The sequence below is a fragment of the Ranitomeya variabilis genome, chromosome 3 (genome assembly GCF_051348905.1).
Source record: "Ranitomeya variabilis isolate aRanVar5 chromosome 3, aRanVar5.hap1, whole genome shotgun sequence".
In the NCBI taxonomy this organism is placed as follows: Eukaryota; Metazoa; Chordata; class Amphibia; order Anura; family Dendrobatidae; genus Ranitomeya; species Ranitomeya variabilis.
In genome coordinates, this window is record NC_135234.1 from 167,782,823 (window position 1) to 167,927,001 (window position 144,179).

At 44.7% G+C, this 144,179-nt stretch overlaps 2 protein-coding genes across 8 annotated transcripts; one reads left to right on the plus strand and one right to left on the minus strand.

The window, feature by feature from the left end:
* Positions 1 to 250: 250 nt before the first annotated feature.
* On the minus strand, positions 251 to 62,143 carry SLC35A5 (solute carrier family 35 member A5). 7 transcript variants are annotated; one of them, XM_077294835.1, is made up of 10 exons: positions 61,708 to 61,821; positions 59,714 to 59,914; positions 59,385 to 59,487; positions 57,758 to 57,913; positions 37,249 to 37,477; positions 33,732 to 33,830; positions 17,185 to 17,318; positions 14,907 to 14,974; positions 13,665 to 14,412; positions 7,974 to 11,555 (listed from the first exon to the last, which is right to left on the minus strand). In XM_077294835.1, exons 6-10 carry the CDS (start codon positions 33,754 to 33,756, stop codon positions 11,487 to 11,489), a joined length of 1,044 nt encoding a protein of 347 aa, XP_077150950.1. In that variant the 5' UTR covers positions 33,757 to 33,830; positions 37,249 to 37,477; positions 57,758 to 57,913; positions 59,385 to 59,487; positions 59,714 to 59,914; positions 61,708 to 61,821; the 3' UTR covers positions 7,974 to 11,486. The 7 variants fall into 7 exon arrangements, with proteins under 7 accessions (XP_077150948.1, XP_077150951.1, XP_077150952.1 ...); XM_077294833.1 differs by lacking the exons at positions 37,249 to 37,477; positions 61,708 to 61,821 and adding an exon at positions 62,058 to 62,143 and having other exon boundaries at positions 251 to 11,555; XM_077294834.1 differs by lacking the exon at positions 59,714 to 59,914 and having other exon boundaries at positions 61,708 to 61,841.
* On the plus strand, positions 61,906 to 118,296 carry ATG3 (autophagy related 3). Its single transcript, XM_077294838.1, has 13 exons — positions 61,906 to 62,141; positions 62,222 to 62,319; positions 77,133 to 77,174; positions 78,446 to 78,495; positions 80,505 to 80,575; positions 89,122 to 89,229; positions 98,206 to 98,255; positions 100,907 to 100,982; positions 102,536 to 102,570; positions 112,289 to 112,441; positions 116,754 to 116,881; positions 117,429 to 117,497; positions 118,057 to 118,296. Exons 2-13 carry the CDS (start codon positions 62,248 to 62,250, stop codon positions 118,136 to 118,138), a joined length of 936 nt encoding a protein of 311 aa, XP_077150953.1. The 5' UTR covers positions 61,906 to 62,141; positions 62,222 to 62,247; the 3' UTR covers positions 118,139 to 118,296.
* The last annotated feature ends 25,883 nt before the right edge of the window (positions 118,297 to 144,179 follow it).

Here is a 144,179-nt window from a genome sequence, read left to right on the forward strand (position 1 = left end):
TGCTTTCTGGCTGATGTATTGGTCACTTTTGAATGTTGGTTGTGCTTTCAGACTTGTGGTAGCATGAGACGGACTCTACAACCCACACAAATGGCTCAGGTAGTGCAGCTCATCCAGGATGGCATATCAATGCGAGCTCTGGCAAGAGGGTTTGCGGTGTCTGTCAGCGTACTGTCCAGAGGCTGGAGGCACTACCAGGAGACAGGTCGGTACACCAGATGACGAGGAGGGGGCCGTAGGAGGGCAGCAGCAGGACCGCTACCTCAGCCTTTGTGCAAGGAGGAACAGGAGTACTGCCAGAGCCCTGCAAAATGACCTCCAGAAAGCTGCAAATGTGCAATGTCTGCAAAACGGTTAGAAACCGACTCCATGAGGATGGTCTCAGTGCCTGACATCCACATATGGGGGTTGTGCTCACAACCCAACACCGTGCCGGACGCTTGGCATTTCCACAGAACACAAGGAGTGGCAAATTTGCCACTGGCGCCCTGCGCTCTTCACAGATGAAAGCAGGTTCACGCTGAGCACGTGTGACAGACGTGACAGAGTCTGTAGATGCCGTGGAGAGCGATCTGCTGCCTGCAACATCCTTCAGCATGACCGGTTTGGCAGTGGGTCAGTAATGGTGTGGGGTGGCGTTTCTTTGGAGGGCCACACAGCCCTCCATGTGCTCGCCAGAGGTAGCCGGACTGCATTAGGTACCGAGATGAGATCCTCTGACTCCTTGTGAGACATATGCTGGTGCGGTTGGCCCCGGGTTCCTCCTAATGCAGGACAATGCCAGACCTCATGTGGCTGGAGTGTGTCAGCAGTTCCTACAAGATGTAGGCATTGAAGCTATGGACTGGCCCGCCCATTCCCCAGACCTGAATCCGACTTGAACACATCTGGGACATCATGTCTCGCACCATCCACCAATGTTACAGTGCGCCCCAGACTGTCCAGGAGTTGGCGGATGCTTTAGTCCAGGTCTGGGAGGAGATCCCTCAGGAGACCATCCGCCGCCTCATCAGAAGGCCCAGGCGTTGTAGGGAGACCATACAGGCACATGGAGGCCACACACACTACTGAGCATCATTTCCTTGTCTTGAGGCATTTCCATTGAAGTTGGATCAGCCTGTAACTTCATTTCTTTCTCGTTTCATTGTGGGACACAGGTAACCATGGGTGTATGCTGCTGTCGCTAGGAGGCTGACACTATGCAAATAAAGAAGAAATATCTCCTCCCCGGCAGTATACACCCTCCGACAGGCACCAGGCAACTCAGTTTTTGCTTAGTGTCTGTAGGAGGCAGACCTGGATCTAACACCAGATCCGCATTTGTTTTTTCTTTCAGGGATTGTGTGTTTATTAATCTTTTTCCCTTTTGTTTCAGATGCTTCTTTTGGGGTTACAGGGTGCAGTTTTTCTCACCGATTCCCCACAGTAAGCGACCGAGAGAGCAGTGAGGTATCACCCACATCGCACCCTCTCAGATCCGCTGGGCAGGACTTCGACTCATGTCACCTGGGGTGTTCATGTTCGCTATCGGTGGCCAGTCCTTGCCCTTTTCCCCCCATCCCTCTCCTCGGAGTGGGCTGAGAGTAAGACTGTGGTCACCTCCAGTGACCTCCTCCCCCTCTTCTGCGCCGGCTGGAATAGCGCAGGAAGGAGGACTTCATTTCCAGGACCCTTTCCACGGTACAAGGGCTCCTGACGCGTTCCTCGTCTTCAGGTAGGGGGGTCTTCAATCAACCGACGCCCCCTCCCCCCAAACCTATCACCTCGGGACTCTCACATGGAACTTTTCACCTCACCTCTGCAGTGGTGGTGTCACTTAGCGGGGAGCACAGGACGGCGGCACCTGGTTACCTGCGCCGCACCAGTCAGCGCCGCTCTTCTCTTTTCGGCCGCTAGCACGGCATGCAACTTTCATTATCCCCTAGCTCCTTCTCCTCTTCAAAATTCACACCCGTTTTTCAGGCGCGCGCCATTCTTTTTTTCTTTGGCGTTTTTTTTTTCCGCCCGGCTTGCCACGCCCCAGGCGTCTTTGCCCTGCTCTGCGTCTCCGCGGGCACGCCTTCCCCGGGATCCAGCGCCGATGGGGGGCGTTTCTCTTGGGAGGTTCTCTCCCTTCTGCGCCTGGCCATGCCCACTTCCAGCGCGTTCTTCCTGCGATTCTCTGAGAGAAGCAGACTTCCTCCTCCTGTCTGGCCTCCATCGCGTCGCGTGGTGCACGAGGATCCCTGGGGGACACAGACTCCCGCTGTCAATGGGTTTCAGTAGGCTTGCGCTGATTCTTCCCCTGGCCTGTACTCCTCCCAGCAGTATAGTCTCTGCACCTGCTGCAAGTGGTTCTATCCTCCACCTATGTCCAACCCCGCAGGGGCCCCCGGCTATACCACTACAGTCATTCACTACGCCTGCGCCCGCTGTAAGAAAAAGTGGGCTTCAGGTCAGCCATCTCCTTTCTTCCCGTCCTGCGTTCCTCCCATCATGTCTGTCCCTCAGGAAGCTCCTATGTCTCGGGATGAGTGCACCCCCCCTCCCCTGGAGTGGGCTGTTACAATGTCTCAGTCAGTGTCTGACTTGACTAAAGTGTCTCAGTCCCTGTTCCAGGCACTTGAACGTATCCCGCTTCTATCTAATGCCATCAGTGCCATGAACGCCTCACACGGCGATTCGCTCGCACCTGTCCAAGACCTTCACAGAGGCAGACTTGAGAAAAGATACAGAAAGAGGACACTGTCTAGATCCTCTTCCAGTTCACCGGATCACACCGGTATACCCCTATCTGCCCGTTCCCTCTCCTCACAGGCGGACATCGGGTCTGACGTAACCGCTCAGTCGGAATCTGACTCGGATGCAGATCAGACTTCCAGAACACAGGATATGGATGATAGCCTTATTTCGGCTATTATTCAGACGATTGAGCTTAAGGAGGAAGAGAACCTCTCAGGACGTCTGTTTCATTTAAATGGATTAAACGTCCCTCTAGAGTTTTTCCCAATCACAAGGAGTTTGACAACACTACGTCTAGACACTGGGTAAACTCTGGTAAATGTTTCCCTGGAAGGAAACGGCTGGACGTTTTATACCCTTTTCACTCAGACCTTGTTAGCAAATGGTCCGAGTCTCCTAATGTAGACCCGCCTGTGTCTAGATTATCCTCACAGACAGTTTTGTCTATTCCAGACATGGCATCTCTTAAGGATCCTATGGACAGAAAAATCGAGGCATTATCCAAATCAGCGTTTGAGGCTTCTGGAGCCTCCCTGTCCTAGTTTTGCCTCTTCATGGGTAGCGAAAGTTGTGTCAGCCTGGGCCAAGACCCTGCACAGAGGCATTTTAGCCTCAGCTCCTGCTGAGGAACTGTCTGATTTGGCGGATCAGATTTCTCTTGCGGGCAAATACCTCATGAATGCCTCCCTGGATGCGGCGGCTTGCTCGGCAAGGGCTAACAGTAACATTGTGGCCATTCGCCGAGTTCTTTGACTTAAAGCGTGGAACGCAGATCCCGCTTCTAAAAAATCCCTCACTGGCCAGCCCTTCCAGGGCTCCAGACTCTTTGGCACACAGCTGGATTAAATGATCTCGAACGCTACTGGTGGTAAGAGTACCTCCTTACTTCAGTCTAAGCCAAGGCGTCCCTTCAACAAGAAGGGCCCCAGTCCTTTCGGTCCTTTACCTCCTCAGGAAACCCCGCTCATCAGGACTGGTCTTGCTCCCAAGGAGAACAGAGGAAACCTTCCTTCAGGCCTCCCCAGCACTGGAGAGCCAAGAGCCGCTCCTCAAAACCTTCTGGACCTCGAGGCCACAGATTTTCTAATAAATGACGGGTCGCCCCACCTAGAAATCTTTCCAGGGTGGGAGGCCGGCTTCTTCTGTTCTCAGAGGTTTGGCTATCGGTAGTCGACGACGCCTGGGTCAGGGAGATCGTCACGTCAGGCTACAAGATAGAATTTTCTTCACCCCCAGGAAGACGTTTCTTTATCGTCCTCCCAAACAGTCCTCGCATCTCCCAGGGCTTCTCCAGGCCGTCGATTCCCTCCTCGCCTCAGGAGTTATAGTTTCGGTCCCTTATCGCGAGCGGTTTTCCGGTTTTTACTCAAACCTGTTCGTAGTTCCAAAGAAGGACGGTTCTCTCCGTCCATTTCCGATTTCGGCACTTCAAAATGGAATCACTGCGCTCGGTGATCGCGTCCATGGAACCGAAATAATTTCTGTGTTCCGTGGACATTCGAGATGCGTACCTACACATCCCGATTTGTGTACAGCATCAAAGGTTCCTCCGTTTCGCGATCCAAGAACATCATTACCAGTTCACGGCTCTCCCTTTCGGTCTGGCGTCTGCTCCCAGGGTTTTTAGGAAGGTCATGGCAGTGGTCATGGCCATTCTGCGTTCAAAGGGGATTCTCGTGATCCCCTACCTCGACGACCTCCTGATCAAGGGTTCGTCTCGTCAGGATTGCTGTCAGAGCCTCCAGTTTACTCTGGACACGCTTATTCGCCTCGGCTGGATAATCAACTATCAGAAGTCCTCCTTGGTTCCAACCCAACGTCTGGAGTTCCTGGGCATGGAATTCGACACCTTTCGGGCTCAGGTCTTCCTCCCCAAGGAGAAGTTCCATTCTCTTCATCGGGGTATCAGAGCACTAAAGGGCCTGAACCCTCTGCCTCTCCATGAGGGTTCTGGGGAAAATAGTCGCTTCCATGGATCTATGATTCTATGCTCAGTTCCACTCTTGCCCTCTTCAGCTGGCCCTTCTGGCTGCCCGGGACAGGAACCCACTATCCCTGGACTGCCCGTTTCGCCTCTCTCCCAAGGTGAAGCAGTCTCTCACTTGGTGGACCCTATCCACCTCCATTCTGTGCGGGAGGTCATTTCTTCCCCTCCGCTGGCAGGTCATCACCAGCGACACCAGCCTCCAGGGGTGGGGAGGGGTCTTTCTCCACCTCACGGCCCCAGGCCGCTGGACTGTTCAAGAGGCACGTCTTCCTATCAACCTCTTGGAAATCAGAGCCATCTTCCTAGCCCTCATCCACTGGCAGTCCCTCCTCTCGGGAAAGCCGGTCCGCATTCAGTCGGACAACGCCACAGCCATGGCTTACATAAACCATCAGAAAGGGACTCGCAGCAGACAGGTCATGACGAGAGACGATGAGAGCCATGTTCCCTCTATATCAGCTGTCCACATCCCAATGGTGGACAATTGGGAAGCTGACTTCCTCTGTCACCAAGGGCTCATGGCGGGAGAGTAGTCTCTCCTCCCCTCAATCTTCAGTCAGATTTGTCAGAGGTGGGGCGTTCCAGAGTCGACTTAATGGCCTCCTGGGCAAACCACAAGGTTCCCCAGTACGTTTCCAGGTCTCGGGACCCGATGGCCGTCGGATGTGACGCTCTTGTGATCTCGTGGGCCCAGTTCCAGATGCCTTATCTGTTTCCACCCCTCCCCTTAATCTTAAGGATCGTAAAAAAGATCAAGACAGAAGGGGTCCCTGTCCTCTTGGTAGCTCCAGATTGGCCTCGCAGGGCCTGGTATGCGGAACTAGTGAACATGCTCTCGGACGTTCCATGGAGACTACCGGATCGTCCGCATCTTCTTTCGCAGGGGCCCCTCTTCCACCCGAGTTCTCGGTCTCTGAATGTAATGGTACGGCCGTTGAGGCCGTGGGTTTTTCTCACAGCGTCATCCAGACTATGATAAAAGCGAGAAAACCGGCTTCCTCGCGTATCTACCATAGATGTTGGAAGGCCTTTTTCCGATGGTGTGAGGACAACAGCCTGTTTCCTATGATCTTTTCCCTTCCATCACTTCTCGGTTTCCTTCAAGCGGGTCTTGATTCGGGACTTTCTTGAAGGGTCAGATTTCCACTCTGTCCATCCTTTTTCAAAGAGACCTGGCCTCTCTTGCACAGGTGAGGATCTTTATCCAAGGGGTCATTCATATAGTTCCCCCTTATCATCCTCCTATCGAGCCTTGGGACCTCAACCTCGTGTTAGACGCTCTCCAGGGTGCGCCTTTTGAACCAATTCAGGACATCTCTTTCTCGCTTCTATCATGGAAGGTGGCGTTCTTGGTCGCTATCACCTCGATTAGGAGAGTCTCTGAGATGGCAGCATTGTCCTGTCGTTCTCCCTTTCTAATCCTGCACCAGAACAAGGTGGTTCTTCGACCGGTTCCTTCCTTTCTACCAAAGGTAGTTTCGGCATTTCACATCAATGAGGACATCGTCCTCCCTTCCTTGTGCCCTTCCCCAGTTCATCCCTTGGAGAAATCTCTTCACAAGCTGGATGTGGTCAGGGCTATCCGGATTTATCTTTCCAGAACTGCTTCTTTTTGTCGGGCCGATCTTCTGTTTGTCGTCTCGGAAGGGCGTCGAAAGTGGCTCCCCGCCTCCAAGTCCACAATTGCTCGTTGGATCCGTTCGGCGGTTCTGGAGGCATACCGTGTTCAAAACAAACAGCCTCCTTAGGGGGTGAAGGCTCACTCTATCCGGGCTGTGGGAGCTTCCTGGGCAGTTCATCATCCTGGGCAGGTTTTCAAGGCCGCAACGTGGTCATCCATTCACACCTTTGTAAAATTCTACAAGGTGCATACTCAGGCTTCTGCGGACGCGAGCCTGGGTAGGAAGATACTGCAGGCGGCGGTTTCTCACCGGCCGACCTAACTTATCTTTTTCTGCAGAACATCCTGCCCCTAGGGACTGCTTTTGGACGTCCCATGGTTACCTGTGTCCCCCAATGAAGCGAGAAAGAAAGAGGGATTTTTGGTTCTTACCGTAAAATCTTTCTTGGAGCCTTCATTGGGGGACACAGCAACCTCCCTTTAGGTTGTACCGTGTTGGCCAACGTGCCTTTGTTGTGGGTTGGTACATAGGTTGAGTTTAATTTTTACTTGTTCCTATTACTGCTTTTACACCAACTGAGTTGCCTGGTGCCTGTCGGAGGGTGTATACTGCCTTTGCATAGTGTCACATTCCTCTATGTAATGAATAAAGATTTACAACTGGAGTATTTCATTCACTGATATTTAGGATGTGGGATTTTAGTGTCCCCTTTATTTTTTTGGAGCAATATCATAAGATCATAAAACATCTTTGGGAACATTTTTTTTATTTAATTTTCCCACAGTAACTGACATCCATGAGAGTCAGAGTTAGGCTGCCGTCACACTAGCAGTATTTGGTTAATATTTTACATCGGTATTTGTAAGCCAAAACCAGGAGTGGAACAATTAGAGGAAAAGTATAATAGAAACATATGCACCACTTCTGGATTTATCACCCACTCCTGGTTTTGGCTTACAAATACTGATGTAAAATACTGACCAAATACTGCTAGTGTGACGGCAGCCTCACAGAGGAAAACAGCACACCACTGTGCCCCATGCCATGGATGGAGTTGATCTGGGTCTGCTAGGGCAATTAGGAAACCCCTGGATAGGAAGCCACAAGCATATATAGAGGCTTTGCCTTTTTAATCTGTACGTTTCCCGTTGTTGTGGGGTGGATCCTCTCCCTTACTGGTGCTATTGTGGGAATGGGAAAATTACATTTTCTCTTGCAATGAGTCTGCTACATCTGCATTCCTGAATCCCTGGCAGATACTGTACTGCATCACCTAACAGCTATTCTACTACAATCAAACAATGGCAAATTGTATTACGGCCCCGGCAGCATGCCAACTAAGCACCCTTTCTAGAGCAATAGGAGTGCCACTTTTAATTCCATGCAAACTATATTTCTTATAGAGAGCTATCTAACCTCCGAAATAGAAAAAAAAAGTGGTAATAAACAGCTTCTGTCTATTACCCAGGGTCTCCAGGTGTGACTGGAGCAGGTACAGCCAGGAACCGAACCCGCATCTGCTAGAATACAGGAACTTTAACCCTGCGCTGTAAATTTACCGTGAATAGTTCATTATCAGGTTATTATCAAGATATTCATTCTTTGGTTTCATCACAAGTAGGACAAATATTATTCAAAGGGTCTTGACAATTTGCTTTATTAGAATGAAATTCAGAGACAATCGATCAGAGATAGTTTCGGTGTCTGTGCATAATTTATAACACAATAAAGCCTTTTAGAGTTAAAGAGGAGCCATCACCTCTCCTGGCATCTAAGCAAATTGTTATTCGCCATGAATCAATAAATCTGGAGCATATTTTCTTACAAGTCTAAATTGTACCGTTCCTCTGTAATTCCTCCTAAAAATGAAAGACCAATTTGAAAACTACTAAGAGTTTAAGAGTTGTTATGAGTTTAAGAGTGTTAAGAGTTGGGGGAGTGTCCCTAAGCACTGACACTAACCAATCACTGCTGGCCATGTCAGTACACTTTTACACAAACCCCTATTTTCTTTGTTCAAGGGGCAACACCCAGTTGTCAACGTTTTGGATTTACAGAGGAGTGGCAAAGAGTAACAGAAAGTTGCTCAAGAATTGTTATTTCATGGTGAAAATAAGTAATTGCTGAATCAAGAAAGACATGGAAGGTCATCTATAACTAGTGAGTGCTGTATAGTACCAAGAGCTGTCATATGCCATTATATTCTGACCAACTGTGAGCAGCACCAACAAAACTGCAAAACGGGAGGACATACAGTATGGAACTACCAAGCCCGATGTCCTCAGCATCAACTATCCATGCAGTTCAGGCTCCATCAACCTCCTGGCATAACACAAAACCCAAAAGCAGAGCGCACCTTCAGGTTGAAGTTGTATAAAACATCCTACCCTGCCTGTGTTCTTGGATCCCAGGCAGCTGATGCAATACTGTATATAAAAGCCATTTACACCAGAAACCATGGCAAATTGTCGCATTTCACCGGCAGCATTGGAAGTAGGCTGGAGCAATGCTGGTGCCACTATCCATTCCACATAAACTTTGTTCCTCTTGCCTATACATACATTTCTTGTCATCTAAACAGAAAAACATAAACCCAACATTTTAGAGACAACCAATTGCCATTTGCAATCAATGCCTTGGAATTTGACATTACGACCTCGATTCATCATTTGAGGGGTTTTTAAGTCATTTTCCTTGTTTTGTGGTATTAGTTGCCATATTTCGGGAAAAATTCTTCTAAATATTGCACACAATTCATGAATTAGCCGCAAAGTTAAAAGTGTTTTTTTTTCTGTCTTGAACTGTCTGAAATGTCACACCTTTCGTAAAATGGAACAAAAATTGCACCAAAATCCTGGCGTACTCAAAAATACATTAGAGGGTAACAAAAGTGGAGCTGTGCTAAATTTTATGACATTAAAAAAGTTGCCATTAATGAATCAGTCAATAAACCGAAAGGTGCAAATAGAATAATGAATCAGGTGCAAACAAGAAAAGGCACAAAACACAAAAGTAGACAAAAAACTAGACAATGGCAATGATCAATCAGGACCTACGTGCGTAGGATATTGGGGAATGAGACCCGTACTGTGCAGTCATATGAAGAGGCATTATGGCGTGGGTAGGACAGAACTATACCACCTTTAGTAAACCACTACAATGGAGCAATCAAGGATGGAGAACCAGAAAGCAAGAAGGAGAAAATGAACGCATGCATACAAAGTGCACAGAGACGCACTCACAGAGCGCACATTACATTGACACATGTAGTAATCTAAATTATATTTGTGAAAACGTTTCTTTTTTTTTTCTCTTTTTAAATTGTGCGCCAACTTTATTATTCTAATTGTATGCTTCCATCTAGTGAGATGTAACTTCAGGAACAATTTCAAAAATTTCCTGCAAGGTAGATATGCTGCACCTGTGTTTTTTTCATCTTGACCACATGGGTCCACTGCATCCTGATAGTGCATTTGTTTGGAGGCCTAGGCAGGTAAGCATCTCTGCCATGTTTTGCTGTTTTTCTCATTTTTGGAGGATCTCTGAATCCTCTTTTTGTGCTTTTAGCTAAGGTAGATAGGCTACTCAGAAAACACTAAGGCACTCATGTAAAAATATCTTTTGGAACCATGTTTGATGAGCAGTATTATTCTAGTCAATAAGTACAACCTTTAATAGGCATCCAAAGGATAAGAACTACCTGATGGGCAAGAGTCCCAAAGGAGGCACCCACATCTATGAGGGGAATACCAGCCTGCGAACCGCTCTCTATTTTTATAGGAGTTAAAGGGGTTGTCCACTTTATTTTTATAGGTGTTTTCGGGAGAAGATTTTGTGGCACTTTTTAATAAAGATGTATTACGGATTCTTTTCCTACTTTTGGTAATACAGCCTTCCCCAAAGACTGCACCACGCTCCTGTTTCCTAAGGGAAACATGACCAGATCTTCCATCAGCCTCCTCCAAGCAGAAAAAAAGCTTTCTTATGCAATGGGTTGCTTCTAATAGGATGGCTGATGGACAGGTCTGGTCAAATGCTTCCCCATCAGAAGCCATTTTGAAAAGAGGAGAGTTGTTAAAGAGAACCTGCCATGTAAAATAAAATAAATACACTATTAACCTGCAGCTTTGGGGCTAATCTACAGGTTAATACAGTTCAAAGTGGCCAGGCCGCACTGAGAGCCCCGCTGCCGGGAGGAAATTAATTTTATTCCTCCCAGCAGGCTCAGGCTTTCAGCCATACAGGTGCATCTAGAGCGGTTTCAGGTGTTCAGCATTAGAGCCGTCTGTCAGGATCTCCTGACTATATACAGAGCGGTGACTTAAGCCGCGCTGGCCGCACACTTCTGACTCAAAGCCCAAGACTGTAGGGAGGAATAAAGTTAATTTCCTCCTGGCAGCAGGGCTCTCAGTGCAGGCGCCTGGCATCTTCAAAACGCTATTAAACCTCCAGATTAACCCCATATCTGCAGGTTAATAGCATTTTTTTTCTCCTTTCAGAAGGAGAACCCATAATACTCATTAGTAAATAGCAGAAAATTGTATTCACAACATTTGTTAAAATAAAGATAACACTAACCCCCTTCAATGAAGGAGCCAAAATTTGCTCGGTCTCTTGACTTACGTTTCCCCAAAAGGGGAAGGATCAAGAGATGGGACTCGAAGAAATGTAAGCCCCTTTAAGGCCACGTTCACACACATTGCACTGCAACCACACACTCAGGCTCAAGATTACACCTCCCAAAGCATGTTCAGCCCGATACAGTAACACTCAGCAGCGCTAAACAGTTGCAGTGACTGGATCAAAAGAAGACCCCTGATAACTAAGAATCGGGGAAGTAAAGATCGACAAGGAGGTAAAGATCTCTTTAGGAGACTTCAGGGTCAAGAAACGTCAATACACCAAAGAAAGATACCGTACTTAAAATATTTTAACATTATTTTTCACATTTTGCTTCCCAATTCCACTCTTAATAGAATACCCGTCCCAAATAAATATTGCTCATCTTGTGCAAACCCCTGTATTTTCTTCATGAAAATAGTTATGTTGGGGGAAAAAAAAAAGTCCATTTTTTAAACCAGTTTCCAAAATACAGTACAGTACATCAGTAATTTTGGCCCCCAATTTTTCTTTTGACGTCTGTGCTATCAAATAGGTTAAAAAATGTCTTCATCAGTCTCTGAGTCGTCACTTGTTCTGGTTAACTTTTCAAGCTCTTCCCCATCCTACAGGTAAAGAAAAAAATAAAAAAACACATTACAACACCAAATATGGAACTTCAGTGGGTAGATCCAGCCAAAAATTGTTTATATAGCTGGCAATGAACATATTTATTTGCAGACCACACAATATTTTAAAATGTCGAGCTAGTCCTCATAGGACTCCACAAGGACAATTTAAAACATTGTTACAGAGACAGCTGCAGGAAGCCAACCATCAGAGACCTTCAGGGTCCCAATAGAGAAGGCAGAGATGGTCCATTTAAATTTCTGCCTTCCATCTTGATCCCTATACCCAGCGCTTCCTCCTTCCATCCTAGTGATCATGCGATAGCTGGGTATCGGGAGGGAGCAGTAGCTTTGCAGGGTAGTAAGGTGGTTTAATTTGTCCTGTAAACCAAGTCTAATAAGCCAACCCAAATTACAGTGAAAATCAGCAATAATTAAAAATTATTTTGTAATTACTGATATACCATCCAAAAGATCTGTTATGTGCTTGTGTGGGGTCACAGTGTGCAAAGTAAATCCTTAAAATAAATTAATGAAGAAAAAGTTAGGAAAAATAAATAAAATACATCAAAAGGAGAAAGCAGCCTCCAGTCCAATCTGATGTTTCTAGCCAAGCCCTTAATGAAAAACCCCCCCAAAAAAACTAAGTGCGATGTATACAAATAGTGGTTGAAGAAAGGGAAACACCATTTCAAATATATTTTAGTGGCATTTATTGTGGACTCAATTTCCACAGATATCTACAAAACTAATAAAAACTCCAAAAATAAAAATTTCCATATATACTCATGCATAAGCAGAGTTTCTCAGCACATTGTTTTGTGCTGAAAGTGCTCCCCCTCGGCTTATACATGAGTCATTGTCCCAGAAGACGGCGGGGAGGGGGAGCGGCGGAGCAGCGGGTCACAGGAGGCAGGAGCCGCGGCTGTAACTGTGCCCGCTGCTAGAGAAATGAATGGTCACTGCACTAGCAATGAATTTTCATTTCTCCTATAGTGTGCAGAGTTACAACCGCAGCCATCGGCTTCCAGCAGCTGCTGGGCTATCACAGGTGCCAGCTCATTAAGGTAATGAATGTTCACCTCTCTCCACTCCCATAGGCGTGGAGAGGTGAATATTCATTCCTTTAATGAGCTGGGACACAAGATCGCCTGGCCACAGTAGCTTCTGGCACCAGAATAAGATGCTGCGAGAGAGTGCAGGGAAGGTAAGTAGGATGTTTTGTTTTTTGTTTTAATGCTTTTCTCATGGGGGCCCACACATACAAGGATAGGGATGAGGAGCCATACATACAAGGATAGGGATGAGGAGCCATGCATGCAAGGATAGGGATAAGGAGCCATGCAGACAAGGATGGGGAATAAGGAGCCATGAAGACAAGGATGGGGAATAAGGAGCCATGCAGACAAGGATGGGGATGAGGGGACAATGCATAGCTAGCTTATACTCGAGTCAATAAGTTTTTCGTGGCAAAATTAGGTGCCTCGGCTTATACACGAGTATATATGGTACATGGAAATTATTTGAACACACAGACAAGAAAATTAAAAAAAAAAAAATCCCAATCTTTAAACTGATTAAATTAGCTTTTGAGAGCCATCATAGATGTGATAAGGACTAAAACACAACCAGACTGCTCTAGTATAAAGAGGTCTTAACTATACAGCCAGTCTGCCGCTATAGGTGGCGATCCAGACTGCTGTTATAGGGAGTGATCCAGACTACACAGAAAAACTGCTGTTATAGGGGGCAATCCAGACATCCAGACTACACAGCCAGACTACTAGTGTGGGAAAGTTTCAGACTCTACAGCCAGACAGACTCCCGTGGATCAATAAACCAACAGGGTAAATGTGCTCAGCTCATGAATGTACAGACCCACAGACTGTGTTGCACCATTTGTTTGCCCACTTTTAGCCCTATAGTTTCTGTGACCAGTGGGGATCTTCGTGTATAAGAGGGGCTACTTCACACAGAAAAATATCCTAACAGTTAAGTAACATGTTACCTGGCATAAGTATTTCACTGCAATATTGTATGAATATTTATAATTTTGTTATGTTAAAAAGTTGCATAAACAAAAAAGTGAAAAAAAAAAATACTTACACCACAAGATTGTTCCCAAACATCTCCATCTACTATTTTTAACTTTTCCCGCTGTGGAGGCCCTTTGGATTCTATTATTCGGCTTGCATTGTAAATATATATGGAGAGAAGAACAACAGGAGCATGGAGAAAGAATTCAAGAGAGGGCTTAAAATTGAATACAAAAAATGACACAATTGTAATTATAACAGCTGTCACTTGTGCTGTGAGGACGTGAAACATATTGTCTCTGAATTTTAGTATAAAAGCCACTGACAACCCAACAAATGCAGTTGCAAAAATGAGAGCAATTGAAAATCCATTATGGCCATAAAAAAATCCACAGGACTTTATTTTGTCGAAGTGCTCACTGTGAAGAGACAACGTGAGTCCATTGAACAAAACGCCAAACACGTAAAGCTTGCTGTTTTGAATAAAAATGCTCTCAGAAATCTGGTCCCCTTCTTTCAGGATTTTCTCATTGTAGATGTTTGCCAGAGCCGATATAAAACATTGCAGTAAAATCAGAAAGTGTCCAAATCCAAGAGGGATAAATTTCAATGTCTTCTGTATTGCTGGATTGCTGCTTTCATGACTCTCGGCATCAGACTGTGCCACAAAAAAGCAACTGTTGGATGGTTTGGAATGGAAAATGTGGTGAACTTCATGGACTGAGACTTCTTTGTGAGTCCCATTCTGGGATGTGAGACCCATTATGGATAGGAATAGTATTAGGAGAGATGCCCACTGAATATAAGAAAGGTGTCGCCTGGAGGAGGGAAAAAAAGGCCAAAAATATCAGGTTTTCAAAAAAAAAAAAAAAAAAAAAAAACTTTTTTAAAGGAAGAGAACATGCTTAAAAAAAGAACCTTTATTTTCATTTTAGAGGTCATCAAAGACAAATACAATAACGTTTTAGGGTCTGATTCATTAAGACTGGAGTTATGCAGGCCAGTCTTAATGAGGGACTCAATTAGAGACTGGAGTAGCACTTCAGGCATTAACACGGCGCATTTGCTGAATTTGATGGATGGATCTATCCTTGCCCTGTCCAACCCAAGCTCGTCTACAGCTACACCCATTATGGCAGCTGCTTCAACCTGGTGCAAATGAAAAGTGAAGCAAAAACATTGCGACTTTTCAAAATGTTTTATGCTAGTTTTCTGGGGTAAAAGCTTTTAGGTTTTAAATTTGTGTAGGTCATCCAGTAAATAAGAGAAATATAAAATGGCCAGAGTAATATATACATTGAAGGCTACATACTTTAATACGATCCTGAAGAAGAACGCAGTTGTAATGATAACAAAATTGGACAACAAGACCGCCATAGCCTAAAAGGAGAAGGCAAAAAGAAAAGAAACATTTAGGGAAAAAAAAGAATGAAAATCAAGTATTGCAAAACATTTTCACTCAATTTTCAGGTAAGCCAAAAAAGAAAAGAAAAAAAAAAAAAGCATGAAAGGTAGTTTGTATAAAAAAGTCTGACAATGTAAAGTACAATTTAAGATGTTGTCCACTACTTGGACAGCCCCCTCTCATACCCCACTCTTGGTCCCGATAAAAAAGCTTATACTCCCCTCCCGCACTGGCGCCATTCCAGTGGTGTCAGGACTTACGTTCCGGGGCTCTCGTACTGTTGGTATGACACGTGAGCCTGGCGTCAATGTCCCCGCCTTTGGACAACTAAATATCTAAGAAAAAGTCAGGGCTGCAGTCATCTATCACTTCCTCTTGATGTTCAGTTCGTTAAAAAGGTGGGTGACAGTGACGCAAGCGCTGATTGTACCAGGCTCGCGCGTCATAACCACACGAAAACCCAGGGACCGCGAGTGATGACACCGATGGACTGGCACCGCCATGGGAGGAGAGTATAAGCTCTTTTATTTTATTGGCGCCAATCATTTAGATCAAGAAGGGGTTGTCCTAGTAGTGGACAACCTTTTTAATATCATACCCATTAGAACTTCATTTATTTACACATATGCACCACCCTACTGCCGTTTTTAGGGCAAGTTCAGGACTTGCAATGGTTAAGTGAATGTCTTTTTTAGAACTTGTGTTTCTTTCTGCAACAAATTCAATTCCCTGTGGATTGCGGTGTTACTTCCCGACTAACTTTAATGAAGAAGACACAAAGAACTGAAAATGACACATACAAAAACAGCTTTCCATTAGCAGGTTTAGAAACATTTTAGTACATTACAATCCAGTTCTGAACTTTATACAGGATATATTTTTAGGACATAAGATAATATCCATTTGCAAATAAAGGGGGAAGGCAAAAGGAAAGTTGGTTTATTATGTTCACATGCAGCTCAAAATTCCACTACAGAAATTGCCTTTAGGCGTCGCTCACACAAGTGTATAACACGGCTGAGTGCTATCTGACATTTTATCGGATAGCACTGGGACCGGTGTTATACTATGGGGCAGTGCAGATCAGCGATTAATTTTTCAAGCCATTCGGCATCAGAGTGCAGTCACAGCATGCTGCAATTGAGCACTTGCCGTGTTCCGATCCTCTTGCGTGAGAGATTCGCAGCACAGGTCCAGAGGAGACAGGAAATAATTTCTCCCATCTCCTCCATTGCCTATCTTGGTGTATATTAGACTGCACTCACTTTATTAGACTGCTCACTTGCACCCATACCAGTCTCGGATGTCACCCCAGTGCAGTCTAATATACACCAAGATAGGCAATGGAGGAGATGGGAGAAATTATTTCCTGTCTCCTCTGGACCTGTGCTGTGAATCTCTCATGCAAGAGGATCGGAGCACAGTAAGCCGACAGTTGGCTCACGCTCGCAGCAGAGCTGGAGCCAAGTGCCATTAGCATCTCATGTTATACGTTCATGCGATTCCAGCCTTAGGAAGTATTCCCATCGTGTCAAAAGAGGACTTATCACTAGTCTGTGCCATTACTTTAGGATTGATGTGGGCCTGACCTCTGGGACTCACGCTAATCCCAAGAATTAAGGGGCCATAGCCATGTGTTCGCATCACAGTCTCTGCCCATTGGTGCACCAGTCAGCCGGCTGTGCAGGGTATTGCATTCAACACTACTCATTCGGGATCCCTTCTCTGTACAGTGGGCGGCAGTTAATCGGGATGTGGTAAATATCCATGATTTTGCCGTTGATTTAGATACCGTATTTGCATTTCAAAAGAAGAAAAATACTCTAGTCTCAGTGTCGTAGAACATGACCGATGTTAGTATAAAACTTCCAGGCAAACCAGAAGGGCGCGCTCCTGGCACAGCCCAACCTTAGACAAACCTGGGGTCAACAGTCAGAGGCTACCAAAGAAAGCTACTGCACTCCAAGATCAATTCACAGGGTGCTGATAGCCACAAGTGGTTTCACAAGTGGAACCAGGCTGTTTTTCTATGTTTTGTTTTTTTTTTTAAGTTCCAAAACCTCTACGATAACCTCTCAAAAAGATTCATGAAAAAAAATTTGAAGTAGAATATATATATATATTAATAAAGAAGTTCATATAAATACAGCAACACATCACCAGAAAAAATATACTCATCCCTTACTGGCGGTAGATAGGACAGGACGTAGAAAATTATAAGATTGTCTAAAAAGTAGAGAAATGCCGGCACAGCCCATTTCATGTAGCGGAAGAATTCCTTCACTGTAAAGTACGAGGAGCATCGCAATGATCGCTTTTCTGAAAAATACATAAACATACATAAAAAACTAGAACGTGAAGCAAAAAAATGGCAAAATGGAAAACAAAGTCATAATACATTGCCATACAGTTGAGTAGTCCAGCTTCCGGACAGGTGACGATTATTTATTTTGAGCAACACCCTATGTTTCGTTACCCATTAACCCCTTACCAACTGTATGATTTTCCTTTTATTTTTGTGCTTTACTTTTTTCCCTACCCTTCTTTCAACAGACGTAACCTTTTATGTATTTATTTTTGTCGACATAATTGTATTAGGAATTATTTTTTGCAAAAAGCATTGTAGATTTGAATGACGGAAAATAGAAAAAAATCCAGCTCAACGAGGTGGTGAAAAAGCAAAGTCTTGGTACTTTATTCACTTCATATCAAAAAATAGAGGATAAAACAACAGCACAATATAATTAAAAACACTATCTACGCGTTTCTGGTGACATAGCACCCTTAGTCATGAAGATTTGAATGACACAATTCAACTTACAATATATTGTAAAGGAAGATGGGGAAAATAATTCCAAGTGTGGTGAACTAGCAAAAATAATGCAATTCCACCATTTCATAGGTTCACAAACATACTATGTTGTGATGACTCTTACCCCCCAACCCATATGCTTTAAATGCAGCCTGGCTTTAGTGGTCAATAATAGGTCTAGAAGTGCCCCACTTGTTGGGTCCTGAAGCAGTTGTCAAAGGTAATTGTCTTTCATTGTTTCCTTTGCTGGACCTTCTGGGTTCTGCTCCTCAATGTCCTGGTGGTTGAATCCCCCTATGATAACGAGTTTTCCTTCATTAGTTGCCACATCTATTTGCTCCATGGGGATATTTTCGGATACTTCCACTTGGAGACAAACATTTTCCTTGGCCTCACATATCAGCATGTACTATAGGTTTTAGAAACGATTTTAAATATAAACAAACCCCCTTGCTTATTTGTACTGTCATTCCTGGACAGACTATAGCCCTGTAAATTAACAGCCCAATCATAGCTCTCATCCAGCTATGTACCCGTTATTTCCCACCATATCATAATTTTATTTCAACAGTATTAATTCTAATTCTTCCATCTGGTTGGTCAGGCTTCTTGCATCAGCGTACATGCACTTTATGCATTTCTATTCAGGGGTACCCCTGACGAAGCCACCGGCTGGTGGCGATACGCGTTGGGCATCCGCGTTGCCCGCCACAGACTCTGCTCAGCTGCACATAATGCTTTGACATCATTTGGTTATTATACCTATGGTAGACCCATGCTGCTATGTCCATTTACGGCCAGGTTATTTGATTGCACGGTGTTCATATGTGTATGGGGCACTGTGGTTTGTGTATTGTACATGGGTCTTTTGCTTATTTGTCAAGCTTCCATATTATCTATTAGCTATGCTTTCATAAGGTTTCATTTATCACATAGGGGATAGGGCATACCGGGCCATTTGTTATTGAGACACTTATAGGGTCTTACTAACTCATTATGGTCCTGGAATTTCTCTATGTCCAAAAACTACCAATCTATTAAGGTTGTATTGACTGTGTGGCTATGCTGTTTATGTAGATACGGTGGTATTATACACTTATTCTACTACTTGTGGGAGTTCTGTGCGGGCTACTAGCCCTATTTTGGGCTTTTGTATATGGCATAAAAATTGCCTTTTTAAATGTTTTTAACGGTTTGTGTTTTGCTACTTATTTGGTTGTTCTTTAAATAAAGCTGTGTCTGAACTTGCGTTCTTATCTCATGTGTGGTGATCCCTGTTTCAAAAGACCTGGTCTGTTTTCCTTGTTACTGTTATTGCTTGTTTCAGGCCTTAGTGTGATCCCACGTTCCGTGGTGCCCCCTCAAATTTATCTTTGTTATGATGGGAACTTACAGCGCAGGCGCCGGGGACGTTATCGTTAATGAAGGAAGCGGAGGCGGCGCCCGGCGCGTTGGAAGGGACCCAAACTAAAAGAGCCACCTTGACAGAATGCAGCATTAGTGCTGCACAAGTTGGCTCTTTTAGTTAAAAATGCCTGGGGGGTGACAGGTTCCCTTTAAACTTGTTTGGGTGGGCCAGATCAGGACTAGCCTCCCTGGCACTCTTCCCTCTACCCAGTCTTCTGTCACCCAGCTAGCTGCCTCACTGTCCTGAAGCTCAATAATATGATCCTCCCCACACATCTATCCTAACCTTAGCGAGCACTTGCTCAGTGAGCAGCTAAACGCATTTCCATATTGTCAATGGATATCAGTATAGCCAGCTGTCCACTTAGATCCAGTACCTGGGTTTCCAAATGTACAACGTGCTCACACATCTCACAGAGCAGTATGCCCCCTCAATCGGCTGGTCAAGGATTGCATACATGTGACAAGATGCACACTGCATGCCATTGTTAATCATGGAGCACATATTACTAATGGGGAATTCACAAGTCAGAAAGAAATAGGCAAGTAAATACAAACCATGAATGAATACAAGTTACTTCCGTCTAAAATCCCTGAAACCAAAGTCACTGACTCAAAAGGGGTTGTCCACTACTAGGACATTCTCTTTTCATACTCCACGCTTGGCCCCCTTTATATAAAAAAAAAAAAAGAAGCTTATACTCCCCTCCTGTGCTGGCACCGCTCTCACGGTGTTGGCACTCACTCTCCTCAGAGCCCTCGTGCAGTTGTTGTGACACGTGACCCCGACGCCCAATCAGCACTGGCATCATTGTCCCCGCTTTTGTACAAATTGAAAATGAAAAGGAAGTCCGGGCTGTGGCTGATGTCTGGCTTCCTTTTCAGTGACCTTCCTGATTGGGCGATGTGGTCACATGTCACAACAACTGCTGTCACAACAACTGCACAGTAGCCCCGGGGAGAGCGAGTGCCGACACAGCAGGAACAGCACCAGCACGGAAGGGGAGTATAGGCTTTATTATTTTATCGGGCCAAGCGTGGGGTATGACAAGGCGTTGTCCAAGTAGTGGACAACTTGTTTAAGCCAAATCACACTTAAAAACAAAATCACACTCGCTAGCTCTCACGTGCACTAGAACAGATTATTTAAATACAGTTACCTTATATACTTGAGTATAAGCAGAGTTTTTCAGCACTTTTCTTGTGTGGAAAACGCCCCTTCGGCTTATACTCGATTGAGGGTCCCAGAAGATGAAGGGGGAGCGGCAGCGACGGAGCAATGGATTACAGAAGGCAGGAGCCGGCTGCTACGGGTAAAGCCTGTTACCGCTGCTAAAGAGAAATTAATATTCACTGTGCTGTGATACCAGGCATAGTAGTCGCAGCCGCGGCTTCCTGCAGCGGCTGGGAGGTCACAAGTGCCCGCTACTTAAGAGAAATGAGTACTCACTTCTCTCCACTCCCTTTGGAGCAGAGAGAAGTGAATATTCATTAATCTTAAGTAGCATGCACAAGTAACGGGCCTGCTGCTACAGGAAGCCGGCGGCTGACACTGTGCGCGCTACTAAACTACAATACTCATTGCCCTCCATACACATATTGCTGGCTTGGAGAGCAGTGAGTATTCCGGCTGCTGTCCTCTGCTTGTAAGCAGCGCATGATGTCACTGCCATGTGGAGTTTACAAGAATAAAACTGCTTGCACCGGAACAAGAAACTGCGAGGGAGCACAGGGAAGGTAAGTAGTACACTTTTTTTTAATGTTTTTTGATGGGGCCATGCAGACCAGGGTAGGGATGAGGAGGCAATGCAGAACAGGCTAGGGATGAGGAGGCCATGCAGACCAGGCTAGGGATGAGGAGGCCATGCAGACCAGGCTAGGGATGAGGAGGCCATGCAGACCAGGATGGGGATGAGGGGACAATGCATAATCGGCTTATACTCAAGTCAATAAGTTTTCCCAGTTTTTTGTGGTAAAATTAGGTGCCTCGGCTTATACTCGAGTATATACGGTACCTTTTCCTTTAGCTGCAATACAACCTGCAACTTGTTGCAGTTTTTTAGATTTTGTTTCTATGGCGTTCACTGAACAGTATTTTTTTTTTTTTCAAAGGAGCAGCAGACCTTGGCAATATTCTGCAGGTCACTATGATTACGATTATGTCACACGTAAAGTTTTGAAAAATATATTGGTTTGCATCCCCAAACCAAGAACATTTAACATTTTCAATTTATGTCAATGGAGCGGGATGATTATTTGCTTTTTGTGTGGCGAGCTGACATTTATATCGATACCATTTTGTGATAGATATCACATTTTGAGTTCATCTTAAGGTGTGCCCATCAAGGACAGGAAACCTGCTGAATAAAAGGGTGGTACCGCTCCTCTGCATCAGTTGGGTTTCAGAGGCAGTGAGGACCTCCAGACAGTTATTAACAAAACAATCATCAATCAATATTTCTACTCAACACCCCTATGTAGCGCACACCAACTAGGTGATAAAAAGGGAGGGAAAATAAGGATGCTGTCATGGGCTCTGTAAAATACAGTTACTGGTATAGATTTTTCCCCTTCTCCCATGACAGCACCACATGAGAGATTTATATAGTTCAAGGCGCCTTAGGGAGGGATCACAGCTTGCAACCCGTCTCCCAAGTGACAGGTCATCAGAGGAAGACAGATTATGTAGATAATGCTTATAGAAGGTAGAAGGGGAACACCATTTCGCTGCCTTACATATCCTGCCTTCTCAACCCAGCAAGTTGCCATGGCCCTGGTGGAATGAGCCTTCAAGTTCTCTGGAACTGGTATATCACTAGAGGAGTATGCTAAGACAATGGCATCCCTAATCCATTTATCTATGTTGCTACTTTGATTTCCTAATCCCTTGGAATGACACGAATAAGGACTCACTCTTTCTCCATTGTTTTGAGATGGCTCAATATTATACCAGGACCAGTTTAACATCTAGCATGTGAAGTCACTGTTCCTCTGCATTTTTAGGATTGCTAAAAAAAAAAAGAGGGGAGAACAATTTCTTGGCTCCCATGAAATTTAGAAGCTACTTTAGGTATGCTGGGTCTGGTCTCTGTATAACTACCATGATCTGTGTAGACGGGTGCTTGACTGATAGAGCCTGTAAAGGCCCCGTCTCACATAGCGAGATCGCTAGCGAGATCGCTGCTGAGTCACAAGTTTTGTGACGCAACAGCGACCTCAGTAGCGATCTCGCTATGTGTGACACGTACCAGCGATCAGGCCCCTGTTGCGAGATCGCTGGTCGTGTCAGAATGGCCTGGACCTTTTTTTGGTCGTTGAGGTCCCGCTGACATCGCTGAATCGGTGTGTGTGACACCGATCCAGCGATGTCTTCACTGGTAACCAGGGTAAACATCGGGTTACTAAGCGCAGGGCCGCGCTTAGTAACCCGATGTTTACCCTAGTTACCAGCGTAAATGTAAAAAAAAACAAACAGTACATACTCACCATCTGTTGCCCGTCAGGTCCCTTGCCGTTTGCTTCCTGCTCTGACTGAGCCGCCGTAAAGTGAGAGCACAGCAGTGACGTCACCGCTGCGCTCTGCTCTCACTGTACGGCGGCTCAGTCAGAGCAGGAAGCAGACGCCAGGGGACCTGACGGGCAACAGATGGTGAGTATGTAGTGTTTGGTTTTTTTTACATTTACGCTGGTAACCAGGGTAAACATCGGGTTACTAAGCGCGGCCCTGCGCTTAGTAACCCGATGTTTACCCTGGTTACCCGGTTGCTGCAGGGGGACTTCGGCATCGTTGAAGACAGTTTCAACGATGCCGAAGTCGTTCCCCTGATCGTTGGTCGCTGGAGAGAGCTGTCTGTGTGACAGCTCCCCAGCGACCACACAGCGACCACACAGCGACGCTGCAGCGATCAGCATCGTTGTCTGTATCGCTGCAGCGTCGCTGTGTGAGACGGGGCCTTTAGGCTACTTTCACACTAGCGTTAACTGCTTTCCGTCACAATGTGTCGTTTTGCCGAAAAAACGCATCCTGCAAAAGTGTTTGCAGGATGCGTTTTTTCACCATTGATTAACAGGAAGCGACGCATTGTGACGGATTGCCACACGTCGCACCCGTCGTGCGACGGATGCGTCGTGCAGTGGCGGATCGTCGGGAGCAAAAAACGCTACATGTAACGTTTTTTGCTCACGACGGTCCGCTTTTTCCGACCGACGCCTTAATAAAACTAAATCATCCACCTATCTGACTCTAGGTTATAATTATATAGGCAAAAAGAGAAATGATCCAGCTGGAGGTGGAGGCAGTTCAGACTTTGTGAGACTTTATTAGACAACTAAAGCGATAAATAGTTCTTCAAAATGAAAAATCTTTACATAGCAAACACCTGGCACACCAGTGAGGAGGATCAACGCGTTTCAACTAATAAAGTCTCACAAAGTCTGAACTGCCTCCACCTCCAGCTGGATCATTTCTCTTTTTGTCATTTGCTGTGGGCGCTCACCCCGAACCGTGCTGGGCGTTGGCAGGTCTGGGGATTTCGTCTAAGACCGGTAAGCTGACTATATTTCTTTTTTCTTTTGTTAATAATTATATAGGGCCCGTAAAGCAGATACCTGCACCTTAAGGATGCTAGTGGTCAGGTCCACCTCCATATCCTTTTGAAAAAAAAAACAAAAAACTAATGTGGCCTTTATCAGAATTCTTCCACCCAAGAATTGTCCAGAACTAGACAAAAATGTTGCCGATGTCCTACCATATATCCTAGTTGTTACTGGCTTCCTGCTCTGCAGTAGGGTAAAGACTAAGGTTGAGGAAAAGCCCTTTTGGATCAATAGGGGCCTCTCAAACTCCAGGCCTGTAATCAGGGTATAACAAACTGGGCACTGCCAGATTATATTGGAGAATCCAGGGATCAGACAAGGACATCAACCTCATCTATGAGAACCATGGCGTCTTGGGCCAAAACAGAGCAATTAGAATGATGTCTGCTCTTTATTCCCAAATCTTCCTTAGTACTGACGGAATCAACGAACGGGGGGGAAGGCATAGGCTAGTTCGTAGTCCCAGGGAATATGCAGTGGATACACTACACATGTTCTTTCTATCGGATTTAGGGAGCAGAAGTTTTTTGCTTTTTTGTTTCGCTTGTTTGCGATCAGGTCCATTTCTGGCTGTCCCTATCGTTCCACAATTTGTTGGAATATTACTGGATTCAGCTCCTATTCCCCTTGTGTTAGCATATTCCGACTGATGAAGTCTGCTCCCTCTTTTTCCTTTTTCCCCTGCTTCATTAGATGTTTAATGAGTCCTTACTTTCTGATTTAATTATAGACTTTAGGTCCATAGCAAAACCAAGGGTTTTGTTTTCTCGTGACATATTGTACTTCACGTTAATGGTAAAATTTCTTTGATATGACTTGCGTTTATTTGTGGAAAAAAAAAAGGAAATTTGGCGAAAATTTTGAAAATGTATAAATTTTCCAACTTTGAATTTTCATGCCTTTAACCCCTTTACCCCCAGGGGTGGTTTGCACGTTAATGACTGGGCCAATTTTTAAAATTCTGACCACTGTCCCTTTATGAGGTTATAACTCTGGAACGCTTCAACGGATCCCGGTGATTCTGATATTGCTTTCTAGTGACATTGTACTTCATGATAGTGGTAAAATTTATTTGATATTTCCTGCGTTTGTGAAAAAAACGGAAATTTGGCGAAAATTTAGAAAATTTTGCAATTTTCCAACTTTGAATTTTTATGCAATTAAATCACAGAGATATGTCACACAAAATACTTAATAAGCAACATTTCTCACATGTCTACTCTACATCAGCACAATTTTGGAACCAAAAAATGTGCTCAAAACCACATTCAAGAAGTTTATTAACCCTTCAGGTGTTTCACAGGAATTTTTGGAATGTTTAAATAAAAATTAACATTTAACTTTTTTCACAAAAAATTTACTTCAGCTCCAGTTTCTTTTATTTTACCAAGGGTAAGAGGAGAAAATGGACCCCAAAAGTTGTTGAACAATTTGTCCTGAGTATGCCGATACCCCATATGTGGGGGTAAACAACTGTTTGGGCGCATGGCAGAGCTCGGAAGGAAAGGAGCGCCATTTTACTTTTCAATGCAAAATTGACTGGAATTGAGATGGGACGCCATGTTGCGTTTGGAGCCCCTGATGTGCTTAAACATTGAAATCCCCCACAAGTGACACCATTTTGGAAAGTAGACCCCCTAAAGAACTTATCTAGATGTGTTGTGAGCACTTTGACCCACCAAGTGCTTCACAGAAGTTTATAATGCAGAGCCGTTGTGATAGAAATATATATATCATGTAGATCTCACTTGCATGTATACTCCACTATAATCATATATACTCATATATCCACAGCTAATATATACTCAGCTAGTTTATAATCAATTGCTCGACTTGACCACATGAGCTAGGCCAGATGGTTCCTCGATACTTTCCAGACACCCAAAAAGCGGAACAGTACCAGATGTATTAAGTGATGATCAGATGTCTCAACTTTGTCCTAGATGCAGAGAGCTACACTTTAGTTGCTTAATCAGCATTCATATGTGCATTTATTACAATATTCTATATATATTTAGATAACCAATAACAGAGGAGCTAGACAATATGGTAATTAACTAACCACCCCTTTCTATATGCAATTATAAATCCATGTATGTACAATAAATCATCAGTATTGATGGAATGTTTTTCTGTCACAATGGTGTACAGTCCATTCTTGATGAGCGCTCAAAATACTCAGTCTTATTGGGAACGGCCGCAGCACACACAGGGACAGATTTATCCAAACCAAATTTCCATAACACCGTAAAAATAAAAAAAATATTTTTTCACAAAAATTATCTTTTTGCCCCCAATTTTTTATTTTCCCAAGGGTAAGAGAAGAAATTGGACCGCTAACGTTGTTGTACAATTTGTCCTGAGTACGCTGATACCCCATATGTCGGGGTAAACCACTGTTTGGGAGCAAGGGAGAGCTCGGAAGGGAAGGAGAGCCGTTTGACTTTTCAATGCGGACAGGAATTGAGATGGGATGCCATGTTGCGTTTGGAGAGGCACTGATGTGCCTAAAAATTGAAACCCCCCACAAGTGACACGATTTTGGAAAGTAGACCCCCTAAGGAACTCATCTAGATGTGTTCGTGAGAGCTTTGAACCCCCAAGTGTTTCACTACAGTTTATAACACAGAGCCGTGAAAATAAAAATTCTTTTTTTTCCCACAAAAATTATTATTTAGCTCCCAGTTTTGTATTTTCCCAAGGGTAACAGGAGAAAATGGACCCCAAAAGTTGTCGCCAATTTTTCCTGAGTACGCCGATACCCCATATGTGTGGGGGGACCACCGTTTGGGCGCATGGGAGAGCTCAGAAGGGAAGGAGCGCCATTTGGAATGCAGACTTAGATGGATTGGTCTGCAGGCATCACGTTGCGTTTGCAGAGCCCCTAATGTACCTAAACAGTAGAAACCCCCCACAAGTGACCCCATTTTGGAAACTAAACCCCTCAAGGAACTCATCTAGATGTGTGGTGAGAGCTTTGAACCCCCAAGTGTTTCACTACAGTTTATAACGCAGAGCCGTGAAAATAAATCTTTTTTTTTTTTTCCACAAAAATTATTTTTTAGCCCCCAGTTTTGTATTTTCTTAAGGGTAACAGGAGAAATTGGACCCCAAAAGTTGTTGTCCAATGTGTCCTGAGTACACTGATACCCCATATGTTGGGGTAAACCCCTGTTTGGGCGCACGGGAGAGCTCGGAAGGGAAGGAGCACTGTTTTACTTTCAAAGCAGAATTGGCTGGAATTGAGATCGGGCGCCATGTCGCATTTGGAGAGCCCCTGATGTGCCTAAACAGTGGAAACCCCCCAATTATAACTGAAACCCTAATCCAAACACACCCCTAACCCTAATCTCAACGGTAACCCTAGCCACACCCCTAACCCTAATCCCAACCGTAAATGTAATCCAAACCCTAACCCTAACTTTAGCCCCAACCCTAAGCCTAACTTTAGCCCCAACCCTAAGCCTAATTTTAGCCCCAACCCTAACTGTAGCCCTAACCCTAGCCCCATCTCTAGCCCCAGCCCTAACCCTAATGGGAAAAATGGAAATACATTTTTAATTTTTTAATTTTTCCCTAACTAAGGGGGTGATTAAGGGGGTTTGATTTACTATTTATAGCGGGTTTTCTAGCGGATTTTTATGATTGGCAGCCGTCACACACTGAAAGACGCTTTTTATTGCAAAAAATATTTTTGCGTTACCACATTTTGAGAGCTATAACACTGGTCAACAGCATTTTTGGTGCCAAAGATATTTCATCGAATTTAGGGTATTTTTGGGGTGCTGATTCTGAATATGTCATCAGTTTTGCCAGATTGGCTCAAGTTTTTGAGATTTTTGGTATCTTATTTATAGCACTTGTTGGTAAATGCGACGCATCATCTCATTAATTTCTTTGGATTAGTACTTGAACTGAGCAGTTCTCAATATAGTTTTGTGTTAGTGTTCTAAAAGTTTGTTCATAGCTTGATTTTTGCACTAACTTTATGTTGTTGTCTGTTTTCCAGTGAAAAGCATGAACTCATCAAGAAGAAGTTGTCTTAACGATCCAGACTCATTCTGTTACATTTGTGGTGAATACACACTGCCAAAACATAGAAGAAACATAACAGACTTCGTAAAAAAAGTGTATTTTGCCTATTTTGGGGTTATGCTTGGGGACCAAGACAAGTTTTGGGCACCACACATAGTGTGCAAAGCATGTATCGAATTATTACGAAAATGGAGCAAAGGACAAAGAAAAAGCTTCAAATTTGGTGTTCCAATGGTGTGGAGAGAGCCAAAAAATCATCATGATGACTGTTATTTATGGTAAACACAGGTACAGGCACATCTTCACAATGAGGGACAGGCCTTCTTGCAGATTCCATGTTACTCCCATTTTCGTTTCTTATGCTTATTGAATCCTTGCACTTGCACTGCACAGAAATAACAGTCATCATGATGATTTTTTGGCTCTCTCCACACCATTGGAACACCAAATTTGAAGCTTTTTCTTTGTCCTTTGCTCCATTTTCGTAATAATTCGATACATGCTTTGCACACTATGTGTGGTGCCCAAAACTTGTCTTGGTCCCCAAGCATAACCCCAAAATAGGCAAAATACACTTTTTTTTACGAAGTCTGTTATGTTTCTTCTATGTTTTGGCAGTGTGTATTCACCACAAATGTAACAGAATGAGTCTGGATCGTTAAGACAACTTCTTGATGAGTTCATGCTTTTCACTGGAAAACAGACAACAACATAAAGTTAGTGCAAAAATCAAGCTATGAACAAACTTTTAGAACACTAATTAACACAAAACTATATTGAGAACTGCTCAGTTCAAGTACTAATCCAAAGAAATTAATGAGATGATGCGTCGCATTTACCAACAAGTGCTATAAATAAGATACCAAAAATCTCAAAAACTTGAGCCAATCTGGCAAAACTGATAGCATATTCAGAATCAGCACCCCAAAAATACCCCAAATTCATTAAAATATTTTGGACACCAGAAAAAAAAATTTTTTTTGTTGACCTGTGTAATTTTTCCATATTTTGGTCCACAGAGTCATGTGAGGTTTTATTTTTTGCGGGACGAGTTGACGTTTTTATTGGTAACATTTTCGGGCACGTGACATTTTTTGATCGCTATTTATTCCGATTTTTGTGAGGCAGAATGACCAAAGACCAGCTATTCATGAATTTCTTTTTTTTTTTTTTTTGGGGGGGGGGGGGGGGCGTTTATACTGTTCCGCGTTCGGTAAAATGGATAAAGCAGTTTTATTCTTCAGTACAGTACGATTACAGTGTTACCTCATTTATATCATTTTATGTTTTGGCGCTTTTATACGATAAAAACTTTTATAGAAAAAATAATTATTTTTGCATTGCTTTATTCTGAGGACTATAACTTTTTTATTTTTTCGCTGATAATGCTGTACGGCGGCTCGTTTCTTGCGGGACAAGATGACGTTTTCAGCGGTACCATGGTTATTTATATCCGTCTTTTTGATCGCCGGTATGATAATAAAGCGTTTTTTGCTTTTTTTTTTTTTTTTTTACGGTGTTCATTGACGGGGTTAACTAGTGGGACAGTTTTATAGGTCGGGTCGTTACGGACGCGGCCATACTAAATATGTGTACTTTTATTGTTTTTTTTTATTATTTAGATAAAGAAATGTATTTACGGGAACAATATATATATATTTTTTTACACATCTGAATATATATATATTTCTTTTTTACACTATAACATTGCCCTGGTGGGGGGGCATCATGTTATAGTGTAAGATCGCTGATCTGACACTTTGCTGTGCACCGTGTCAGATCAGCGATCTGACGTGCACTCCTGGAGGCTTCCCGGCGCCTGCTCTGAGCAGGCGCTGTGAAGCCACCTCCCTGCAGGACCCGGATGCAGCCCTGCGGCCATTTTGGATCCGGGCCTGCAGAGAGGAGGAGTTAAGAGACCCTTGGAGCAACGCGATCACATCGCGTTGCTCCGAGAGTCTCAGGGAAGCACGCAGGGAGCCCCCTCCCTGCGCGGTGCTTCCCTATACCGCCGGAACACTGCGATCATGTTTGATCGCAGTGTGCCGGGGGTTAATGTGCCGGGGCAGTCTGTGACCGCTTCTGGCACATAGTGCCGGATGTCAGCTGCGATAGCCAGCTGACACCCGGCCGCGCTCCCCCAGTGAGCGCGGCTGATCGCGCTGGACGTACTATTCCGTCCTTGGGAAGTAGGGCTCACCCCACATGGACGGAATAGTACGTCCAATGGTAGAAAGGGGTTAAAAATCACAGAGATGTCACACAAAATACTTAATAAGTAACATTTCCCACATGTCTATTCTAAAAACTGCACCCATCAAGGTGCTCAAAACCACATTCAAGAAGTTTATGAACCCTCCAGGTGCTTCACAGGAATTTGTGGAATGTTTAAAAAAAAAAAAAAATGAACAAAAACCCCCACCCAACTATTACCCCACTTGCCACCACATCAGGGCAAGTGTGAAGAGTGATGCTAAGTGCCAGAATTGGAGCATCGTGTAGATATGCCTTTTCTGGTGGGTGCGGCTGAGAGCCGAAGTTTTTAGCCGGGTGAGGCTATATCCATGGCCTCTTCATAGTCTATTAATATCAGCCCACAGCTGTCTGCCTTTGCTGGCTATTATAGAGGGACCCTATTTTATTTTATTTTTTTTTTTTGGGGGGGGATGGGGGGAGTCCCTATTTTAATAGCCAGTAAAGACTAAGTATACAGCTGTGAGCTGATATTAATAGCCTGGGAACCTCCATGGGTATTACCCCCTTCCCAGGCTATAAACATATGCTCCAAACTGTTGGCATTCCCTTTGCCTGTTAAGAAAATTACGCTGGAGCCCACGCCATTTTTTTTTTCAGACAAATAATCTTTTAATAATTAAAATACATGTACAGCTAGCTGCGCACACCGTACTAATTGTATACGTGACATCTTTATATCTGAACTGGTGCATAACCAAAAAAGACTTATATAGCAAATAGATCAATGGCTGCACTCAATTTTATTGTGCTAAGCATCTCATGTGTTTTTTCATAGATTTCACAAGCCATTATGCTATTCACATTTCATGTATCGCACATTTCCTTGCTTTAGCACAGTAAAATTGAGTGCAGCCATTGATCTATTTGCTATATACTGTATATACTCGAGTATAAGCCGACCCGAGTATAAGCCGACCCCCCAACAAAAAACTGGGAAAACTTATTGACTCGAGTATAAGCCTAGGGTGGAAAATGCAGCAGCTACCGGTATATATCAAAAATAAAAATAGATACCAATAAAAGTAAAATTAATTGAGACATCAGTAGGTTAAGTGTTTTTGAATATCCATATTGAATCAGGAGCCCCATATAATGCTCCATGCAGTTCTTTATGGCCCCATAGATGCCCCATATAATGCTCCATGCAGTTATGGCCCCATAGATACCCCATATAATGCTCCATGCAGTTATGGCCCCATAGATGCCCCATATAATGTTCCATGCAGTTATGGCCCCATAGATGCCCCATATAATGCTCCATGCAGTTATGGCCCCATAGATGCCCCATATAATGCTCCATGCAGTTATGGCCCCATAGATGCCCCATATAATGTTCCATGCAGTTATGGCCCCATAGATGCCCCATATAATGCTCCATGCAGTTATGGACCCATAGATGCCCCATATAATGCTCCATGCAGTTATGGACCCATAGATGCTCCATATAATGCTCCATGCCGTTATGGCCCCATATAATGCTCCATGCAGTTATGGCCCCATATAATGCCCCATATAATGCTCCTTGCAGTTATGGCCCCATATAATGCTCCATACAGTTATTGCCCCATAGATGCCCCATATAATGCTCCATGCAGTTCTTTATGGCCCCATAGACGCTCCATATAGCATTGTGCCACATGTAATGCTGCTGCTGCAATAAAAAAAAAAAAAAATACATACTCACCTCTCGTCGCTGCCCGCTGCTCCTTAGCGTCCTGTCTCTCCACACTAACTGTTCAGGCAGAGGGCGGCGTGCACACTAATACGTCATGGCGCCCCTGACCTGCACAGTCACTGCAAGAGGATGGGAAGACGGAGCGGCGCCCGGCGGATGGAACGCGGACAGGTGGATATGAAATACTCACCTGGTCCCGGCGCTCCTGACGCTGTCCCTGCCTGTCCCATGGTACCGCAGCTTCTTCCTGTAATGAGCGGTCACCGGTACCGCTCATTACAGTAATGAATATGCGGCTCCGCCCCTATGGGAGTGGAGTCCATATTCATTACTTTAATGAGCGGTACCACGTGACCGATGAATAGAGGAAGAGCTGCAGCGAGGGAGACCATGGGACAGCGTTAGGAGCGCCGGGACCAGGTGAGTATGCGACACTGCTCTCTCCCCCTCACCCACCGACCCCACTGCCGACCATGACTCGAGTATAAGCCGAGAGGGGCACTTTCAGCCCAAAAATTTGGGCTGAAAATCTCGGCTTATACTCGAGTATATACTGTAAGTCTTTTTTGGTTATGCACCAGTTCAGACTAGATTGCAGTTCAGTCAGTTTTCCTATATTTACTATGTACTATTATTTCGGACTTGAACGCCCCGCCCTTCACCATGCTGTGATTTTAATTACGTCCAAACACAGTTCCGACCTTCCTATAAATGCAGGCTTTACCATGTTATTAACCATAGGTAAGTGTTCACACTAGGCAGACAGGTCAGGTACCCATCCGATCTGAGATTACCTTGACGTTTGGTGGATGGGCTCACAATTTTTGGCCAAATCTTGTGCTAAGCATCTCATGTGTTTTTTCATAGATTTCACAAGCCATTATGCTATTCACATTTCATGTATCGCACATTTTCTTGCTTTAGCACAGTAAAATTGAGTGCAGTCATTGATCTATTTGCTACATCTTTATATCTATTTTGTGTGTATATGCTGTATGTAATCTATTCTATCCTGTCAGGTCCCACTGTGAATTTACTGTACATGGCTGCTGAATTGCCGGCCTTTCAAAAGGACATTGGAGTAAAAAATAAAAAATAAAATAAAAAAAATGAAAATAAATAAAAAAATAAAATAAAATAAAAAAAATCGGACAACACTCATATGGTCCGAGTGCTGTGCGATTTTTTTTCTCGCACCCATTGACTTCTATTGCCGCATAGGATCTGATTTCCAGTTACAATCGCAGCATGCTGTTATTTTTTTCCAGTCCGATCGTGGTCCGATCCAAGCTGAAAAAAAAACCCACAGATGAACACACAATGATAGAATACCATTGGTCTGAATGCAATCCGATTTTTAATCAGATTGCATTTGTCAAGTATCATTGCAAGCGAGAATGAGCCCGAATACCTTGGGAAATAAACAAGATCACTTTGTCAATCTGCTTCGGTTGGATTCTATTCAAGACATATGATCTCTTTTCCCTTTTGCAGCTTTTAACCAAGAGCTCCGTAACATTCTTCTCTCATTCCCCCTACATTCCTATCTTTTTTTCTCCTTTCTTTTCTGCTTCCTTCCTTATTCTCTTGGTTACTAGTTTTTCCTTGCCCTGCTCCTTGATTTCAAGGATTGGTATGTTTATTTATTTATTGGTATTATAATCCCCAACTATGAAGCTTTTCAATGTTGAGCTCTTGCTGACTGACAATGTAAAGTGGCATTTTTCAAGGTCTATTATTCAGTTTTTACTGCCTTCTGCTCTGCTGCACTGTATTTGATGCAATAACTTGGCACACAGATTGCTCGGAATTATCACTGTGCCATTTAATAACTTTAATAGGATAAATCTAAAATGCATAGAACAGAAAGAAAACAGTGAACCCTGAAGCCACAGCTCTAAGTTACAACTGAGGTGCAACACTAATGTACTGTGCTCTGCCGAAAACTTACCCTTCACAATGATTCGAATAGCCATTATCAGACAAAATACGAGTTTCACGGCTTCTGCGCACACATTTACTGTGGCGGGAACATAGTCGTATGTATTATCTGCAAAAGACAAAGAACAAGTCTGCAACACGTTTATACAAGTTCGGTGTCAAGGGCTCATGCTCCATATTAAATTTTCAGTGAAAAAAATATATCAAATACACGGCTGCATTAGATGTAATTTTTTTTTTTTAAGCATACACCAAAAATTACAACCGATATAAAAAAAAATGTAAAAAACAATTATCCTGCATGTAAAAATGGAAGATCAGAATTCTTGGCTACAGACCATCTGCCAAAGGAAAAGCTTTACAGAAAGCCAAAAAATGTACAGTGCGTGGCCTACAATTATAGAAAAATTGCAACTTTTCCAATCCATTATATACCATGCTTAAGAGTGTATCTTTTCACAGGATAGGTGAAAACTTCTAGATCTACTGAAACCTGCCCCAATAACTAGTACAGGTCTCTCATACTGGTTAGAACAGAGCGACAGTGCACATACTCGACTGCCGCTCCATGCCAAAGTGCTTTGTCTTGGCATTCCCATAAGGAATGAGTGAAGCGCTGGTCAGGCATGTGCACTACGGCGATAACAAAAGGCCTTGTTCTGGTGATCAGTGGGAGATTCAGTAATCATACCCCTACTATCCAGTGAAAATGCAATAACTTGGTTTAACCAGAATATCCATTTAAAAGGGGGCTCCCTGGTTTTCAAACCCCAGATTAGGGTGTTCTAAATTAATGGCGGTATTCCCCTGCTCAAGACCTCCACTACTGGCAAGGACATTGGCTACAGAGCATCTGTGATTGTGGCAGACAAACAGGCCTGTCTAGTACTTCTGAATCCCCCTGACTTCAAAAGTGTAGAAGCACTTACTGGAACTCAAATAATTTATCTAGAAAAGCTTGATAAATTTAGAACAGATCACACAGATTTCAGTGCTTTGCACATATATCAACTGACTAAAGGTAAGGACTTCCATAAAAGTAATGTAGCGTCCACTGCTTTCCTAAAAAAACAACTTTGCCTACATGGTGATACTCCTACCCCTGAAGAAGCCACATTCTTAAGTGGCGATACATGTGGGGTTCCTATCCATGTCTGTCTTATCAGGTTACCTCTTAAGCCTTAATATTTTCATTTGTACTATCAGGTGCATGGGACTACTATTATGTCTTCAGTATGTACTGCCTCTGTGTAGGTGTTATTTGTAAATGTGATACCTGGAATCAGCTCCAGACTTTTTACCTGCTTAAATGATGATGCACTAATAAGGAAATAGCCCATGAAGCCCACTAAAAAGCTTTTGAGATACTGTTCATATTAAAGAGCTGTAATTCCTACTGTAGCCCCTTACTCAAATATGGATGTTAATATCCTCAAATTAAAGCTGAGAGTTTGAGCTTTATTATATTGCTTATAACCATCTAAATATTTTTTTGGAAAACAGCTAAGACTACTTTCACACTAGCGTCGTACGACGCACGTCGCAATGCGTCGTTTTGGAGAAAAAACGCATCCTGGAAAGTTGCCCGCAGGATGCGTTTTTTCTCCATAGGCTTGCATTAGCGACGCATTGCCACACGTCGTATCTGTCGTGCGACGGATGCGTCGTGTTTTGGCGGACCGTCGGCACAAAAAAAGTTACATGTAAGGTTTTTTTGTGCGTCGTGTCCGCCCCCTCCTCCCCGGACATTACAGTGGGGCTGCAGATGCGTTGAAAAACTGCATCCGCTGCCCCCATTGTGCTTCTATTTCACAGTATGCGTCGGTACGTCGGCCCCACGCACTGCGACGCCGACGCTAGTGTGAAAGTAGCCTAAAATGCCAAACCTGTGTCATTGTCCATATATTTCTGGATCTACTGTATGTAGAGAAAAAGCAACATAGTAATCTAAGAGGGGTTCACACAAAGTAGATGAACCTGTGGTCTGTATCTAGTCAGTAACTAAGCTGTAAAATGCCCGACATGGCTCCAAGTTTACAGAGTAGTAGACAGAGGCATAACTTAAGATATATTATTATTATATAAATATATTTACATTATATGTATATCAAACTTAAAAAAAAAATTTAAAAAATGTAGGAGCAGTGTGTAGTTTCTGAAGAGTTATACAAGCAGTCACAAGGGTCTAGTGACATCTGCAGTCCAAACCTGTGATAGAGATCAACATTTCTCAGTGTACAGTGAATCTCCACAATTCAGTACAAAGTACAAACTATACTTCTCAATATAAAAAAAAGAAATAGACGTCAGTATGACGACAACAACAAATGAAGCAGACCTATGGGTACTATAGTCATGGTCGAAAGGGTTTGCACCCTTGAAGTTTTTCCAGAAAATAAAGTATTTATCCCAGAAAATTATTGCAATTACACGTTTTATTACCGTATATACTCGAGTATAAGCCGATCCGAGTATAAGCCGACCCCCTTAATTTTGCCACAAAAAACTGGGAAAACTTATTGACTCGAGTATAAGCCTAGGGTGGAAAATGCAGCAGCTACCGGTGAATTTCAAAAATAAAAATAGATGTTCCATACCAATCATTATGGCCCCATAGATGCTCCATATAAAGCTGTGCCACATATAATGCTCTGCACCGTTCATTATGGCCCCATAGATGCTCCACATAAAGCTGTGCCATATATAATGCTCTGCACCGTTCATTATGGCCCCATAGATGTGCCATAGAAAGCTGTGCCCCATATACAATGCTCTGCACCGTTCATTATTGCCCCATAGATGTGCCATAGAAAGCTGTGCCCCATCTATAATGCTGCTGCTGCAATAAAAAAAAAAAAAAAGACATACTCACCTCTCTTGCTTGCAGCTCCTCAGCGTCCCGTCTCGGCGTCTCTCCGCACTGACTGTTCAGGCAGAGGGCGGCGCGCACACTAGTACGTCATCGCGCCCTCTGACCTGAACAGTCAGAGCAAGAGGACGGGAAGACGGAGCCGCGCCTGGCGTGTGGAACGGGGACAGGTAACTATGTAATACTCACCTGCTCCCGGCGTCCCTGGCTCCTTATCCCGGACAGCTGGTCTCCGGGTGCCGCAGCCTCTTCCTCTGTCAGCTGTCACCGTTACCGCTGATTAGAGGAATGAATATGCGGCTCCACCCCTATGGGAGTGGAGTCCATATTCATAACTTTAATGAGCGGTCCCACGTGACCGCTGAACAGGGGAAGAGCTGCGGCACCGAAGACCGTGGGACGGGCAGGGGGAGCGCCAGGAGCGCCGGGACTAGGTGAGTATGCGACAGTCCTCTCTCCCCCTCACCCGCCGACCCCACCGCCGATCATGACTCGAGTATAAGTTGAGAGGGGCACTTTCAGCCCAAAAATTTGGGCTGAAAATCTTGGCTTATACTCGAGTATATACATTTATTTTATTTGTGCGTTTTGGAACAACAACAAAAAAATTAAATAAAAAAAAAAGGCAAACTGGACAGAACTTCACACATAAAGGTACCTTCACACTGAGCAACTTTACAACGAGAACGACAACGATCCGTGACGTTGCAGCGTCCTGGTTAGCGATCTCGTTGTGTTTGACACGCAGCAGCGATCTGGATCCCGTTGTGATATTGCTGGTCGGAGCTAGAAGTCCAGAACTTTATTTGGTCGTCAGGTCGGCGTGTATCGTCGTGTTTGACAGCAAAAGCAACGATGCCAGCAATGTTTTACATGGAGCTAACGACCTGTGAGAACGATAAGTGAGTCACCGTTACATCACAGGATCGCTCCTGCATCGTTCTGGAGCTGCTGTGTTTGACGTCTCTACAGCGACCTAAACAGCGACGCTGCAGCGATCGGCTCGTTGTCTATATCGCTGCAGCGTCGTTAAGTGTGACGGTACCTTAACCCAAATAATGGGAGGGACAAAATGGTTGGCAACTTTCCAAAATAAACAACTGTTTCAAGCATGTGATGAGCATTACTTGCTTCAGGTGAGTTTTAACAAGTATTGGCAATATGAAAATAAAACTTGAAATAAGATAAAAAAGGGTGAAGTTGACTCATTCTTTGAATTGTATGCCACACTAAGCATGGAGAACAGAAAGAGGAGAAGAGAAATGTCTAAGGACTTGTAACCTGAGATTGTTGATATTGTTCAACAATTTTGGTTCTCAAGTCCATCTCCAGAGATCTTGATGTTCCTTTGTCCACAGTGTGCAACATAATCAAGATGTTTACAACACATGGCACCGTAGCTAATCTCCCTGGACGTGGACGGCAACGAAAAATTGATGAAAGGCTGCAATGCAGGATAGTCCGGATGGTGGATAAGCAGCACCAATCAAGTTCCAAAGAAAATAGGTATTAAGCTTACCGTTAATTATGTTTCCAGGAGTCCATCCTGACAGCACTATGGAGGACGTCCTCCTCCCCCTTGCTGGGACAGGAAACACACGAGAGTTCAAAAGGTCCGGTCCCACCCCCATTCCTCAGTGTTGTAACAAGAACCGCCTCAAGGGAGATGCAAAAAAATAATATTTAATGGTAAAGAAACATAACACCATATATTAGAAACATATTACATCATATGTTAGGAACATACTACAGGCATGTCAGGTTCATATTACAAAGCATAGTTATATTAACAGGGAGGGAATTACCCGTGCTGTCAGGATGGACTCCTGGAAACATAATTAACGGTAAGCTTAATACCTATTTTCCAGGACGTCATCCTGACAGCACTATGGAGAGTACCAAAGCACCTCCTCAGGGTGGGATTACCGCTTGGAGAACTTTTCTCCCGAATGCAGTATGCTGACCGGACAGGACATCGAGTTTATAATGCCTACAGAAGGTATTTGCACTAGCCCAAGTAGCGGCCTTACAAATCTGCTCTAGAGAGGCGCCTGCCCTCTCAGCCCAAGAAGTAGCCATCCCTCTAGTAGAGTGTGCATGAAGACCCTTTGGAGGAGGGATGCCCTCCGACTGATAGGCCTCGGAGATCACAGATGTGATCCATCGAGCAATGGAGGCCTTAGAGGCCTTCTTTCCCTTATTTTTACCGCCAAACAAAATAAACAAATTTGGATCAATGCGCCATGAGTTGGTGGCTGACAGGTAGTCAATGACCGCCTGTCTGACATCAAGGGAATGCAGAGCTTCCTCTTTAGAATTAGAAGGGTTACAGCAAAAGGATGGTGACACTATCTCCTGGTTTCTATTTTTTAGAGTTCCCACTTTTGGAATGAACGAGGGATCTAGTTTAAGGACCACGCTATCGTCCCTAATCTGGAGGTACGGGTCCCTTGTGCACAGGGCTTGGATTTCCCCCACCCTCTTAGCCGTGGTGATCGCCACCAGGAATGCCGTTTTACGTGTCAGGGCCGAAATGGACATGTTATCTGACGATGCGTAATTATTTTTGCAGAGGAATTTCAGGACCAGGTTAAGGTCCCAGGGAGGAGACAACTGTCTAATGGTGGGGCGCAATCTTTGGGTGGCTCTAATAAATCTAACTATCCAAGGGTGAGTTGCCAGAGGATAGTCTAGGAAGGAGCTAAGTGCCGAGATCTGCACCTTCAAGGTGCTTGGCCTGAGCCCCTTATCGAACCCAGCTTGCAGAAATTCCAGAATTCTGGGTAAGTCGGGAGTGCCTGCCGCAACCTCAGACCTGCCACCCTCCAGACAGAAACGCCTCCAGATCTTCAAGTAGATTGTTGACGTGACCGGCTTCCTGCTAGCCTTGATAGTGGTTATGACTTTGTCAGACAGGCCTCTTGCCTTCAGGATGTTCCTTTCAGGATCCAGGCTGAGAGATGTAGCTTCTCTGGGTCCGGATGGCACACTGGTCCCTGGTGGATTATGTCTGGTCTGTGAGGGAGCTCCACTGGATTCTCGATCGCCAGGTCTACCAGAAGGGAGAACCAACTCCTTCTTGGCCAGTATGGAACTACCAAAATTACTCGAGCCTGTTCTTCCTTGATCTTCCTGAGAACAGCCGGGATTAATGCTAAAGGGAATGCATACGAGAGGGGCTCCGTCCATCTTTGACTTAGACCATCTATCCCTTCCGGCAGATCCTGAGGGTTCAGCGAGAAGAGCCTTGAGACCTTCGAGTTTCTCCTGTTTGCGAAGAGGTCTATGCTGGGAGTGCCCCAACGCCGGCACAGCTCCTGGAAGATGTCGTGGTTGAGCTCCCACTCTGTTGCACACACTCTTCTTCTGCTCAAGTAGTCTGCTACGACATTCTGGGAGCCTTCCAGATGGACTGCGGAGATGGAAAGGACCGACCTTTCTGCCCAGCGAAATATTCTCCCCGCCAGCTCCTGGAGAAGATGGTGCCTTGGGCCTCCTTGGTGTTTTAGGAAGGAAACAGTTGTCACGTTGTCGGACAATATCCTGACATGACGATTCTCCAGAGTCTGACGATTTCTTCTCAGGGCTTCCCAGACAGCATACAGTTCTCTGAAGTTGGATGAGTTGTTTGCTACGTGTGGAGGCCATCGTCCCTGGAGGATCCTTCCTTCTAAGTGAGCTCCCCAGCCCCAGGCGCTGGCGTCTGTAGTAACCACTACGTATGGGTCGGTAGCCCATAGTACCCCGATTCTTAGATTCTTTGGGTTTGTCCACCAAAGGAGAGATCTTCGTACTGGATCTGGTAGATATAAAATACTGTCCAGAGAAGACTGACGACGGTCCCACTTGTAGAGGATTAAGCTCTGTAGAGGTCTTGAATGGAACTGTGCCCATCTCACGCATGGTATGCAAGCCGTCATTAGGCCTAGCACTCTCATGGCCATCCTTATTGAAACTCTGTGTTCTAGTAGGAGTCTGATCTGAGTCTGTATTGTCTCCAGCTTGGATTCGGGCAGTAGGGATATTCTGTTTGCAGAATCCAGGCAGACACCCAGGAAGACCTTTTTGTGTTCCGGAATCAGGTCTGATTTCTGCCAGTTGACGATCCATCCTAAGTGTTCCATTACCACGATGGTCCGGTTCCTGTGATCCGATAGGATCTCTGGTGTTCTTGCTATCAGAAGGAAGTCGTCGAGATAGGGGACTATTGTAATCCCTTGGTTTCTCAGGAAAGCCACAATCTCTGACACCAGCTTTGTAAACACACGAGGTGCTGAGGCGAGTCCAAACGGCAGGCACTGGAACTGGTAGTGACAGGTCCCGGACGGCAGAGCTACCGCGAACCTCAGAAGCCTCTGAGATAGATGATGGACAGGGACCTGATAATAGGCACTCTTCAAATCGAGAGTGCACATTACCGCGTTCTGATCTATGAGAAGGATTGCAGAACGGATGGACTCCATGCGAAACCTCTTGTACCTGACCCAGGCATTCAGGGGTTTCAAATTTACGATCGTACGTGAATCGCCTGACGGTTTTGTTATGGAGAACAGGGAGGAGTAGTGACCCTGGCCTACTTCTGGCGGTGGTACTGGTATTATGACTCTGGAGGAAAGCATCTCCATTAAGTCCTTCAACATGGGAGAGTCCTGCATAACCACCGTGGGTACGATGTACCTGCCTGGTGGAGGGGAGTAGAACTCTATACTGTAGCCCTCTGACACAGTGCGAAGGACCCATTGATTCTGTGTGACTCTGCTCCAGTTTACCGCGAAATGGCGAAGCCTCCCCCCTATAAGAGTGGCGTCATTGTGATTTAGACTTAGAGGAGGGGCTAAAGAAGAAACTCCTGTTCTTACTGCCGTGGCCACGGGAACCCCTATTAAAGCCTCTATTGGACCTTCCCCCTCGGAAGTCGGACCTGTAGTCGGACTGTTTTCTAAAGGGGAACCCCCTCCGAAAGGACTGAGGACTTTTAGGCTTGTCCTCTGGGAACCCTTTTTTCTTGTCCGAAGCTGACTCTAATATAGTGTCAAGGGAAGGACCAAACACCCTCACGCCTGAGAAGGGGATTGAGCATAATTTAGTTTTGGACGCGTTATCCCCCGACCAAGACCTTAGCCAGACTGCCCTTCTAGCCGCATTAGACAATGATCCATTTCTGGCTGAAAATCTGACTGACTCAGCAGTCATGTCAGATAGAAAGGCAGTAGCCGATTTCATTATGGGAAGGGAGTTTAGGATCTCTGACCTTGGGGTCTTATTAGAAAGATGCTCCTCTAATTGACCCATCCAAAGGTGCATAGACCGGGCTACCGAGGTAGCCGCAATGTTGGTCTTAATTAGAGCCGCTGAGGACTCCCAGGCTCTCTTTAGCAATATGTCCGCCTTTCTATCCATCGGATCGCGCAAGCTTGATGAGTCCTCGAATGGAATAGCTGTCTTCTTTGCGACCTTTGCCACCGGGACATCCACCTTGGGTATCTCATCCCATAGTTTTACATCATCCGGCTCAAAGGGTAGGCGCGCCTTAAAGTCTTTAGACAGAGTCAGCCGACGTTCTGCCTCTTTCCACTCTTCAAGAACCATAGCCTTGATATGTTCGCTCACTGGGAAGACGGTCTGCCGACGAGACATAAGTCCCCCAAACATCAGGTCCTGCCTGGATTGCGGCTTAGATGACTCCTCTACTTGCATGGTGCATCGTACCGCCTGCACCAGCTCGTTCGTGTCCTCCGCCTGGAACAGGTACTTCCTTTGATGCTCCTGGCTTCCAGATGGAAGCTCGCCCTCCTCTTCAGAGACAAGGTCTTCAGAGTCAGACCTGTCAACAGAACTATAATCCAGCTCCCGTCTGGCCCTTTTCCGGCTGGGCATAGGGCTGGACTTTTCCACCATGGTGGCCAGAGAAGCTTGGACCTCTTCTCTTATTAAGGACCTCATCTCAGACAATAGGGAGGGCTGCTCTTCTCTCATAACCTTAGATGTGCAATCTGCACATAAGGTCTTGCCATGAGCGTCCGGGAGCTTTGTACTGCATAACGGACATCTACTGGACTTCCCAGAAGCCTTTCCAGACTTCTTAACTTGACCAGGGGGGACCGCTGGAGTTCCCTTATCCTTAAACAATATAAGATAGGGAAAATAACAGGGTGGCTCTTACTACCAGGGTGCAGGGGGAGTTTGCGCTCTGCGCACTTACCCCATCCTCAGGTGGCATGCCTTCCATGGCTCCGGATTATCGGTGCTCCTTGCGGCTGTCAGCGTTCTGCTGAGCGCTGCAATTCCTGAGTTACTGCTGGAGCGCACGCCTCCCCTGTATCTCCAGCGTTACCGGAAGTGCCGGCAACGAAAGGCGCAAACCGGAAGTGACGCGGACCCCGGAACTTCCGCCGGAAGAGTCAGAGCCCGGCGTACCACGCCGTATGGAGGCTGCCGACCTCGGGGACCGCGTCCGCAGCCGAGAGCCCCCCCACCGGGAGGAGCGGCCGCTGGTCTTTGGAGCAGAGGGACCCCCCTCTGGAGGGTTTCTGCCCTGAGCCTCTTGACAGGGGGATGGATCTGGCAAGCCGCACGATCCCCCTGAGCTCCGGTAAGCCGCGCAGCTTCTCTCATGTGTCCCTTGCAGGGACAGGAAAAACACTGAGGAATGGGGGTGGGACCGGACCTTTTGAACTCTCGTGTGTTTCCTGTCCCAGCAAGGGGGAGGAGGACGTCCTCCATAGTGCTGTCAGGATGACGTCCTGGAAATGTAAGCTATCCTGCTCAGGGTGCATCAGTGTCAGTGCAAACTATCTGTCGACATTTGAATGCAATGAAACGCAACAGCAGAAGACACAGAAGGTTCCAACTGCTGAAACAGACAAAAAAGTTAGACTGTAGTTTGCCAAAATATATGCGAATAAGCCAAAATCCTTCTGGGAAAGCATATTGTGGACAGATGAGACCAAGATTGTGCTTCTCCAAAAAGCTCTTTCTACTATTTACTGAAAACGGAATGGGGCCTACAAAGAAAAGAACACAGTACCTACAGTCAAATATGTTGGAGGTTCAAAGGAGTTTTGGGTTTGTTTTACCGCCTTGATTGCGTGCAAGGTATAATGAAATCTGAAGACTACTAAAGGATTTTGGGTTACAATTAGTGATGAACGAACGTGCCTGGATAACATGTTCAAGTCCCTACGGCTGCATTGTTTGTGGTTATCTAACAGCCACGAATCATACAGCCACAGGGACTCAAACATATTATTCTAGAAAGCCCAAAATAATCGGATAGCACGTTATCCAAGCACGTTCGCTCATCACTAGTCACAATGTAGTGCCCAGTGTCAAAAAGCTAGGCTTGAGTCCTAGGTCACTGGTCTTACAGCAGGACACTGACCCCTAACATACTTCAAGAAGAACACAGAAATGGATGGAGACAAAGCGCTGAGAAGTTCTGAAATGGCCAGCAATGAATCCAGATTTCAAACCCAATGAATACCTGTGGCGAGATGACAACCTTCAAATACCCTTCAAATATGAGAAACTTGGAGCAGTTTGCAAAAGAAGATAGGTCCAAAATTTCAGTTGAGAAATGTAAGAAGCTTGTTGATGATTATAGGAAGCAATTGATTGCAGTTGTTACAAAGGGTGTGTAATCAAAATATTAAGCTGAGGGTGCCAACAATTTTATCCTGCCTATTTGGAGGATTTTGTGTGAAATGATGTCTAATTTGCCTTTTTTTCCAGTCAGTTTTTTTGTGTTGTTCCAATACACAAAGAAAATAAACGTGTTTATATAACAAAACATAGTTACGGTACTTACCGGTAACAGGATTTCTCAGAGCCCATGACAGCACCACGGAGAGAGGGGATCCGCCCTTCAGGGACAAGGAACCAACAGAATAAAAGGGTGGTACCTCTCCCCCACATCAGTTGGTTTACAGAGCATCGGAGGGCCTCCAGGTTAGTGACAACAAAAAAAATACTTTTATCATATTGTTTAATAGAAACACACTGTGTCTATACATAAACTACAGACAATAAAAACGTGCTCACTGCACACATGATGGGGGGAATAAGCGGGTGCTTTCATGGGCTCTGAGAAATCCCGTTACCGGTAAGTAACTATGTTTCTCTATCCCCCCATGACAGCACCATGGAGAGAATTACAGAGATTTGTTACTTAGGGAGGGACCACAGTCTGAAGAACCCTTCTTCCGAAGGTTAAGTCAGACGAACAGGCTAGGTCTAGACAATAGTACTTGAAAGAGGTAGAAGGTGATGACCAGGTGGCCGCCTTACAGATTTGTTCTATCGATACATCCGACCTTTCAGCCCAGGAGGTCGCCATAGCCCTTGTGGCATGAGCTTTCAGCCCCTCTGGAATGACATTTCCACTGGCTGAGTAGGCCAAGGCTATCGCATCTGTTATCCATCTCGCTATAGTACTTTTGGAAGCTTTGAGTCCTTTTTTAGATCCCTGAAAAAATACAAAGAGAGATCCTTCCTTCCTACACCTCTGGGTGGACTCTAGGTACTGAACCAGACATCTCCTCACATCTAATGTGCAAAATCTTTCTTCTTCCCTACTCTTAGGGTTTGAGCAAAAGGAAGGAAAGACTATCTCTTGGGACCTATGGAATCGAGATGCTACCATTGGTAGGTAGGCCGGGTCAGGTTTTAGTATAACCCTTTCATCCAGAATTTTTGTGAAGGGAGGACCCGCAGACAAGGCTTTGATATCACTTACCCTCCGGACTGATGTTAGGGCTATCAGGAGGGCAGTTTTAAGTGATATAATTTTGAGTGGGATTGACTATAGGCTCAAGTGGGGGACCTGTTAGAGCTGATAGAACTAGATTTAAATCCCAAGATGGTAGTTTTTGAATGTCTAATGGTTTAGACCTTGCGGCGGCCCTGATAAACCATGCTACCCATGGGTTGCCCCCTACATTTTCATTATACAATGCTCCTAGGGCTGCTACCTGTACCTTTAAAAAGGTACTTACTGCCAGTCCAAGTTCTAGTCCCTTCTGCAGAAACTCCAGGATCTCAGTAACTGGGACCCCATCCTGAACTCTTACCCCCGAAGTGGACAGGAATTTTCTCCAGGTTTTGCCATAGATTTTTGTGGTGACTGTTTTCCTACTCTTCATTAGCGTAGAGACTAAATGATCCAAAAACCCTCTTTCCTTCAACAGCGCCCCTTCAAATTCCACGCTGTTAAGTGAAGATTCTCTGACTGAGGGTGGAACACCGGTCCCTGAGACAGAAGGTCAGGAAGAACCCAAGGATCGGTAATCGATAGCATCCTCAGCCAGGAGAACCAGGTTCTTTTTGGCCAGAAGGGAGGTATTAATATTAGCCTTGATCAGTCCTCCCTGACTTTCTGTAGTACTGCTGGGATAAGGATGGTTGGGAGAAAGGCGTATGCCAAACTCTGAGTCCAAGGGATCATAAAAACTTCTAAGGCTTGAGGGTTCCCCCAGGGGTCTAGAGAACAAAAGGTTTCCACCTTTCTGTTGTTGATATTGGCAAACAGATCTATGACTGGGGTCCCCCACATTTCCACAATGTGATTGAAAATGGACTGATTTAAAACCCATTCACCCTGTCTTCATTGAGTGCGGCTCAGAAAGTCTGCCTTCTAATTTTCTACCCTCCCCGAATGTGTAACGCGGAAATGGATAGAAGATTGTTCTCTGCTAAATTGAAGATTTTGGAAGAGGTGTCCATTAGGCCTATGGATCTGGTTCCCCCTTGATGGTTTAGGTAGGCTACCACGACCAAATTGTCTGAGAATACCCAAACATGATGACCCTGTAGGAAGGCTGATAAGGTGTGCCCTACTGCCCAAAGTTCCTTCTAATTTGAGGATGCCTCAAGCTCTTGTCCTATCCATACCCCGAGTGACTGTCGCCCAGGTGAGCTCCCCACCCCATGGGGTTTGCGTCGGTGGTAGCTATCTGGGATCTCTCTATTACCCAAGGAATTCCCTTTGATAGGTTGTGGATCTCCTTCAACCAAACTAGCGAATGAATAGTGGTTGAATTTTGAGTCATGTGGCCCTCTAAGCGACCCCTTAGTGTAACATGGTTTTTAAAATGTCCTATTGGAGATCCCTTGTGTGGAGTTGTGCTGACTGAACTGCTGGTAAACAGGCAGAAAGGGAACCCAGCAGCGACATCGCCTTTCTTAGTGTCATGGAGGGGTTCAGCAATGCTTTTGATACCAGATTCATAATCTTCTCTTTTGTCTGAGCTAGGAGGCGGAACTCCTGTTTTCCTCGAGTCCAATATTAAACCCAAGAATTCCTGAACTTTGTTCGGCTCTAGCCTTGACTCCAGTAGGTTTAGAAGCCAGCCCAGATCTACTATGGTATTCATTACCCTGTCTCGCTGCTGTCTGCGGTGTTGGGCCGAGTCTCTTGCTATCAAAACATCGTCCAGGTATGGGACTAATAAAATGTCCTATTCTCTCAGATGAGCCATCGTTTCCGCTACTAGTTTAGTAGTCCGAAAGGGAAGGCTCTGTATTGGAATTCCCTTATTTCCCCTTTTATGGACACCGCCAGTCTGAGGAATTTTTGTCACTCTTTGCGAATGGGGACGTGATCGTACGCGTCGCTGAGATCCAAGACAGTCATAAAACAATTCGGAAACAGTATTTTGATGGTCGATTTTATTGACTCCATCTTGAATTTTTTATTCCTTACATAACCATTTAGTTTCCGCAAGCTTATTATTGTCCGGAAGGACCCATCTGGCTTTGACACTAGAAATAACAGGGAGTAAAATCCCTTTCCTTATGAGGGACTTCATGAATGATGGCTTTGTCTACCAGTTTCATTACCTTGCATTCTAGGGCATCCTGTTCTTGAAGGGAGGACATTAGGGTAGTCACCACATAGTTTTCAGGAGGGAGGGAAAGAAAGTCTATCTGAAGCTCTGAATTGATCAGGTTCAGTATCCAAGGGCTAGTTGAGATTTTTTCCCAGGCCGGAAGGAAATGAGATAGTCTTTCCCCCACCCTGGGGGAACTTTCACTTGGAGGTTTTTTTTTTATCTCGGGAGAAATTCCCAAACAGGAAACCTCTGTCCCTTCCTCTTCCCCTCATTCCATCCGTTTTGCTCCCTCAGGGGTTTTCTACAAAAAAAATGTATATTCTGAAAGGACCGTTTCAGTGATGGTGGGGCTAAATTCAGGAAACCTTCCTTCTTATCCCCCCGCTTTTTGCAGGATATCGTCAAGAGTCTCCCCAAACAAATATTGACCTTCACATGGGATTGAGCAGAATTTAAGTTTTGTTTGTAAGTCACCAGGGCAACATTTAAGCCATAGCACCCTACGGGCTGCATTTGAAAGGGCTGCGGCAGGATTTAGATGATAGCCTAACTGAATCGGCTGATGAATCCTCCAGAAAAGCTGCTGCGCCTCTTATCATAGGGATGGATTCCAGCACCTTATTCCTAGGTACCCATTCCCGCAGCTGCTTTTCCAACTTATCCACCCATATCATTAGGGACGTAGAAGTACATGTAGCCGCTATGGCTGGCCTCAGATTTCCCCCTGCTGATTCCCAAGCCCCTTTAAGGAAGATGTCAGCTCTTTTGTCAAGGGGATCTTTTAATGTTCCTATGTCTTCAAAAGGGAGCACACATTTTTTAGAGACATTCGCCACCGCGATGTCAAGTTTAGGGGCTTTATACCATGAAGTGGAAAGCTTCCTCCTCAAAGGGGTATTTTCTCTTAAGGGAGGGTACTGACGAGTTTTTCCTGTCCGGTTTCTCCCACTCTTTCTTAATTAATGCCCGAATATTCTTATTTAGGGGGAATACCTTTCGTCTCTTTTGGCCTAAACCGCCGAACATTATATCCTGGACTGTTTTGTCAGGACGAGAATCCGGCACCCCCATAGTCGATCTTACAGCTTTCACAAGTGCATCTACCTCATCTAGGGGAAAACAGTGACGCACCCCCCCCCCCTTTCATCATCTGAGGAAAGGGAGGGGAACCTGGCATATCAGAGCCCCTGTCCCCGGGGCTAGAGGAATCGGACTAGGGATATATTAGTTTCCTTCTTCTTGACCTTATCCCCCTCTCTGAGGGACCTAAACGCACTCTCGACCTCCGACTTGATTGCGGATCTCAGCTCAGAGGCGAAGTCTGGGGTTTCCTCACAGAGAACTTGTCCTATACAGGAGTCGCAAAGTTTCTTTTCCCAGGACTCTGGCAAGGGTTTTTCGCACATGGGGCAAGACCTGTGCTTTGTTTTTCCCAACCTTTTCCTTCCCTTATAAAAAGGAAGAGAGGGGACCCCAGTTACAACGGTGAACTTTCACGAAGATCACTCACCAATCGGACACAGCCGCAGGTACCGATTCTGTAGGAGAGGTAGGATCCTGCAAAAGGCTTTTCGGAGATGCCGACTGGTTCACTGCACTGGAATTTTTGCTGCGTTGTGCGGAATGGCTGCTGGATCGACCACTCCGGTTGTCTGCTGAAGAACGCTTTCTCTGCATATCAGTTTTCTGTCGCCGGTGGTGGCACTGCTGCTGGTCGCTGTCCTCCATGGTTATCACCGGGGACTGCATGCAGCAAAGAGCTTCACTACTCACCAATCTTTTAAACTTGCCGGCAACTCACTTCTGGCCCCTCCCCCTCTTGCGGCCGCATCGCTGGGGGAGTGTTTTTTTTTCCCTCTTCTGCGCATGCGCACGTGTGCCCGGAACCCGGAAGCCCCGCTTTTAGATCCGGAGCAGTGCCCATCTTAGTCCACTCCAGGGCGCACACCGTCTGCGCAAGCCATCTTGCTGGCCCTCAGGGCACACACTGTCCACCTGTGTGCCTGCCGGGACCCAAAAGCCCCTGCATCCTCTCCAGAGCAGCAGCCACGCTTCCCTCTTGCTCACCCTACAGACTCCTCGGTCCCAGAGATGCACCGCACCAGCCGTGGCCTCCCCGCTGCCAGAACCTGGACTGGCCGGCTCCGGGTAGCTTCAGATCTTCATCCAGACGGCATCTTCTCAGGTACCAAAATTGAAGGGTTCCCCGTCAGGGACAGGAAACCAACTGATGCGGGGCAGAGGTACCGCCCTTTTATTATGTAGGTTCCATGTCCCTGAAGGGCAGATCCCCTCTCTCCATGGTGCTGTCATGAGGGATAGAGAAACATGTGTAATTGCAATAATTTTCTGGGAGAAATTTTTCACTATTTGGAACAATTTCATGAGTACCAACACTTTCAGCCAAATTATTTATAGACCTAAGGGGCAAACTTTATCCTTGTGGAGAGTGACAAGCCAGTATGAGGAGACTTAAAAGCATTGCATGCTCTCAGGGAAATTAAATATGCAAATTGTGTCTTCAGAGAGGAAGAGGACTAGAACTCTAGTGCCACCTATAGGAAGTAGCAATCCTACAAGTCATTACCGACCCTTTAGTAAGCCTTGCAATATGACTTGAGATAAAAGCCAAATCAGAATGTCAATTTGCAGACATCTTGAGATTCTGATTTGGTTTTTACCCCAAGTCACATTATAAGTTTCGTTAAAGGGTCAATATTGACTTGTAGGATTGCGACTTCCAGTAGGTGGCGCTATAGAGCCCAAGTCCTGTTCCTCTCTGAAGATACAATTTGCATATATATTTATAGAAGTGCCTTTATGCAAGTTAAAAATGGAGCAGTTGTTCCTAACACTAGAAATACCTTTACTGGATAAAATGGATACATTTCTAGCAAAGCGTTCACCATGTAGAAACAATTAAGCAATTTTCAGGCATCTTTTCACATTTCCCAAGAATTTGCCCATTGTGGGTTGCCCTATATTAGCAGTGTTATTTTTCAGCTTGAAAGTAATACGCCATCTGGTTTAGATAACCTAAGGTGAGCGGCGGTCACAAATGCACCCTACTACTCTCATGGATGGAAACTGGGAGCCCGTTCATGGGATCAGAGCGAGTCCCAGCAGTCACACTCCTGTTGATCATATACTTATCATGTATCCCATCTATGATATTTATTGTTGAACAATCCCTTTAACGACCACACACTAAAATATTATGCACAATTACACTAGACACATATTGCACCTGAAAGACAAACGAGTCCAGCAGAAGAAGAATACATAATGTTATGTGCAAATGTTCCCAGGGGAAGGACATGCTTGGCAGCACAATAAAGCACAGGCATTATAGTTAGCAAAGAAAAGTTACTAAGGAAACAACAACTACTACAGAGCCGCAAAATTGTAGACCAGGAATATATAGCAGCAATCAGGTCTAAAGTGTACACAGCACAAATAATCAGTGCCTTGAAAAAGTATTCATACAAAACGCTATGTGTGGCAGAAAGCTTACAGTGAACTTCATCCTGGAAACATCATCACCAGTGCCAAACATGGTGGCGGCATGCTGTGGGGATGCTTTTCTTCAGTAGGGACAGGGAAGTTGGTCAGAGTTGATGGCAAGATGGATGGAGCTAAATACAGGGAAATCCTGGAGGAAAACCGGTCATGCAATCTCACTGAGCTAGAGAGATTTTGCAAAGAATTTGCAAAAATTTCAGCCTTTAGACGTGCAAAGCTGGTAGAGATATACCCAAATGACTTGCAGCACTAATTGCAGTGAAAGATGGTCCTACAAAGCATTGACTCTGGGGGGGTTGAATAAAAATGCACATCACAATTTTCAGATTTATATTTTTAAAGTAATTAGAAAAACTTATATCATTTCCTTTACATGTCAGAAATAATTACTACTTCGTATTGGTGTATCACGTAAAATCCCAATAAAATACATTTACGTTTGTGGGTGTTACATGAAAAAAAGTGTAAAAGTTCAGCGTATGAATACTTTTTCAAGGCACTGAATATAATTATATCAAAAGGTTTAAGTCAATAATGTTTTCACCGGGTAAGTCATAGGCCTAAATTACAAAAGCTACCCAGACATAACGAAAGGGCAAATATAGTTTTATACAGTGCTGAAATGTCTCTATATGGGACGATAATTAGCAAACGTAAGATCACTGGTCCCCAATCACCGGCCAAAGTAAACTGCCAGATGCAGGTTTCACTGTTGCTTTCTCAAGGGCTTATAAAGTTTAAAAGCCTTTGAGGAAGCAGCAGCAGTGAAACAAGCATTGAGCAATCACGATTTTTGTATAATTGATTGAATTACTGTGAATTGGATTCATTTTTAGCCCACTAAGTATATTTTAATTGTACCATTTCTGGCTACTTATCTATTTGATAACTATATTTGAGCACTATCACTTATGTATTATATTAAATGCACTAGAGCTTTATGCACAATGGTAGTATGTGAAGGAATTTTAACTACTTATGGTGTCTAAGGGGTGACGTTTTTCCTTCGGGAGTTTGACAAGCCAAGCCTGGAATGTCAGAGTGAGGAGACTTATAAGCCATGCATGCTCCTCTTGGAAATTAAATATGAAATATATGATTATTATCTAGGTGTAGGTAATATCTAGTAATGCGAGCCATATAGCCATTTACCTGTGTGTGTACAAATCTCAGCATTATTAGTCACATATGATTTAAGCATGAAGCTACAGATTGCTTTTTTTCAGTTGATTTTACATTTTGTGACTGTTTGCTATATTTGTGGTATCCTGCATTTTCTGTAGGCAATATACAGTTGTTTAGTATAAAAGGGTCAGGAAGCATCCACCAATGCTAATAAGGCACTTGGGCAGGGGAGTTCAGTGCACCTTCTGCCTGTTTTTTTGGTCTCTGACTTCAGCAAAGTCAGAGCTACCAATCAAGGAAACAAGGAAAAAAAATGGCAAAGATAGATGCTAAACAAGTAGCTGTGACAGTGCACTGAACCACTTGGGAGCGCCAATGGAGCACTTCATTAGCAAATTTACATTAGGTTGAAATTCTGGCAAATGTAGAAATGGATTTGGACACTAAAGGTACAATTTTAATTGGTGGTATGACTCTTACAGTTGATATAACTATTCTACATACCTCTGTTAAAAACGCCAGGTTTTTGCAATTCAAGAAAAATCATACCTAGAAGATTCATTTCAGAAATGTTCCACTTTTGTCACTCAATCTGTACAATGCAGTTGAAAAACTGAAAAATCTTTTCAGGTAAAGACAATCAAAGAACTAAAGTATTGTGCTTGCATAAATATGCAAAAGGGAATCTGTCAATAGGATGAACCCTCCTAAGCCATCTATATGGGCATATAGGTCCAAGAAAGCTGAATAAAATGATACCTTCATATGTGTGATTCAATGTTTTACTACAGAGAAATCCAGGTTTTACCTTTATATGTAAACTAGCTGAAGAGCCCGGCGTTGCCTGGGCATAGTAAATATCTGTGGTTAGTTATAGCACCTCACTTCTCTTATTTCCCCATCACGCCTCTCATTTTCCCCCTCACATCTCTCATTTTCTCCCTTACACCTCTCATTTTCCCCCTCACTCCTCTCATTCCCCCCTAACACTTGTCATTTCGACCTCACATCTGTCATTTTCCGATCACTCCACTATTTTCCCTCACACCTTTTCATTTTCACCTCACACCCCTCATTTTCACCTCAGTATATACATGTTTGTCATCTCCCTTATATATAGTATACACCTGTATGTCATCTCCTGTATATAGTATATACCTGTATGTCATCTCCCCTGTAAATAGTATATACCTGCTGTATGTCATCTCCTCCTGTATATTGTATATACCTATGTGTCATCTCCTCCTATATATAGTATATACCTGTATGTCATCTCCTGCTGTATATAATATATACGTGTGTCATCTCCTCCTGTATAGTATGTACCTGTGTGTTATCTCCCCTGTATATAGTATATATGTGTGTGTCATCTCCCCTGTATATAGTATATACCTGTGTGTCATCTCCTCCTGTATATAGTATATATCTGTATGTCATCTCCTCCTGTATTAGACCTCGTTCACACGTTATTTGCTCAGTATTTTTACCTCAGTATTTGTAAGCTAAATTGGCAGCCTGATAAATCCCCAGCCAACAGGAAGCCCTCCCCCCTGGCAGTACATATTAGCTCACACATACACATAATAGACAGGTCATGTGACTGACAGATGCCATATTTCCTATATGGTACAGTTGTTGCTCTTGTAGTTTGTCTCCTTATTAATCAGATTTTTATTTTTGAAGGATAATACCAGACTTGTGTGAGTTTTAGGGTGAGTTTCATGTGTCAAGTTGTGTGTGTTGAGTTGCATGTGGCAACATGCATGTAGCGACTTTTGTGAGATGAGTTTAGTGTGGCGACATGCGTGTAGCAACTTTTTGTGTGTCGAGTTCTATGTGACAGGTTAAGCTAGTTTCACACTAGCGTTTACCTGATCTGCGGCAGGCTGCGGACTTCCTCCACATCCGCATACAGCCGCACGACCTGCGTACCTAATGTTAAAGATAGGTACGGAGGTCGCATGCGGGCCGCATGCAGAAGTAGGCGGAGCTAGCGGCGGAGGTGCGGCCGAGGGCGGGGCTTCACGGAGGAAGTCCACAGCCTGCCGCAGATCAGGTAAACGCTAGTGTGAAACTAGCCTTAGTGTAGCAAGTTGTGTGCAGCAAGTTTTGCGCATGGCGAGTTTTGCGCGTGGGAGTTTTATGTGTGGTGCGTTTTGAGTATGTGCAAGTTTTGTGTGAGGCAACTTTTGTGCATGTGGCAATTTTTCCGCGTGTGCAAGTTTTGCGTGTGGCGAGTTTTCCATGAGGTGAGTTTTGCACGTGTGGCGAGTTTTGCGTGTGCCTAGTTTTGCATGTGGCGAGTTTTGAGCGGCGACTTTTGTGTTTCAACTTTTATGTGGCGAGGTTGGTGTATGTGTGGTGAAATGTGTGCTGAGGGTGATATGTGTTCAAGCACGTGGTAGTGTGTGGCGCATTTTGTGTGTGTGTTCATATCCCCGTGTGTGGTGAGTATCCCATGTCGGGGCCCCACCTTAGCAACTGTACGGTATATACTCTTTGGCGCCATCGCTCTCATTCTTTAAGTCCCCCTTGTTCACATCTGGCAGCTGTCAATTTGCCTCCAACACTTTTCCTTTCACTTTTTCCCCATTATGTAGATAGGGGCAAAATTGTTTGGTGAATTGGAACACGCGAGGTTAAAATTTCGCCTCACAACATAGCCTATGACGTTCTCGGGGTCCAGACGTGTGACTGTGCAAAATTTTGTGGCTGTAGCTGCGACGGTGCAGATGCCAATCCCAGACATACACACATACACATTCAGATTTATATATTAGATGATCTGCCACAGATTACGGACCGGACACTGATTTATAGGAAAATTTGCCTCTAGAGCTTATTATAAATGAAAGGTGTTACCAGTGAGACATGTAACTAACACATAACAGTAGAACTCAACTTTGTCTCAAACACATTTGCTGCAGCTCTCACAGCTCTGCGGTATTGCAGCAATATTACAACACTGTCTGCCTGGAAGCTCAGACAAGCGAACAGGAGAACAGACTGTCAGTCATTATAATGTCACACTGGTAATGCTTCATTTCATTTATAATAAGCTCTGGAGGCAGATTCTCATGCAGATTAGTGTCCGGCCCATAGATCTGAACAGCTCATTTACATATAAGAAAAACATGGATTTCTCTGGAATAAGACATCAGACGGCAGATATCAAGGTATCATTTTTTTCTGCCTCCTTTGACCTGCATGCCTATATACGCCAAGTTTTTCAGTAAATTTTTTTGTGCTGAAAATGCCCCCCTCGGCTTATACACGAGTCATTGTGACAGAAGAAGGCGGGAGAGAGGGAGCGATGGGTCACAGGAGGCAGGAGCCGGTGGCTGCGGCTAAAGTCTGTGCCCGCTACTAAAGAGAAAGGAATATTCACTGCACTGGCAATGAATATTCATTTCTCTTATAGCGCGCACAGTTACAGCCGCAAGCTTCCAGCAGTGGCCGGGCTATCACGGGTCCCCGCTAATTAAGGTAATGAATATTCACCTCTCTCCACTCCCATGGGTGTGGAGAGAGGTGAAAATTCATTACCTTAATGAGTGGGGACATGCGATTGCTCGACGGGAAGAGCTGCTGGCACCGGAACGAGCACGCTGGGAAGGTAAGTAGGATGTGTTTTTTTTTTTATATAGTGTTGAGGAACCATGCATACAAGGACAGGGAGCCATGCATACAAGGATAGGGGATAAGGAGCCATGCATACAGAGACGGGGGAGCCAGGCATACAGGGACAGGGATGGGGAACCGTGCATACCAGGATAGGGATGAGGGGACAATGCATACCCGGTTTATACTTGAGTCAATACGTCTTCCCAGTTTTTCATGGCAAAATTAGGTGCCTCGGCTTATACTCGGGACGACTTATACATGAGTATATACGATAGATCGGCTGAGGAGGATATGGTTGTCCCTACTGACACATTTCCCATTAAAATAATACTTTATTTAACTACCCATTGAATTTATGACAGCATGCAGTCTTTTGGGGTAAGATTCAATCAGCATGGCACATCTACAATTGGCATTCTTTCCTCCTCTTCCCATGCAGCAGCGCTCCAAATCTGACAGATTGCAAGGGCATCTCCTTTGTACAGCGCTCTCTTCAAATCAACAACAGATTTTAACATGGATTCAGGTCTCTTTACTTCAGTTTTCTATAGAGAAGACTGAAGGTTTTGATGCAAAATTGACTGATGATACTTGGAACTTCTCATAATCCCCACCACCTTGCCTAAAGCCCCAGTTCCAGCTGCCAAAATACTGCACCAGAGTATAATGCTGCCTCCACCATTCTTCACTGTGGGAAAGTGCTCTTTTGGTGATGATCAGTATTGGCTTTGCATCAAACATACCTTTTGGAAATAAGGCCAAAAGGTTCAACCTTTCTCTCATCTCACCATAACACCTTTTCCCACATGCTTTTGGCAGACAATGTATGATGTTATTTTATTTCCCCCTTCAAAATAATTTCAAATTGTTTCTCAATGGATTTTTACAGATTATGGGTGACATTGAACGTGGAAAAACTGTTCTTCTTGGTATCATTTTTAACACTACAAAAATCTGGCATCTCAACAGGGATGTGAAGACTTTTTAGATCCACTGTACTTAGCTTGGATTGCCCACAACGGTAATATTGTGCAGACTCCCCTGAGCCCAATGTTCACACTTTTGATACACACATATAAAACCTGAATTATAAAATGAAAATAAACATTTACCTCCAAACCCAAAAGTAGAGATATTGCACATTGTGAAAATAACACCCAGCACTTTAAATTAACGATTGTCCTTTTGCACGCTTTAATCATTTACTTTTTGTAAAAAATACATAAAAATTCATGTTTGCAGTTAAAGATTTGACTTAAAGGGATTGTCCCACAAATAAAAGTTAATTTTAATCAATAGATCTTGGAAAAATAATAGGTTCCACAACTGGAGGTCTTTAACAAAAAAAATGATCCTCTGCGGAGATAATCTTATACATGTGCCCCTGCTGAGTACAGTGTAATGTCTGTGTCTGACAATACAGGAACATGGTCTGATCATTCCACATCTCCTGAGCAGGGGAAGAAGGAAAAAAGAGTGGACAGACATTACAGCACAAGATTCTTTCTTTGAAGTAAAACATTGTTTAAAAACAGGCAGGGAAAGGTTTCACCTCACAGAAAGAATCAGCTGTGACCCCTGCTGCAATGTCTGTATACTCTTTTGCTTCCCCCCCTGCCCCGGTAGATGATGTATGATCAGACCATGTTCCTGCAGGTTCAGACACAGCCATTACACAGTACACAGCAGGGGCACATTTATAAGACTGTCTCAGCACAGGAACATTTTATTTACACACATCCAATTGTGGAACTTATTATTATTCCAAGATCTATTTATTAAAATTAACTTTGGTTCGTGAGAAAACCCTTTAAGCAAAAGCAGAGGCACACAAGAGCTCCTAAAGTAAAGAAAACAACATTTGTAGTTAATATATCTCACTTCTGACCGAAAACAAAGAGCACATATCCCCATTTTAGTAAGGGGGCTGGTAACGAAGAAAAGTTCTTATATTCCCACCTCCTACTGGTAGATGTAAGAGGAAAGCAATGACGGTAACTGGCAGATATTTTCTCCAGATGCTGCAACACGATATCATCATTATGTCAAATAATAAAGTCAACCCACCCTCATTAGCGGAAAATTTCAGCAGAAGGACACGGCTTGATCCAAGTCCAACAAAAGTAAATCCGAGCAGAAAGGTGTGCAAGATGGATTTGGAGAAGCATGATGGATTGGTGCAGGTCTTGCACATCATGGTAGTCAGGGTCAGTCCAGCATTTCCTAATGAATATAAGATCAGATACAGGCGAGGGGTGAATCTTACGTGTACAGTACGTGCCACAGGCACAGCTCGCATGGATACGGTTTTGGAGGTCTGAACTTTTTGCAGAGCTGAGAATATAACGCAGAGCAATATCAGGTGCTGAAATCCGCGTCAGCAGTAAAGACAAGTGCAGGAAGACGGCTGACATTTACATTACCAGTCAGTGACGGGAATATCCCAAAAAAAAAATACAAGATACGGTCCTCAGTTGTGTTACAAAGAGTTCACAGGAAATTGCCACAATATGGCTCTCTCAATCTGCTGGCATTGTGTAATGGTGACATCTCCCTGTGTCCCTGCATACATGTAATATGTGGCACATATCGCATAGTGCACGCAGAGTGAATGGTGGCAGCGTTAGGCAGGGTTTAGTGCGGCCACACTTGCCTGACTAAGGCATTTGCCAGCTCATTTACTTAATCACACAAAGTTGATATTCTCAGCAATAATCAAACGATTTGTGGCCATAGATAGGTTTGAAATCTCGTAAAGACAATTACTGAACGCTGGACATGATTTAGTAGGCATAAAGCAGCAGAAGGGCTTCCTCTAAAGGGAATCTGTCAGCTGAGCAGGTTTTTGGGATATAATCAGAGAAGCATTAGTAGGGGCAGAGATCCTGATTCCAGGGATGTGTCACGTGCTCAGCAGGTTGCTGTAGTTTCAATACAATCAATGCTTTATCAGCAGGAGATCATCATTACAGGACTCGGTGTGGTGTGCTAGGCAGTCCAACTGTTACTCCATCCCTGATTGGCAGCTTACTCACAATGCACAGTATATACAGGAAGCAAAGCTGACAATCAGTGGTGTGGGCGAGGTCATAAACAGCTCCGCATTCACAGTACTGCTACATCTACCGCAGAGAAAGCAGCAATTTTATGAAAACTACACCAAGCAGTCCAGTAAGTGATAGATCATTGGAATCAGGGCCTCTGCTCATACATCATGCTGCTCTCAGAGTCTCACCTTTACGACCCATGGGTAAGTCATATGTCGCCTCCCCCTCTTTCATGTGAACTCCGGCGATGAGCCTGCATCTTTTCTGGCCCAAATCAGCTGTCAACAGCCGCAGGTGGAATCGTGATCCACCCGCGGCTATTAACATGTTAAATTAAGCTGTCAATTTCTGGAATCACATGACAAACCACACCCATAGGCGCCCCTGTCACACGATTGCAGTGCGCTGATGGGTTGGCATGACAAGCTGGGGTCTGCAGGAGACCCCCATGTTTGTCATTGCTGATCTGCTATGAGCACCACCCTGTGGCCGGCGTTCATAGCAGATCATTTCTGCTGCACATAGCAGTGCTTCAGACGATCGCAACGCCAAGTCTCCTAAGGGTTTTCTAGTGGAAACTGCTTCAGGAAACATTTTTCAATAGGGAGTTTTTTGTTTCTAGCAGCAGTTTTTGGAGCGTTAATTACCTGAAGTGTTTCTTGCAGACTTTTGAGTAGACAATGTTGAGTTTGGAGTATTTTACATTTCAAGGTGACATGCACTTTATTTCCACCAGGTGTTTTTCAAAAGCTGAAAAAAAAAAAAAAAAAAACAACACACAACACTGAATAGTCTGAACATAGGACAAGCAAAGCTTTTTTAATATAAAAAAATAGGAAGAATCTCTCAAGAATTTTTTTTAATGATTTTTCAGGCTTTTTTTTTTTCCTTTTATAATGGAACCTGCCAGCAGGATTGCGCAGAGTACCCTACAGACACTGATCGGTCGGCACAGTTACACTGAGTACACTGATACCTTGGGTGATGAAATCCGTCTTGTGGTTGTTGTGTAATCTTTATTTTCAGCTTTGCGTTCTTTGATCTGCTCGTGCCCCGAGGCCTGTGGGCCAGGGCAATGGGCATCCAGGGCTCTACCACATGGCTGAAGGCTGGATCCCACTGAAGTGCTGAAAATTGCTAAAATAGGCCATGCTGCACCGGATATTTTCCAATTCATCTGTAATAAACGGTAACCATTTCTGTGCCAAACTATTTCAAAATTTCATTTTATATACAGAACAGCAGCACGCACTTTAAGTTTTCATGAAATGTCCTAATGGCGTGTATAAGTTCATCAGACAAAAGGAGGCCGATATAAGGGCAGCCTCTGCCATATGCCCATTGTTATATAGGGAGGCCTCCGCCATACGCTCATTGTTATATAGGGCGGCCTCCGCCATATGCTTATTGTTATATAGGGCGGCCTCCGCCATATGCTCATTGTTATATAGGGAGGCCTCCGCCATACGCTCATTGTTATATAGGGAGGCCTCCGCCATACGCTCATTGTTATATAGGGAGGCCTCCGCCATATGCTCATTGTTATATAGGGAGGCCTCCGCCATATGCTCATTGTTATATAGGGAGGCCTCCGCCATACGCTCATTGTTATATAGGGAGGCCTCCGCCATACGCTCATTGTTATACTGGGAGGCCTCCGCCATATGCTCATTGTTATACAGGGCGGCCTCCGCCATATGCCCATTGTTATATAGGGAGGCCTCCTCCATACGCTCATTGTTATATAGGGCGGCCTCCGCCATACGCTCATTGTTATACTGGGAGGCCTCCGCCATATGCTCATTGTTATACAGGGCAGCCTCCGCCATATGCCCATTGTTATATAGGGAGGCCTCCGCCATACGCTCATTGTTATATAGGGCGGCCTCCGCCATATGCTCATTGTTATATAGGGCGGCCTCCGCCATATGCTCATTGTTATATAGGGCGGCCTCCGCCATACGCTCATTGTTATACTGGGAGGCCTCCGCCATATGCTCATTGTTATACAGGGCGGCCTCCGCCATATGCCCATTGTTATATAGGGAGGCCTCCGCCATACGCTCATTGTTATATAGGGCGGCCTCCGCCATACGCTCATTGTTATACTGGGAGGCCTCCGCCATACGCTCATTGTTATATAGGGCGGCCTCCGCCATATGCTCATTGTTATATAGGGAGGCCTCCGCCATACGCTCATTGTTATATAGGGCGGCCTCCGCCATATGCTCATTGTTATATAGGGCGGCCTCCGCCATATGCTCATTGTTATACAGGGAGGCCTCCGCCATATGCTCATTGTTATACAGGGAGGCCTCCGCCATACGCTCATTGTTATACAGGGCAGCCTCCGCCATATGCCCATTGTTATATAGGGAGGCCTCCGCCATACGCTCATTGTTATATAGGGCGGCCTCCGCCATATGCTCATTGTTATATAGGGCGGCCTCCGCCATACGCTCATTGTTATACAGGGCGGCCTCCGCCATACGCTCATTGTTATACAGGGCAGCCTCCGCCATATGCTCATTGTTATACAGGGAGGCCTCCGCCATACGCTCATTGTTATACAGGGAGGCCTCCGCCATACGCTCATTGTTATACAGGGAGGCCTCCGCCATATGTTGGGTAGCTCAGTGGTTAGCATTGTGGCTTTACAGCGCTGGGGTGCTTGGTGCAAATCCCACCCAGGACAACATCTGCAGGAGTGTGTATGTTCCCCCCATGTTTGCGTCGGTTTCCTCCCACAAGCCAAATTCATACTGATAGGTGTTTATATTGTGAGCCCCAATGGGGACAGTGCTGTGGACTAGGACAGCAGTATATCCGCACAGGAGAGATACTTTCCCACAGCTCAGGACTTGTACAGAGGGAATGTCCAGCGCACACATGGAGCCATCACGTGACACAAGGCTCAGCAGTACAGTGCTCGGTGTACAGTATGGGAACATCCCGGTGACCGCTACTCACCTGAGGAAACACCGGCAGGGACCGGACACCAGGACTCGGACACGTCAGCCGCCCACTGCCCTACATCTCACCGCAAAACCAGATTTACAAATCTACAAACTTCCGGGTTATGACGTCACGCGTTCCACACCTCGCTCTCAGATCAGAGCGAAGAAAAATTTACATATTTAAAGTTATATGCTAAAACAAATCTAGCTCTGCGTAAACCAGCAGCGGCATAACGAGCATAAACCGGGTTCAGACTAATAACACACGGCGCTGACCACAGTGTATTTGTCAGACACAGTAACATTACACGAAAATAACAAACTAAACGCCACGCCCATTTTTCATGGGCATGCGCAGCTTACATTTCCGGGTGTGGCGCCCCCATGTGACCGGCACTGGAGTAGAGGAACAGGGCGGAGAGGTTCTTTGAGAGACCCTGCTAGCAGGTGAGAGCGGCTGCCATGAGGATGTGCGTCCCCTCTGTCAGCGCTGTCTCCAGTGATCACATGTGTGTTCTGTTCTGCAGCGCCCCTGTGTGGGGAGACAGGAGACATGCAGAGCGTCATCAACACGGTGAAGGGCAAGGCGCTGGAGGTGGCGGAGTACCTGACTCCTGTGCTGAAGGTAAGCATCATTGCCAGGGGTATAACCTCCATCATCCTGCCATCACTCCTCAGCTGGTGGGCCTTCTGGCACCCCATAGATCTCGGTCCCACGGACCCCCCCCCCCCTCGCTCCCAGCCTGTCCCACAGATCCCCCCTCGCTCCCAGCCTGTTTCACAGTTCCCCCAGCTTGTCCCACAAATCCCTGCCCGTCCCACGGATTCCCCCCTCCTCGCTCCCTGCATGTCCCACAGACCCCCCCCCTCCTCCCAGCCTGTCCCACAGACCCCCCCCTCCTCGCTCCCAGCCTGTCCCACAGACCCCCCCCCTCCTCGCTCCCAGCCTGTCCCACAGACCCCCCCCTCCTCGCTCCCAGCCTGTCCCACAGACCCCCCCCCTCCTCGCTCCCAGCCTGTCCCACAGACCCCCCCCTCCTCGCTCCCAGCCTGTCCCACAGACCCCCCCCCTCCTCGCTCCCAGCCTGTCCCACAGACCCCCCTCCTCGCTCCCAGCCTGTCCCACAGACCCCCCCTCCTCGCTCCCAGCCTGTCCCACAGACCCCCCCCTCCTCGCTCCCAGCCTGTCCCACAGACCCCCCCTCCTCGCTCCCAGCCTGTCCCACAGACCCCCCTCCTCGCTCCCAGCCTGTCCCACAGACCCCCCTCCTCGCTCCCAGCCTGTCCCACAGACCCCCCCTCCTCGCTCCCAGCCTGTCCCATAGACCCCCCCTCCTCGCTCCCAGCCTGTCCCACAGACCCCCCCTCCTCGCTCCCAGCCTGTCCCACAGACCCCCCCTCCTCGCTCCCAGCCTGTCCCACAGACCCCCCCTCCTCGCTCCCAGCCTGTCCCACAGACCCCCCCTCCTCGCTCCCAGCCTGTCCCACAGACCCCCCCCTCCTCGCTCCCAGCCTGTCCCACAGACCCCCCCCCTCCTCGCTCCCAGCCTGTCCCACAGACCCCCCCTCCTCGCTCCCAGCCTGTCCCACAGACCCCCCCCCTCCTCGCTCCCAGCCTGTCCCACAGACCCCCCCCTCCTCGCTCCCAGCCTGTCCCACAGACCCCCCCTCCTCGCTCCCAGCCTGTCCCACAGACCCCCCCTCCTCGCTCCCAGCCTGTCCCACAGACCCCCCCTCCTCGCTCCCAGCCTGTCCCACAGACCCCCCCTCCTCGCTCCCAGCCTGTCCCACAGACCCCCCCTCCTCGCTCCCAGCCTGTCCCACAGACCCCCCCTCCTCGCTCCCAGCCTGTCCCACAGACCCCCCCCCCCCTCGCTCCCAGCCTGTCCCACAGAACCCCCCTCCTCGCTCCCAGCCTGTCCCACAGACCCCCCCCCTCGCTCCCAGCCTGTCCCACAGACCCCCCCCTCCTCGCTCCCAGCCTGTCCCACAGACCCTCCCAGCCTGTCCCACAGACCCCCCCTCCTCGCTCCCAGCCTGTCCCACAGACCCCCCCTCCTCGCTCCCAGCCTGTCCCACAGACCCCCCCCCTCCTCGCTCCCAGCCTGTCCCACAGACCCCCCCCCCTCCTCGCTCCCAGCCTGTCCCACAGACCCCCCCTCCTCGCTCCCAGCCTGTCCCACAGACCCCCCCTCCTCGCTCCCAGCCTGTCCCACAGACCCCCCCCCTCCTCGCTCCCAGCCTGTCCCACAGACCCCCCCCCCTCCTCGCTCCCAGCCTGTCCCACAGACCCCCCCCCTCCTCGCTCCCAGCCTGTCCCACAGACCCCCCCCCCCTCCTCGCTCCCAGCCTGTCCCACAGACCCCCCCTCCTCGCTCCCAGCCTGTCCCACAGACCCCCCCTCCTCGCTCCCAGCCTGTCCCACAGACCCCCCCTCCTCGCTCCCAGCCTGTCCCACAGACCCCCCCCCTCCTCGCTCCCAGCCTGTCCCACAGACCCCCCCCCCCTCCTCACTCCCAGTCTGTCCCACAGACTCCCCCTACCCCCCCCCCCCCCCCTCGCTCCCTGTCCATCCCACGGGTTCCCATCCCTCACAGCACACCTGCAGTTCAGCAATTCAGCTACATAGCAGCGATCTGATGATCGCTACTATGTAGCAGAGCCGATCAGGCTATGCCAGCTTCTCGCCTCCCATGGAGGCTATTGAAGCATGGCACAAGTAAAAAAAAAAAAAATGTTTTTAAAAATATGAAAAAAAATATAAAAGTTTAAATCACCCCCCTTCGCCCCATCCTAAATAAAACAATTAAAAAAAAATCAAACCTACATGTATTTGGTATCGCCGCGTTCAGAATCGCCCGATCTATCAATAAAAAAAAAAAAGCATTAACCTGATCGCTAAATGGCGTAGCGAGAAAAAAAATGCGAAACGCCAGAATTACATTTTTTTGATCGCCGCGACATTGCATTAAAATGCAATAATGGGCGATCAAAAGAATGTATCTACACAAAAGTGATATAATTAAAAACGCCAGCTCGGCACGCAAAAAATAAGCCCTCACCCGACCCCAGATCACGAAAAAAGGAGACGCTTCGGGTATCGGAAAATGGCACTTTTTTTTTTTTTTTTTTAAAGCAAAGTTTTTAATTTTTTTTACCACTTGGATAAAAATAACCTAGTCATATTTGGTGTCTATGTACTCGTAATGACCTAGAGAATCACAATGGCAGGTCAGTTTTAGCATTTAGTGAACCTAGCAAAAAAGCCACACAAAAAACAAGTGTGGGATTGCACTTTTTTTGCAATTTCACCGCACTTGGAATTTTTTTCCCTTTTTCTAGTAAAAGACATGGTAAAACCAATGGTGTCGTTCAAAAGTACAACTCGTCCCGCAAAAAATAAGCCCTAACATGGCCAAATTGACGGGAAAATTAAAAAGTTATGGCTCTGGGAAGGAGGGGAGTGGAAAACGCAAAAACGAAAAAGGGCCGCGACTTGAAGCGGTTAATTCTAGCAGATGTGTGCTCGGCCTGTGTGCCAGCCTCTCACTTTTTGCGCCCGGGTATCTAGGATGAGTTACATTCTCCTACCTGAAAGATTGCTCTCAGTCTCTTAGTGGGCAAAACAATATAATCTTGTAGTTATGATACTTTTTAATGGCTAACAAAATTAAAATGATTTTATAAAGCCTTTGAGACTTCTCGGGTCCCTTCCTCAGGCACTGTTTCTGAAGAAACACAAATATATGCACAAACAAAAAAAACAGCGGCATGGCATAATAAATGAACATTTAAATAAACAAACTGAGCTCAGAGACTGAATCCTTAATTGGATTAGATTAGTGGGATGAAAGCTTTAGGGTATGTGCACACGTCCGGATTTCTTGCAGAAATTTCCTGAAGAAAACCGGAAATTTTCTGCAAGAAATCCGCATTTTTTTTTTTGCGTTTTTTTTCGCGTTTTTTTTAGCATTCTGCAAGCGTAATTAGCTTGCAGAATGCTTAAGTTTTCCAAGCGATCTGTAGCATCGCTTGGAAAACTGACTGACAGGTTGGTCACACTTGTCAAAAATAGCGTTTGACAAGTGTGACCAACTTTTTACTATAGATGCTGCTTTTGCAGCATCTATAGTAAAAGATGGAATGTTTAAAAAAATGCTTATACTCACCTGCAGACAGCTGATCTCCTCACCGGCGTCCGTTCCGTATAGCTGGTGTGTGCGCGCAGGACCTTCCATGACGTCGCGGTCACGTGAGCGGTCACATGACCGGTCTCGACCGATCACAAGACGGCGACGTCATCGGCAGGTCCTTCACCGCACACACCAGCTACAGGAACCGAAGCGACAGCGTGCAGTGGAGAGGCAGGAAGGCATCGAAGGTGAGTATATCACTATTTTTTATTTTAATTCTTTTTTTTTTGACCAATTATATGGTGCCCAGTCCGTGGAGGAGAGTCTCCTCTCCTCCACCCTGGGTACCAACCGCACATAATCTGCTTACTTCCCGCATGGTGTGCACAGCCCCGTGCGGGAAGTAAGCAGATCAATGGACTCCCAGGTGTGCGGAATCCCCTGCAATTCCGCATTTTAATGAACATGTTGCTTTTTTTTCCACGATGCGATTTTTTCGCGGAAAAAAAGGCTACATTTGCACAAAAAATGCGGAATACACTGAAAATAATGGGAGGCATATGTAAGCGTTTTTTTCGCGTTTTTATCACATTTTTATAGCGAAAAAAACGCGAAAAATACTGAACGTGTGCACATGGCCTTAGGCTATGTGCACACGTTGCGGGTTTTGCTGCGGCTCCGCAGCTGTCTTGACGCTGCGGATTTGAAGCAGTTTTCCACGTGTTGTACAGTACCATGTAAACCTATGGAAAACAAAATCCGCAGTGCCCATGGTGCGGAAAAAGCCGCGCGGAAACGCTGCGTTGTTTATTCCGCAGCATGTCATTTCTTTGTACGGATTCCGCAGCGGATTACACCAGCTCCTCAATAGGAATCCGCAGGTGTAAAACCGCAGGTAGAATCCGCACAAAAACCCCATAAAATCCAATGTAAATCCGCAGGTAAAACGCAGTGCTTTTTACCTGCGGATTTCTCAAAACAGGTGCGGAAAAATCCGCAGAGGTTCCATCTACATGTGCACATACCCTTACTGTCTCTGGAGCAGATTCCTCAGATTCTGTAGTAAGTCCTGACAGATTTAGTCCAGTGTGGATGGAATCGGAGACTCTAATAAGTTTCTATTCCCCAACCCTTAATGTTTTTGTGATTTAAAGTTGCCTTTTAATATGACAACTTTCATAATGTATAAGTTGTGTCTCGGACCACAGAAATGTTTGGCCACTGGTAAATGTTTTTTTATTTTATCTGTCATGTATCCTTGCTCTCAGTTTCTGTCTTGCTTTTCATACATAGAGACCCCCATTAAGGCATATAGTTAAAACCATCAGAATTGTAGAACTGGTTAAAGCCAGATGCAAGAAGGAACATCTAATACCCAAAGGACTGAGCTTAAAGAATCCTTTTTGGAACAACAACACTCATTATTCACAACGTCCCCACCTCCATTGATGATCAGATGATTAGAGCCATAAGGATCCCTAGAAGTCAATTACTTCAATACGGAGGAAAATAATCATGTATCTGGTGGTGGCCTACAACCCACAGCTTGAGGTACTGAGAAAAAATACTGAAAGAACTTCACAACCTACACAAGGACAAATGCCTAAAGGCAATATTCAAAGACCCTCCCTTGCTGTGCTACAGGTAACCTCCAAATTTAAGAAACCTCATGATCCGAAGTTCAATGCCTTCAGATACACAGAGAGGAACATATCCGTGCAATGTGAAGAGCTGCAAAACCTGCACTGATGTAGAGGCCAAAGATGGGATACAGATCCTCGACACACAGTATTATAAGATTCCCAGGACAGTCACATGTTCTTCTTCCAATGTGGTGTACTTAATTCTGTGCTCTATATGTCCTATTGGGGATCCGCATGTGGGATAAACAGGGCAGAAATTGAGAGCGAGGATGAGATCGCAAAACAACTAAAGATTTAAAAAAAAAAAAAAAAAAAGCATTTATCAGTGGCCAAACATTTCTGTGATCCAGGACACAACATAAACAATATGAAAGTTGTCATATTAAAAGGCAATTTTGAATCGCAAAAACATTGCAGGGTTTGGGAATACAAACTTATTAGTCTTTGATTCCATCCACACTGGACTAAATCCAGTACATTGGGACTATACGGGTACTGTCACACAGTGCAACTTTCCAACCATCACGACCAGCGATACGACCTGGCCGTGATCGTTGGTAAGTCGTTGTGTGGTCGCTGGGGAGCTGTCACACAGACCGCTCTCCAGCGACCAACGATGCCGAGGTCCCGGGTAACCAGGGTAAACATCAGGTTACTAAGCGCAGGGCTGCGCTTAGTAACCCGATGTTTACCCTGGTTACCAGCGTAAAAGTAAAAAAAAAACAAACCGTACATACTCACATTCCGGTGTCCGTCAGGTCCCTAGCCGTCTGCTTCCCGCTCTGACTGACTGCCGGCCGTAAAGTGAAAGCAGATCACAGCGGTGACGTCACCACTGTGCTCTGCTCCGGCCGGCAGTCAGTCAGAGCGGGAAGCAGACTGCAAGGGACCTGAAGGACACCGGAATGTGAGTATGTACGGTTTGGTTTTTTTTACTTTTACGCTGGTAAACATCGGGTTACTAAGCGCGGCCCTGCGCTTAGTTACCCGATGTTTACCCTGGTTACAAGCGAACACATCGCTGGATCGCTATCACACACAACGATCCAGCGATGACAGCGGGAGATCCAGCGACGAAAGAAAGTTCCAAACGATCTGCTACGACGTACGATTCTCAGCAGGGTCCCTGATCGCTGCTGCGTGTCAGACACAGCGACATCGTATGGATATCGCTGGAACGTCACGGATCGTACCGTCGTAGCGACCAAAGTGCCACTGTGTGACAGTACCCTAAGACTTTCACACCACTAATCTAATCCAATTAACCCCTTAACGACCGCCGATACGCCTTTTAACGGCGGCAGTTAAGGGTACTTAAACCACCGCGCCATTAATTAACGGCTCTGTGGAAAAAGTGAATAGCGCCCCCCAGAGTCGGATTTTCTCTGGGGTCTCGGTTGCCGAGGGTAGCCGAGACCCCAGAGAACATGATTCAGGGGGTTTTTACCGACCCCCGAGTTGCGATCGCCAGTAATTAACAGTTTACTGGCAGTCGCAACAAAAAAAACGCGATTTGCCATTTAAGTTCTCTGTCCTCCGATGTGATCGCACATCGCAGGACCGAGAAATGGGGTCCCCGATCGCCCCCGATAGCCCCCCAATACTCACCTATCTCCCCCGGTGCTCCTCGTGGCTCCTGATGGGCGCCGCCATCTTTTTCCGGGGAAAAAATGGCGGGCGCAGCACCCGGAATATCTTTGGGGTCTCGGCTGCTGGGGGTAGCTGAGACCCCAAAGAACATGATCGGGGTCGGTTTTTACCGACCCCTGTTTTGCGATCGCCGGTAATTAACTTTACCGGCGACCACAAAAAAAAAAATGATGTCATTCTCTGTCCTCTGATGTGATCGCACATCAGAGGACAGAGAAATAGGGGGATTCGGGGACCCTGTTATACTTAGGCTACGTTCACATTTGCGGTCAGCGCCGCAGCGTCGGGCGCCGCAGCGGCGCCGCATGCGTCATGCGCCCCTATATTTAACATGGGGGCGCATGGACATGCGTTGTGCTGCGTTTAGCGCCGCATGGCCGCAAGCGTTGGACGCAAGAAACGCATCAAGTTGCATTTTTTTTGCGTCCAACTTGCGGCCAAAAACGACGCATGCGGCGCAAAACGCAGCGTTTTAGCGTGCGTTTTGCCGCGTTTTTGTTTGCGTTGTGCGCTGCGGCGCCGACGCTGCGGCGCACAACGCAAATGTGAACGTAGCCTTACCGGTGTCCCGGGGTCCTCCTGCTTCTTCTGCTGGCCCCCGGCTTCTTGCTCCGGTAAGAAAATGGCGGGCGCATGCGCAGTGCGCCCGCCATGATCTGCTGGCCGGCAGAGGAAGATTCTTCCACTTGTTTTATTTTGGTCACTGTGAGATCCTATCACAGTGATCAAAATAAAAAAAACAGTAAATACTCCCCCCCCCCCCCCCCCCCCTTATCACCCCCTTAGTAAGGAAAAATAATAAAATTTAAAAAATTTATGAATTTCTATTTTCCAATTAGGGTTAGGGGTAGGGTTAGGATATGTGCACACGTAGAATGGTTCTCTGCGGATTTTTCCGCAGCGGATTTGATAAACGCTGCGTTTTTCCTGCGGATTTATCGCGGATGTACCGCGGTTTTTGTGCAGATTCCCCTGCGGTTTTACACCTGCGGTTTTCTATTATGGAGCAGGTGCAAAACTGCTGCGGAATCCGCAGAAAGAATTGACATGCTGCGGAATGTAAACCGCTGCGTTTCCGCGTGGTTTTTTTCCGCAGCAAGGGCACATCGTTTTATGTTTCCCATAGGTTTACATTGTACTGTAAACTCATGGGAAACTGCTGCGGATCTGCTGCAAAATCCGCAACGTGTGCACATAGCCTTAGCGTTAGGGATAGGGCTTGGGTTAGGATTAGGGTTAGGGTTAGGGTTGGGGCTAGGTTTAGGGCTAAAGTTAGGATTGGGGCTAAAGTTAGGGTTAGAGTTGGGATTAGGGTTTGCATTAGGGTTGGCATTAGGGTTACATTTGGGATTAGGGTTAGGTTTGAGATTAGGGTTGTGATTAGGATTATGGATCGGGTTGGGATTAGGGTTAGGGGTGTGTTGGAGTTAGGGTTGGAGTTAGAATTGGGGGGTTTCCACTGTTTAGGTACATCAGGGGGTCTCTAAACGCCACAGCCAATTTTGCGCTCAAAAAGTCAAATGGTGCTCCCTCCCTTCTGAGCTCTGCCACAGTAAACAGTGGTTTACCCCCACATATGGGGCATCAGCGTACTCGGGATAAATTGGACAACAACTTCTGGGGTCCAATTTCTCCTGTTACCCTTGTGAAAATAAAAACTTGGGGGTTAAAAAAATCTTTTTTGTGGAAAAAAAAATATTTTTTATTTTCACGACTCTGCATTATAAACTTCTGTGAAGCACTTGGGCATTCAAAGTTCTCACCACACATCTAGATAAGCTCCTTGGGGGGGTCTAGTTTCCAAAATGGGGTCACTTGTGGGGGGTTTCTACTGTTTAGGTACATCAGGGGCTCTGCAAATGCAACATAACGCCCGCAGACCATTCTATCAAAGTCTGCATTCCAAAACGGCGCTCCTTCCCTTCCGAGCTCTGCCATGCGCCCAAACAGTGGTTTATCCCCCACATATGGGGTATCAGCCTACTCAGCATAAATTGCACAATAAATTTTGGGGTCCAATTTCTCCTGTTACCCTTGTGAAAGTAAAAATTTGGGGGTGAAAAGATCATTTTTGTGGAAAAAATATGATTTTTTTTATTTTCATGGCTCTACATTATATACTTTTGTGAAGCAGTTGGGGGTTCATAGTGCTCACCACACATCTAGATAAGCTCTTTGGGGGGGTCTAGTTTCCAAAATGGGGTCACTTGTGGGGGGTTTCTACTGTTTAGGTACATCAGGGGCTCTGCAAATGCAACATGACACCCGCAGACCATTCCATCAAAGTCTGCATTCCAAGCGGCGCTCCCTCCCTTCCGAGCCCTGATGGGTGCCCAAACAGTGCCCCCCCCCACACACACACACATGGGGTATCAGCGTACTTAGGACAAACTGGTAAACAGATTTTGGGGTCCAATGTCTCCTGTTACCCTTGAGAAAATAAAAAATTGCAGGCTAAAAAATCATTTTTGAGGGAAAAAAAAGGATTTTTTATTTTCACGGCTCTACGTTATAAATTTCTGTGAAACACTTGGGGGGTTTAAAGTGCTCACCACACATCTAGATAAGTTCCTTAAGGGGTTTAGTTTCCAAAATGGTGTCACTTGTGGGGGGTTTCCACTGTTTAGGCACATCAGGGGCTCTCCAAACGTGACATGGCATCCGATCTCAATTCCAGCCAATTCTACATTGAAAAAGTAAAACGGCACTCCTTCTCTTCCAAGCTCTGCGGTGCGCCCAAACAGTAGTTTACCCCCACATATGGGGTATCGGCGTATTCAGGAGAAATTGCACAACAAAATGTATGGTTAAATTTCTGTTTTTACACTTGTGAAAATAAAAAAATATGGTACTGAGTTAAAATGTTTGCAAAAAAAGTTAAATGTTCATTTTTTCCTTCCACATTGTTTCAGTTCCTGTGAAGCACGTAAAGGGTTAATAAACTTCTTGAATGTGGTTTTGAGCACCTTGAGGGGTGCAGTTTTTGGAATGGTGTCACACTTGGGTATTTTCTATCATATAGACCCCTCAAAGTGACTTCAAATGAGATGTGGTCCCTAAAAAAAAAAATGGTGTTGTAAAAATGAGAAATTGCTGGTCAACTTTTAACCCTTATAACTCCCTAACAATGCTGATGTAAAGTAGACATGTGGGAAATGTTATTTATTAACTATTTTGTGTGACATCTCTCTGATTTAAGGGCATAAAAATACAAAGTTTGAAAATTGCAAAATTTAAAAAAATTTCGCCATATTTCCATTTTTTTCATAAATAATTGCAAGTTATATCGAAGAAATGTTACCACTAATATGAAGTACAATATGTCGCGAAAAAACAGTCTCCGAATCAGCGGGATCTGATAAAGCGTTCCAGAGTTATAACCTCATAAAGTGACAGTGGTCAGAATTGTAAAAATTGGCCCGGTCATTAAGTACCAAATTGGCTCTGTCACTAAAAGCCCCGTCTCACTAAGCGATTTACCAACGATCACGACTAGCGATATGACCTGGCCGTGATCGTTGGTAAGTCGCTGTGTGGTCGCTGGGGAGCTGTCACACAGACCGCTCTCCCCAGCGACCAACGATCAGGGGAACGACTTCGGCATCGTTGAAACTGTCTTCAACGATGCCGAAGTCCCCCTGCAGCACCCGGGTAGCCAGGGTAAACATCGGGTTACTAAGCGCAGGGCCGCGCTTAGTAACCCGATGTTTACCCTGGTTACCAAAAAAACAAACAGTACATACTCGCCTTTCGGTGTCCAGGTCCCTAGCCGTCCGCTTCCTGCTCTGACTGAGATCCGGCCGTACACTGAGAGCAGAGCGCAGCGGTGACGTCACTGCTGTGCTCTCACTTCTCACTGTACGGCCGGCAGTCAGTGAGAGCAGGAAGCAGACGGCAAGGGACCTGGACACCGAAAGGCGAGTATGTACTGTTTGTTTTTTTTGGTAACCAGGGTAAACATCGGGTTACTAAGCGCGGCACTGCGCTTAGTAACCCGATGTTTACCCTGGTTACCAGTGAAGACATCGCTGGATCGGTGTCACACACACCGATTCAGCGATGTCAGCGGGGCCTCAACGACCAAAAAAAGGTCCAGGCCATTCCGACACGACCAGCGATCTCGCAGCAGGGGCCTGATCGCTGGTACGTGTCACACATAGCGAGATCGCTATGGAGGTCGCTGTTGCGTCACAAAACTTGTGACTCAGCAGCGATCTCGCTAGCGATCTCGCTATGTGAGACGGGGCCTTAAGGGGTTAAGGATTCAGTCTCCGAGCTCAGTTTGTTTATTCAAAGGTTTATTTATTTTACCATGCCCCTCTCTTTTTATTTGTTTGTGCATGCCTTTGTTTCTTCAGAAACTTTGTTATGCTATGCCTGAGGAAGGGACCTAAAGAAGTCCCAAAAGCTTTCATTGTAACATCATTTATTTTATTTTTGCTAGCCATTAAAAGGTATCATAACTACAACATTATCTTGTTTTTCCCACTGAGAAGATTCTTTTTTTCAACTTAACACTGTACCAAACCCTTTTTTTTTTTTTTTTTTTTTTTTTCTTTTCTTTCAACTCTCTTACATGTGATGCCAGCCCCGGTGCCCGGTAGCCAGATAGTGGGCACTAACTTGTCTCTTGTGATCAATGACAATCTAGTTATTTGACTACAACGCTTGTCCTGTTGGCTCCTGGAGCCTGTTTTATTTGTCCTGTACACCGCTCAGCTACAATACCTGGGGCGGGCACAGACAGAAGGGGCCATGTGCTGTCCAATAATGTACCCCTGTGAAGCTGAACCTTACACCAGTGTTATGTCTCCTCCATCTGAAAAGTTGCACACCCAACTTGCAACTTTTTAGAGCGCCAGAGAACACTGGAACCGCAAGTGACAGTGACTCTCCAGCGCACACGAAAATTGAAGTCATTGCCCCGAGAAGGGTGGAAAAGTGCAGAGGGGAGACGGCAGACAGAATGTGCAGGCGCGGGAATTCACACAAGACCTCAAAGGAAAGAAGGGGAAGAAGAAACGTAGTATGAGAGAGGAGGCAGTCTGACTAGGTTCAGAACCTGTATGCCCATAGTATTAGCTAAAAATGCTCAAATGGGGCTACACATACCCTTTAATGTTAGATGTGGGTTTGCTCAAGTGCCTAATCCGCTGGTTTCAGCAGAGTGGGCTGATGGTTTTAAGTACCGTATGTCTTAAGTCTCTGGTTAAAGGGAACCTGTCGGCAGGATCATTGACCTGAGGGATCAGTGACCTGTTATAAGCCATCAGTATGAATACCTAATCAGAGCACCACACGAAGACCCCCCACAGGCTGCCCCCGGAGCACGAGCATATCACGATCTCAAAACTGAATCTAAAGGTTAACCACAAGACGGATTTCATCAAGCAAGGTATCATATTAATCAGTATAACGAAGCTGACCTGACACTGTCTGTAGGTTACCGTGCACAATCCTGCTGACACGTTCCCTTTAATAGAGTAAGAACCCTTCCTCCTTTCAATTTAGGCCTCATTCACACGTCTGTTTTTTGGCCGCATGAGAAAAGCGGACTGAGTTTTACCAGTGATTTATATCTGAGAGTTATCAGTTTGGTCAGAGTTTGATCATTTTTTTTCACTGATGTGAAGAAAAACTGACAGCACATGGATGTCTTCGAGTACTGTCTGAATGATTTCTCAGACCCATAGACTTTCATTGCCAAGGTTGATCCAACACTCAGATCAATAATCTCACTTAATTTTGCTTCAACCACTCGATCCACAAAAAGTCACTGATGTGAACAGCCACATAGACCATCACAGGTGCAAGTTTAATCTGTGAAACAAACAGCATTCATGTAAAACAATGTGTGAATGAGCCCTAAATGTAAATGTGATTTAAAGGGGTTCTACAAGGTATACAAGTTATCCTCTAGCAATATAACCTGGTAATTACAAGGAAGGTCTCCATTCACACTGTCCCTGATCCTTCTTGTCATCTTCCTGTGAGGTACCATCTGACGGTTTCGCCTTCTAACCTCCAGCCTTGGATGAATCAACACAGTGACATCACTTGAGAGTATGCACATTGTGACAGTCACTGGTGAAGTGATGGAGGGGAGATACATGTTACTACGCATGATGGTGTCAGTGATGTGAAACCAGAGTAGTTTCCTCCAGCACACTACGTGTTGAGAGGATGGAATGAGTTATGTTCTGAGCTGGTTTTACTGAACCTCCATAGAGTGGGTGGGAGGGGGTCCTGTCTTGATTCCCCAATGGCATGGGAACATCAGAAAAACAAAATAACAGACTAGCCCTCGGGTGATGGAAACTCAAGCTGACCGTGACCTAAATCTACCACACAACTAACAGTAGCCAGGAAGCATTCCTACGGCTGCCTAGATGCCATGCGCCAGCCGGAGAACTAACTACGCCTGGAAGAGGAAGGAACAGACCTGGCTTACCTCTAGTGAAATTCCCCAAAGATGATAGTAGCCCCCACATATATTAACGGTGAGTTCAGAGGAAAAGACATACACAGTATGAAGGTAGATTTAGCAAAGCGAGGTCCACTTACTAGATAGAGGAAGGATACAAAAGAGGACTTCACGGTCAGCTGAAAAACCCTTTCAAAAACCCATCCTGAAATTACTTTAAGACTCCTGTGTCAACTCATGACACAGGAGTGGCAATTTCAGTCCACAAGAGCTTCCAGTAACAGGAAATGACAAACTGTAAACTGGACAAAAAATACAAAACAAAAAGGACAAGAGTCCACTTAGCTGATCAGCAGACTGGTAGCAGGAACATGCAACTGAAAGACTCAGGTTACAATGATGACCGGCAAGGAAGTGACTGGAGAGCAAGGCTAAATAGGGAACTCCCAAAACTGATGGAAGCAGGTGAGCTGAGGCAGAAAAGAACACACAAGTCTCCAGTACCACCAGCCACCACTAGGGGAGCCCAAAAAGCGGATCACAACAGGGTCCACCGTATCTCCACATGCAGAGTCCTGACAGGACCTATGTGATGTCAGGATCATGTGATCAGTCACATGATGGAGTAGTCACAAGATCTGGGCTTAAATGGCTGAAGGTCAGAGCTTTCAGTGTTCAAGGACATGCCTGAGAAGGACCACTCCAGGAAAGTGTTGCTTGGACTTGTGAACCTGAACAGTGTGTGTTCTGCCAGCCGTGAGCTGGTGGAACCACGCTCACAGAAGGACTGTTTGTTCTGCCACCATTTTGTATGGTTTTCCTGTTTTGCCCAGAGGGCTGTTTTTCTTTACCACACCTTGGTTTATGCTGCCTACAATAAACCAAGGGAAGCTCTTTAAAGACGCAGTGCACCCATGTCTACCTCTGTGTGCCAAGTGAGCTGATCTACCACAACATGTATGGACCGCCATGAATGAGCCTTTCGTGATGTCGCTGACATTCTGGCCAAGGCTGGAGAAGCTTTCGAACGAAACATCAAAGGCAGATGTTGGGCAGGATCTGGTGATCACGATATATGCAGTGGGAATCATCCTAGATAAGTAAATGTATTTCTAAAAGTGGGCCAGTTGTAAAAAGGAGGGGACAACCCCATTAGAGCAATGTTCTCAGGATGACCAGTTGGACTTTCACAGCCTTTCTGATAAGGCCACCTGAGCAGTTCTTCAGAAGAGCGCTTGTGTTGCCTTCTGGGAGACAGCTTCGAACAGGACTCATCATATTTTCTGCCTTCCTGAAATAAAACCACTGTCACAATGGTTCTAGGAAATGTATGACGTGCTTCTATGGAAAACTAGCAGAACCTCACCACAGTGCCACGTGCAAACCTCTGGGAGACTTATGCCGGAAGTATCTCGCAATCACATGATTTCCCTAGGAAGTTTGTAACCTGCAAAATTGTAGATTTTGGATGTCCACAAGGATTTTTATGAATTTGTGTGGGTGGGTGACCAAACTGCACCAAAGGATAAATGCACAGACTTCTCCACAACTGATTTGTCCCATTCTTATTTATATATTTCTTATACAGGAGTCAAAATTTAAGGAGACCGGTGTCATTACTCCTGAAGAGGTAAGTGGCTGTACTGGCCTCCTATTGAATATTTTCTTTCTTTTTATAGGAGACCATCACCTTTACACATTAACCTCTTTAAAAATAACTTGCCACCACACTCAAAGTGACTAATTTCCTTTTATTATATTCACACTGCTCTCCGAGTATTCTGCTTTTTTTTCTGTTTTCATAAATTCGCCATTTGATTTCAGATACCCCTTTGTATGTTAATTGCTATGGTCTTTACCAAAGGGCAGCCTAAATATACATCCCCAGAAAACCTTGAGAGCCACACCCCATTGGTAAAGACTAGCATCAAATAAAAAGCCTGTGTCTCTGGAACCCTATGGCGAAATTAAAAATACACAAAAAAAAAGTATTGCTCAGGGGAGCAATGAGAATGAAACTAGAAGAAACTGTCCACTTTTTAAATCAAATGGTTGTCTCACTGCCTTATTGCTGCAGGAATGAAGGGGGTGTCCCACAATCGTCATCTATGTTCAGGATTGGTGATGAGGGCCTGATCAGTGGGACCCCTACTAATCACTGGAATGGGGTCCTGCGTCCCAGTGTGAATGGCGTGGCAGTTGTGTATGCACCCTGTGGCTCCATACATTGTCTATTAGACAGTCTGAGATGGCCGAGGACGGAACTCCATGTTTGTTATTCCCAGACTGTGAATAGACTAGTAGTGCTTCTTTCAGATATAGGACCCAGGACCCTGTTATTGTGATTGCCAGGGATCCCAGTGATGAGACGCTTATCACCTGTCCTAATAACCTGCAGGAATATAGGTAGAGCCATAAGAAGACCATGTGGCGCAAAACTTGACCTAGGTGTGTGTATAGTAGGAGACAAACACAAAGGTAGGAAGTGGAGAGCAACTTGTAGGTGACATCTTGGCAATTGTGACTTCCATGATGTGGTAGATCCTGGATCCTGAGAAGGTTGATCATGGTTGCCACAGTGTAAATGATCTATTGTCACTACAGATGGCACTGATCTTCTCATATGACATCTTCCTCTTCAGACTGATGCGGAGTAAGGAGACAAACAACGTGGGACCACATGTATATGGCTGCCGCGCCTCCTACTAGTAATAGTAGTGGAAGGGGATCTTCTTTCATACAAAATGTCATGCGTCTCTAGAACAAATGTTTCATCTGACTGTAGTTTTGGATGTCTTGTTGGCCAACTTGAGTACCACTCCAGGCTGTAGGACAAGATTATCGCTCTGTGCAGCACCCAAAAGTATATAGTACTCTAACATGTTTGCATTTTGTTCACAGTTTCTGGCTGCCGGTGATCACCTGGTTCATCACTGCCCTACTTGGCAATGGTAAGTAGTTTTTTTTCCTTTAACCTGTGACAAAGTCAAAAGTAACGGTTTCCACAGGACCCTGTTAAAAACAATTTGTTTACAAACCACATGAAATGGATTGCTTGCCATTCGCTAAAATGAAGGGTAAGAGTGCTTGGCTGTGTCCCCTAAGGACCATTACCCATGGGGTCCCAGTGGTAAAAAAAATAAATATATAAAATACTGTTTTATGGTTTTATTTTATTTTTTCACTCTGTACCCTAGTATTGAACAGTATATTCTGCTATGTTATCCCATACTGTGAATTAAAATGTAAGCGTTTATCCTGCCCATGTATGTTAAGTAAAATCATCCAAAGTTTATTCCATCAACCAGTTCCAGGATGGACGGAGTCAATGGTGTGTCGGCCACATTGGCAATAAATATACCGAGGGCTCTTCTACATGACCCAGACATCACTACTTGCACCATTGTTGTTCAATGCGGCAGAGCAGCCTTGGGGTTTTTTTTGTTTTGTTTTTTTTGCTGACTGAATCCGATTGTAGAAATAATCGCATCATGCACTAGTTTGCTCCATAAATCGGATGAGACAAGTCTACGGTCACATAAAAAAAAAAATAGGGTGCCATGCAGAGAGACAGTGTAGCATCTGAGTTTTACAGATACCTTGCAAGTCTGTAAATGGTTAATATCTGCTGTGAATAACGGATTGCACAAAGATGGCAAGTGAAGAAAAATCTTCCCACTTTTGGTGATTAAACTGCGTTGTTTTTTTTTTGTTTTTTTTGTATTTCATTTATTTTAAATGCTTGTGTGAACCTACCCTTAGAAGTTGATTTGGCTTGCGAGAATTGAATTTATGTCCTGGAGGATTTCATTAGATGGAATAAAGTGAATGGATATTTGTATTTAGCGGAGCCCACACACAACTGGCTCCGATTGTAGGGTGTTTTTTTTTTTTGTTTTTTTTTTTATTCAGGAGGGTGTGTTTTGCTTTTTGTTCTTCTGTTATTAAATAAAGGAATGCCAAACCATATATCACATACGTATGCAAAAGTGACACCCTTATGGTATGCGTGTTTGGTGGGGCCCCATGACTACATTCTGTGTGCGCACCATGGTGGGAACACACACTTAACTGTTTATGCCTCTTATAATGTCCTCCAAAGAGAACCAAAAACCTGATAGTTTGAGAGGAAAGCGCATTGATGCCCCCATTTAGTTGGTTATTTCAGGTCTCTGCCCCCATGTGTGCATTGAGAAGGCCACCCTTTACACTCTTCTGGTTGGACATCCTATTAGTTTAGAAGTGATGTTTTCTATTAGGGTACCGTCACACAGTGCCATTTTCATCGCTACGACGGCACGATTCGTGACGTTGCAGCGTCGTATGATTATCGCTCCAGCGTCGTAGACTGCGGTCACACGTTGCAATACACGGCGCTGGAGCGATAATTTCATGACGTATTTGCGATGTAGAAGCCGTTGTTACTGTGCGCACATCGTATACAACCTGTGTCACACGATGCAATCATGCCGCCACAGCGGGACACTAGACGACGAAAGAAAGTTTCAAACGATCTGCTACGACGTACGATTCTCAGCGGGGATCCGGATCGCAGTAGCGCGTCAGACACAACGATATCGTAACGATATCGCTAGAACGTCACGAATCGTGCCGTCGTAGCGATGAAAATGGCACTGTGTGACGGTACCTTTAGATTGTGCAGTGTTTTTAGTTTGTGTTAAGTTGAATATTCCGGCATGTCGCCTACTTAAGAATCGATGGGATCTGCGCGGTGTTAGCCATCTCCTGCTGCTAATGAGCTGACAAACACTAAATAATGCATCACAGGCTCCTCTACAGGGTTTCCTATCTAAACTTTGTGTATTAGTGGATGGCTGGCCGCATGTGGAAGTTCCCGGAGTCTGAAGTCGCATGAATTTTCATTTATTTTTTATGTTGCTGTATTGATTTGTGGGAATGTTTCTCTGTCATGTTATACACATTTGTCTTTTTACTTTAGGGCAGCTGGTGAAGAATTAAAAATTAAAGCCTACCTGCCCAATGAAAAGCAGTTTCTAATGACAAAGAATGGTAAGAGCGTGCAATATATCGCACAAGAGGTTAATTGTGTTACTGTAAACCATGCTTAGGCCATGTGCACACATTCAGTATTTGGTGAGTTTTTTACCTCAGTATTTGTAAGCCAAAACCAGGAGTGGGTGATAAATACAGAAGTGGTGACATGTTTCTATTATACGTTTCCTCTGATTGTTCCTCTCCTGGTTTTGGCTTATAAATGCTGAGGTAAAAAAACCATCAACAAATACTGACCATTTACGTGGTTTTAGAAATATACCCTGCCATCTTTAAACGGCTACATTACAGACCTGGACAAGTCTTCAACAGGTCTGGGGCATCCTCCCAAAAATTAGCCTTTTCGCCTGCTGTATAGCCAAGCGTACGGTACCCGATTGGGGGCAATTGATGCACATAGAAGAAGCAAAACAGTCCAATAAATGTCCTGTAACTGGAGATGGATGGGGACTGGTATTTCAGACTTCTTGAAGTCTTTTTCTTCCACTAGAGATTACGGGAGGGCCACTTATCAGCAGGAATAACCCAACCAACGACCTCCCTAATAATAGTCACAGCTTGCTTTCTTCTATGTTCTCCTCTGTTACAGCTGGCAATACCTATATGTGAGAGGACTATATGGGTCTTTCTCCATCGCCACATTGGGGGACACAGGACCATGGTGTTATGCTGCTGTCACTAGGAGGCTGACACTAAGCTGAGACAAAAAAATGTTAGCTCCTCCCCTGCAGTATACACCCTCATGCTGGCTTCCAGAGACCCAGTTCAAGCTGACGAAGGATAATTCCGAAACGCGCGTCGGGCACGCGCTGGTACAGGAGACCCCCCTGGCATAGGTAAACCTTTTATTACGGCTGTGCTGTTGCATACTGAGGTATGCTTTATTGGGTGGATGGTATCACCGTTTAACTTTGGCAGCTGTTTGCAAGTGTGCACACCACTTAATTCACTCTGCACTGTGTCACTTTGTTTAAGTGCACTTTTACTATGGTCTAATTGTGGTTGTGTGATTTTCATCACAGGGTTTTAATAACCCCTTCATATTTTTATACACATATTTTTGTGCAGCACATATATTTATTATTAATTTATTTTTTTGCACTATATATTTTTATGTGAGCAGCATATGCACTTTCAAAAGCTTTTATATAAATATCTTTTAAATAATAATTTTTTATACAAAGCATTCTATATCTCCATCCTCTCCTTTGTTTGCACCTGAGTATATACTGTACAGCCTACATACAAAAAATCCTGGTATGGTGGGTCATATTGCTGGTTAATATACACAGCCCTACAATCCTGTACTGCGCGGATGTGTTTGTTTTTATGTATATTTTTAATAATTTAATTAATTTTTTTTTAAAATGATTTCTTCCTGATTATGTAAATCATTTGGCATTTCTTTGAATAAAGCCGTATTTTGAAATCCCTACGCTTGGTATATAATCTTTTTCTTGTGATCCGTGTGCTATATGTGAGAGGACTATATGGGTCTTTCTCCATCGCCACATTGGGGGACACAGGACCATGGTGTTATGCTGCTGTCACTAGGAGGCTGACACTAAGCTGAGACAAAAAAATGTTAGCTCCTCCCCTGCAGTATACACCCTCATGCTGGCTTCCAGAGACCCAGTTCAAGCTTAGTGTCCGTAGGAGGCACACCGGATTTAAACCTTGTTATTCCGGACGAAGGGGGCGACGGATTCTTTCATGTTCCGATCTCCCCCGAACCAACGACAGGCGAGCACGGGAGTTTCACCTCTCCGTATCCTCTCCTGCGACGTGGAATGCCACTGCCTGAGCTGATTCTAGGGGCGACGGGCCCCTTCAAGGGACCAATTCCACCCCCCCCCCCCCCCCCCCCATTTTACAGACGAGCACTGAAGTGTCACCTCCAGCACCCTCTTCTGCAGCCAGGCCTTATTGCTGGACATCTGCCCTGCCCACCAGGTCTCACCCTCGGCTGTTCAGAGGCACCTTATGTTGTGGCGTCCGTGCAGCCCCCACTGCATCATCACTGAATACGCGGTTGATGGATGGTGGCGGACGGTTCCTCTCCACCCCCCTTTCTGGGGATGGTGGTTGGAGGCTCCCCAATCCCTGCACCGTCCTATTCGCCCCGGGCACAGCACACCAGGATTCTGTGTGCAGCAGTCTCTGCGCTCCACCCTCTATCGGGGTAAGTGCCTCGGGGGGGGGGAGGGGGGGTTGCCTGCTGCGGTCCGGAGGGCTCCTTCTTAGCAGCGGCACGTTTTTTTCCGGGCCCCATAGCCTACGGCGCTCAGCGGCTGGGCGCCGGGCCGAAGCCGCAAATTTAGTCCCCGGCTTCGGCCTAGCTCCGTTCTCCCGATAGGCTCCGCCCCTTTTTTGCATCATTTGGCGGCGCCGCCCCCTGGTCCTGGCGCTTCTCGCTCTCTGCGAGACTTCCTCTCTTCTAATCTAGGCGGCCATCTTGGATTTTCCCCTGCACGCCGCAGCTCCAGCTCTCCCAGCCGCAGCTTCTCCCACGTGCAGCGCTGTGAACGCCGGCTGTCACCAGCACCACCGCTCTCTGTCTCTCCCTCTGTGGGACACAGGACCTCGGGTAAGGAGACCACGTCAGGTTCTCCCCTGCAGCGCCGCCCTCGCTTCCTTATAGACCCTGCGGTCTATCTTACATTAGGGTACACCATGTTCCAGACAAGATCTAAAACCTCCTCAAAGGTGCATACTACCTTTTTTTTTCTGCGTGTACCACCTGCCAGGCTCCACTTCCTCGGCCTCAGATTTCCCCCCTCTGCTCAGCCTGCGATGCCCCAAGTGCCCAGGAGCCCTCCACCGACCCCGGCGTATCTAGTCCCCCTGCGTGGGTCGCTTCACTGTCTCAGTCCGTGGACTTTTTAGCCAATGCTATCAAATCCATTCAGAACCCCCCTGGGGAGCAGGGCAATCCCTTTCTTGGGTTAAGAGATCCCTCCGTTACAGGGCAATCGTCGGCCAGCAGGGGCCGCTCTCTCCGGAAAGAGGCGCGGTCATCCAGAAAACGGATCCGCTCTACCTCTCCTGAGCACTCACCACGCCACTCAGCTTCTGGCGGCTCCACCTCTCGCTCACCCTCTTTAGGGGTTCGTAGCGTTCACGACTCTGAATATGAGTCTGATGTATCCTTAGACCCGGATGCTCCGGAGTTTAGATCTACAGTTGACTCCCTCATTGAGGCAGTCAATCACGCCCTTAAAGTGGACGATAACCCTAATCCTGCTCCGGACCACTCGGTCTCCTTTACTAGAGCCAAGCGTTCCCATAAGACGTTCGCCTCTCACCCAGATTTCCTGGATATAGTCAGGCGACACAGGGAGTGTCCGGATAAGCGTTTCACGGGCAAAAAGGCCCTGGAATCGAAGTATCCCTTTTCCGCAGATCTTGTTAATGACTGGACGGAATCCCCATTAGTAGATCCTCCGGTTTCGCGCCTAGCTTCCAAAACTCTCTTATCCGTTCCAGATGGCGCTTCGATTTAAGAATCCCACAGAGCGCCAGCTAGATTCCCTAGCTCGCTCAGTGTACGAAGCCTCAGGTTCTTCTCTTTCTCCTTCCTTCGCCGCGGCTTGGGTGGCCAAGGCAATGGTTTCCTGGGCAGATGCCCTAGCAAAATCCGTTCAGGAACAGGATCTTCCCTCTGAGATGGCAGACCTTGCCAAACAGATTGCCATGGCCGGTGATTACGTGATGTACGCATCGCTCGATGCAGCGAACTGTGCAGCATCGGCGGCTTCTCACGCCATCACCATCAGAAGAGCTATTTGGCTCAGAGTGGCGCGCAGATTCCTCCTCTAAAAAGTCTCTGATTTCTCTCCCTTTTCAGAGTGGGCGTCTTTTTGGAGAAAAGCTAGACCAGCTTATCTCCGACACTACAAGGGGAAAGAGCAAGTTCCTTCCCCAACAGAGGCCCAAGACTGCCTTCCAGCGCCAACCATATTTTCGCTTTCGGCCCTTTCGTAGCAGTCCAGCCTGGTCCAATCCTGCCGCCCCTTCCAGATCAAACCGATCCGCTCGCTCAGACAGAGACGTTCGTCCCTCTTTTAGGCCGAATCAGTCCTGGCGAGGAAAGCCTAGGCAACCCAGAACCAGAGGGTCCAGGCCTGCCAGATTCCCTTCGCAATGACTCGGGAACTGTTCCAGTCGATACCACCAAAGTAGGCGGACATCTACTTCTTTTTCAGCAAGTCTGGCTCTCCGTCATCCACGACGAATGGGTCAGGGATCTGGTGTCGTCTGGCTACAAAATAGAGTTCTCTGCCTCCCCTCCAGCTCGGTTTTTTCCCTCTCGTTTCCCCAGTTCGGGGGCTCAGTCTCGCGCCCTTCTTTGCGCCATTCATTCCCTCCGCCAGTGCGGGGTCATTGTTCCGGTTCCGGAACACGAGAGGTTTAGAGGTTTTTACTCAAACCTCTTCGTCGTGCCAAAAAAGGACGGGACAGTGCGCCCCATTTTGGACCTGAAGCTCCTGAACAAGTGCGTAAAGGTACGGCACTTCAGGATGGAATCGCTCCGGTCGGTCATCTTCTCGATGGAGACAGGGGAATACCTGGCATCAATAGACATCAAGGATGCCTATCTTCATATCCCAATATTCCCGTCTCATCAAAGGTTCCTCCGTTTTGCCATCCTAGAGGACCATTTCCAATTCACGGCCTTACCCTTCGGTCTTGCCACGGCACCCAGGGTATTCACAAAGGTCATGGCGGCCGTCATGGCCATTCTTCACTCTCGCGGAGTGGTCGTGTTGCCTTACTTAGACGACCTCCTCATAAAAGGTCCGTCTTATCAGGCCTGCGAGGCAAGCGTCCTTATTACCTTGGATTCTCTTTCGCGCCTGGGCTGGTTGATCAACTGGGACAAGTCCTCCCCCGTTCCTGCCCGTCGGATCTCCTTTCTGGGAATGATCCTGGACACCTCAAGGGGACTGGTCTTGCTCCCTCGGTCCAAGGCCCGAGAGCTTCAGCATGGAGCTCGGACGCTCTGCCATCCTCGTCCGCGACCCATTCGGTTCGCCATGAAGATCCTGGGCAAAGTGGTAGCCGCAATGGAAGCGGTTCCTTTCGCTCAACTCCATCTCCGCCCCTTGCAACAGGCTCTGCTGGACAACTGGGACAGGAGTCCCTTATCCCTCGATCGTCCATGCCCTTTGTCTCCGCGGATCAGACAATCCCTGTTATGGTGGACCCTGGGTCCATCTCTCCTCCAGGGGAAGTTTTTTCGCCCGATCCGCTGGTTAGTGGTAACTACCGACGCCAGTCTTCTCGGCTGGGGTGTGGTGTTTCTTCACCACTCTGCCCAGGGTCGTTGGACTCTTCGGGAGTCGAGGCTCCCTATAAACATCCTGGAGATTCGGGCGATCAGACTCGCCCTGAGACGCTTTCACCCCCTGCTCGTGGGTCACCCAATCCGAGTCCAATCGGACAATGTCACAGCGGTGGCATACATAAACCACCAGGGGGGTACCCGCAGCAGGGCGGCGATGCAGGAAGTCTCCCACATTCTTCGTTGGGCCGAAGCCAACCATTCCACCATTTCCGCGGTGCACATTCTGGGTGTCGAAAATTGGGCGGCGGACTTTCTAAGTCGTCAGGGCCTTGCCTCGGGAGTGGAAACTCCATCCAGAGGTTTTTCGACAGATCTGCCTTCGCTGGGGGACCCCGGACGTGGATCTGATGGCGTCCAGATTGAACGCCAAGGTTCACAATTTCATTGCACGTTCTCGGGATCCCCAGGCTATCGGAGTGGACACGCTGATATCCCCGTGGCGTCAGTTCCAACTTCCGTACGTGTTTCCTCCACTTCCCTTACTGCCGAAGGTGATCCGGAAGTTCAAGACGGAGGGGGTTCCGGTCATTCTGGTCGCGCCGGATTGGCCACGTCGCGCTTGGTACGCGGAGCTCGTTCAGCTCGTAGCCGACGTCCCCTGGCGGTTACCAGACCGCCCAGATCTGCTTCGTCAAGGGCCGATCAGCCACCAGAGCCCAGGGGCCCTACGTTTAACGGCGTAGCTGTTGAAACCTGGATTCTAACTCGAGGTGGTTTCTCTCAGCAGGTCATTCCCACCATGATAAGCACTCGCAAGTCGTCTTCCGCTTCTATCTACCACTGCACCTGGAAAACCTTCTTCTCGTGGTGCAGGCTCCGAGGTCGCCCTCCGCTCGTTTTCTCTATTCCTTGCATTTTGGATTTCCTTCAGTCCGGTTTGGACTCCGGCTTGGCGCTGAGTTCCCTCAAAGGTCAGATCTCAGCGTTATCCGTGTTATTCCAACGTAGGATCGCTGCCAACCTTCAAGTCAAGACTTTCATTCAGGGGGTCTCCCATGTGGTACCCCCCTACAGGATGCCGTTAGAGACCTGGGATCTCAACTTGGTTCTGGGGGCTCTTCAGGAACCTCCTTTTGAGCCTCTTCAGGACATTCCGCTTACTGTCCTCTCCTGGAAGGTTGCCTTCCTTGTGGCCGTAACGTCTATCAGACGGGTCTCAGAATTGGCTGCTTTATCCTGGCTAGCTCCTTTTCTTGCCTTCCACCAGGACAAGGTAGTCCTTCGTCCATCTCCGGATTTTCTCCCTAAGGTGGTGTCCTCTTTTCACCTTAACGAGGACATCATTCTTCCCTCTTTTTGCCCGCAGCCAAAACACAGGGTTGAAAAAGCCCTTCATACCCTGGACGTGGTACAGGCCCTTAGGAGGTACATTTCCAAAACGGCTCATTTCAGAAAATCAGACTCCCTTTTCGTTCTCCCGGAGGGTCACAGAAAGGGTTTGACTGCGTCTAAAGCCACGATAGCCAGATGAATTCGATCTACTATCCAGGAATCCTATCGGGTCAGGGGCAGATCTATCCCGGCGGGGATTAGAGCTCACTCCACTCGGTCGATGGGTGCTTCCTGGGCCATCCGGCACCAGGCAACGGCGGAGCAGGTTTGCAAGGCCGCACTGTGGTCCAGCCTGCATACTTTCACAAAGCACTACAATGTCCACATTCATTCCTCTGCGGACACGGCCCTTGGCAGACGTGTTCTGCAAGTGGCCGTCGCGCATTTGTAAGTCAGATGGTACACGGAGTTATTTGGTTGTATTGTTTCCCTCCCAGGGACTGCTTTGGGACGTCCCATGGTCCTGTGTCCCCCAATGTGGCGATGGAGAAATAGGGATTTTTGTGTGTACTCACCGTAAAACCCTTTTCTCCGAGCCACTCATTAGGGGACACAGCACCCACCCTGTTAGCCTGTTCGGCTATTTACCTTTTTCGTTTTTTTACTTTCTTTGACATGTTGTACTCTACTGTTACATGATATATTGTTGTTATTCTCCTACTGCTTTTTGCACTGAACTGGGTCTCTGGAAGCCAGCATGAGGGTGTATACTGCAGGGGAGGAGTTAACCTTTTTTTGTCTCAGCTTAGTGTCAGCCTCCTAGTGACAGCAGCATAACACCCATGGTCCTGTGTCCCCCAATGAGTGGCTCGGAGAAAAGGATTTTACGGTGAGTACACACAAAAATCCCTATATTTAGCTTCTGGCATTGGGTTCCTCTAACAGGAGAAGCACAAGGTTTTGTCGTATGACCACTTTGTGCTTTCTGCCCAGCAAGAGTGGCCTACCAGAGAGAAGGAGCTTGATATTGTCAGTGACCGCAACTTAATGAGTGACTATATTTTTAATTTAATTTTTACATAAATCTACAGTAAAAGTGAAGATGTCAGGCTTTCTAATATATCTGATCATAAAAATATGTTTCTCCTATTCCCAGTCACTTTTTATCTCTTGCACTTGATTATTCAGTCTGAAAAACTGCTCAAATCTGTCTACAGTTCTGTCCTCGAGAGATCAAATTACACCTGTTGCTTATAGAATTCTCTGGAGAGGAGAGGGGAAGGAGAAAGTGGTGGAGCACTTTAGAAGACCCTACACCCGCATTTTTTTTTTTTTATTTATTTATTTATTTTTTTAAGTGATTGGAACCTGCAGAAGGGAAAGCCAGTAAAAACAAGCCATATACTGGCCGAAAATGGTGTTACTCTCTTGTCAACTGTCTCTTCAGAGAGGAGGTAGCAATCCTAAAAGTCAATATCAACTCTAACAAGCCTTGTCATATGACTTAGGATAAAAGCTTGACTTTTAGGATTGCTACTTCCTATAGGTGGCACTAGCGTTCTAGTCCTCTCCCTCTCTGAAGAGACCATTTGCATATTTCTCATAGGAGAATTGCGGCTGAAAAGTCTTCTCACCTTGGCATCTCAGGCTTGACATGTCGATCTCCGCAAGGAGAAACGTTATGTATGTGCAGGTTGTGTCCTTTCTCATGCCTGAGTTTCCATGCTCGCACTACAATCCCACTGACGCAGAGCATAAATTAGCCGGGCTCCAGATAGGGGGATGTGTAAGGCAGAAGCTGGAAGTCCTGGCACCTGCATAGCACCACAGACTCTTTGTTCTGTGATAGTGATTTAAGTGATGGAGGGTTTTCTGCCCTTAATATTTCTATGCGTTGACAATCACTCCTCATTACTCCCCTCAGTGCCCTGTTATAAAAGATGTAAACAGATGGAGTACTCCGATGAACAGGAAGCCATCATAGAAGAGGATGATGGAGACGGTGGTTGGGTTGACACTTTTCATCATGCAGGTAAGTTATACTTATGGGCTTTAACGTTCCTCCCTTGTCATATAACGCTTATGTACGAAACGGCAGAATTCACTAAGCACAGGGACGAGATGCAAAGTTTTGTGTGAATTAGAAGTTAAAGGAGTTGTTCTTTATTTGGGCAAATGAAGAGCAAATTACCAAGGGCTCAATTAGTTATTTCCAATTTTTCTTAGTATTTTTTTTCTTTTAGGCTGTGTGCACACGTTGCTGATTTTTTGCGGTTTTTTCGCTATAAAAACGCTATAAAACCGCAAAAAAAAGCATACAATATACATCCCATCATTTAGAATGAATTCCGCAATTTTTGTGCACATAATGCGTTTTTTTTCCGAGAAAAAAACGCATCGCAGTAAAAAATGCAGCATGTTCATTAATTTAGCTTTTTTTTTTTTGCGGATTTCCCACTATAAAATGCATTGGGAAATGTCCGGAAAAAAACGCACCAAAAAACGCATGCAGATTTCTTGCAGATTTCTTGCAGAAAATTTCAGGTTTTTCTCAGGAATTTTCTGCGAGAAATCCTGAACATGTGCACATAGCCTTAATCTTGTAGTCACTGACTTTTTTTTTTTTTTTTTTTCTCTGCCAAATTCCTTAAAATGGGGCACTCAGTTCATGAACTTGATGCAAAATAGAGGGTACTCTATGCTTTTTGTCTCTACCCTTTTTTTTTTTTTTTTCCAAACTTTTCATTACCATTAGTCACAAAACCTTTACAAAGTCACTTTTTGTGGAAAAAAAAGTGCCAAATTGAAAACTTCTCCAGAAACTTTACCACAGGCAGGGACTGGAGTGAGAAGTGCCAATAAAAAGCAACATTTGGTAAAATTCTAATTTTATTATTCTTTTAAAAGATCTGGATAAGAAAAGTTGTCAAGGACAAATGAAAGAAAGACATATAACTAGATCTATCTTGTGGTAACTGATTATTAGGCAAAATGATCTCCTATCTAACTAGTTTTCCCCAATTTGATGACATTAGCAGGCTCTTCTCTCTGCTATACATTGCCTGTTCATGTAATATGGGAATTTTTCTACCTTGTGCAGCCAAACTTAGTGTATTGTGTATTTCTTGTTAGCAAAATAAGGATTTTTGGTACTCGCTGTAAAATCTTTCCTGTAGCCTTCATTGGGAGACACCGGAACCATGGTTAATGACTCTCCCCCCCCCCCCCCCCCCCCACCAGACTACACCTGGGTAGATGACACCCAGTTATTCAGTAAGTGCAAAAACAGTATTAAAAGCAAAACCCAGATCACCACCATCCCCCGCCCCCCAAAGAAGTGATGGTGTTGTGTTCCCCAGGACAGTGATTTTTGCTGTGAGTACCAAGCATTTTTTTCTGTCGCTTCATTGGGGGAGAGAGGAACCATGGGATGGCCTAGAGTGGTCCCTGAGGTGGGAAAACTAATATCAGTCCTGCAGAAGGGAGAATAACAATCCCTCAGGTTATAACCCGAGAAACTGCCACATTTCGTCCCCTTCTGCTAAAACCTGCATTTCTGGACACTAAGGTAAGCACTTCACAATGATATGGACAGAAGATTAAGTAAGCCCCAATGGAATAGAAGAACATGCGTCTTGAGGCATGAGACCCAAGAAGTTTTTACCCAGGAGTGTGAGAGCGCTGTGCCCTGGCAGGGGCCCCATAGCTAAGATCGACCTTTTGCATTGGCAGATCGAAGCGACAGCAGCAATGGTAGCCCTAGAGGTTGTCTGACCTCCATCAGAGCATAACGGGATGACCCACAGGGCAGCTGAACATTCAAGCAGACCTGTGAGAGACAGAGCTGAAGAGCTGTGACTACGTTATATTGTGTTGTAATAAATATTACAAATGCAGTGCATAAATATTCTGCCTACCAGAACCTGTTGGAAGCAATGAGAAAAAAAGAGAATAGCCCAACATAGCTCACCGGGTTACACCTGAAAGCTCTGGACCCCCTGGAAAATGGTGGAACCTGAAGGGCTGCCAGAGATGGTAATCCCCTTTCAAAAGCCGAAAACTCAGTAACAGTGAAGGGTGTGGAGCAAAGGAGTGGAAGGACAGTAGCTGCAGCGAAACGCCGGCAGGTGTGCAGTCTGTGAGGGATGCCCTGGGTATTCTGCCACCGATGCAAGAGGGTGAGATGTGTCTGAGGGATGGGAGCACGGATCTCTGTGCAAGCAATGGCAGATAATGTTACTCGCTAACCGCTCCTCCTATTCTTGACCAGTTGCATGTGGTTTATTTTTGGCAATGATGATGCAGTGATGAACTGTAACAGGTGTTATTCAAAGTACCTTGAAGAGATGAGATAAGATATCAGGGAAGGTGAAGCGGATGAAGAGGAGTATTAATCTCTTCATCTTCCCTGACATCTTACCTTATCTCCTCAAGGTACTTTAAATAAAACCAGTTGGAGGAAACTCATGCAAACACAGGGAGAACATACAAACTCCTTGCAGATGTTGTCATTGGTGCAGTGAGCCACCGTGCTGCAATATGGGGACTATATGCTAGAGGTAACAGGAGAATCCTCTCTTGAGTCCTGATGCATGTGTTTCCAAGATGGATGGCACTGACCACAAGAAAGGATGTGAGGAAACAAGATAGGAGGAGTTGCAGAGAGAGAGAGAGGCATTATGGAAATTACAGCTTCAGAACAATAAAACCTATAATAACACTGGCCAGTAAATGGCCGCAAAGTACAACAAACACCGTAACCATTATTTACTCGGACTCCCATGACAGCACGACGAGAGAGGGGATCCGCCCATTAGGAACAGGAAACCTACAGATACAAAAGGGCGGCACCTCTCCCCTGCATCAGTTGGTTTCCTGTTCCTAAAGGGACGGGTGCCCACAGATGAATCTTATGGAGCCCAGGCCGGCCGGCCGATTCCGGTAGCGAGGGGGTCTCCTACCTCGGCCGGTGCGGAGATCCCTGGAGACGCCACGGTGGTCCTTGCTGGACTGCACGTCGGTGGCGTTCGCAGCAGGGAGCAGAGTCCAGAGGATTTCTCGCCTCCATCAGCGTCAGCGCCGGTAAGTATTTCCCATTGGCGGTGCAGCGGTGGCGTACTTGCGGGGTGCCGGCGTCAGGACTATGTGGCCGGAGCGCTGCGATCCGTCCCCGGCGTCCTGCACCGCTCTCAGCGTGTGCTGGAGCGTTTCCGGGTGCGGTGACGCGGGGGGGCGGAGTTAGTAGCCGCTTCCGGGTCGCCGGATGTCTGCGCATGCGCAGTCGATCCAAAATGGCGGCGCCCATGTATCCTGATTACCGGTATTCTCCCACATGAATCCTATCCTCCCTGCGGTATCCTGGACCAATGGGAATGGCACTGACCTATCTGCTGACCGGATCCAAGGGGGATTTAAGCAGGTGACGATTCAGGAACCCTGCTTTTGGTCGCAATTCGTCATGGAGAGTGGTGGTGAGCAGCAGCAGCTGCTTGATGATGTGCGTCAGAAGCCCAAGGAGAAAGACAGAAGCGACCAGTCCAGTCGTAAAAGCTCATCCGGGCAGGGATCAAGAGCTTCGACTAGGAAAGAACCCCCTCGCATTCCGGTACTTTACTTTGGCGCACGGGTAAGTGATCTACGTGAAAGTTCACTCTGTGACGCGGGCCCCTTATACTTTATCTTCTAGGGAAAGAAGAGTGACAAGTCAAAACATAAGGAGTGTGCTCTCTGTGGAGTCCCCTTACCAGACTCTTGTCCTAAGAAATTATGTGCCCCCTGTATACAACAGACGGTGAGGTCTACAGGTGTGGTGGGGTGGAAGTGACATTAGGTCAGATAGTAGTTATCACCTATACTGTCCCCCCCCCCAGGTAGCAGAAGAGTCTGTGAGTGCGGCAAACCTGAAGGAGATGATACGTTTGGAAGTGAGGGAATCTCTACGGTCCCTATCCCAAACGGGAGGTTCAAAACATAGAACCCCCCTGGACTCTAATTCTTCGGAGGAAGAAAGAGAAGAGGGTGCCTATCACTCTAGTCCTTCCTCCTCTTCATCAGATGAGGAGTCTGGACAATTTTGTCTGCCCCTGGATAAGATTGACAAAGTGGTCAAGTCAGTTAGGGGCACAATGGGCATAGAAGAAACCAAGCCGCAGCCCTCAAAGCAAGAGATGATGTTCAGCGGACTGGATCGTAAAAAACACAGATCTTTTCCAGTGAACGAAAAGATTCAAGACTTAATCCTCCGGGAATGGAAGAAGCCGGAAAAGAAGGGTTCCTTACCGCCAGCTTTAAAACGCAGGTACCCCTTTGATGATCCGGTTGTAGAGACATGGGACAAAGCCCCTAAGTTGGATGCGGCGGTGGCAAAAGCATCCAAGAGAGCCTCGTTGCCATTTGAGGATATGGGGACCCTCAAGGACCCCCTTGATAGAAAAGCGGACATTTTCCTTAAAGGTACCTGGGAAACAGCGGCAGGATCTCTCAGACCAGCGGTTGCCGCGACATGTACAGCCAGATCTTTAATGGTCTGGCTGGATCAGTTAGAGACCCAGCTTAAGGACGGCGCTTCCAGAGATTCTATTCTGAAGGCCTTACCAACAATTCAAAATGCTGCGGCCTTTCTATCAGACGCTTCGGTGGACTCAGTCAGGATGGCGGCTAGAGCAGCAGGGCTCTCCAACGCGGCTCGTAGAGCCTTATGGTTGAAGTGCTGGTCAGGCGACATACAATCCAGAGCTAAACTCTGCGCAATCCCGTGTAAGGGAGAATATCTCTTTGGTCCAACTCTGGGTGAGTTGCTGGAGAAAGCGGGGGATGACAAGAAGAAATTTCCTAATCCTTCTTCAGCATCCTACCGTCGGCCCTTCAACAGAAGAAGATTTGGTCGCGGAAAGAAACGCGGGTCCTCACCCTCTAGAGAGAGTTTTAGATGGGAGGACAGACGCGGAAGAGGTACGGGCTATATGTTTCGCCGTTCCTCAAAAGAACAGAAAAAGCCGGACCAATGACTAGCAATCCCCGTGGGGGGTAGACTGTCAACATTCTCTTCAGCATGGTTTGACATTTCGAACAGTAAATGGGTCCGAGGCATTATAGCAAAAGGCCTAAAGCTTGACTTTAGTCATTGGCCTCGGGATAAATTTAAGTTAACCCCTTTATGCTCCTCCCCCCTTGAACAAGCAGCCCTGGAAGCAGAGGTCATGAACTTATGCTCCAAGAGAGTTTTGATCGAAATCCCAGGATCAGAAAGAGGGAGGGGATTTTACTCTCCTCTTTTTCTGATCAAGAAGCCAGACGGATCGTTTAGAACGATCATAAATCTCAAAAGCCTTAATGAATTCCTGGTCAATGAATCATTTAAAATGGAAACAGTCAGTACAGCAATAAAAATGTTGTTTAAACACTGCTTCATGGTAGTTGTGGATGTAAAGGACGCATACTATCATGTTCCAATACATGAAGACTTCCAGAGATTCCTGAGAGTAGCTGTGACAATGGGGGGTCAGGTTCGTCACTTCCAGTTCAGAGCTCTTCCCTTTGGCCTATCAGCGGCCCCTAGGGTATTTACAAAGTTAGTGGCCGAAGTCATGGCGCACTTGCGAGAATCTGACATCCTGATTGTCCCCTATGGATGACTTCCTTATAGTGGGAAGTTCGGCAGACCATTGCCTCTCACAACTAGAGACAACCACAACCAAACTTGAACATCTGGGGTGGATCATAAATTATGAAAAATCCCGGTTACAGCCCCAAATGATACAGAGATTCTTAGGGCTGTTGTTAAATTCAGAAACCCAACAGTGTTGTCTTCCGCCTGACAAGTTGTTACACATCCAACAACAAGTATCTAAAGCAATTGATAAACCATCCATGACCCTTAGACAGGCTATGTCACTGTTAGGATCTCTAACCTCATGCATTCCCGCTGTCCGTTGGGCCCAATTTCATACCAGACCTTTACAATCCGACGTACTGGTTAATGATAGAATTTTACAGGGGTCTTTGCAGAGTCAGATTACCTTGGGTCCAAAAGCCCTTACTTCTCTTAGATGGTGGCTAAACAGTGACAATTTATCGGCGGGAGTTCCCTGGGTAACACGGGTGACACGTATTGTAACAACGGACGCTAGCCCTTCAGGTTGGGGAGCACACATGGATGACATGATAGTTCAGGGTCTATGGGACCCCTTAACATCAGCCTCCTCTAACCACAGAGAATTAATGGCAATTGAACTTTCAGTTAAAAAATTCCTCATATGTCTGCAGGGTCACCACGTCAAGATCCTCTCGGACAACCAGGTGGCGGTCGCATACATAAATCACCAGGGTGGAACTCATTCCGAATCTCTGATGAGAGTGGCGGACCGGTTATTCCAGACAGCGGAGAACAATTTTCTATCTTTAACCGCACTGCACATAAGAGGAAAAGAAAATGTGAAAGCGGACTTTCTAAGCCGCAACACCCTGAGACAAGGGGAATGGTCTCTAAACGATCTCGTGTTCAACCAGATTGTCCAAAAATGGGGACATCCAGAGGTGGATTTATTTGCCACCAGGGACAACCAAAAGACAATAAAATTCTGTTCCCTAAATCCCAGGGAGAATCCTCTGGCGGTAGACGCCTTTCTGATCAACTGGGACTTTCGGTTGGCTTATGCGTTCCCTCCGCTGGGCCTGATACCTCTGGTAATCAGGAAAATAAGAGAAGATCGGGCAAGAGTTATATTGATTGCCCCATTCTGGCCCAGAAGGGCCTGGTTCACCTGGCTCAGGGTCATGTCAGTGGAGGACCCCTGGGTGCTTCCGGACATCCCAGATTTGCTCCACCAGGGTCCGATCAGCCATCCTCAAGTAAAGAGTCTCCATTTGACGGCATGGAGTTTGAGAGGGCGTTACTGAAAAACAAAGGGTTCTCCCCAAATTTGATTGAAACCCTTATGAAAAGTAGGAAGCAGATTACAACAACAATCTACGCTAGAACCTGGCGGAAATTCCTGGCCTCTTCTGACTTTAATTTAGAAGAGGGAATACCTATAAAACAGATCTTAGAATTCCTGCAAAGGGGCTTAGAGCTAGATCTATCCACTAGTACCCTAAAAGTACAAGTCTCGGCCCTAGGGGCCTTGTTTTCCTGTAACGTCGCCAATAATTATTGGATCTCAGGGTTCATTAAAGCCTCTAGTAGGGCTAGACCCATACATAGGGATAGATCTATGCCTTGGGATCTTAACCTAGTCCTGTCAGCATTGACTAGAGAGCCGTTTGAACCATTACAATCAGCTTCAATTAAGGCATTATCCCTTAAAACAGCATTTCTGGTAGCAATAACATCTGCCCGTAGGGTAGGAGATATACAAGCTCTCTCCAGAATTTCCCCTTATACAGAGTTTCTGCCAGATAGGGTAGTCCTCAGACCAGACCCGGCCTATTTACCAAAAGTATCATCTCGGTTTCACAGGTCTCAGGAGATAGTGTTACCATCTTTCATTCCCAATCCCTCCAACCCTAAAGAAGAGCTACTCCATACACTAGACGTTAGGAGATGCCTGTTAGAATACATCTCTGTTACTGATACATGGAAGAAAGATAATGCCTTATTTTTATCTTTCCAAAATCCCAGAAAGGGACTCAGGGTATCAAAGTACACACTAGCAAAGTGGATTAGGGAGGCTATCTCTTTGGCTTATACTGCAGGTGGGGGTCCGACTCCGCAGAATCTGAGGGCGCATTCCACCAGGGCCATGGCTACATCCTGGGCGGAGAAATCTGGAGTATCAATCGACCAGATATGTAAGGCGGCCACATGGTCATCCCCGTCCACCTTCTTTAAGCACTATAGGTTGGATTTAGGGGCCTCCTCTGATCTCACCTTCGGGTTAAGGGTGCTGCAGGCTATAGTCCCTCCCTAAGGTAGTGTTACATCTCTGTAAATCTCTCGTCGTGCTGTCATGGGAGTCCGAGTAAAGCATTAAGCTACTTACGGTAGCGGCATTTCTCGGAGGCCCATGACAGCACCCTTAGTTCCCTCCCTATTTCACGTGGGGGTTGCACCTCCTATAATGTATATATCTCACGTGTATATGCCCAGTTCCAATATATGGGTTAAAATTTTGTATATAAACTGTATATAATGTATATTTTTGTATGCTACTAACCGCGGTAGTCCTCTCAAGGCTCTGAAATACAACTGATGCAGGGGAGAGGTGCCGCCCTTTTGTATCTGTAGGTTTCCTGTTCCTAATGGGCGGATCCCCTCTCTCGTCGTGCTGTCATGGGCCTCCGAGAAATGCCGCTACCGTAAGTAGCTTAATGCTATCTATCTATGAAATGTTCCTGTATTGGTGGAAAGCCTTTACAGATGATTACCTGAACAGCACGCTGGGCATCAGGATAGGACTGGGGTGCTGCCAAAAAATTACCACAAGAAAGCCAGTGCAATGCCCAAGTGCAGGAAGGGACCTACAAACTGAAGAAACTTAGTCCTGTAGATAGGCATCGGGAAGTCTGGGCTCCATCTTCTGTTCTCCACAGACTTTCCTCGCTATGATGGGCGGGATTCAAAGGCAAAAGGCCCAACCAACCCAGGTATCTGATGGCCAACTGTGCCCTGCTATACCAACAAGAGAGGGTACAGGCTGTAGTCTGTCTCTCCGTGGTGTTGAATTGCTTCATTCACACTTTGTTACTCATCCTATGAAAAATGTAGGCAGTAGCCATGTCTTCTTAATAGCAATGAGAAAAACCAGTAGTTTATTCCTAACCTTCCTCATCCAGGCTAAGATAGGTCTGATACTTAGACCCATGTCTGCCTCCGAATGACACTAAGCTAAACTGAATTACTGGGTGTCGGCCGCCAAGGTGTAGTCACCCCATGATTATTAACCCATGGTTCCTGTGTCCCTCCAATGAAAAGCCAGAGAAAGTTAGTTTTGTAATTGACTTTCTATAAATCGTCCCCTGACGCCATATCACTTTCCGTCACATTCTAATTAACGCCTGTGTCTGTTAGGTGTGAACACTGTCACTGAGGCCGTGAAAGAAATTACACTTGAGACTCAGGTAAGAGTAACAGATTTGCTTGTTGCGCTGCAGGCAATTTGCAGAATAATTCACGTGCTGCGCAGTGAGATGCATGTTATAAATGAGGAATTCTACATTTTTAAGGACTTCTAAAAATCTGATAGTAAAAAGTTCTTCAGCTCTAAAAGTTCTCTATTAAATAAAAGATGCTAACCACTGGTTCTTCCTCTAGTTGAGATGGTTGAGGAACCCTAAAAAGTGCTACTAAATATTGTGTAATATTAAACTTTGTTTTTCTCTTATATATTGAGATGTATTATTTGAGAAATTAACATATGTTTTCTAGTATCAGTCAACTACCCGGTTAAATATCTGAGATGGTCTAATGTAAATCAGCAAGTCTTGTCCTTTTTGTCAGAAGCAAGACAGAGCAATCGATGGAAGAAACAAAAAACATAACTAAATGAGTTTTAAAAGCACTTTTACGACTGATAACGTACATCTATGTCACTGGCCCTGTCCCTGCATTTGATGCAGGCTCAGGCACTGAGCCCACATTTTACCCTGCAGCTGACAACAATCAGCCATCAATTGCCTCTCTCAACCGCAGGTGGATCTGAGATCCACACGTGGATGTTAACCAGTTAAATGCCACTGTCAATCACAGACAGCGGCATTTAACACATGCAGGCAAGAAGTGTATCAGTGAACATGTCTGGAGTCTGCTGAATAGCCCATGCATGTCATCACCATCATCCTGTGAACATCAGTCCGTGGCCGACGTTCATAGGTGGTTGTGATTTTTGCAATACATAGCATAGCTGAAGCCTTGCTATGTGTAGCTCAAGTGATCAGACGATTACGGTATACATTAAAAAGTAAAATAAAACACAACTTCAAATCACCACCCTTTTGCCCTATTAAAAATAAAACAAAAAATCACACATTTGGTATCACTGCAATCAGAAATGCCTGATCTATTAAAATTGATCTATTTAGTAAACTAGGCAACAAGGAAAAAAATCATAACTCCAGAATTTTCTTTTTGTTTTTTTAGTCATTGCAATAAGAGGCAAAAATGGTATCAGTAAAAATGTCAGCTCTGCACACACAAAATAAGTACTCGCCCATCCTCCGATCCCGAAAAGTGATATTGTTAGGGATCTCGGGAAAATGGTGACAAAATCTATAAAAAAAAAATTAGACAAATTTCTGAATATTTTTTTTACCACTTAAATGAAAAATCATGTTTGGTATCTGCGTACTTTTACTGACCTGGGTAATCATATTGCCTGGTCACTTTTACCATATATTGAGCATAGTAAATGATAAACCTTAAAAACCATTGTGAAATTGCTCATATTGCTATATGGCCAGAAAAATAAAGTTATGGTTCTTGGAAGAAGGGGAGGAAAAAAACCTGAAAATCATCTGGAGTGAAGGGGACAAAGGGAACCTGTCAGCTGATTACCAGCTGCCCATATTGTGGGCATCATGTATCGGCCTCTGGCTGTGTGATCACAGCCATATGTTTGTCTCCTGTAGGAAGCCGCCTGTACGACTAGTCAGTAGTGCGGCTCGTTCCCTGGCGGCTTCTTCCTGATGACAGTGACTGACAGCCTCTGCCTATTTGCTCATACTATGAAAACTGTTGGAGGAAAAAAGCGCAATAGGGTTTTATCCGAGATTGAGCAGTCAATGCAAGGTAAAAGCACTCACCAGACATAGCTTAAGACAAACAATGGAAAGAATCGCTGCTGCAGATCCACTTATCCACAAGGGACCTGCCGTTGAGAATAGTGTAGGAGAATGTGGTCAAATTCTGCGCTTAGAATCTTATGTGGTATTTCTTGATGAAAGTTCTTTGAAGCTCAGAAACGCGTCGAATAAAGACCACTTATAATAATACCTTTGGACTACATGATTCAGCAGCGCAGAATTTGACCACATTCTCCTATATTGTATTCTATTTGCTCATGCTAGCAGAGGCTTGTCAGTCACTGTCAGCGGTCGGGGAGAAGCTGCTGGGATCCCACATGTGCGACTTGTCAGTCGCGTGGGGTGGGGGGTCTTAGCAGAGATTGCTTACAAATCGTGTATGTCACACTCCATGGAGGACCTGTCCTGCGTTACAAAGACAACCCATCCATTAGAAGAGACACTATGTACTTACTTTCCCCTATGATGGTGCTGCAGAGAAATTTAAAAGGGTATTCCTATCTTGTATATTTGTGGCATAGCCGCAGAAAATGCTCTAAATTCATAGTAGTTGCAGGTCCCATCAATGACTCTTGCTTCTTTCTTTAGAGAGAATTCCTGTACAAATAGGTGGGATTCCCAACCACCTCTCCACTGACTTCAAGTCCCCATTCTCACCGTGGGTCCAGATCCCATTGGTGGGATACGCGTCTACACATCCCATGGATTTGCCATGAATGGAAGAGATGGGGATATCCCTTTAACATGTAATGCCACAGGTCACATGGGAGTACCAGCCCGGAAACCTTGTAGTCAGTTTATTGTTAATGGGCCATAGGGAATGGATACATACGAGCAGAGAACCAGTTTAGCTCCTAGTAGCCGCACATGCTCTGTTTGTCTCAGATCGCGCAGTGTTTGGGAATTATCGCCTATTCTGTTCCCACATTCAGGTTACAATTCTTACCTTATTGTATATTTTCTCATATAAGGATTCTGGAAAAGCAACCAGCCGTGCAGCTTGTGATGATGACGACGATGATGATGGGGAAGCTGCAGATATGGAAGGTAGAACTTTCCAAAACATTCAAATGTGTATATATATATACAGTATATTGTGAATAATAATCATTCACATGTGGGTTGTTTTTTTGTTTTGTTTTGTTTTTTTAATGCATACACCTGCTCGCTATACTGAACCCCGCCGCCCCTCTTCTAATGCTGCTGGGGTCTCTACTGGCTCTTCTGGGCATGTGATTGTTGCAGCCAATCTGATGGGTTTCTGATGTTTTGGGGGGTTTGCTTATGCTTAGGGTAATTGGGATAAACCGAAAACTTTAAAAAAAAACTTGTTGACATCTGATGTTATAGTATATTGGGTCTTCAAAGGGATTGTGCAGCCTCTCTGCCACCTAATCTGGCAATGGAGAAATGCTGCTGCCTGTTTTGGCCAAGGCAAGGCAACCATCCCGCATCCAACAAGTATCATACATGTGTCCTATTAATTAGTGGACCAAAGTGTAATAATTGCTGTGTGTTGGGATACCTGCCAGTACAACTGTCCATGAAGTGTATAGCCGTGTCTGCTCAGCCCTTTAAAGGAACACATGACATGCTGGGCTTAAAGGGAGAAACACAAAAAAACAGGATCCCCATATCATGCACCATCACCTCCTGAGCACCTTCCCATATTAGGATGGGAAATAATGTCCTGGGCAGGGGTCCACATGTCTGGAGAGGACTCGGGGTGCTATCTTGGAATTCCTGAATTTAATAGGAGACCATGATTTTCACTATATAAACCTGTACGTTCTGCAGTATGTAATACAAGCAATCAAATAATCACAGGTTTAAGTCCTTTAAGGAGACTTATAATTGTAAAGTAAAAAAACAAAATTACAAAATCAACAAAATGTTTTTTTTAAATATGAAAAAATATATAAAAAGTAATCGCCTGCCTTTTCCCCTGTAAAAAATAAAGGAAATTAAAATATAAAATTGTTTATCCATATTGGTAAATACCATAAAGAGAAAAAAAAATCCAAACTCCAGAATTGCATCTCGGCAACACAAAGCAAAAAAAAGATAAATGTTTAAGAAAATTCAGAATTTTTTATTTTTTTTATCACTTAAATTGAAAAAAATCTTTACATTTTGAATTGGTGCAATCTCACTGACCTAGACAGTCATGTTTCCAGGTTATTTTTTAATACGTAATGAACAGTGTTAAAAACAAAAACAATGGCACAATGCAATTTTTTTTTTTTCCACCATTTAATCTCACTTTTCAGAACATTATTTGGCAAAATAAATGTCATTCAAACTAAAGCTGCAAAAATAACAACAACAAATAACAACAGTGTCAACTGAAAAATAAAAAGCCCTGTCATAATGGTGTATTACCCAGAGTGTTCTTTTAGAAAGAAATTGACCAGTTCTAAAGTAGCAGGGCAGAATTATAACCTTTCGTGTTTCTATGGAATATGGCATCTGTTTCTGTAATGTTGGGATTATTGGCAATAAATAAAGCCAAAAAGAAAATTGTAAGGAAAGCAAAGTGTGCTTCCCAAGTGTGTATGAGTGGACCTGTACCGTACTTATATGTATTTTTGTTTTTTTAGAATATGAAGAAAGTGGCCTACTAGAGACTGATGATGTAAGTGCATTATTGTCAGTTTGGTCAAAGCTGATCTCCTGTAGCTCCATGTTACCTGATGCTGGGGATAGGGTCATGGCTCTGTCTGTTGTTTGCAGAAAACTTGTGAATATTGCCTGTTATGAGAGAGGGCCCAGACAAGGAGTTTGAGACCGAAAAATTGCCCCCAAATAATTCTGCATTACCATCACAATTAGTCTATATCATCACACCCCAAAGTTAAAGGGAACCTGTCACCACGTTTTTGGAAGATGGGATAAAAATAGCGTTAAATAGGGGCAGAGGTGGGCGTTACATTAGAGTGTTTGTTATGCGTTTATTACCCACCTAAGTTGCCGAAATACCTTTGCAAAGTCTCCGTTTTCGCCTGTCAATCAGGCTAGTCTGGTCAGATGGGCGTTGTCTTCCCCCAGATTTTGTGTAGTTTTCCGTTGGTGGCGTAGTGGTGTGCGCATGCCCAAGGTCCCGAATCCTCTGCCAGGGGATTTCAAAGAGCGCGGTGTCCGTTATTGCATTGGTGATCGGTGGGCGCGGCCATCTTCCTTTGGCCGCGCGTGCGCAGAAGCGGCGCTCTGCTGGCCGCGGCTTCAGGAAAATGGCCGCCGCGATATCCATCTGCGCACGCGCGGCATCCCGCGGCCATTTTCCTGATGCCGCGGCCAGCAGAGCGCCGCTTCTGCGCACGCGCGGCCAAAGGAAGATGGCCGCGCCCACCGATCACCAATGCAATAACGGACACCGCGCTCTTTGAAATCCCCTGGCAGAGGATTCGGGACCTTGGGCATGCGCACACCACTACGCCACCAACGGAAAACTACGCAAAATCTGGGGGAAGACAACGCCCATCTGACCAGACTAGCCTGATTGACAGGCGAAAACGGAGACTTTGCAAAGGTATTTCGGCAACTTAGGTGGGTAATAAACGCATAACAAACACACTAATGTAATGCCCACCTCTGCCCCTATTTAACGCTATTTTTATCCCATCTTCCAAAAACATGGTGACAGGTTCCCTTTAATAAATAACCCAGACCAAACATGACAATATAGTCTCCAAAAGCTAAAGACCCCGGGATGCACCAAAATACTCCAGGCAAAAACTCCGCCCCCAAATGGCGATATTAGATTCTTGCAAGCAGGAACCCAGCAAGGATAGAAGGAACAGTAATAGATGTTTTTGCAAATAACTTCTCAATATTTAATGAATCCAATAATGTTACATATATAGACAAAAAAATTAACCTTCCCCCCCCCCCCCTAAAACTACGCATTTCGGCAGATGCCCTTTTTCAAGTGAACCAACAATCTAATATCGTCATTTGAGTGGCAAGTTTTTGTTTAGTGCATTATACGGTATGATCCTACATGGGCACCGCTACCAGGATTGCCGTATTCTACTACTAAACAACAAAATAGAGACCTTAACCTCAACATAAATACACACATCACACCGGACCACATGGCAAATACAGAACCTATCAAGACCGATTCAGATAAGACCCCTAAAGAAGTGCAGACCCTATAACTATTAACTGTAGACTAGACTTCCTGAATAAATCCATGTTTTAGATCAGACCCATGAAATGGGGGGGTCAAGTACCTGGTGTCCAGTAGTTTATTCATCTGTTCTAGCTCCAGCACTGTCTGGTGACCCTCTTGGATCTACAACTAGATCTGAGGGTAGAATCTGAGAGTGCAGGGATCTTGTTCAGAAGATCCCTGCACCTGTAGATTCCCTAGATAACAAGATCCCTGCACTCTCAGATTCCCTTGAATGCAAGGATCTTGTTATATTGATTTTTAGGTTTGAGTGACATCAGGTTATGAGAAGTGATGAGCCTTGTCTATTTTTGTAACATTTGCCATCCATTTTAATAGACCATGCCCTAAGGACTGCTAATCTGCAATCCAGTCCCAAGTTGCCCACACATTTTCCATCACACCACAACATTAATGAGGACCCCAGAGCAATCTCCTGAATAAATTGACCCCAAAGAAGTAAAAAACACCCAGAAATACAAACCCTATACCACTCTACAAAGAAGACCCAAACCTCGAAATATACAGTGGGTACAGAAAGTATTCAGACCACTTTAAATTTTTCACTTTGTTTCATTTGTCATTTAGTAAATTCAAAAAAGTTCATTTTTTCCTCATTAATGTACACTCTGCACCACATCTTGACTGAACAAAAAAAAATAATGTAATTTTTGCAAATTTATTAAAAAAGAAAAACTGAAATATCACATGGTCATAAGTATTCAGACCCTTTGCTCAGTATGTGTTTTTTAGTAAACGCTGTGTGGGCTTTCATATGTCTTGCACTGAGGACAGGCTTCCGTTGGGCTACTCTGCCATAAAGGCCCGACTGGTGAAGGGCTGCAGTGATAGTCGAGTTTGTAGAACTTTCGCCCATCTCCCTACTGCATCTCTGGAGCTCAGCCACAGTTATCTTGGGGTTCTTCCTTACCTCTCTTACCAAGGCTCTTCTCCCTCGATTGCTCAGTTTGGCTGGACGGCAGGTCTAAGACGACTTCTGGTGGTCCCAAACGTCTTCCATTTAAGGATTATGGAGGCTACTGTGCTCTTGGGAACCTTGAGTACTTTAAACACAGCTGGCCTTCAATGAAGGAGTAGAACCATCTCTAGGAGGATCACAAGGAAATGGACAGCATGTGACTTAAATATGAGTGTCTGAGCAAAGGGTCTGAATACTTATGACCATGTGATATTTCAGTTTTTCTTTTTTATTAATTTTGCAAAAGTTTCTACATTTCTGGGGTTTTTTTTTCAGTCAAGATGGGGTGCAGAGTGTACATTAACCCCTTAATCCCATATGACGTACTATACCGTCGAGGTGGGGTGGGCCTTAATTCCCGGTGACGGTATAGTACGTCATACGCGATCGGCCGCGCTCACGGGGGGAGCGCGGCCGGGTGTCAGCTGCATATCGCAGCTGACATCCGGCACTATGTGCCAGGAGCGGTCACGGACCGCCCCCGGCACATTAACCCCCGGCACACCGCGATCAAACATGATCGCGGTGTACCGGCGGTACAGGGAAGCATCGCGCAGGGAGGGGGCTCCCTGCGGGCTTCCCTGAGACGATCGGTACAAGGTGATGTACTCACCTCGTACCGAACGTCTTCTCCCTGCAGGCCCCGGATCCAAAATGGCCGAGGGGCTGTATCCGGGTCCTGCAGGGAGCACTTCCGGGTCAGAGCAGGCTGCAGATGAAAGCTGCAGCCTGCTCCGATGAAAGTATGATCGCAGATCTGATAGAGTGCTGTGCACACTATCAGATCTGCGATCTGTGATGTCCCCCCCTGGGACAAAGTAAAAAAGTAAAAAAAAAAATTTCCACATGTGTAAAAAAAAAAAATAATAATAATTCCTAAATAAATAATAATAAAAAAAAAAATATTATTCCCATAAATACATTTCTTTATCTAAAAAAAACAAACAAAAACAATAAAAGTACACATATTTAGTATCGCCGCGTCCGTAACGACCCAACCTATAAAACTGGCCCACTAGTTAACCCCTTCAGTAAACACCGTAAGAAAAAAAAAAAAAAACGAGGCAAAAAACAACGCTTTATTACCATACCGCCGAACAAAAAGTGGAATAACACGCGATCAAAAAGACGGATATAAATAACCATGTTACCGCTGAAAACGTCATCTTGTCCCGCAAAAAACGAGCCGCCATACAGCATCATCAGCAAAAAAATAAAAAAGTTATAGTCCTCAGAATAAAGCGATGCCAAAATAATTATTTTTTCTATAAAATAGTTTTTATCGTATAAAAGCGTCAAAACATAAAAAAATGATATAAATGAGATATCGCTGTAATCGTACTGACCCGACGAATAAAACTGCTTTATCAATTTTACCAAGCGCAGAACGGTATAAACGCCTCTCCCAAAAGAAATTCATGAATAGCTGGTTTTTGGTTATTCTGCCTCACAAAAATCGGAATAAAAAGTGATAAAAAATGGTCACGTGTCCGAAAATGTTACCAATAAAAACGTCAACTCGTCCCGCAAAAAACAAGACCTCACATGACTCTGTGGACCAAAATGTGGAAAAATTATAGGTCTCAAAATGTGGAGACGCAAAAACTTTTTTGCTATAAAAAGCGTCTTTTAGTCTGGTTTCACACTTGCGTTTTTATCTGCATGCGTTTTTTAAAAAAACCGCATGTGTGAAAAAATGCATGTAAACGCGGTAAAACGCATGCGTTTTTATAGAAAAACACAAGAAAACAAGAAAAAAACAAAAAACCCTAACCCTACCCCTAACCTGAAATACGTGGCACTGAAATACGTGGCACTGAAATATACGTTTATATACGTATATAAGTGCCACGATATTTCAGTGGCCACGTATTTAAGTGCCATGTATTTAAGTGCCACGTATTTAAGTGCCACGTATTTAAGTGCCACGTATTTAAGTGCCACGTATTTAAGTGCCACGTATTTAAGTGCCACGTATTTAAGTGCCACGTATTTAAGTGCCACGTATTTAAGTGCCACGTATTTAAGTGCCACGTATTTAAGTGCCACGTATTTACGTGGCACTTATATACGTGGCACTTATATACGTGGCACTTATATACGTGGCACTTATGACTGTCAGAAAATGTTCAGTAAACGGTTAGGGGTAGGGTTTCAGGTAGAATTGGGGAGTTTCCACTGTTCAGGCACATCAGGGGCTCTCCAAACGCGACATGGCGTCCAATCTCAATTCCAGCCAATTCTGCGTTGAAAAAGTAAAACAGTGCTCCTTCCCTTCCGAGCTCTCCCGTGCGTCCAAAAAGGGGTTTACCCCAACATATGGGGTATCAGCGTACTAGGGACAAATTGAACAACAACTTCTGGGGTCCAAGTTCTCTTGTTATCCTTGGGAAAATAAAAATTTGGGGGGCTAAAAATCATTTTTGTGGGAAAAAAAATATGTTTTATTTTCACGGCTCTGCGTTGTAAACTGTAGTGAAACACTTGGGGGTTCAAAGTTCTCACAACACATCTAGATAAGTTCCTTGGGAGGTCTAGTTTCCAATATGGGGTCACTTGTGGGGGGTTTGTACTATTTGGGTACATCAGGGGCTCTGCAAATGCAACGTGACGCCTGCAGACCAATCCATTTAAGTCTGCATTCCAAATGGCGCTCCTTCCCTTCCGAGCTCTGTCATGCGCCCAAACAGTGGTTCCCCCCCACATAGGGGGTATCAGCGTACTCAGGACAAATTGGACAACAACTTTTAGGGTCCAATTTATCCTGATACCCTTGTGAAAATACAAAACTGGGGGCTAAAAAATCATTTTTGTGAAAAAGAAAAATAATTTTTATTTTCACGGCTCTGCGTTATAAACTGTAGTGAAACACTTGGGGGTTCAAAGTTCTCACAACACATCTAGATAAGTTCCTTGGGGGGTCTAGTTTCCAATATGGGGTCACTTGTGGGGGGTTTGTACTGTTTGGGTACATCAGGGGCTCTGCAAATGCAACGTGACGCCTGCAGACCAATCCATTTAAGTCTGAATTCCAAATGGCGCTCCTTCCCTTCCGAGCTCTGTCATGCGCCCAAACAGTGGTTCCCCCCCACATAGGGGGTATCAGCGTACTCAGCACAAATTGGACAACAACTTTTAGGGTCCAATTTATCCTGATACCCTTGTGAAAATACAAAACTGGGGGCTAAAAAATCATTTTTGTGAGAAAAAAAAAATAATTTTTATTTTCACGGCTCTGCGTTATAAACTGTAGTGAAACACTTGGGGGTTCAAAGCTCTCAAAACACATCTAGATAAGTTCCTTAGGGGGTCTACTTTCCAAAATGGTGTCACTTGTGGGGGGGTTTAATGTTTAGGCACATCAGGGGCTCTCCAAACGCAACATGGCATCCCATCTTAATTCCAGTCAATTTTGCATTGAAAAGTAAAATAGCGCTTCTTCCCTTCTGAGCTCTGCTATGCGCCCAAACAATGGTTTACACCCACATATGGGGTATCGTCGTACTCAGGACAAATTGCACAACAACTTTTGTGGTCTAATTTCTTCTCTTACCCTTGGGGAAATAAAAAAATGGGGGTGAAAAGATCATTTTTGTGAAAAAATATGATTTTTTATTTTTACGGCTCTGCATTATAAACTTCTGTAAAGCACTTGTTGGGTCAAAGTGCTCACCACACATCTAGATAAGTTCCTTAGGGGGTCTACTTTCCAAAATGGTGTCACTTGTTAGGGGTTTCAATGTTTAGGCACATCAAGGGCTCTCTAAATGCAACATGGCGTCCCATCTCAATTCCAGTCAATTTTGCATTGAAAAGTCAAATGGCGCTCCTTTGCTTCCAAGCTCTGCCATGCGCCCAAACTGTGGTTTACCCCCACATATGGGGTATCAGCGTACTCAGGACAAATTGTACAACAACTTTTGGGGTCTATTTTCTCCTGTTACCCTTGGTAAAATAAAACAAATTGGAGCTGAAATAAATTTTGTGTGAAAAAAAGTTAAATGTTCATTTTTATTTAAACATTCCAAAAATTCCTGTGAAACACCTGAAGGGTTAATAAACTTCTTGAAAGTGGTTTTGAGTACCTTGAGGGGTGCAGTTTTTAGAATGGTGTCACACTTGGGTATTTTCTATCATATAGACCCGTCAAAATGACTTCAAATGAGATGTGGTCCCTAAAAAAAAAAATGGTGTTGTAAAAATGAGAAATTGCTGGTCAACTTTTAACCCTTATAACTCCGTCACAAAAAAAAATTTTGGTTCCAAAATTGTGCTGATGTAAAGTAGACATGTGGGAAATGTTATTTATTAAGTATTTTGTGTGACATATGTCTGTGATTTAAGGGCATAAAAATTCAAAGTTGGAAAATTGCGAAATTTTCAAAATTTTCGCCAAATATTCGTTTTTTTTCACAAATAAACGCAAGTTATATCGAAGAAATTTTACCACTAACATGAAGTACAATATGTCACGAGAAAACAATGTCAGAATCGCCAAGATCCGTTGAAGCGTTCCAGAGTTATAACCTCATAAAGGGACAGTGGTCAGAATTGTAAAAATTGGCCCGGTCATTAACGTGCAAACCACCCTCGGGGCTTAAGGGGTTAATGTGAAAAAATGAACTTTTTTGAATTTGCCAAATAGCTGCAATGAAACAGAGTGAAAATTTTAAAGGGGTCTGAATACTTTTCACCCACTGTATATAGACCATGCAAAAATAAATAACAATTTCAGAGCCCGTAAATAAATAAGGATTCACACCAGATACCTAAAAAAAACAGACCCCCTAAAATAAAGACAAATGCCAGAATAAGTGCAGACCCTAGTATAAAGATATGATCCCCAAAATATTCTGCATTCCAAAAAAAACTGCAGACCCCCAGAATGGACCCTCTAAAGAAATACAGACCACAGAATAAATAGCTCAAATTAAACTCCAACATAAATGCATACTTCAGACTAGACTATAAAATACCTATCTCAGACTAGACTGCAGAATAACAACCTAAAATCCATACAGATCCCAGATCAGCTTCCAAAATAAATCCAAACTTGTAGATCGTTGGGAGTCCCACTGTTGTGATCCCACCAGTTGTCAGAACTGAGCACTTCAGCTGTTGCTCCATTCGTTCTCTATGGAAGGGGCTGCCCACCATAGCACTCTGCTTTTTCTCAACAACCCAGTAGAGAATGAATAGAGCGGAGGTTGAACGTGCACACTGCCGCACTGGTTTTACGTTTTCTTCTCCTGACGACATCTGTGCATTGGGGAGTTGAGACTTGGCCCCTCCACCAGCTGCCACTGATTATTCAGTGACCTGCCTCCTCCATCATTGGGTGGGCTGCACATGCGCAGTGCGAGTTTCCATGTCTATTCTTCGGGTCTTCCATATGCGCCGCCTCCTGCACCATTTTATTGATGGCGGCAGTGGTGCAAAGTTTCAAAGTTACGGCAAGTCACTAAATGATCAGTGACCTATAGAAACACAGGAGGCAGGCGGAGGGGCCGGAGCAGAAGACCCAGGCCTGCCCCTATGCACAGAAGACATCATGAGAAGAAAACTTCAACTTAAAACCATGATTTAAAAAGAACCTTCAACAAAGGTACAATTTAATCCGTGTAATAGCGCCATTATGGCCATAGCGTTAACTTTGTAGTGATAAATCCTGCTTACAGGTTCCCTTAAAGCCATCACTAGATAACCCTTCTTGGGTGCTAGTATATAGAGCTTAGCACGTGCCATAATCCGTGCTACACAGCTGGCATCTTCCTGTAACCGCAGAGACTGGAGCTAACTCTGATCGCTGCTGCGTAACAATTAAGTGCCACTGTCTATCACTGACCATCACATTTATATAGCGGGGTTGCTGGTGCATGCATGCAATATCTCTGGAGAGCTCCAGTGACGTGAATTTTGGGTCCAATGGCTTTCATGGTATTATGGCAACCAGAGCTCCCCATACCATTTTGGTTGTCCTATGAAGCCGTAAACTGAAGGTAAAAAGAAACTAAAACAAAAACCTTTTTAATAGTAATAATACATCATTTTTGAAAAGTATGTTTGGTATTGCTACTTCCATGAAAGTCTATAAACTGTCAAAATATATAATGAATTTACCCAAACTGTAAAAGTCGTAAAGAGAGAAAAAACAAAACCCCAGAATTGTGATTTGGAAGGGGGGTTGTCGCTGATTCCCCTAGAAGAAAAATACAATGAAAAGCACAAAAAAACAGCCCCTATACAGCTCTACCGTAGTTTCAGAAAACTGCAGCACAAACTAAATTTGTTTTTTATTTTTTTAACAATTTTTCAACTTTTTTTTTTTTTTTTTCAGCAATTAAATGCCAATCATGTATAGTGGGGAGTTTTTTGTTGTTTTTTTTTTATCACTATAATTGTGCTGACCTGGGAAATCATGTCGCCAGGTTATTTTAACCATAAAAACAAAATAATGTAATCACTTTTTTTTCTCCCTCAGTTTCATTGCACTAGGACTTTCCCTAGTTTTCCAGTATATTATATGGTAAAATGGAGTCATTCATAACTACGACTCGTCTCAGAAAAAACAAGTCCTGATATGGCCAGGTTATGGCTTTTGGAACAAGGGAAGGAAAACACAGAAGCTTAAAAATATAAAATAAAAATTGCCCAGCCATGAAAAGGTTAAAACAAGAGTTTCACATTTCCATTTTCCTGAATGATTTTTGTCTTTGCTCACTAATGGCCCAAAATATGCAGTGGCTCAGATCAAAAATGTGGGTCTTGTCGCTTGGTCATATGCAGGACAGAAATGCGTCACCTTGTTAACGGAGAAAATGCAGTGATGGGGCATCTTCAGATATCTGTGGGTGTCATTATTGCCAAATGTTTATATACACATATGTATATGTGTGTGTATATATGTGTGTATATATATATATGTATATATATGTATATATATATATATATATATATATATATATATATATATATATATATATATATATATATATATATATATATATATATATATATATATATATATATATATATATATATATATATATATATATATGTATATATATATATATATATATATATATATATATTATTTTTATATTACACACACACACACACACACACACACACACACACACACACACACGCGCGCGCATATAATGAATATTATATCGTCTGTGATTCTTTATCTTGATTTAGGCAACGGTGGACACTGCCAAAATTGTAGAAGCAAGCAAACCAAAAGCTGAGGGTGCTGAAGATGCCATCTTACAGACTAGGACCTACGACCTTTACATTACGTATGACAAGTATTACCAGACACCGAGACTTTGGTTATTCGGGTATGATGAGGTATGTACATGGGCATTGGAGGGTCTTAAACATCTCATTAGACAGACCCCCCCCCCCCCCTTTTCCTTGAAAAGCATTTATTAGAAGCTTATAGAATTGTGCAAAGTGACCTCAAACAGTGCCCAGAATGTGAGTTTACCTTCTGTGTCTTGTACGTGCCCTATGCTGTGACAGTCACTCCTACAATCAGTTACATCCGGCCACTGTTGATAACTGATGATCGGTGGAATTCTGGGGGTCCAACTCCAACCAATTTTGCATTTATGACCTTTTCTGAGGATGGGTCATCAGTTTTAGAAGTACTACACAATTACTTTAAATGGGTATAGAATCCATGTGTATAGGGCATCGGCATCCCACCTCCCCCAAGAGATCATGTTTGAATTTCTATATCCGATCCTTTTTTCTTTTTTTTTTTTTTTTTTTTTGGGTGCAGAAATAAGCCACTGACAGAGGAATCTGGGTGGATGTCACAAGTGAGAGGGCTGTCAACTGACAGCTGTGTAATGTGCATGTAGGATTAATTTACCTACTGTGACATGGAATATCATAAGTGTTACCCCAACTCATTCAGAAATCAGATAAATGTATATATACTATAAATATTGTATTGAGATACATAACTGCACAATAAAAATTTAAACGTTTGATGGTAAAAACAAGAAACAATGAAAGCAAAGGGAGGCCAATAAGAGACCCACAATAATGAAAATAAGAAACCATTAGTGATGAGCGAGCGTGGATATCCTGTAATCTGAACATGCTCGAGTGTTATCCGACTATCTTGGGCAAGCTCGAATTGTATAAATAAAAAAAAAAAAAAAAAGCTATAAACTGATGTGCATTCAGCATGTAAGCACAAGCTCACACAAGCCACTCAAAAGAAAAAAACAAAGACAGAAACATAATGAGTAAATACCCTGCAGTAAATAAATAGCATAGTGCATGAAAATAATATACAGTATTTAGATCACGTGTTTTTTTTAGTTTTTTTTTTTTTTATTAAAGTTTTCAGAACATAACAGAATTTTCTCCAAAATACACCACAATCTTTTCCCCATTCCCAACCCTGGTCCAATGATAAAATATATCACAAGAAAAATACAGACATAGATAAGGCACATATCCCAAGGCACCAGTCATGGAGTACAACTAAATCACTTTCAGGGTGATATAAAAGATCACATGTTTTTTGATTAAAAGAAAAATGTGAAAGCCATCCCACGTCGTCACTGTGACCGTAATTGGGACAGTCCTAACTCTAATATTAAAATCCTTACCGCTTACGACATGCATGCAGATAAGAGCTGAGACGGACTGAGCCCAACTAGTGGACACACAGACAAAGGAGAGCACATCAGTCATGCCCAGCTCAATACAAAGGCCGGCCACACCTCGAATAACGTGCTCTAGTCGTGGCGGCTGCATGTCTCACGGGGATTGCCTAACAAACAGCCAATCCCTGCATGTGTTGCAGCTGTCTAGCAGCCACGAGACATAGAGCCGCGAGGACTGTAACATTAGGTTAGCACGCCCAATATACTCTGATAACACTCGAGCATGTTCATCACTAGAAAACATTACAAAGGGTATCCACCAGATGGCACAAGACTATCCAGGATCAACCTCCCCAGACCACATCTTTTATATCTGCTATCTGTTTCTGCATTCCTTAGAAATTAGGGTTTTAATGCATATGTTAATGAGACATTAAGTGCTTGGTTCCTAACTGAGCACTTTAGGAGCCTTTTGCCTCCAGAAATTTTCTTCCTTAACAAGCACCAGTCTCTTAGTTGAATTGATGCCTCATTTACACATGAATGACAATGGTAGTTTATGCGGGCTCCAGCAACACACAAGATATAAAGGTGTTGAAGTATTTGCATGCTCCCGCTGCACCATGGCTTGGGTGCATTGATCTTCCATATTCCCTGTCATTTAACATTTTATGTTAGGAGAACTACATGTTTTGTTCAATTCTGCTCATTTAAAGGGAATGAATAATCAGAAAATTACCTATTTCTTAAATTGTGTGTTTTTGTTATTGTTCTTTGTCTTTTCTTTTGTTTTTTATATATATATATATATTTATTTTTTTTTCACTATTTTTATTTTTTTTTTAATTCGGAAATCTTGCAATTTTCACAAGGGTCATAAAGTCTAATTTTAGAAAACGTACTATTCTGTATGGAAGACTTTTCAGCAGCCTCATTTTCATGACGGACAGGATTACAATGAAAGCGAACACCTCCCTGTACCGTCAATAACACAGATTCCACCATTCACTATAGGTAATGTCACTCATCCCTCCCTTCACAATGACCTTTGCGCAGATCACAGCATATCCCAAAAGTTCTTCTATAGAAGGCACTGAATTTGCTCCAGTTTCTTGCTGTCTATGTCCGTGTGGCTACTGAAAAGAACAGAACGTAGGAGTCTCCTGTAAGGCTTAGTGACCAGTCTGAAAATTGCAAGATTCTACTTTAATGCAGATTAGTGCTAAAAAGAATAGTAAATACACTTAATATAAAATCAGAAAACAATAGTTAGTTTTCTGACTCCACATTCCCTTCATGATCAGTGACTGCACTTCCATCTGAGATGGTCTGAAAACCTCCTGATTGCTCATCACAGGCTCAGGCTCTGTTCGCCTGCCATGCTTTACACTGCAGCTCTGCTTACTCAGCATGCACTCTGCGGGAAGCCGGCACATGGAGAGCTAAATGTGAAGGCGCCATCATAAACCATAAGTCACAGAGAGGTTCATCCGCTAACTGCTACATTTCTAAGGAGGGCAATCGGCCCCCCGATAGAGGGTCTGATTCCGCTACAACTTCTCCATAATCTGTGCAGCCTCTGAGCCCTGGGCTCCAAAATGAAGAAGTTCCTCCTTGGGAATGTGCATCTGCTCTTCTTATCTTACAATGTTGCACAACAGAAAGTTGTTCAAGTTGTAACAGACGGTTTCATTGCATCAGTCTGTGCGGACGGGAAGTTTCTGCAGGAGCTCATCATCATGTAGAATTGTATACATGATGAGTGACGTGACTGTGGCAGCTTCTTCTTTAATGACGTGGATGTGTGCTAGCCGCTCTAATGGGAAGTGTGCTCTTACTTAACTCCTTCCTGACCTCTGCTCTGTATCCAGAGCAAAATGTCACCAACTGGAACGTCGGATAAAGTAATCTTTATATACTGGCTACTTCTTATGCCATGAGCTGTACTTGTTAAAAAAAATGTAACACCTTTTTAAGGTCCCATTAAAGGGAATCTGTCAGCAGGTTTTTGTTACATAATCTGAGAGCAGCATTATGTAGGAGCAGAGAGCCTGATTCCGACGATGGGTCACTTAAGTGTTGCATGTTGTCATTTTGATGCAATCCCTGCTTTTTCTGCTGCAGATCTAGCAGTGCTCAAATGCTGAGCTCTGTATTACCTTGAACACATGACGATTAACAGCTTTCTGTGTACACTGTGCATAGGCAGAAAGCTGCTAATCTGTTGTGGAGGTGTGGTCATGGAGGACTAGGAAGCATGAGACACCTAGTCCTGTAGTGATAATCTCCTGCTGCTAAAACACTGATTTTACTGAATCTCAACATAAAGCCTAGTAAATAATACATCACTGGAATCAGGGTCTCTGCCCCATGCTGCTTTGTGATTAAACAGCAAACACTTCCTGACAGATTCCCTTTAAGGGTTTTACTGACTATTGTGAGTAGTTTTTCTCTATAAATTATGGCCGTGTTTGTTAGCACTTTTAGTTGTTTTTACCGTGATAGCCCAATCCCTAGATTTGCATTGCAGTGCTCTTTTTAATGATTGTCTTCACATATATACCTCGCTACTGATGTTTTGCCAAATTCATTTATGAAACAGAAATTGATCACTGTGTCTGACCATCGATACGTTATCTGGAGGGAGTAGGCACACGGTGGACACCCACAGCGTAACACAGCACCTGCATGAGATCCTAAAAGTATCATCTGTGTACTGTTGCCATTTTTCTTAAAAGTGCGTTTAATCACTATTTATTGGAGATGGGTATAAATCATATCCCTACTCCAATATACAGTCATTCTTTGAGTAATTTGGGGAAACGGTTTGTAGCTGTAATATATGTGCATTTACCTGAATGTGTAGCAAAATGTAAAATTCTGTTAAAAAAAGGGAGGTTAGGGTTAGAAAATTGCCCTTTTGGTCCACGCTATCAGACATTTATGGCCCACAAACATGAAATGTCATAATGAACTTGGGAACAATATTGCATTTTCTTTTGTTGCACATTTCTATGTTTCTTTGTAACTTCCAGCAACGTCAGCCACTGACCGTAGAAAACATGTATGAAGACATTAGCCAAGATCACGTGAAAAAAACAGTGACCATTGAAAATCACCCTCATCTGCCACCACCAGCTATGTGTTCAGTACATCCATGCAGGTAAACTATATTAATGATATGTACCTGGTGACATGAGAACATGGCGTGGTTCTAAGTAATTGTATTCGACAGCCCAGCTGCAGTATCCTCATAAGCACTTGACATCGAGACATTAATACACGTGATATCTAAGTGTAGCCCAATATGGACCTCAGAATATGTAAAATTGAAATCCGCGGTGTCAATGATTGCGGTAAATCCGCATCACGTCACAACAAAATCCAGTTGTTTTCCCATTTTGCTACTGCAGAGTATCCGTCTTCTATGGGTGCGTCCTTCTGCATCTTGGTAGACGTAGAGGTGCCATTAATGACCAGTCATGGAGGATGGAAAGGAGGGGATCATTTTACAAGTGACCTCTGCAACGTGTTTCCAAATGGCAGAAATAAAGAGACTTGGTGGTTTGGTGAAATAGCACATTAGTGCCCCAAGATCACTGAGAAGTTAAGACTATGAAATGTGGTTGGGAAAAATGTTTATCTTGTTACTCCAAATGGTTCCCTTCTTAACGCAGCCTCTGTCCAAATGTTGTGTTTTTTCTTGTTAGGCATGCAGAAGTTATGAAGAAAATCATTGAGACCGTGGCGGAAGGTGGCGGAGAGTTGGGGGTTCACATGTATCCTTTCCTTTGTTTCTTTACAGTATACAATAATTGACCATGCCATTTTATTTGTAGAGAAAATCTAGTTTTAAGATCCAGGCAGGACTAGCGGCGAGGCTAGCCCAGCGCTGCACCTGGACTGGTCAGTCCCTTCTAACAGCACTGGGAGAAGCCGTCCCCATGCTGCGCTGCACTAATCTAGTTTCTGGTTATGGCGGGGGGTTATGCTCCTTACCACTTGTAGTAATATTTTTATGTTTTGTGTAAATTCTTGTCACTACTAGATTGTCTTTTTTTTAAAAAAACTATAATATTACAGGTCATGGTACTAGATTCGGTGATGGGGCGTTGATCCAGGGAGCTAGTCTGTGGCCGTATGTGGAGTCAGGAAAGAATTTTTCCCCTAATATGGAGCTATTCGTGTCTGCCCCATGGGGATTTTGCCTTCCTGTGGATCAATATATTAGGCTATAGGTTGAAACCAATGGATGTCAGTCTACATTCAACCATAAGAAACCATGCCACGATCAGGGTGAATGTACATCTGTTATCTTCCTTAATGTGACCTTACCAGGTATCTTCTCATTTTTCTAAAATTTGTACAGGCTGTCATTCCCACTATAGAATACGATTACACACGGCATTTTACAATGTAACTGCTATTGTTTACCTGCAAGTTCCATTGAAGCTCCAGTTTTTACTAACAGACTCAGAAATATCCATGTTTTTTTTTTTTCCATCAGTACAATTCTTCAACATTTCTGTAATAATGTATAATATACTTCTTTGATTAAATTTCTGCATTTAAACAGTTTCCAGGTTAATTTGTCTCTGTTCATTGCATAAAATATTTGAAATGTATTTTAGATTGTATTTATGTAAATAGAAAAGTAAGTAGATGAGCAATTAGGACATAGAGGTCAAACTCAGGCCCAGGGGCCAAATCTAGACTGCAGTGCAATTTATATTAGGCCCAAGAAAATACCAAACGTCTGCTAGAGCTGGCCCGTCGGTAAACAGCGCGTGCACCGCTAATACTACAAATCCCACATTTCCAGTCCGGCATGCTCCCTGGTTACTACAAAGCTATTTACAACCTTGTCCGTAGTAATACTTTCCCCAGCCGTGGCGCACTTCCTGACCGGTGTTCACCTGAGCCGGAAGTTCCCTCCTCTTCTCCCTACATCAGCGCACACTCCCCTTATACATTCCAGCGCTCATAGTGCCTACAACCCTCTACCTCCTACTAGCTGGGCACAGGTGTGCTATTGAGCCACTGCGCTCATGCCATGATTTATCTTATTGTTCTGTTTGGTCATGTACTTTCCAGTTTGTATTTTTTTTTGTACATTATCCTTTCCCTATGTAATGAGATCTAACCCTTTTTGTTCACTCCCTACCATCTTGACTCTGAATATTATTGTTTCAGTGCTGTTAATGTACTTCTGATGTTCCTTCTATTTGAGGGTCACCACACCCTTTGCATTCCTCCATATACTATCTACCATCCTCACAACCCTAACTTCCTACCCTTTCACATTCCCCCAACACCAGGGCTGTGGAGTCGGTAAGCCAAACCTCTGACTCCTCAATTTCCATGTCAAGGACTCCGACTCCCTCATACATGGCTCATGTTTAAGTGATAAATTTACTGTAGTAAAATGGTAACATCAGGTTTTTAATCTTCATTATGATTTAATCAAGCCATTTAGATAAAACATAAAATATATTTATTGGAATACAACTTTAGAACAAATTTTTTTTTGCATATTTACAATTTATTATACGCTCTGCAGTAAGTGGGGGAAAAAAACAGTTTTCAATAAAAACGTACTGAACAGCATTTGTGCAGTCTATGAATTTGTTCTGAGAAATAATATCGCCTCCATCAGATCTTCCTTTATAGATGACCTCAAATCTGACCTAATTATTTTAAGGCTAGAGAACAACCTCTCTACACTAACTTGGGTTGGTGGCAAAGCAGTTACCACATGGGCAACATCTCTAACAATTTCTTGGTATAAAGGAATTGCCTCATGTATAGTCCGTTTTGATGAACGATTAAACTCTTCTACTTTTGAGAGAAAGTGAAACATTTTGCTGAAATGTGGTCAATCTGTTTTCCATGGGTGTGGAATCTTTTCCCCTGCAGCAACGCTTTGCCTGCTCCATGACGTCCAAATACTTGTCGAAATCAAACTAATTCCTCATCTGATGAGTCCTCTTGCTCTTGGCCGTCCAGTAGCCCGCTCATCCTAACTCCAACCTCAATCAGAGCTTGTTCTGTCCCCATATGAGGCGATTGGAGGTGTGGTTGATTAATAAGAGTTGTGCAAGATAATCGTACCTTCAGTATTTTCCTCGCTATAGGGCAGACAGGACCGATGCTGTTCAGCGTCCGGAGAGATGATGCACACCAGGGATTGTGCAATCCAGACTTGTTTATTTTGTAAATCTGGACATACAGCGTATAACTGGTAATACAGTGCTTTCTCCAGAAATGCAGGTGTAGACCAGGTACAGTAAGATGTAGCACCAAGTATGACTGCAAGTGTGAGCAGCAAGAGAGGTCAAAAGACTGATGCCTTCCTAAGCCCAGTTAAAACGTGTCCTCTCACAACAGCATGAAACTGAAATGGCTGCCAGAGAAGACTTGACCCTTGAACCGGAAGTGGAAGACATGCCCACAAGAATAATTAATAAAAAGCTGCCATACGGAAAAAGGCCATTGGGTGGCAGCAGAGAAAGTATAACAACATACATAGCATGAAGATACATAAAACTAAAGAACACAACTTACACGGAACAGCACAGAGCTTCTTTTCCTTTAGCAAGCTGTTGATAATCCAGCAATATAGGATGACTCGGGTCCACATAAACAGCTGCCAGAAGAGTTTATTTTCGAATAGCAGTGTCTCTCTCTGTTTCATTGAAGCAGCAATGCCATCTGCGACTAAACCTCCTCTTTGAGACAGGCAAAACAACAAGTTCTTCCACTCCTTTATAAAATGCCAGGAGTTAAATCCTCAGCTTGTAACTTTTTAGTCACTGTAACTGGGTGATGAAGCAATTCCTTCAGCCACCTGTGTCCATTGACCTTCATGTAGTGTTACCTGAGGGTTGGCCATATCTACAAGAATGGGTTTCAACTCAAGCAATCGCTCAATCATTAAATAGGTGATGCCCCACCGAGTGGCTTGATCCACAATTGCCCCTTTTCCAGCACATCTTTTCAAGATGGAATCAATTTTAGGGATTCTGGCAGCAATAGCCAATTTCCTCACTTTGCTAGTCAGTTCCAGCATGTCCCTCTTGCAGACTATCTCTTATTGCCAGCTGCAGCGTGTCCACAACACAGCGCATGTGGTGAATAAGAAAGAGGTGTGAAGCGGCTTCAACAAGATCATCTAATTGTAAAGAATCATTGTGCTGTTCTTTGGTAGTAATATCTGTTTGTTCTTCCGTTGTGGGACCAGGACTGTGGCCTTCGATCTCCAACATGCTGAATGTGAAATGTTCTTCTAGCTGCTGTTCACCTTCATTATTCTCATTCATCGCTTTAATTGTACTTATCATGTTTGAAGCATTATCAATTACAATAGCAAGAACCTGTTCTTTATTTAGTTCATAATCTTGCAGAAATTTTTCCCTAAGGTCTGGAGAAACTGTCTGCTGTGATGAGCTTTAGTATCTTTTACTGCCAGTGTCTTGGTAACAATTTTTTTTTGTTGTCACAAACATATCGAACGATGATAGAAAAATAGTTCACTCTGTGAGTGTGCAGGCATCCATTTTAAGAAATACAAAGTGTCTCTTGAGTCTTTTTAAGATCTTCCTTTTGGTTAAGGGCTTCTTCAATGACTAATTTTCTAATACTTTCTCTTTCTAGAGAAACACCAAGTTTGCGAGCCATTTCTCCATTAAGAGCTGTAAAAGCTGGTCACAATAAGCTTGATGAGCTGTCTTTTAAACACATCTGCTGTCATTGTTACAGTAACTGTCACTTACAAAATATCTTGAAACTGACGTTTGAGATGCTCTTTCCTCCTTTGCTTGTCGGGAAGTGCTGGTCTCTGGTTTCTTGGTGCTGCTGTGATCTTTTCAAGTAATCACAAATCACTTGGCACTCAGAGAATTATTTTTGCAAGATGAAGATAAGTATTCTGTTTATTTGTGCATCCAGTTCACGCCTTTCCTCAGTGCATCTCCACAGGATCCCAGAGACGCCTCAGGGGTTTCTGTCTCTTTTTATCCCGGGTCACCCAGCTTAGGCCGTTTGGCCTATACACACCCACGTGCATTGTTTTCCAGTTTGGTAAAAGATATTTTCTGATGAAGGTCTGATGTATGGACCGAAAACGTTTAATCTAATCTTTGAACTGGATGCAAAAATAAACAGAATACTTATCTTCATCTTGCAAAAATAATTCTCTGAGTGCCAAGTGATTTGTGATTACTTGATTGACGGGCTGGAAACCTGACTTGTGCACCACATAGGAACCTTGAGTGCCGTGTGTATTGTCTTTAGCTGTGATCTTTTCAGTCACAGCTTTGTAAACGTCTGGGTGGCAGCGTTGTAAATGTCTTTTTAGATTGGAAGCTCTTGAAGGAGCACTTTTACCACTGCCTGAGTATGCACTGATTTTGGCATCACAGCATTTTTCATCTGGGTCACTTATACACTGACACACAAAATGTTTATTATCTTGAGTCACTGTGAAATGCTCAAATACAGCTAAATTCATAAGATGCTTCTTAGATATTTTGTAATTATGTAAATTCGCTCTCAAAAAAATTTTGTCCTGTAAAAAAAAAAAAAGTATATTGTAATTCTTGCAAGAATAGGGAATCATGCACTGTATAATTTGGGATAGAAATAAAACAATCTTTGCATAAATCAATAGGACAGATAAGTATAAAGTTTGTAAAATGTGTTAGCTTTACTCTGAACTTTCAACGTCAAGGCTTGTCTAAGCAGGGTACAGCCCACTAAATGCTTCACATATTTCTTCACTGTCTGTGAAGAGGGAGGGAGCATGTTTGTGCTGACTTATATTCCAGAAGATAGATAGATAGATAGATATATATATATATATATAATCTCTATCCTTATCGATCCTGTTACTGTATTTGCGAATTTGAGATGTTAGAAAACATTTTGTATAGTGGATATACGTCATCAGAGCAGCTAATTACTCCAAACATGAGCAAAGAGGAAAAACAAACTACAACATCAGGCATAGAGAGACAACATATACTGGACTATTGATTTATACACGGTTTATTGAAAATTTAGATATGCTTTAAGAAGTACTTACCTTCCTTAATCCTGCTTTCCTGTTCACTCCAGAAATTCTGAGATGAATGTGGGCTTTCCTTCCCTGTGTGTTTGTTGTTTTTTTCCCTCTTATCTGTAGAGGAGGAGCTTCACTACTTATCATGAACATAAACTGCAGCACAGATTCATCTCAGCAAGTCTAGACCTTAGATCAGGAATAGGACAGACATTTATAGGGCATATCGTAACTTTCCCAAATTCTTATGAAAAAAATATTCCCCACAAACTGCATTGAACTACTGTACCCAATTTATTGTAGATTTTAGGAGTCGGTCCATTTTATACCAACTCCACCAAAAGGGACTCCGACTCCACATCCCTACCCAACACACACACACACCCACCCTTTTTTTTCTGTCGTGATTTATGTTATAAATATCAAAGTTGGCTCACTGTGTGTATTTAAGTTTGACAACCCCGATTTAGAAGCTAATCTTCTGTCCCTATCCATGACTACAAAATGAACCAGTGAAAACGCTCTGCAAGTCCCAGTTGTGAACTGTTTGGTAAATGTGGGATATTAATGTTAAGTAAAAGTTATGAAAAGGGGCACAAAGATGCACTAAACCAGTAAAGGATGCTATTTACCTTAAAGTCTATTACAGTCTTCCAAATTATTATGCAAATTGGAGTTTAATGTCAAAGATTTATTTATTTTTTTCCAAATAATCTTATGCATGGTATTGTGTGTCTGGGCTCTTTGGATCACTGAAAGCAATCTCAAACACCTGTGATAATTAGTTTGCCAGGTGAGCCCAATTAAAGGAAAACTACTTAAGAAGGATGTTCCACATTGTTAAGCAGACCACAGGTTTCAAGCAATATGGGAAAGAAAAAGGATCTCTGTTGCCGAAAAGCAACAAATAGTGCAATTCTGTGGCCAAGGTATGAAAACATTAGATATGTCACAAAAATGTAAGGGTGATCATCATGCTGTGAAGAGACTTGTGGCTGATAGAGAGCACAGATGTAGATAAAAGCAGAATGAGGAAGGTTTCTGACAAATTAATCTGATAAGAGAACTGCTAAAATACCATTACAAAGCAGTGAACAGGTATTTTAAACTTCTAGCGCCTCTGAAGTCCTGGGAGCCTACTATTCGACCACCCCTTAAACAGAGCTCACAAGCATAAACAGTTGCAGTGGGCCCAGACATTCATGAAGACTAATTTTACAACAGTCTTTTTTTACTGATGAGTGCCGTTCAACCATGCATGGTCCAGAAGGATGGAGTAGTGGATGGTTTGTTGATGGCCACCATGTCTGAACAAGGCTGGGATGTCTTCAAGGAGGTGGTGGAGTCATATTTTGGGCCAAATCATGGGGAGAAATCTGCTAGGTGCCTGAAAGTGTGAAAATGACGTAAGCAAAGCATATAGATTTTGTGACTGACCACTTTCCTCAATGGTACAAATAGAAGAATCGTGCTGTTTGTAGCAAAATCATCTTCATGTATGACAATGCACCTTTCTTATGTTGCAAAGAATATTTTTGAATCAATGGCTGTTGTGGGCATAAGAGGAGAGAAACTCATGGGGTGGCCACCATCCTCCCCTGACCTTGACACTATTGTGAACCTTTACAGTATCTTAAAGCAAAATATCTATGAAAGTGGGAGGCAGTTCACATCAAAACAGCAGTTCTGGGAGGCTATTCTGACATCCTAAAAAATTCAAGCAGATAATATCCCAAAAATTGTCAAGGTGATATCTAAGAAGTGGACCCGTGTTAACATGTAACTTGTTTAGGGAGTGTAGCATGAATTAATCACAGCCAAAAAGTTACTCACTAATTTATCTTATTTGATTTGATGATAGCAAAAAAAACCTCTGAGAATGCTGTAAAATATTAAAATTAATAATATTTTACTGATCCCCCCCCCCCATCATTCTTTTTTTTTTTTGTTTATATCATATAGCTTCAAGAGAGCATAATGCCCTGAAATCAAAAAATGCACAGCATAATCAATTGTTTATGCAATTATATAAATTTATTGACAAAATACAAACAAGGATAGCACTAGTATTAAAGAGGATAAGGTGTATGACACATAGGTACACCAGCACAGAACTATGCACATAAAATCATGTAGCAGGGATGCAATACTGAAAACACAAGTAATGTGTGCAATGTCAGCACCAACCGGGCAATAAAGTGCATATTGTAAGAATATAAAGTGAATAGAGCAGGAAAGTATTTAGTTTGTAATAATACAGTGGCCAATCCACCTCTAACAGGGGAAAGATACGACCCGCCCAATAGCTACCTCTATTGCAACATGCCCGGAGGAATGAATATGGCTAAGCCATTATCCCAAAGTGAAGCTTACCCATATTGTGCAATGTCCTGTGCAGGTGTCCACAAAAAATGAAGCCCCGACGCGCGTTTCGCGTTGATCGCTTCCTCGGGAGGCTGTGTGAATGTGAATGGGAGATGCATATTTATATCATTGCCCCAGCTGCCGCTGATTGCCGCGTGTGTCATTGCGGCGCATGTGGGCGGGCTCATCGAACAGCGCCGCGTTCCTTCCGGCAATCCCAGCGGCGTCCAGAGAAAGGGGAATATCCCCGTGACGTCATAATGTCTGGACGTCGCTGTTAGAGGATGCCGTTGGGGGCGCGGCCTGTCGGTGATTCCATCACGCATGCGCACCACTAGCGGCCATTTTGCAAGAGGGAAAGAGATGGGAAATGCTGGCAAGATCGGGAAATGCAGGTAAAAAGGACAAAGAAGACAATACATACATAGTACACATATCTTATCACACTATTTGATATATGGATGCAAAAAATTCCAAACGGAAATCAAGTGTGTATCCATCGTGCCATAGAATGCTTGCTGTAGACAGAACGCTGCCATTTCCCCTGATTACTTGATAAAGAGAAAGTTCTCCCAGCATACAATCCATCATCACCATGTCAATAGATTAATTAGTAGTGTCACCAGCGGCAGATGTAAATATAATACGGAAAACTAAAAAGTCAGAAAAAAGGAGACAATAATTAAAAACACAATATTAAAAAATAGAGAAACAGAGAAATTCTGTTATGATAGTGCAAACATCTATAGGAAGGGAACGAAGGATAGCTTCTCATTTAGACCATTAGGAGCCATGGTCCCTAGAGACACTATCCAACGGCATTCTACTTGCGCTAGGGTACGTTTCAGGTCACCACCCCTACTGCCTGAGTGAACCCGATCAATACCCCGTACCTTAAATGTGTCAGGATTACAATCGTGATATAATTTATAATGCCTTGGAATCGTTTTGAGTTCCAAGACATTCTCTATGTCCCTAGCTGCCAAGATGTCCCTAACATGTTCTCGGACCCTGACACGAAGCTCCCGGGAAGTGAGACCTATATAGATCAAATTACACGCACACGTGGCATAATATACCACGTGCGTAGTGCTACATGATATGTAGCTTAAGATCCGGTACTCCCTACCCCCCCCCCCCCGCCGCCGAGAAAGAAGTGGTTCTAATAATATTCCTACATGCCTTACAGGAACCACACGGGAAGCACCCCACTCGTTGTGGTCCTGAATTAAAAATTCTAGACGGGGCAGGGACGTAATGGCTCCTCACCAGCTGATCTTTTAAGCTTTTCGCCCTTCTTGCTGTCAGGAGGGGGCGCTCCGGCAAAATTCTGTTTAAGGTGGGATCCGTTTTTAGTATAGACCAGTGTCTCTGCAAGACCTCCCGGATGTCATCCCACCTGTTATTAAAAGTGGAAATAAATCTTAAAGGCTGCTCTTTCTTGCTAAGGGTGAGTCCGGGGGGTCTGCAGAGTAGTTGGTCCCTCGGAGAGCTCCTGGCACGTAAGTATCCCTTTTTAATGACCCTCTTACTGTAGCCCCGATCCCGGAACCGACAAGCAAGGTCCCGAGCCTGACGCTCGAAGATCCCATCCGCAGAACAAATCCGTTTCATCCGCAAAAACTGACCCACCGGTATGGCCCGTATGGTTGATTTGGTATGTGCTGAATTAGAGTGTAACAAAGCATTGACCGACGTTTCCTTGCGGAATACGTCAGTCTGCACTATACCATCCTCACATCTTATTATTTTGATGTCCAAAAAATCTATACTGTCAGTGGCCACACGGTGGGTCAGTCGGATATTGCGGGTGTTCTGATTAAGTCCACGGATGAAATCCAAGAGGGCCGGCCCGGGACCCTGCCAGATTAGCAGCACATCATCGATGTAACGATACCAGCACTGCACATGGGAAGCGGCGCATGCGTCCTCCCCAAAAACCTCCCTCTCCCAAAGGCCGAGAAAGAGTTTAGCGTACGAGGGCGCACACGCCGCGCCCATGGCAGTGCCACGGTTTTGCAGAAAAAAACGATCCTTAAAAAGAAAAAAATTGTGTGTAAGGATGAAGTGGAGTAGCTCCAGGATCAGGGCCTGCATCAGGGGGTCAAGGTTACTCATGCCCAGGAAAAACTCTGCCGCCTCTAGTCCGTCAGCATGTTTAATGCTGGTGTACAGCGATTCTACGTCAATGGTTGCAAAGACCATATCTGACTCCAAAGTGAGGCCATCCAATTTTCTTAGGACGTCCGTAGTGTCCCTGACATAGGAGGGCAGCGACTCTACTAATGGGTGCAAATAGAATTCGATAAACTTACAAACCGGGTCACATAGCCCTCCTATGCCAGAGACAATAGGACGCCCTGGAGGTTCCACTGGGTCTTTATGAACCTTCGGCAGGAGGTAGAGGGTAGGGATCACCGGATTCTCCACAAAAAGGCCCTCAAATATCTTTTTAGATATAATACCTCGTGTCAGGGCCCGATCTAGGATCTCAAACAGGGTCTTTGAGAAACCGGATAGGGGACTACATGGGAGGGATATGTAGGACTCCCGATCCCTCAATTGGCGGAAGGCCTCCCTCTCGTACTTGACTGTCGGCCACACGACCACATTCCCCCCCTTATCTGCTGGTTTTATAACAATATCCTGCATAGACTTTAATTCCTGCAAGGCCCTACACTGTGCAGGTGTGAGATTGTTACCCCTCTTGTCACTCGGGATTTTTTTAAGATCTTCCAGCACTAGTTTGTTAAAAATATCAATCTGAGAACAGAGTGAAAAGGGAGGGAATGTGGTACATTTCCGCACGACAGAAGCAGGAAAGGTACCTGTGGTTGATGCTTCTATCTCTCCTGCCAGTTCTTCTAAGGCATCTAGTGCCTCTTGTTCCAAGGTGGTATCAGGATTGAAGACATCCACAGGCTTTGAGTGTAATTTGCGCAGGAGGACCTTCCGGAGGAACAGTTGTGTATCTTTCATGGCTGTGAAATAATTGAACTTATTAGTCGGGACAAAAGTTAATCCTAGACCTAACACATTCAATTGATCTTTAGACAGCACATGGTCCGATAAGTTAATTACCTCTAGGGGATTAGTGGCTTTAAGTTTTTTCTCCACAGATTGGGGTGGGGTGACCCAACGCTTGTTCTTGCCTTTGCGGCTCCCTGCTTTCCCCAATCCCAACCTTTCTGTATACACACTGTTCATTTGGCTACTATGTGCTTGTTCATCTTCCATGGACGATATAGATGAAAAGGAGTTACGGTGTAATGGTGGCTTTAATTGGGCAGGTTGTTTTTTCCTCCACCTATACACATGATTATTTTTGTAATCCATCACATCCCTTTGAGATGTCCCTTTGGGATGTCTTCAAGGAGGTGGTGGAGTCATATTTTGGGCCAAATCATGGGGAGAAATCTGCTAGGTGCCTGAAAGTGTGAAAATGACGTAAGCAAAGCATATAGATTTTGTGACTGACCACTTTCCTCAATGGTACAAATAGAAGAATCGTGCTGTTTGTAGCAAAATCATCTTCATGTATGACAATGCACCTTTCTTATGTTGCAAAGAATATTTTTGAATCAATCGCTGTTGTGGGCATAAGAGGAGAGAAACTCATGGGGTGGCCACCATCCTCCCCTGACCTTGACACTATTGTGAACCTTTACAGTATCTTAAAGCAAAATATCTATGAAAGTGGGAGGCAGTTCACATCAAAACAGCAGTTCTGGGAGGCTATTCTGACATCCTAAAAAATTCAAGCAGATAATATCCCAAAAATTGTCAAGGTGATATCTAAGAAGTGGACCCGTGTTAACATGTAACTTGTTTAGGGAGTGTAGCATGAATTAATCACAGCCAAAAAGTTACTCACTAATTTATCTTATTTGATTTGATGATAGCAAAAAAAACCTCTGAGAATGCTGTAAAATATTAAAATTAATAATATTTTACTGATCCCCCCCCCCCCATCATTCTTTTTTTTGTTGTTGTTGCTTTTTTTCCCCTCCAAATACTTTTCATTTAACCTGTTAAGAACCAAGCCCCTTTGTAGGTTAATGACCGGCCTCATTTTTTAAATCTGTCACTTTTTATTAGGTAATATAACTCTGAAGCACTTCAACGGATCCCACTGATTCTGAGTTCTTTTTTTTTTTTCATGACATATTGTCCGTTGTGTTCGTGGTAAAGTTTCTTTGATATGACTTGCGTTTATTTGTGAAAAAAATCAGATTTGGCAAAAATGTTGACAATTTCACAATTTTCAAATTTTAACTTTTATGCCCTTGAATCAGATAATAACATTTCCCACATGTCTACTTTACATCTACATCAGCACAATTATTGAAACATAACTTTTTAGTTCGGAAGTTAGAAGTGTTAAAAGTTGACCAGTGATTTATTTTTCCAACAAAATTTACAAAATTATTTTTTAGGGACCTCATCACCTTTGAGGGGACTATATGATAGACAATTCTAAAAACTGTAACCCTCAATGTGCTCAAAACCACAGTCAAGAAGTTGAACCCAAAGTTGGCTGGAATAGAGAGTGGATGCCATGTCACATTTGGAGGGCCCCTGATGGCTTAAACAGTGGAAACCCCCCACAAGTGACCCAATTTTGGAAATTAGACCCCTCAAGGAACTTATCTATATGTGTGGTAAGCACCTTGAACCCCCAGGTGCTGCACAGAAGTATATAATGTAGAGCCAAGAAAAATAGAAAAAAAAAAATCAGATTTTCCCACACACATTTTCTTTTAGCCCAAATTTTTTATTTTCATAATGCTAACAGGAAAAAATGTTCCCCAAAATTTGTTGTGCAATTTCTCCAGAGTGTGCTAATACACTATATGTGGTCAAAAACTACTTTTGAGGCACAGTGCAAAGCACGGAAGGGAAGAAGAGTCATATTGGAGTTTAGATTTTGCTGGCCTGATTTGAGGGTGCCATTTCAAATTGGCAGAGCCCCTGAGGTGCCAGAACAGCAGAAACCTTCCATAAGTGATGTCATTTTACAAACTACACCTCTCAATTTATCTAGGAGTGCAGAGAGCATGTTGACATGACATGTGCCTCACAGAAATTTATGCCATTGGGCAGTGAAGAAGGAATAATTACATTTCTTCCACTAAAATGTTGTTTTAGCCCCAAATTTTTATAAGGGCTAATAGGAAAAAATTGCCTCTCAATTTGTTGTGCAATTTTTCCCGAGTGCATCAATACTCTGCATGTAATCGGGAACTACTTTTCTGGCACAGTGCAAGGCTCAGAAGGGAAGGAGTGCCATGATATTGTGCAAATTTTACTGTTGTGGTTTGACGGTGCCATGACCCAATGAGACAGCCCCTGAGGTGGCTGAACAGCAGAAAACCCCATAAGTGGTCCCATTTTACAAAGTACACCTCAATGAATTCATCTTGGGGTACAGTGATCATATTGACACCACAGGTGTGTCACAGAATTTTCTACCAATGGGCAGTGAAGAAAAAATAATTGCATTTTTACCACATATATTTTGTTTTAACCCAAGATATTACATTTTCACAGGGGGAAATGGGTAAAAATAACACCAAAATTTGTCCCACAATTTCTGCTGAATGTAGAAATACCTCATATGTGGCTTTACAGTACTGCTTAACCATAGAAAAGGACAAAGCGCTATTTGCCTCCTGGAGTTCTGATTTTCCTAGAATAGTTTGCAGACTCCATACACAGAGCCCCTAAGTCAGGGGTGGGGAACCTCCGGTGACTTTTCATGTGGCCCATGGGCATGTCCCCGGAGTCCGCAATCCTCGGGCAGCAGCCGTACCCTGTCAGCTGCCGGCCCTTTTACTCCCAAGTGCATGGTGCGTAGCTTTCATTACAGAATGCTGCCTGCACATGAATGGTGACATCAGGGTGGGTGGGGTTAGCGTTCAGGTGGGCAGGGTTAGCACCTAATGTGCTCCCATCCTCCTGTCCCGGAAGAGGAGCTGCTGCCATAGAGTTCAGAGCGATCTCTGTGCATGCCGACAGCTCTGTGCCTGTCTGCTGGTGATTTCTGTGTGTCTCAGCGATGTGCTCCCCTCCAGCTATGTGCCCTAATGTGATCTCTGTGGCCCCACTTATGTGCCCCACTGTGATCTCTATGCCCCCCAGCTATGTGCCCCTGTGATCTCTGTGCCCCCAACTATATGCCCCCTGTGATCTGCTTCCCAGCTATGTGCCCCATCTGATCCCTGTGCCCCCAGATATATGCCCCTTGTGATTTATGTGCCCTCCTGTGATCTCTGTTCCCCCTGTGATCTATATGCCCCCCAGCTATATGCCCTCCTATGATTTCTGTGCCCTCCAGCTATGTGCATCCCTGTGATCTCTGTGGCTCCCAGCTTTGTGCTCCCCTGTGTTCTATGTGCCCCCCCTGCTATGTACCTCCCTGTGATATTTGTGCTCCCCTGTAATCTCTGTCCCCTCCAGCTGCGTGCTTCCCAGCTCTGCCTCCCTGTGGTCTTTGTGCCAACCCCCCGTGATCTTTGTGCATCCCCTGATGATCTCTGCATGCCACTCAGTGATGCCTGTTCCCCCAGTGCTGTATATGCCCCCAGGGTTGTATGTGCCCCAAGTGATATGTATATTCCCCAGTGATACATTTGCCCCAGAAGTGTTGTATATCCCACTAAGTACTGTATATCACCCCAGTGCTGTATATTCCCCCACCTGTGATTATATAGCCCCCAGTGCTGTATATAGCCCCCAGTAATGTATGTGACCCCACCAGTGATGTATATTCCCCCCAGAGACATATATAACCCTAGTGTTGTCTATGCTTCCTAGTGATGTATATAGCCCCTCCGTGATGACTATCCCCCCAGCCTCCCCGGTGATGAATATGTCTCAGCATCTCCTGTGATCTCTCTGCCCCCCAGCTATATGCCATCCTGTGATTTCTGTGCCCTCCAGCTATGTGCATCCCTGTGATCTCAGTGGCTCCCAGCTTTGTGCTCCCCTGTGATCTATGTGCCCCCCCTGCTATGTACCTCCCTGTGATATTTGTGCTCCCCTGTGATCTCTCCCCTCCAGCTGTGTGCCTCCCAGCTCTGCCTCCCTGTGGTCTTTGTGCCCCCCTGTGATCTTTGTGCTTCCCCTGGTGATGCCTGTCCCCCCAGTGCTGTATATCCCCCCAGGGCTGTATGTGCCCCAAGTGATATATATATTCCCTAGTCATACATTTGCCCCAGAATTGCTGTATATCCCACTAAGTAATGTATATCGCCCCAGTGCTGTATATTCCCCCACCTGTGATTATATAGCCCCCAGTGATGTATGTGACCCCATCAGTGATGTATATTCCCCCCAGAGACAAATATACCCCTAGTGCTGTCTATGCCTCCTAGTGATATATATAGCCCCTCAGTGATGTCTATCCCCCCAGCCTCCCCCGGGATGAATATGTCTCAGCATCTCCTGTGATGTCTATGTCCCCCCAGCCCCTCCCCTCCTGTAATTTATATGACCCCAGAGTCTCCTGTCATGCATATATAGCAGTCTCAATGTTTCCTATGTTCTGTATGTACAGCAGTCCCATCGTCTCCTATGTGGGGTATATACAGCTGTGTCAGTGTCTCCTATGTGATGTAAATGATTTACAAAACTTATGACAAAAAGTTGACTGCTCTCCTGGCCGACATAAACCTGGAAAAGCAGCTGTAAGAAGCAATATGATCAGTATCGCCTAACCACAGCTGCACCAAAGAGAAGCAGCTCCAGCCGTCACATTAAGGGTGAGTTACGGTATTTCAGTTTTTGGCTAAATATACCAGGGTAATTTTGAAGGTGATCATTTTTGTGTGGCCTCCAAATGATGGTAGAAATTTCCAAATGATCCCTGGCTAGAAAAAGGTTCCCCACCCTTGCCCTAAGTTATAGAAGAGTAGAAGCCCCCTCAAGTGACCCCGTTTTGGAAATTATACCCCTGCCAAACATGTGGATGCTAAAGGTGGGTTAAGCACACTGGCGCTCAGAAGGGAGGGGGCATTTGGATTTGGGAGTGCAGAATTCACTGAATTTTTTTTGGGTGGACAAGGAGCAATTTCCTTTTTCCAGAGCCTTTGTGCTAACAGTAAAGTGGAAGCCCCCATATTTCCATTAACAGATGACGGACCTGAGTGGGGACTTGCTTTTTTTATGGATTGAGTTGAAGCTTTTATTGGGAACATTTTACATAACGTTTGGGATCACATTTATCCAGCTCTCTACGCTGACCACTTACTTTGGGGTTTCCATCTAAATCTCCAAGTGACATGACAGATGAAACCCCTGAGTAATCCATTCACTATAATGAGGCAGCAGAGTTACTCTGGGCTCTGGCCTTTGTTCAGCATTGTCCTTTTCAATAGTGCACAAAACTGTGGTGAACTGCCCTTTTATGCAAGCCTAAAAAGACGGACACAGTTGGGTCATAGGCGGCCACATTGCCTCCATCTGCCTCATTAGAGGGAATCTTCTGCCTGAGGTTCTGTCTGAATCACGTATTTCAGAGATTTACACGGAAACCCCGATGCAAGCACTCAGTGCAGAGCGCAGGATAACTGTGCACCAAACCTTACTTTCGATCTTTGGGCGGCAGAATTAACAAATCAACAGCAGGTGAAGAATTGGTTTTATTTCTTTTTTTTTTTACACCCTTCCTCGTGCGGTATAAATGATTAGATAACTTTATTCTTCGGGTTGGTGCAATTACAGTTATACCAAATTTATATTGATTTTTTTATGTTTGGCTGCTGTCACACACAAAGGCTTTTTATTGCACTGCCATATTTTGAGAGCTATTTTTCCATATTCCTGCCGACAGTCATGAGGGCTTGTTTTTTGCGGAATGAGTTGACGTTTTACAGTGATACACCATTTATATCTTTTTTGTGTGTGTTTTGGCTCTTTTACACAAAATCTTTTATAGAAAAAATAATTTTTGCATCGCTTTATTCTGAAAGCTATAACTTTTTTTATTTTTCTGTTGATGGAGCTGTATGGCGGCTTGTTTTTTGCGGAACAAGATGATGTTTTCAGCTATACCATTTTAATTTATATTTGTCATTTTGATCATGTTTTATTTCATTTTTTTTTTCAGCGGTATGATGATAAAGCATAATTTGTTACAAATTTTTTGTTTGTTGCAATTAGTTTTTTTTTTATGGCTTTCACTGAAGGGGTTAACTAGTGTGACACTTTTAGGGTATGTGCACACGCTGCGGATCCGCAGCGTTTCCGCAGCTGCGGATCCGCAGCGGTTTCCCATGCATTTACAGTACCATGTAAAGCTATGGGAAATGAAATCCGCAGTGCACATGCTGCGGAAAAAAACGTGCGGAAACGCAGCGGTTTATTTTGCGCAGCATGTCAATTCTTTGTGCGGAATCCGCAGCGGTTTTTCACCTGCTCCAATAGAAAACTGCAGGTGAAAACCCGCAGCGGAATCCGCAATAAAAACTGCGATAAATCCGCAGGAAAAAACGCAGCGGTTTTGCACTGCGGATTTATCAAAACCGCTGCGGAAAATTCCGCAGTGGAATCCGCAGCGTGTGCACATGGCCTCACAGATTGGAATTTTCCAGACGCAGCTATGCCAAATATGTGTTTTGCGGTTGTTGTTTTTTTTTACATAAAAATGTGTATTTATTTGTGTAATATTTTATATATATATATATATATATATATATATATATATATATATATATATATATATATATATATAAACTTTTTTTTATATTTTTTGTACTGTTATTGCAGGTATAATGCACTGGAATGCACCAGCATTGCAATGCATTATACCTATACTGAAAGCTTCTGAGGCCATGCTGTGAGCTTTCCATAGATTGGTGACCCAAGGATCATCAGGACCCTTGGTCACCATGGCAACGATCGGGGGCGCTGATCTGAAGGCAGAGGGAGCTCCTGTCTCTCTGCCTGCCTCCTGAATGTTGCAATCAAGTTCGATCGCAGCATTTACGGGATTAACAGCCATGGGCAGTGCTGGCACCGCTCCTGGATGTTAGTGCGGAAGCTCGGCCACTGGCAGCGCGGAGCTCCTCCACCGATTGGGCAGGAGGTGCTGATATTTCAGCATCTCCTGAGCCATCACAGTGATCTGGGTGCCCGCACCAACGGCATGGGTCCCCGCACCTCTTCCCGTGCCTCTTGGCTGTCACTGACAGCTGTCGGCACTAAACTGTCACTGCGTGTTTTCCTTCAGTGACAGTTCAAAGTCATGACGGACATAGCCCATCATGGTGCAGGAACTGACACCCACTCATGACAGGCTATGTCCGTCATTGGACGTAAAGGCGTTAAGCCAATAAGTTCTTTTTTGGTCTCATTTGTGAACAAAACATTGCTCTAATATTCTTCTGTCTTGTCCAGATGATTTTTAGCAAATTGCAGGCAGATAGCAATGTTCTTTTTGGAGAGCAATGGCTTTCTCCTTGCAATCTTGGCAGGCACATCACTTCCCGATGGTGGACCGATGAACATTAACTAATGTAAGACGTTATCTTGGGTTCCATTTGGACTTCAAGAACTATTATATATTTATTGAGTGGTCTTTGTTGTTCAACCACTACTGGGAAGGGTAATAATGGTTCTGAATTTTCTCCTTGTGTGCATAGTGTATCTGGTGGGGTTCATAGTCTATAGAGATGGGTTATAGCCTTTTACAGCTTTTTAAGTATCAAAAACGTTTCTGAGTTCGCCCACTCACACCTGATTGTCATCCCATTGATTGAAAACAGCAAACTCTAATTTCACCTTCAAATTATATGTCCTAAAAGTTCACATAATGTTAATAGTTATATGATTTTTGGTTCTTTTTCCTAATATACTGCAAAAGTCTAACATTTTTGACTGATTTTGCTCACTTTAGCTACTCTTTGGACTTGTGTGAAAATCTGATGTAGTTTTAGGTGAAATTTATGCAGAAATATGGAAATTTCTGAAGGGTTCACAAACTCAAAAGTATTTCTATAGGTAACATTTTGTCCATATTGTTAGAGACAGGACATTCTTTTAGTGTTATAATGAGCCTGATAGTTGGTGCATAGTCTTTTTAGTCAGAGCATGTCCAATTGTCCATGTGCTCAGTACATATTCTGTTTATCTAGAAGACATGTCCTACTAAGTAAGCAACACATTGTTTGCTCTCTGAAAAAGGAGGTTAATAGTTAATCAGAAGAGGGAACTTCTGCAAAATACATCACTATCTGTACTTTTGCAACTTTGCTAATAAAGTGATTCATTTTAGATTAAAAAAAATGTATCGTCTGTTATGAAACACCATTCCAAGCCACCACCCTCAGCTGGACAACTGAAAACAAGACATTCTTTTGTAGCACTAAGTTTGGGAAAAACATTGTATCCATCATGAAATTGTTTATATCTTATGTGGGTGAATCAGTTAAAGGGAATCTATTGCCTACTTTTTCGTATATAAGCTTCGGCCACCGCCATCAGGGGCTTATCTACAGCATTCTGTAATGCTATAGATACCGTAAGCCCTCGATGTAACCCGAAAGATGAGAAAAACAAGTTAGATTATACTCACCCAGGGACGGTTCGGTGCGGTCCGATGGGCGTCGTGGTCTGGGTCTGGCGCCTCCCATCTTCGTGCAATGACTTCCTGTTCCTTGCTTCCTGTCGTGGCTCCTGCGCAGGTGTACTTTATCTGCCCTGTTGAGGGCAGAGCAAAGTACTGCAGTGGGCAGGCGTTGGGCTTCTTTGACCTTTCCCAGACCTTTCTGTCGACCAGATCTGTAGGGCCACAACCTGGTCTAGTCTGACCACCTTCTGTAGGCACTACAAGCTGGACGTACTATGAGAGCAACAGCTAGCCTATCGTAGGCAGATCCTGCAGACATTAGTCCCACCCAAGAGATTACATTTCTAAGGTATTTCTTCTTGTCGTGCTGTCATGAGGGATGTCCTGGAAAAATACAAATTAGTCCTTCCGGTAATTGTATTTCCAGGAGTTCATCATGACAGCACCATTACATTCCCTACCCCGAATTCCTTGTACTTATGTGAAAGTTAACATTTTTGTGTGAGAGAATTCAATAAAATATAATTGCATCCATCATGGTGTGGTGATTGGTAAAACAATTAGGGTGAGGTGGAGGGGGGGATTTTTAACTTCTTGTGTGTCTCCTGTCCCTAGAAGACCAGAAGGACTACCTCCTTGTCGTTCTGTCATGATGGACTCCTGGAAATACAAATACCGGTAGGACAAATTCCTATTTTTTTTCCATGCATTCAAGAACAGCAGCAGAACAGGGGGCATATACCAGGATGGGGCCCAGGATAAAGGACATATATACCAGAAATATACCCAAGATAAGTGACATATATGCCAAGATGAGGACATATATACCAGGTTGTGCCCAGGATGGGGACATACCAGAATGGGACCCAAGATAAGTGACATATATACCAAGATGGGGACATATATACCAGGGTGTGCCCAGGACCGTGGACATACCAGGATGGGGAACATATATGACAGGATGGGGAACTTGTATACCAGGATGGAGGACATAAATATACACTGCTCAAAAAAATAAAGGGAACACTTAAACAACAGAATATAACTCCAAGTAAATCAAACTTTTCTGAAATCAAACTGTCCACTTAGGAAGCAACACTGTTTGACAATCAATTTCACATGCTGTTGTGCAAATGAAATAGACAACAGATGGAAAATATTGGCAATTATCAAGACACACTCAATAAAGGAGTGGTTCTGCAGGTGGGGACCATAGACCACATCTCAGTACCAATGCTTTCTGGCTGATGTTTTGGTCACTTTTGAATGTTGGTTGTGCTTTCACACTCGTGGTAGCATGAGACAGACTCTACAACCCACACAAGTGTCTCAGGTGGTGCAGCTCATCCAGGATGGCACATCAATGCGAGCTGTGGCAAGAAGTTTTGCTGTGTCTGTCAGCGTAGTGGCCAGAGGCTGGAAGCACTACCAGGAGACAGGCCAGTTCACCAGGAGACATGGAGGGGGCCATAAGAGGGCAACAACCCAGCAGCAGGACCGCTACCTCAGCTTTTGTGCAAGGAGGAACAGGAGGAGCACTGCCAGAGCCCTGAAAAATGACCTCCAGCAAGCCACAAATGTGCATGTGTCTGCACAAACGGTTAGAAACTGACTCCATGAGGAACACCGTGCAGAACGCTTGGCATTTGCCACAGAACACCAGGATTGGCAAATTCGCCACAGGCGCCCTGTGCTCTTCACAGATGAAAGCAGGTTCACACTGAGCACATGTGACAGACGTGACCGAGTCTGGAGATGCTGTGGAGAGCGATCTGCTGCCTGCAACATCCTTCAGCATGACCAGTTTGGCAGTGGGTGAGTAATGGTGTGGGGTGGCATTTCTTTGGAGGGCCGCACAGCTCTCCATGTGCTCGCCAGAGGTAGCCTGACTGCCATTAGGTACCAAAATGAGATCCTCAGACCCCTTGTGAGACCATATGCTGGTGCGGTTGGCCCTGGGTTCCTCCTAATGCAGGACAATGCCAGACCTCATGTGGCTGGAGTGTGTCATCAGTTTCTGCAAGATGAAGGCATTGAAGCTATGGACTGGCCCGCCCATTCCCCAGACCTGAATCTGATTGAACACATCTGGGACATCATGTCTCGCACCATCCACCAACTTCACGTTGCATCACAGACTGTCCAGGAGTTGGCGGATGCTTTAGTCCAGGTCTGGGAGGACATCTCTCAGGAGACCATCCACTGCCTCATGAGGAGCATGCCCAGCCATTTTAGGGAGGATATACAGGCACGTGGAGGCCACACACACTACTGAGCATCATTTCCTTGTCTTGAGGCATTTCCACTGAAGTTGGATCAGCCTGTAAATTCATTTTCCACTTTGATTTTGAGCATCATTCCAACTCCAGACCTCCGTGGGATATTAGTTGTGATTTACGTTGATAATTTTTAGGTTTTATTGTTCAACACATTACACTATGTAATGAATAAAGATTTACAACTGGAATATTGCATTCAGTGATATCTAGGATGTGGGATTTTAGTGTTCCCTTTATTTTTTTTAGCAGTGTATATAGCATATATATAGAATATAGCACTAGAACAACCATCTCTACATTCATTTGTCGCCACAATCACTATCTGATCAGGAGTACATATTTACAACAGGAATATGGCACCAGAACCATCATCAGTTTTGTTGCCTACTGTATTTGTTGCATGACAGACACAAAAACCTTCCTACATATCACTTTATTTATAATGGCTGTTTAGTTTCGGTTAGGCTATGCATCAAATGCTGGACACCTTAACTGAAAGCAAACGGCGCCCATTATAATTAAGCAATATTAGTTTCCATGCCTATCCTTCTGGCCGACGTTTCAAATATAGGATGTCAGGGACGAGTGTCGCTATTTGTCCCTGTTATTGTGTAAATAGTCTTCAAATAATGAGTGATTCTATAACTAACGTTGAAATTGCACTCCCTGTTGAGCCGCACTCTTAAAGTACAGCATGTTTTTACTTTTGCTTGCATTTTTTGGTTAAAAAGATAACAATTCTAGTGGAAGTGATCGTCAGAGATTACCTGACCAATTGAAGGAGGGTGCATTAGGCGTCCTGTTACCAGGTTGTGATTGTCGAGCTCCGCCCACACAACTGATTTCTGTGTACACTGTGCATAGGCAGAAAGCTGCCAATTAGTGGTGATTGTGGGGTTATACCGCAGGCAGCGGATTTATCAATTCTCTAGTGATAATATACTGCTGATGAAACAGTGATTTTATCGAAACAACACCAAGTAGCACAGTAAGTGACACATTACTGGAATCGGGGTCTTTGTCTCTACCTTATGCTGCTCTCAGATTAGGTGAAAAAAACCTGGTGTTATCGTATGGAAATAAAATATATGGTGATGTGCCTTTATTCTTTACAGTATTTTGTAGGCTATTCTTCCCTATACAATGGGCCACTGCAAAAAAAAAATAAAGTTTTACTGTAACGTATTGTTATTTTTTCACAAAGCGGGCTGATAGGTAATGTATGTCACTGTATGTTTATGTAGTGGCAAAGACAGAGGAGTGATATCCAGTGGACACATCTTCCCAAATTTAGTACATAGCAATAGCCACCCAGTGATACAGATATGATTTCTGTTAAGTGCCTCACTCTATTGATCAGACCTAGTCATGCAGCCGATGGTTATGACCAATGTAATCTTGGTGATACATTTCCTTTATATCTCTATATACAGTATACAGTTTATGTCTATGCACCATTGCTTTACAAGTCTTGACCCATACCTTCCAACTTAGAGAGCTACAGTAGGAAACAGGGACAGGTATTGCTGTGCATATAGTGGGACACCTGTATTCCTACCCAGTGTTTTTTGTGTGACCCTAGAAAAGCATCTTAGTGATTCCAGACATTAAGGAACCAATGATTGTCTGCAGTGGTCACGTGACACAACATGACTTTACCCGAACAGAAGTGCCAGGGACAGCGCTGCTGTGGGAAGTGAGCATATATAAATTGGTCACTGGATGCAACGCACAGACAAGGACAAGACAGAAGTAGCCAAATATATATTCTCCTAATGCAGGAATACGGAGGGGTGGTTTGAAACAAAAGGATGTAGTATGAAAACAGATTTTTTTTTACAATATACGATACACAAAACATAATGTTCTTATCATGCACACTATAACTCTTCTAGCAGCTTCTCTATGCTCTGTGACTAATCTCCGATGAGAGTAGTGTTCACAATCATAAAAGGTGTCAGTATAATTGGATCGCCCCCAGGCGCAGGGCAGTGGGGTACTCGGTACCGGGTCCCTCTGTCTCGGTTCTGGGGATGTCACGGTGGCCCGACCCGGTCCGTGGCCCTGCTAAGGGGCGCCCAATTAAAGGATGTAGTTTGTCAAGTGTTCGTGACGCCACCTGTGGTGTTCGGTCAGGGTGACCGACGCTAGAGCGGCCCCCAGACGCAGGACGACGGGGTACTCGGTACCGGGTCTCTCGGTTCTGAGGATGTCACTGTGGCCCGACCCGGTCCGTGGTCCTGCTAAGGGGCGCCCAATAAAAGGTGTAGGTGGTGGTGTAGGTCGCAGCAAATAACGAGGACACAGGGTTGTAGTCTCTTTACCTCTTTACTGAAGGCTTTAGCATCCGCAATCCAGAGCACTGCTAACAGGGCTGGCTGAGACCGTCCGGTCCGAAGGCACATCCAGAGTTCCCTTTACAGGTGGAAATCAGTAGCCTTTCTACTAGAGCCTGTGTGTTGTAGTACTTCCCTGCTGAGCACCACGGGATAGTCCTCACAACTGTCGTGTATGTTTCTGATATTCTCTCTCCGTCCCCCAGATGGTATGGATATGACGCGGTAGGCCTGGAGCTATTTTATAAGGACCCTAGAGATGCCCCTCTCCCACAATTTGCCTCCGTTGTCTTCATTAGGTATTAAGGTTGGGCAGCCAACTTGGAATTAACTGTCCTGCCGTTGTTTGAAGTAATGCGTAGAGCCAATTACTCCCTCGGTGTTCCAGCCACCAGCTACGCGCCTCAGAAGGATGTTGCCGGTCTTAAGGCAAGACTCCTCCTGGTGTTATCTCCTTGTGCTGTGATCTCGTTTCTCACTTCTCCACAATATACTTCGCTTCTTGTCCTTTCTTAGGATGCTGCCGCAATGAGGTGCAGGCGCAGCTCCGTAACGTTCTATCTCTTGCTTTGTCTCTGTCAGGATCCCATCCCTGACAGGGACCTCTGTCTACAGCTCCGATGTTCCTCCTTCTCTCTCTGTCTGCCTGACAGGTCTTTCCTGGATCTCACCCAGCAGCTTTCTCCTCTAACTTCCTATCCAACTCCCAGTTTTACCCGAGTGTGAGGAGTGGCCTAATACATAGAACCCTTTGCTCCCCCTGGAGGTTGGAGTGTGAAGTGTATTGTGTGACTGTGATACCTGGTCAGGTGAACTCCTTTAGTGCCATCAGACGTAACATCACTCCCCCTGGTGGAAGAGCGACATTACTGCAACGACCAGGACTCTGGGGCGCTGCACTCTCCCCCCCCCCCCCCCCCATTAAATCCAGTACCCCCGGACTGGGAAAAGAAGAACAACAATACATGTTAGCAAAAGACATACAAAATTTTTGAAATGCTGTAAACAAATATAGCAGTGTTTTCCCTTTATGGGAGGTGAGGACACTTGAACGTTGCAAACAAAAACATATTTACATTGTGCTTAAGATTTTAAATAACACTTATTAATTAACTAACTATAAATAACTGTTATTACCCAGCCGGGCATACTATCTACTAAGTGCAAATACAAAACGGTATCTCTCCTTTAAGGGCGTATACCCACTAAAGGCATGCTATAAAACTCACAAGTGCAAATTAACATTTTCTTTATTTTTCTCTTTTACTTTCACATATGCAGGACTATCTGTCTACCCCTACGGGCCTACTGCATCTTTCTTCAGCTTTTCTCTCATAACATCCTAGTAATTACTCTAACTTCAGTTTTATTCAACGAACATTATCAACATTTCTATTCCTTATCACTATTTTTACTAACTACATACTATCACTATATAAAACATTATAACTATCTAGCTATTTAAGGCAACATTATCATGATTTAAGCTAAGTGCAACAATTGAACATTCCCTTTAAGGGGGAACCAAGTCTCTTTTGAGGTAGTGCAAATCATCAATTTGCAAGTCTGTTTAAAGCAAGAACTTCCGCGCTGTAATCAGGAACAGTCTCTTCAAAAAAGCTCTTTTTGTAAAACCAGTAGGGAGCACCTTTAAGAAGGTGCAAACTATGTACAGGCAGTTTGTAATCATGCGCAGTTCATGACTCCAATGTTCTTTGGCAAAACAGTGATGAACTTCTGTGCAAAACTAGAAACAATAGGGATCCCGGCTCAACAAAGGGATCCCTTTAAGAAGAATAACCCTAGATGGGTTTAGCAGCAAAACAACAGTTAAAGTTTTAAAATAACTATATAAATACTCAGGTTTCCGAGGTTCATCCTCATAGTAGGTTGCAAGGCATCAGTTGGTAGGGAACACTTCCTGACTGGGGAAGCTTCGGTTCTGTGTTCTCGTCTGATGCAGCGTCAGTGTCATTGGGTCATTTCTCAGGTGCAGCCGGGTCACCAGGGGTCTGGATTCGAATGTCAGTTTTGGTAGCAAGTTCAGTAGCGGCAATAATGCACACAGTGGTGGTAGTAGTAGGATTTGTCAGTTCAGATTTAGTCATAGTCAGGGCAGCGGGTGGCGCTACCACAGGCTCGTATCGCTTAACATTCCGAGCGCACCAGCCTTGCGCACTCCGATGGCGAGTGTAGGTCAGCTGTTAGATTCGGTTCCGATACCCGTCGCGATATTGGACCTCCACGTCATAGCTGGTAACAAAGACTTCAGTCGGTAGTCCCGGTTCCTGTATAAAGCCCCAACCCCGTTTCGGGTGAAAGGCTAGTACAGTTCCCCGTTTTACCAAGTTCTTATTACTGCGATCGGTCTTTGGTTTTTGTACTCTTGGTGGGTCTCGTTGTTCTGTCTCTTTTCCAGTGTGAAATTAGGCATTGTTTGTACTGCTCCCAGGTGAGCGCAGCAATATAGATCCCTTCTTCTCGGGACCCGTCTGGTCTAGTCCTTGGCGCGTCCCATTGGAAGATCACCCCCTCGGAGCTCACGTCTAGTGGTTCTCCCATAGCTGTTGGTAACGGAGGCACTGTCTTCTCCACGGTGTAAAGGGCTACCACGACGAGCTCAGCGGCGGGGAATCGGTCACTGCCGGGATGGGGAGCGGTCACGGGAGCAGGATCGGTCGGTAGAGCAGGGGCGCTTTCCATACCTGCGTCTAATGTGGTTCCACCGATGCCGATCTGTTCCATTGATGAGAACACTGGAATCGGCTGCGGCTCGGACCACGGGTCTTCCAATGCGACCCTCTGGCACAGCTCTGACTTCCATTGCTTCACATCTGCTGGCTCCGCGTTCGGGA

Coding starts and splice junctions, on each gene's coding strand:
- SLC35A5 (XM_077294833.1), bottom strand. CDS start 57,887: ATGATGTGCAAGACCTGCACCAATCCATCATGCTTCTCCAAATCCATC. Junction 33,831..57,757: donor GAAATTTTCCGCTAATGAGG/GTGGGTTGACTT, acceptor TGTCTTTTGCAG/ATAATACATACGACTATGTT. Junction 11,556..13,664: donor TTTGGGAACAATCTTGTGGT/GTAAGTATTTTT, acceptor CTTTACCTGTAG/GATGGGGAAGAGCTTGAAAA.
- ATG3 (XM_077294838.1), top strand. CDS start 62,248: ATGCAGAGCGTCATCAACACGGTGAAGGGCAAGGCGCTGGAGGTGGCG. Junction 100,983..102,535: donor GGAAGCTGCAGATATGGAAG/GTAGAACTTTCC, acceptor TTGTTTTTTTAG/AATATGAAGAAAGTGGCCTA. Junction 116,882..117,428: donor TGTTCAGTACATCCATGCAG/GTAAACTATATT, acceptor TTTTCTTGTTAG/GCATGCAGAAGTTATGAAGA.